Source organism: Physella acuta, unplaced genomic scaffold, assembly GCF_028476545.2.
Source record: "Physella acuta isolate Inbredline_101_S28 unplaced genomic scaffold, ASM2847654v3 ptg000555l, whole genome shotgun sequence".
Lineage (NCBI taxonomy): Eukaryota > Metazoa > Mollusca > Gastropoda > Physidae > Physella > Physella acuta.
The window spans coordinates 532-120715 of NW_026732074.1; the positions used below are offsets into that span (position 1 = coordinate 532).

Sequence of the window (120184 nt, forward strand, 5' to 3'; positions counted from 1 at the left end):
AAAGGTTACTTCACTCTCTCCTTCGGTGCCACCTTTGTCCGAGGTTATAGGATCAGCAGCTTCAGCCACGTGTAGATCTCAAAGACACGTTCATTTGCTGAGAAAAATATGCTGGTTATACTGAATTCATCAACTTAATTTTTTCAAAGACGGTAATAAAAATTAATAGTTTCAAGATTCGAACCCAAACCCAATATCCCACCCATAGACGAGAGTTATATAAAGAAAGAGGTTGTACATTAATATATGACTACATTCCTAATGGGAATGTTGCTTTTGTTTCCACTAATAACAAATGTTTTACATTATTAAAAAGAAAGAGGTTGTACATTGATATATGAATACATTCCTAAAGGGAATGTTGCTTTTGTTCCCAGTAATAACAAATTTTCTACATTATTAAAAAACCGGGTCGAGTTTCAATTTAAGTTTAATAGAACGTAGCCAGATATGGACGACTTGATTACCTAATGTACCTGCAGCTGTGAACAACATCGTTAGCAACACCCGACACTACCTTTTGAGTTGGAAACACGATGTGGGCAGTTCCACCCCCACCCTTCCCCACCATGATGGTACTCCCCACTTCATTATCGACGCTATGCATATAGCGTGCATCGATACCACATTTACCCGTCCTTATTAATATTATTAAAACCACGCCTCCACCCGAGCTGAGTATCGATACAATATATCTACCCGAGCTCAGTATCGATACCACTCCGCGTCATGTCCAAACGCGACCTCGCCCGTCTAGCGCGTGCAGGCGCGAGGCTAATCCAGCCCAGACACCCGCGTGAGGACGGCAACACGTCTGCTACCGCTAGTGTTGAATATCAGACGGACCGAGGCAGAACTCAACAGTTTCTCAGGTGACCATTGTTTTGATTTAGCGAGTGTGACACAATTTTTAAAAGCTGGACACTATTCTGTTACATCAAGCTCAACACTGTAAGTGTAAGTATTCTTGTTTGTCTGTAGGTATATTAAAGTGTTAAAGTATTCTGTCGTGAATTAATGTTTTTAGCGTTAAGTTATCTATTCCCTGTGTGTGTGTAAGTCTTGTAAGTATTGATGCCCGTGCTACATAGGATTGTAGGAAAAAAAGTCACAGGAAAAAAAAAACACAGGAAAAAAAAACACAGAAAAAAAGTCACAGGAAAAAAAGTCACAGGAAAAAAAGTCACAGGAAAAAAAGTCACAAATATATATTTGCATGATATTTGTTAATACTTTTATGTATTAAATATTTAGAGAGTGCAAATTAACTTAGGATTAATTAATGTAATGTAATGTGTGTAGGCTGTATACGTATAGGAGTTTTTATAATTCATCTTAAAATATTTATTATGAAGTATGTAGATTGTAATTATTTTAAACTTAAGATTAGTAGCATTTAATAGAATGCTCCAAAGTCCACGGTTTTCATCGTGTTTTTTTTTTAAATACCAATATTAAATTACCGTGAAATGGTAAGTTCATCTGACTTGCTGCCCTCAACTCATGGCAACAATAGTTATGTTTAGTTCAACCACCTTTACTGCCCACATTTATCACGCTCATTACATAACAAAACTTAGGATCAAAGCAGAAAGCCGACAAGGTTCAAAGGCTGTCATTGACGCGTAACGTCAACAACACAAAATATGTTCGGACTATGCCTACTGAGGAGAGGCCGACCAGAGAATAGCCTACGGCAAAATTTGCCTAAATTTCTTTTATAATTAACTTTTCTACCGCGTATTTAAATAAATACGTAACAAGTTGAGATTGTTGTGTAAATTATCTTAGAGTATTTTTACTTACAATTGTTATAAATCATAATGCTTTTAACGTCTATAAATAATTTATGCTATCAAAAAATACAACCCATAACAATAAACATACAAAATTTTACAATTCTTAACAAATTAATAAAAATATTTCTAAAAAGATTTTTTGTGACTTTTTTTCTGTGACTTTATTTCTGTGACTTTTTTTCCGATAACATTTTTCCACTGTGACTTTTTTTCTGTGACTTTTTTTCCTAGCAAAAACTGTGACTTTTTTTCTGTGTTTTTTTTTCCTGTGACTTTTTTTCCGTTTACCCTACATAGATGATAAAGTACACAGGTATATCTAGTTGGCTAATTGGTTAATTTGAAAGTCTTGTAACCGTGCAAAAAAAAAAAATCAAGATTTTTAGTAATCTCGACGTTTTACACCTCACTGATACGGAAAAACATAACTTTGCAATCTTGTCCGTATGTCCGTGTGTCTGTGTGTGAACACGATAACTTGAGTACCATTACAGCTAGGTGGATGAAATTTCATATATAAGTATTTTATCAAAATCGTAGATCCGTATCAACTTTTGGGCGATTTCTGATAACCGAAAGTGGTACTTTTTCTACTTTGAGTTTTTCAAAAACCTATAACTTGAGTATTATTTCAGATAGATACATGAAATTTCACATGTAAGTAAAAGATCTAATTGTCTACCTTCTTTCAAATTTTGAGTAATTTCCGTTGACCGGAAGTACTAATTTACGCTATTTCCGATTTCTCAAAAAACGCATGTAAATTTATAAAGTACTAATAATATTGCGCACTATTATGCACATTTCATTTGGCGTTCACTTGGTGTGCAATTCTTTTTTCTACCAGAGTTTATTCTATTTTAAAAACTTTAAGTAGGCCTATTTAAAATGGAGTTCCCATCCCCTGTTGTTTTATATAAGAATATTCGAGAAAGTTTAGGGGAGATCACTCCCGGTTTATTTTATAATGCAAAAATGTCACATCACACCATCTGAACCCTTCTCACACTCTGTAACAAAATTACGGACCCCCCCCCCCCATACGAGTTTGCGTCACTTATGGACGACCCCTTACAAGTAAAGTTTATCAAAACAGCTGCTTTAATTATGTTAATTACAACATGCGTACATGTTAAAAAATATTAAATTCAAGACTGCTAATTGCAGGTGTTTGATTCTAATGACGTGCTGAGGCAAAATTCTTAGAGCTTGCTTCATCTTTTTCCCGTTTGTGTCTCAAGATGAAGTAGAGTTCCCCTGTTTCAATGATTTCTTCATATAGGGAGATAGTGTGGTCCAGACGCCGTTGGTTTCTGGGTGGACTCAGGGATGTCCTACACACTTGAACCCGGGATCCGAACTTGAGACCTGCGGGCTAGCAGTCGTAAGCTGTAGTATCCAACCACGCCTGTTGGGGCGGACACTGTTAACAGTATATATTATCTATATAAATTCCATTTAGTTCGGTGGGCGGTAGGCTTTCTTAGGGGGGGGGGGGGGGGCGAAAAGATGCCTGAAAGAAACTCTGCACACTACTCACAGTTTATCGAATACAGTGCCCCAACATTGCCGCAACATTGCCGCTTCATCTGAGTGTTTGTACATAAGACATCTACTCTCCTAACTAAAACACCACTCCTTACTAAACTAAACCACCTCTGCTAACTAAACTGAACCACCTCTACTAACTAAACTAAACCACCTCTCCTAACTAATCCAACCTCTTCTAATTAAACCACTTCTCTTACCCGTACAGATAGGTCAATCGTGATGGCGGCCTTAGTTCAACAATGTTCTATTGAAGTGTTTGTTTACAAGAAAATCAACATTTTGATACCTTGTCAAAAATTGATTACCACTATTGATTTAAAGCTGTCGACTTAGTTACTATTCATCCACCATGTCTGTTATGTACGTGTTAGATTTGAAAGGAAACGTGATGGCGGGTAAAATGAGCTATTTCTAGTTGACCCATGAACCAATCAACGTATGTGAGAACTAACGTCTTTAGTGTTGTGGATTGAAACCACGTATGTTGGGCGGGGGTGGGGGTGGGGGTGGGGGTGTATTACACTAAGTTGGTTCTTTTACTGGGAAGTTTTAACTTTAAGGATATTCTATTTTTGTAGTAATACTCTGCGCTGGGAAATAAGCTGACTTTTTTAAAGATATACAAAATTGTCAGTTATTATTGTCAGTTTTTATAACGTTTTCGTAAGTTTTAGAATCTTTGTTCAAAAAAACAAAAAACAAAAAAAAAAAGAAGGAAAAGGAGCAGTAAAATTATATGACTTGGTCAAGGTAAAATGTTAGACTAATCAACCATTCATGGGTTCACGTGATGTCCCACTTCTGGGTTCATGTTATCCCCCACCCCTGGGTCCATGATATCCCCAACCCCTGGGGTAATTATCTCCCACCCCTGGGTCCATGCTATCCCCAACCCAGGGACACACGTTATCCCTCATCCAAGGGATCATGTTACCCCCCTCCCCCCCCCCCGGGGGGGGGGGGTCATGTGCTATAAACTACAATAAATACTTGCCTAAGATAAATCGAAATGGTCAAACACTTATATCACGACCCTAACAGCCGACGAACTAGGGTAACATATCTTTATAATGTTCAAGCTCAATTATTGTATCAAAGGTGGAAAAAACAAAGGCTGCTTTAAAAAAAATTAGCTAAGACAGTCAACAAAAAATATATATTGGCGTGAAGTTAGTATAAAAAAATCTAAGTTTTCAGTCTGTTTCTGATGTTATTTTTTTTAAAATTAATATTTTTTCTTTCAGGTCAGTCCATCCAGACACCATGTCCGTCATATTGACCGCATGTAAGAACTCCAGACAGAAGGCCATCGAGAAAGCTTTGAAGAAGAAGGCGGAGAAAAAGTAACGTTTTACCTTTTGGCTGACCTTAATGACACCTCCTTATCATTCACACAAGTGGTATAAAAACAACATACACCATTTACACAAATGATAAAAATGATCAAACATTTACACCAGTGATAAAAATTATAAAATGCTCAAGTTACACAAGTGATATAAATTACACCATCCACGAATTACACAAGTTACGCGTATATCAATGTACAGCACCATTATATCTTTCGTACATTTTTCTGCTTAAATGCGCACAGCACTCACCATCAGAGGCGTAGCGACCCTTCCCGGCGCCCGGGGACAAACTTTCGATTTGCACCCCCCCCCCCCCTTAAACTTTCGATTTGCACCCCCTTTCAAGCTTTCAATTTATTTTTCCAACCCATTTTGGCGCCCCCTAAGGTCGGCGCCCCACCCCCCCCCCCCCTCGTTACGCCTCTATTCACCATCACCCGTCCATTTAAACCTCGTCCATCCATTAAACCCTCTGTTCTCTCACATACAATTTACCATTGTAGGTAACTCGCACGTCGAGTTACCTAAATACACCTAAACACTTCCTTTTTTACTTACTCCAAATGAAAAGTTGACCTTTATATTGTTTTATAGTGAACTCGTCCGTTTAAAAAAAAATTCAGTCCTAGTTTTATTCCGATAAATTCCCGTGTCATTCAAGTTCTTGTAATTAATGTAATTGCCTTCAACAACGTGAGTCGAAACAACATATGACAACATTAATAATAAAATCATAGCGCCTGAAAAGGTTTTACGGGAAAGACTATCCATGCTGGATATATTGACTTCAAACGTGTTTTTGTAACAATTTTCTATTAGAATTTTACGTGGTTTTTTTTTTTTTTTTTTTTTTTTTTTTTTTTTTTTTTTACATAAAAATCAAAGATGAAAAAATAGGATTTGGTACTGTAAAGATCTTGATTCTACTTGTGTACTTTAAGGTTGCAACATATAATTCTGTTTATATTAGAACATCCGTCATGTTACTTTTGTTATATTACTGCCACAATAATTTTAAAATGCGAAGTTTGATTGGATATTTATTCGGGTCAGCCATTATTCTTCGCGTAAATATTTTGTCATGTGGAGTTTGTAATTTGTTTTAATGTATCCCGCTTTGAAGTGCTGGGGTACAAATTGTATTAAAAGATCGATAATTTAGTGTTCGATAATTCCTCTAAATTACCTTGCTTTTGTTTCCGGCTAAAATTATTAAAATATTCATACTCTCATCGGAGAAGAAAATACCTTGGATGTTATTGATGGCGGCGGGCGGTCTTTAAACAAACAAACTGCACCCATCGTCTGCTGGTGGAAGCTGCAGTCGCTGAAGCGGAAATGACGTGATTTTAATGAGATATATGATGCTGTTGTTGCCTAGGGTTACTGGTTAGTTCAGGTAGGCGGACACGGAGGGCTACACGGGGAAAAGATGTTTGAATAATTCGTCAGAGATTTGCCAGCGCACATTTAGGACCGTAGTGCGGGCTGACACCATAGTGTAGACCGACACCATAGTGCAGGCTGACACCATAGTGAATGATGACACTAATGTGTAGACTGACACCATAGTATAGACCGACACCATAGTGAATGATGACACTAATGTGTAGACTGACACCATAGTGTAGACAGACACAATAGTATAGACCGACACCATAGTGAATGATGACACTAATGTGTAGACTGACACCATAGTGTAGACTGACACAATAGTATAGACCGACACCATAGTGAATGATGACACTAATGTGTAGACTGACACCATAGTATAGACTGACACTATGGTGAAGTATGACACCACAGTTTAGACCGACACCATAGTGTAGACTGACACATTAGTGTAGACTGACACCACAGTGTATGATGACACTACAGTGTAGACTGACACTACAGTGTATGATGACACCACAGTGTAGACTGATACCACAGTGTAGACTGACACCACAGTGTAGACTGACACCACAGTGTAGACTGACACCACAGTGTAGACTGACACCACAGTGTAGACTGACACCACAGTGTAGACTGACACCACAGTGTAGACTGACACCACAGTGTATGATGACATCACAGTGTAGACTGACACCACAACATAGAATGACACTCTGACCCAGATACTTGCTCCTTCCAACTCCACCCCACCCCATCCCGTCCTTAACATCACTGACAGAAATAAATCGTTTTAATATTCCGGAAGCTGACACTGACTGGCCTTGTCCGTCTGCTGATTTCCTTATTTGTTCATCTGCTGTCTTTGTTCGTCTGCTGTCTTTGCCTGTCTGTATTTGTTGGTCTGCTGTCTTTGTTGGTCTGCTGTCTTTGCCCGTCTGTATTTGTTGGTCTGCTGTCTTTGTTGGTCTGCTGTCTTTGTTGAACTGCTGTCTTTGTTGGTCTGCTGTCTTTGTTGATCTGCTGTCTTTGTTGGTCTGATGTCTTTGCCCGCCTGTATTTGTTGGTCTGCTGCCTTTGCCCGTCTGTATTTGTTGGTCTGCTGTCTTTGTTAGTCTGCTGTCTTTGTTGGTCTGATGTCTTTGTTGGTCTGCTGTCTTTGCCCGTCTGTATTTCTTGGTCTTCTGTCTTTGTTGGTCTGCTGTCTTTGCCCGTCTGTATTTGTTGGTCTGCTGTCTTTGTTGGTCTGCTGTCTTTGTTGGTCTGATGTCTTTGTTGGTCTGCTGTCTTTGCCCGTCTGTATTTCTTGGTCTTCTGTCTTTGCCCGTCTGTATTTGAATTGGTGCGATATCTGTTTAATCACAAATAATCCACTCGCGTGACAGACTGAAAAACAAAATATTTTATACGTATAGTTTTTCTAATGCTACATAATGTGTAAGTGACCCAGAGAGCGGAAACTAGTAGGCAAAGCTTGAATTAATCTCGTCTTAGTTGAGAAGCCATGTTTCCCATCAAGTGTTCGACAAGTCGGCTAATCCTCAGACGATACAAAATGCATTGGCGTAAAATTGTAGTTAATACTCACACTTAGGCGCTGTTCATATCTAAGCTCATGTCATGTGGGCTGACTATTGCAAGAGCAGGGTGTACCAAATTCACTTCATGGTCTGTTGATTTAAATCGGCTTACACACTTACAGGTAGTCTGGGCATATACTTTTTGGGGTGGCGGTGAGAAAGTCTACATTGCCTTTCAGAGTTAAGATCGCAAACTACTGGTTTTAACATGTATTTACAGTCGACTTCTTAAATGTACGCAATATATATATATATATATATATATATATATATATATATATATATATATATATATATATATATATATATATATATATATATATATATATATATATATATATATATGTTTTATTTTATTTTTTAAACAAAATTACAATAAAACAAATAGGGCCTACCGATTTAAAAATCACAATGAAAATTTAAAAACAGAAATAAAACAACATACTTTCTGTCTTTATACACGAAAAACTTTGTTATTGATACGTATATTTTGCTTTTAACTTATCGGGTTGATATTATGGTTACAACTGTTTTTAAGCTTACATTTAAAGAATAGTTTGTAACAGTTACTTCCCATTTATAAATTTTACACAGACAAGGAAAGCAACTTAAAACAATGTTCCCAAAGCTCGTTAGAAATACTCAAAAGTCAATAATATCTAAAGTAAAAATGTAGATAATTATTTATCATCATACAAAATATGAATATTTTCTTTCAAGAATGTTTTTCTAATTTTTCTAATTTATTTGTTTTAGAATTATTAATAGACATTTTAAACGAAAAAACCTTTAGCGAAGTTAAATAATTTATAGGTATATAAACGTTTAGATTGACAATTTTTATAATTAGTAATTTTCTCAATATTATTTTTATCTGAACGAAAATATTAATTTTTCACTATCCGCGGAACCAACATACCTCCTTACATAGATCTCAACGCGCGGAAAAGACAGGATTGGCACTAAGCCTACCATCAACCATTTGGTGGGACCAAATAGATCTGAAAATATTCGTATCTACACAGTGAGATTAACAAAGTCACAAATACGTCTTGATAAGTGACGGAAACATGGACACAGTGACCGCAACACGGACAAAGTGACGGTAACATGGACAGTGTCGCAACATGAACACAGTGACCGTAATATGGACACAGTAATGGTAACATGGACAGTGACGGAAACATGGACACAGTGACCGCAACATGGACACAGTGACGGTAACATGGACACAGTGACGGTAACATGGACACAGTGACGGTAACATGGACATAGTGACGGTAACATGGACACAGTGACGGTAACATGGACACAGTGACCGCAACATGGACACAGTGACGGTAACATGGACACAGTGACGGTAACATGGACACAGTGACGGTAACATGGACACAGTGACCGCAACATGGACACAGTGACGGTAACATGGAGACAGTGATGCTAACATGGACACAGTGACGGTAACATAGACACAGTGACGGTAACATGGACACAGTGACCGCAACACGGACACAGTGACGGTAACATGAACACAGTGAAGGTAACACAAAGTCACATAACACATGGACACACATAGAGGTTAACAAACAAGAGACACAACCTTAGAGTATGGATGCGATGTCCTCTTGAGGACCCTAATTGTGGATGTGTCCTACTAGAGGACCTGTGTTATCTAGATGGCGACTCTCCATAGAAAGACCAGCACACAACGAAACATCTCCCTCCGTGCACATTCCCTGCACGGGACACAGGGTCAAATGTTTCATGAGGAGAGTCATGTCCGTGGGAGGGGGGGGGGGGTATTCTGTCTACCTGTTTTACAGGTGTAAACTCACAGGTCAGCTCTTACATACAGGTGAAAGACGCTCTGTTGCGCCGGTATATTATTTTAAGAGACGTGGTTAGAGGGGCGGGGTGACGTCAATAAATGACGTCATGAGGAAGCGAAGGCTGGCACGTTAACCGAGAAGTGGGCGGGAGTTTGACGTCACACCATTGAGTTCATTCATTGTTTACTTATTTATCGTTTCAACATTCATTCTTTGACAAAACGACTTGGCGATTGGAGTTGTAGAAAACATTATACACGTTGTGGGGGGGGGGGGGGGGGGAATTGGAAAGGAATAAACATTAATTGATCAACCTTGACCTCAGCACAGTTATATAACCACCCCTTGACTCGACCGTTAAAAGCCGTTGTTCGTTTGTGTGAGTGTGTGTGTGTGCGCCAATGTGTGCGTACGCGAGTGGGTCTAAAGAGCTAAACGCTATGGCGACATATGCTTGTTTGATTAATGGGTTTACTCTTGGCCGTTACGCGTTTTGGTGTTGTAGTTTTTTTTTTTTAGTTCGTCAATTAGCTAAACTGTTGTGGTGTGTTAGGTCAATTAGCCAAACCGTTTGATCTAAAAACCGTTATCTTTTAAAGCCCAAAAATGAATATTAGCATCAAACCACATCTAGACATGTATTTAATGAGTAAAATTTATTAGACAAAAACATCTTGATATCCAATTAATTTCCAACTACCCCAAACAACCAACTTTGGCTTTTCCAATACATTTGGAAATCCAGTTTTGTTTCCAACGTCATAAAAAAGTTTTGTCTTAATTATTGAATCCATTAAAAAAAAACAATATTTTGTGAAAGGTTCACTTTTATTCATAATTTTTTTTTACAGAAATTATTTAAGGGTCATATTTTCGGTGGGTTACAGGGAAATTAACCCTAACCCTAAATAACGCTTCGTTTTTGAAGAACCTGTTGCTATACAAATATGCCCGGGAACTCGCCAATATAGCATCGTGCCCAATGTTGCCATACAAATGTGCCCGGGAACTCGCCAATCTAGAACTGTGCCCAATGTTGCCATACAAATGTGCCCGGGAACTCGCCAATCTAGAACTGTGCCCAATGTTGCCATACAAATGTGCCCTAAAATTCACCAATCTAGAACTGTGCCCAATGTTGCCATACAAATGTGCCCGGGAACTCGCCAATATACCACCGTGCCCAATGAATGTACGGCACTTGCATATTGATGGCATTAGTTTTGTTCCGACACGGTGCAAAGAAAAGTCTCGACTACAAACAATGATGGCGGGTCGATACGTTCATAATTTAAACATGAAAGAAAATAATCAATTTTCTTTTAAGAAGTAATCGATTCCTTTGCACCAAGTAAAACAGAAGCAAAGAAATTTGCAGACAAACATAAATTTGAAGAAATATTCCGTCTTAAGTAAAGAAACAAAAGAAATGTTCATTCGAATGTAAAGTAAGAAAAGAAATATTCGTTCAAATAATACCGAATACAAATTCGCGTCCGATATTATTTATGATGAAATTCAAACCCGTTGAATTTATTAAAATAAGGAAATTTCATGATTACAAATGCATTTTAGCGAAAATTAAACGAAACTGTATTTTCTTCTGGCTTTGAATGTTGGCATATTAATTTCTACTCATATCATTACTGTAATTCCGACGTCTTTAGTATACACGAAAGGTTCTCAGCTAGTAATTAATGGACTCAAGCTAATTCTAAGATAGTAGGCCCAACAAGTATGCTTTAGAATTTTCTTCATTAAAAAGAAGTGTAAAACTATATATCCTATACACCTATTATTACAACGAGAAAAATGGCCCGTTGAGGAAGGGTACAACGGGCGCTAGGCTGATAGTGCTGTCTCTTTTCTCTAAACTAAAACCAACCCACCCCCCACACACCACCCCCCACCCCCACACACCACCCCCCACCCCCACACACCACCCCCACCCCCCCCCACCCCCCCCCCCCACCCCTCCCACCCCAAAAAAAAACATGTCTACCGTCCCATTCAACGAAATATAATTATATACTTTTTCCAGTGTCCGCCCCCTCCCAGAAAATTCTACCCCCGCCCCCGAAAATTTCAAGTACCCCCACCCCTCTCCGGGGAGGAAAAAGTCTGAAAGAAACACTGGTGTCGCGCTTAGCCACTACCCGAAGAATTGCATTAAAGAAATTGCAAGAAAACCACTTTTTAGATTAGACATATTAATTAGGCGGTAATTTTATTATAGAGTATCGATAAAGAAATTTCTTTTGAGTTAGGGAGGGGGGGGGGGGCTCAGACGTTCTTACGCGGGGGTGGGTCTTCGCCCCTACCCGAAGAATTGTATGAAAGAAACTCTTCACGCAAACCATTTAGATTAGACAACATTTCCTTTTTATTCAATGTTTACGCGATAATCAATGACGTCATTATATTACTGTGTGCACTTTCCGCCTTGAGATTATTTTCAACTCTATGCGAAATGTGTCGACGTCATACTTCGTCTTTCGTTTCACTGTGAGAGTTTTTAAATTGCTTGTGTTTTCTCTAGAGCGTTCTTGTCAGACAGATAGATAGATAGATAGATAGATAGATAGATAGATAGATAGATAGATAGATAGATAGATAGATAGATAGATAGATAGATAGATAGATAGATAGATAGATAGATAGATAGATAGATAGATAGATAGATAGATAGATAGATAGATAGATAGATAGATAGATAGATAGATAGATAGATAGATAGATAGATAGATAGATAGATAGATAGATAGATAGATAGATAGATAGATAGATAGATAGATAGATAGATAGATAGATAGATAGATAGATAGATAGATAGATAGATAGATAGATAGATAGATAGATAGATAGATAGATAGATAGATAGATAGATAGATAGATAGATAGATAGATAGATAGATAGATAGATAGATAGATAGATAGATAGATAGATAGATAGATAGATAGATAGATAGATAGATAGATAGATAGATAGATAGATAGATAGATAGATAGATAGATAGATAGATAGATAGATAGATAGATAGATAGATAGATAGATAGATAGATAGATAGATAGATAGATAGATAGATAGATAGATAGATAGATAGATAGATAGATAGATAGATAGATAGATAGATAGATAGATAGATAGATAGATAGATAGATAGATAGATAGATAGATAGATAGATAGATAGATAGATAGATAGATAGATAGATAGATAGATAGATAGATAGATAGATAGATAGATAGATAGATAGATAGATAGATAGATAGATAGATAGATAGATAGATAGATAGATAGATAGATAGATAGACAGACAGCGAAACTATTATTATAGATAGAGAATACACCAACGAATAGTTAAAAGCGACTGAAGAAAAAAAAAACATATCTATACATTATGTGTTGCATTGAATGGTTATGTTCAAAAGTAACGAAGCAGTGCCGGGTAGTGTTAAAAGTTGTTGATGAAGTTGTTAACATCTTTACTGTATTAAATCATATATGTCAATTGTACCTAAATAAATATTGTTATTAGTAATTAAAATAGTACGCTTAAATTGCTACACGTTGCTATTATCATCAGTTTGTAAGCCTATATAGGGTTGTATTATAAGTATTCATGCGCTACTGGAGAAAATAGTGCAAAAAACTTGCTCTACAAATTCGCGCGTTTGGTGCCTTAGTTCTTTAGTCTTGGATTAGTTCATTCAAATTATTCTATTTGAAACCTGGTAACCTGGGCAATTAGCAACTAACGTTCGCAATATCGATTGGCGCGTGTAATTAATTGATGTGCTAATACATTCGCTCTGATGTTGTGGAACTGTTTTTCTCGAAATCAACTTCCGAAAAAACTCGGCCCATGTACGGCTGTTGGGGGGGGGGGGGGGGCTGTTAATCAACTTCTGGGGATAAAGATCGCTTGTCGTTAGAGGCGTAGCGGGGGGGGGGGGAGATATGTCCCCGGGCGCCGACCTTAGGGGGCGCCAAAATGGGTTGGAAAAACAAATTGAAAGTTTGAGGGGGGGGGGGGTGCAAATCGAAAGTTTGTCCCCGGGCGCCGGGAAGGGTCTCTACGCCTCTGGTTGTCGTACATACTTTTATTGGCCAACAATAACACATAACATAGTTTTTTAATTTGAAAATGTATTTTTTAACTAATTTATTAACTAAGTTATTAAATAATATATTAACTAAGTTATTAAATAATATATTAACTAATCCATACCATTACTTTCGCATTAGGGTTAAGCTAAGGATATCGTGCAAATAAACGTTTAAGGATGTAATTTTGTCACCGACATGAAAGAGAGACAAATATTTTGGTATGGGAAATTGATAAATATCAATAAAAAATAATAAATAATCCAGTCAATAGTTCTGGAAAAAAAAACCATCAACCAATAATCAATACATTTTAATTAAAACGTCTGACACGTTGTATTGCTGATGTCATTCACTGAAACCAGTTTTTATAAATGGGCCTGGTCGAGTGGGACCTCACTAAGCCTTTGTGTTGGCATAAACAATAAAATCATAAAAAACATGGTACTCTGTTTCTGGTTATAACTTCTTGATAGTCCGCTATTCTTTGTTCTTTTATGGTTCTCTCCCCTCGCTATCAGAGCTGGGCTAATTTCATGTAGTGATTACCCATATTTTGTTTTCTACCTCATAGTCTGTCGGGCTTATGCCCAGTCGGCCTTTTGGAAATCGGCCTTTTTACAAACACCCAAAAAAAAAATGCAGAACCTGAAATAAAAGTCAAATCCCATAAAAATAAAGCTGTCTTATTAAGAGTAGTCACTTATACCATAAAAGTGGGTCTTTAAAAAAAAGTGCAGTCTCTTGACAAATCTTATCCCCATAAAGTAGTCCATTCAGAAATCGCACCTTGAAAAAAATATTGTTTCCTTACACGCGCCAATATGGCTAATGCCACGATTCGCATTCTGTTCACATTCAAGGTTCGAGAACGGTCATTACAAAATGGATTCACACTCTAAAAATAGACCCAGATTGCTCGTAGATTTTCACGCTTTCTTTGAAGTAGTTCTAGATTAGCTGTGGTGGCCGCTTTAATCGGGCGTGGAGTGGACGCTAGTTGTATTGATTGGCGTGCCTGAACCCTGTTGGTTTCATTAGTAGCAGGCTAGACAGTGAGGGATGGGGGAAAGATGGTATTTTCTGCTTGAACGATCTCGGACAAAGCACTGACCACTTGGCTGGAAGTGTGTCTAGAATCCGAAGTTCTCGAACGCTAATTTGATCAAATCGATTTTCTGTAATAGATCCCGGGTACTTTGATTTGATTCATTGCGAATGTGCTTCCATTATAATTGTCTCCTTTTGTTACTCATTAATTTTTTTTTAAAAATCAATATGCTGTAATACTAATATTGCAACGTGTTTTGCTTAGATTAATCACGATTGCGATAATAATTTGTTGTGTGTTTTTAACAAGAAAACACCAGTGTTAACGACTCTTTAATGCTGCTAAAGGCGTTTGAAGGTTCGGTTGGTTAATGCTTAGAAATGTTGGTATTTTTAGTTTTGTTTTGTAATGAAGTGTTAGCATAATTTTATGTCTCTCCTGCTTGTATGGTCCAGAGAAGACATCCATGAGCTGACCCCAACTTGATAAACGATTATTTAAATCAGCGCTATACATTGAGCCATGCTGATGTTTGCCTGTCTGTGGCTCGTAATCCACCATACAGTATCAGCAAAGCGACGACAGCTTCAGTTTCAATCCAAGTATCAGGCCTACAACTTTGAAAAAAACGTGTGTCGTTCAGTTGTGTGTTTGTGGGAATTTATATAGAAAATATATACTTTTACCAGTGCCCCCCCCCCCCCATGGAAGGAAAACTGGTGAGAGTGCTGGTTGAACCAAGATCTTGAAATAATCACCGGACTTGACTGTACCCACTCAGCTGTATTGGGTACCCAGCATACATTGGGACAGGAAGTTGTCTATGAACCCTAAACTCCGGTGAAAGACACTTCTCTTATGGCGAGATGAAAACGAATTTTGTAACGGACTTTTTAAAATATGTTAACTGTAACAATTATGTAGACTCAGGGAGGTGTAAAACGTCGAGATTTGCAAAAATGTTGATTTTTTAAACGATTACAATACTTCGTATATGATAATTATCATTTAAAAAGTTTTTAAAAACCCACGTTTTCTGATTGAACTAAAAAGTAGAAAATAAATGCTATACATCACAATAATGCAAGCGATCACTCTACTATAAGCGATGAAAAACGTGGGGCGCCGAAGTAAAAGTTTTTTATCGGTCATTGTTATTATAAAATGTAAAAGTTATATTACTATTGATTAGATAATACTATTGAGTTTTATTAGGGAGCTTGTAGAGAGTCAACAGTATTAGAAACTGTAAGAAAATCACGGCGCCCCACGTTTTTCATCGCTTATAGTAGAGTGATCGCTTGCATTATTGTGATGTATAGCATTTATTTTCTACAATTTAGTTCAATCAGAAAACGTGAGTTTTTAAAAACTTTTTTAATGATAACTATTTTCTACTTTTTAGTATTTGTCTGTTTGTTTGCATTCAAATCTTGCTATCGATTTTATCTTCTCGCATTCACTTTTTTTTGGGTAAACGAAGACAACTCGTAAAAAACACGTGCCTTTTCCAATCGACGTTTCTTCTGTGTTGCCGTTTCTTTCACCATTTTGCCCTCGCGTGCAAACCATTCGACCATCACCATTCTACTTCCTTTGTACACAAACACCGCGTGACCACTACTCAGCCAATCGCGTGCTCACTCCTTCAGTAAGGCAAAAGAGGGAAAGTACCGAACCTTGTTTTATCAAATTACAATTACTAGGCTATGTCCCTTTTTTGTACAAATATATAAGGGTCTAAAATGATCAATAAAAACTTTTCATGGATCAATTTAGTAATAATAATAATTGAACATTGTATTGTCATCGGAAACAAAGCTTCCCTGAAAATTTCAGCGCGCTAGCTATCTGGGAAGTGCCCGAAATTTCGATCGCAAGATTTGATTGGAAAAACAAACAGACGCGAAAGCAAGTTAAAGAAAACGTGGGAAGAAAGTAAAAATTAGTCCTCAACTCCTACATACCCATGCTTGGAACTTGTGATTCATCGTCATGTTTTTTTATTCATCATATCTTCGGAATAAATATTCAACTTGACTTCAGTAATTACTTGTGTAAAAAAAAAACTGGACTTCATTTAGTAAACCTGTAGTAAGTCAGCTTGACCTCAGTCAATAGGTGTGTAGAAAATCTTTTCACACCTATATTTTGTTTCATGCCTTATCACAAGCCATCTTGTTTTAAATATTTGAACATATGTACTAGATCGTATATGAGGTAAGACTGTAAAAATCGATGAATCTAAAGATCAATGAAAATAAAAATCAATAAACGTAAAGATCGATCCATTTAAAGATCAATGAATATGAAAATCAATAAATGTATAATTCAATATTTGGAAACAAAGCATCAAAAGGATCAATGGTATTCATCATTCGTTGTGCGATTAAATTCATCAGGTCATGTCTTTATTTTTTAACCAACTTTTGCTATTCGAAACAAGAGCATTAAAACTAAATTACATCCAAGATCATAAAACAGGTATTGGTTATGTCTTTAAGCTACATAATCGAAACCAAGAACAAAAAGACTTATTACTACACACTACAATAATACAAGGACACCCCGATCTATCCAACTCCCCATAATTATTAGTCCATAAATTTATCCGAAGCAAACTTTCAACGTTTTAAAATCGATACATCAATTTATGTCCAACTTTTTCGTTATGGCGATTGATTGTTTGCACAACACAGCTGTATGAGTTATCAGCTCTTGAGTTTACCTGTACTGACCAAGTTCCGGGTAACATACAATGTCTAGTGAAACGAAGGGCATAGCTGCAACGATTTTTGTGTACTCAAAAGTCCCGGTTACCTCAAATTTTAGAATTATGCATTACAACATTTTGTGTACTTAAAAGTACCAGTGAACTCAGATTTTAGAATTATGCATTACAACACTTTTGTGTACTAAAAAGTACCAGTGAACTCAAATTTTAGAATTATGCATTACAACATTTTGCGTAATTAAAAGTACCTGTTACCTTTAATTTTAAAATTACTTTTTGTTTTGTAGCTAAATTAAGCACATGCGTGTTGATGTGTTATGACAGTTTCTCATCGTACGGTCCTTGTTGAAATCCTTCATTGAAATCACGAAGTACTTTAAAAGGGGAGATCACAATTAATAATTATGTCCAGGACTTATCGTTGGCGGAAAGCCATTTTAAAAATAAAAATAAAATCCTAAAATTTAACCTAATATTTACATTATAGGTAGGCCTAGGTTATAAATAATGTATGCTTTCAGTTTTTAAAATTGCTTCATGTTTTGTATTTTTCTTCCGTACTAATTTGGGCCCTGTGACTGAAGAGAGGTGGAGTAGTCCCACTGTAGTCCCACAGTTCATAAGAACTCTTTACAATTCTTTTTAGCGACCAATGCTTTGACTACTACACTTATAATACTTTATGACTATTATATTAAATCTTGTAACAAAATTAAAAAGCGTGTTAATAAAAAGGTTTGTATACATGTTTTATTTCTGTAACTTCACAGGCAACAGAAGAGAGACGCTGCCAAATCAGCCCTAAACGAAAAGCTTGGAATCAATGAGTTAGAGGACGAGAACCGGGTAAAAATCTGGACATTCTTGATGAATGGCGAGCCAACCAGTGTAGTGCTACGTAAGTAAAGATCTATCTATGATGTCCCTTAATAGAGTCCTTTGTGATGGATCTCTGGGTAATCCATCGAATCGCGTCATCTACATCGCAAGGACACATAAACTGGTTTTCTGTGCTAGGGTCGAGTTATTATTAGGGTTAGGAGTTAGGGTTCCCCCCCTCTCCCCCCCCCCCCCCCCCCCCCCCGAAGAGATGCCTGGAAGAAACTCTGGATACAATTAAAAAAAGGAATTGTCACCACATTATTGTTTCACTGGTTAAAGTGGGGTCGTCCATAAATGACGGCACACTCGTAGGGGGGAGGGGGGGTCCGTAATTTTGTGACGATGTGTGATGAGGGGGGAGGGTTTAAATGGTGCGACGTCACACTTTTGCATTATAAAAAAGCTATGTTAGAAAACGAATCTTAGACGTTATTTCGTGTTTTAGAAAACTGTTTTAATAAATTGTATTAGGAATTGATTAAAATACTCTATTTTGACAGAGTTCAGACAAGATTTTGGAAAATATCGATGTTTTGAAAAAAAGTACTGCAATTTTGAGGGGGGTTGTAGGCTGAGGTGTGACGTCATTTTAGGGGGGAGGGTCTGGCATTTTGTGACGATCTGTGACGGAGGGGAGGGAGGAGGGAAAAATCGTCCAAAAAAGCGTGACGTCATTTATGGATGACCCCAGTATATAATTTTTAGATAAATTATATATATTTTTATAGGCCTATAATTTTCTAATTCGGTCTGGAAGGGGCAGAGGGTGAGGGGAGGGCGGAGAGATGAATGACCGTTGGTTTCCCTAATGCCGACCTTAACAAAAAATGTTACGGTGTTAACTGACTGAATCATCCATAAATGAACTGTTATGATATATTATTTTCGTTGGACGAGACATTCAATCTTACACGTAGGCATATCCCAAAATGCTAATTGACTAATTGTGTTGTACATAAGGTTTTTTTTCATGATAGATCGAGACACACTACAAGTAGCATGGAACGGTGATATCGTCGACTCCACGGTAGGTTGTCTAGCTATAGCTGGGTGACTTATGTAGCTGTAGCTGGGTGTGTTGTCTAGCTGGGTGTGTTGTCTAGCTATAGCTGGGTGTGTTGTCTAGCTGGGTGTGTTGTCTAGCTGGGTGTGTTGTCTAGCTGTATCTGGGTGAGTTGTCTAGCTGGGATTGTTGTCTAGCTGTAGCTGGGTGTGTTGTCTAGCTGGGTGTGTTGTCTAGCTGTAGCTGGGTGAGTTGTCTAGCTGGGAGTGTTGTCTAGCTGTAGCTGGGTGTGTTGTCTAGCTGGGTGTGCTGTCTAGCTGGGTGAGTTGTCCAGCTGTAGCTGGGAGTGTTGTCTAGCTGTAGCTGGGTGAGTTATCTAGCTGGGTGAGTTGTCTAGCTATAGCTGGGTGAGTTGTCTAGCTATAGCTGGGTGAGTTATCTAGCTGGGAGTGTTGTCTAGCTGTAGCTGGGTGTGTTGTCTAGCTGGGTGTGCTGTCTAGCTGGGTGTGTTGTCTAGCTGTAGCTGAGTGTGTTGTCTAGCTGTAGCTGGGTGTGTTGTTTAGCTGTAGCTGGGTGTGTTGTTTAGCTGGGTGTGTTGTCTAGCTGTAGCTGGGTGTGTTGTTTAGCTGTAGCTGGGTGTGTTGTTTAACTGTAGCTGGGTGTGTTGTCTAGCTGTAGCTGGGTGTGTTGTTTAGCTGTAGCTGGGTGTGTTGTTTAGCTGTAGCTGGGTTTGTTGTCTAGCTATAGCTGGGTGTGTTGTCTAGCTGTTGTTGGGCGAGTTGTCTAGCTATAGCTGGGTGTGTTGTCTAGCTGTAGCTTGGTGAGTTATTTAGCTGTAGCTTGGTGAGCTGTCTAGCTATAGCTGAGTAAGTTGTTTAACTGTAGCTGGTTGTTTGTGTTGAGAACTAGATTTATCTTGTAGCTGTCGTATGAACTGCTAATAACTTCTCTTAATAACATTTAACCATATTGTTTCATAGAGTGATTTTTGCCACTGTGGCTCCACCATTGACTTTAAGCTGGGACACAAGAGAGCTCAAATCACCAGCACCATGGGTTCAAGGCCACGTGACGGCATGACCTACAGTCTCAACGTTGAAGGCAGTATCGTTCCAGACTAAATAACGACATCACAAGTAAACGACTAAATACCAAAAGATGAAGTCGTTTCAATACCAACCCAAAAACTATTACAAAACATGGCTTTGTTTTTTTTTTCTTTTTCATTTCTAACATTAACACTATAGATGAGCGTTTAGATGTGAATTTAATTTAAAATTTTATCTCAAACATTCTTGTTTTTTTTTTAAATTTACTTGGCACAAAATAAAATCTTTCTGCTTTACTATTTCATAATCAGCTTCAAAGCCAACCGTACACTAAAACGTTACAATTAGATATTATTTTCTACCATGCGTCTGTTTATGTTGTTAAGTGGACTGTTTTTACAATGTAGTTAATTTTTTACCCTAGTAAAATTGTGTTGTTCAAATTAAATTAGCTCGTATCATACTCTCATGTGTACTGAACTTCGTTATGCTATTTTTAGTTAATACCTTTTTTTTTTTTAAATCTGTTATTCCCCCCCCCCCCCTCTTTCCCCCTCCATTTACCCCTATTTATTTCCTAATGTGCAATTTTTAAATTGTTGTTACCTTCAGTAAAAAAAAATTCTTTTTCTAGAATTTCTAAAATACTGAATTATGTGTATTTACAAGCTGAAGTAGCTATAGCTTATACAGAAAAAAACAAAGCCACAACTCAACAGTGCATTATGCTCATTAAATCTCTTTGTACACATTAAAGTTTCTGCTGGGCAAAAGGCAAAGTCCAATATATCATTTTTCAAATATTTATTTGTTTTAATTTTGTTAAAAAGTTTTTTTGTGTGTCATCACAGATTTAAAGCTTTTGTTAAATGTCAACTAATATAAAAAAAAACAACAAATATCTTAGATGATCTGTTAAAAGAAATTTTTATGCACCACTGTCTATTTAAATATTCACTAGCAAAATTTTGACAAAATCCTTGTCCCATATGTTACAGCCTAGTTACATTTTGCTGAACAAAATTATTTTCAATTTGCAACGGTTAACACGTTTTTACTTTGTGATATGTACATGATTTTTACCTGACTTTGTTTTTTAAAGAAGTTCAAATTTTCTTGTTAATTCAAAGTTTTCTGACAATGTGATGCGGTGATCAAGTGATTTACAATATGGTTGGGATTGCTTTTTATACTCTACACAGTTGGTGTATAAAATATGTAGTCTTTAAATATACAATTTTTTTATTATTCTTTTTTTTGTAGATTGCACTGTTTATATTGTTCTTGACAAAAAATAAACATATATGATTGAATTCACTTTTTTCTCATTATTTTAACAATAGCTAGAATTTTCTTAACTCTTTATTTAATAATAGAAAGTTTATGGCGATAGATGAGTATCAAAAGCGAGTAAAATAACTCTAGACTTGGGATAAATGACTGAGGGTGGAACACATAACATAGCTAACCAAACTTTGGGTTCCTGTTCTGTTATGCAAATTTAAAGTCACTTAATTAAAAAAATTGCTCGTGAGATGGACTTTTTACATCCAAAATAAAAACCTGAGTTTCTCCGCCTCAACCCAGTTGTGATGAATACCTGACGACCACAAAGCTGTCATAACTACAAGTGTTTGACCACCACATCAACTGTTCTTCCTTAATGATATGCACACACAAAAACTACAGAACAAATTTGCATTAATTATTTTATTTGCCTTATGATTAAAGCACAATAAAATGGAGAAGCAAGACTTCCATTTTTATTGCAGTAACACATCAATGAGCAATTTGAACATCATATTTCATGAAAAATAATTGAATACAACATGGCGAAGCCTAATCGATAGAGCTGTTTGGTGAGTGCAATCTTTTGATGGCCATATCAACTGGAAATTATATTTTATATTAAAACCTTATTTTTACAATCAAGCATAAGTAGTTAGAAAAAAACAATGAACGTTGTCCAGATACAATGTCATGAAAAAAGTGACTAGATCAAAGGGAAAATAATTCCTTTTGAATTAAGAAGCCATGCTGATCTTAGTTTAGATATGTCTCTATACATTACAATAAATCTAAGCAATTTAGAAGCTGGCAGCTGTGTTCCATGTTCCACATCAAGTTTTAATTTTAAAATCTTTTATGGTTCCTTGTTCCACATCAAGTTTTAATTTTAAAATATTTTATGGTTACTTGTTCCACATCAAGTTTTAATTTTAAAATATTTTATGGTTCCTTGTTCCACATCAAGTTTTAATTTTAAAATCTTTTATGGTTCCTTGTTCCACATCAAGTTTTAATTTTAAAATATTTTATGGTTACTTGTTCCACATCAAGTTTTAATTTTAAAATATTTTATGGTTCCTTGTTCCACATCAAGTTTTAATTTTAAATCTTTTATGGTTCCTTGTTCCACATCAAGTTTTAATTTTAAAATCTTTTATGGTTCCTTGTTCCACATCAAGGTTTTAATTTTTAAATCCTTCTGTGTGCAGGTATAACCCGCTTAAAATAAGTTCAACAGTTGCAGCAAATTTTTAAAAAACCTAATTGGACACAAATAAATAAACGCGACATAGTCTGGTTAATCTAGTGAGTGATTTATCTGAAGGAATGTGCCTCAGATCACATGTTCATACCCATAAGTCAAACATTCATTCAAACACAAACAAGATTCAAGATTCAAATTTTCACACATATATGGGGCCATTAAAAAATTATTTTTTTTACATACATAGCAGGTCCAATAAAATAAGCAGAAAAATGTTATTTAAAAAATCTTAAACATAATATATTAACCAAATTTGTTTAAAAGTATAATCATGAATAATCTTTTAAATTATTAAAACAAAATCTTTGACAATTATTTTTCTTAATCATATTTCTGATAATTCTTTTTTGGCGGTTTTCACACTGGGGGTCATAACGAAAGTACTGAGGCATTTCTCAATGCTTGTGTAAATAACTGTTACACTACTGGGACATTTTGGTACCATTTCTAGTCACAAGGACAAAAAAATGTGTTTTGTCACACAAAAATTGACAACTAGTGAATAAAATATTTAAGCTGGATGCTGTTTCAGTGTGACAAATGTTGTACACTAAAGCACAAGCATGATAGAGAAGTGTTAAAAATAATGCTACCTAAACACATAACTACAGGTTTAAACATTTAAAGGTGGTATTTATTTTTTTATACTATACTGAGAACTCGACTCCAAGACAAAAAATTATTTCACAATAGTATTCATTATATACATTTTGTAAAAAGTTAACGTAAAAAAAAATAGATTTTATTCCTCTACTTTAAAAGTACTGGCTAAAATGCATACAGATTAAATGTTGTAACATACCCATTAAATAAGCTTAAAAAATAATCAATGAGCTGAAATATTGCTGGTAACACTCACAATGCAATAGTAAGGGGAGGTAAGCACAGAATTGTCTTTTTTGTTTCGTTTCATAAGTTAAAAAAGGTCCCTAATAACAATTAAACCTCAGTTTAGTAATGCAATCTGGGGAAAAGTCTGGCGAAACAGTAAGAATCTTTTCTATTCTGTAAATCTGTGTCGGGATGGGTTCCAAAAATGTGAATTATGATAACCATGTGTGGAACCACTGAAAGTATGAGGGCTGGGGGATATCACATTGTAAAGTGGCGTGTGTAGTCATATTCTATGGTGGGGATGACAGCCTGCACAAACTTAAGGAAGATCATCAGGTACCTGAGAGGGCGGAGTCAAGGTTCATAGCAAGTGTCAATTCAAACATAAGATAGTTAATTGATACGAAACGTTAAGCCAACCAAAAAATTACCAGATACTTTATGTTATGTTATTATCAAGTATTGACACCTGCTTGCACAGTGTACTTTTCTACTTAGGAACATAAGAAAGTATTGAAAAAGTAAAGTACCCTATAAGATCTGAAAATCAATAGAGCAGAGGAAGAAGAGTTTATCTGCTTCTGCCACAAAATTATGGTGCACACAAAGCCTAGCCATCTTTACTAGACTAAAACAAGCAAGGATACATATGAACACCAAGTTCACCGCCACCTTCCGCCACAGTCTGGATGATCTTTTTCATCACGTCAGCATGTCTGGAATACAAGAATTGGTATGGAACTGTTATTAAGCGTGTCTTAAGGTCACTGGACAGGGCGATAAAGTTCCTGAATGAACTTCAATGACCATGTGTTACAAAATGTTTAAGGAAATTATGTGATACGTGTGTAGAGTAGAACCGCTGGAATGTGTTAAAATACAAAGATCACCTTACAACAACTTACAACTGTCCTACGATCACCTTAAAACAACTTACAACTGTCTTAAGATCACCTTACAACAACTTACAACTGTCCTAAGATCACATTACAACAACTTACTGTTCTAAGATCCTTACAAGAAGTTACAACTGTTCTAAGATCACATTACAACAACTTACAACTGTCCTAAGATCACCTTACAACAACTAACTGTTCTAAGATCACCTTACAACAACTTACAACTGTTCTAAGATCACCTAACAACAAATTACAACTGTCTTAAGATCACCTTACAACAACTTACAACTGTCTTAAGATCACCTTACAACAACTTACAACTGTCCTACGATCACCTTAAAACAACTTACAACTGTTCTAAGATCACTTTACAACTTACAACTGTCCTACGATCACCTTACAACAACTTACAACTGTCCTACGATCTCCTTAAAACAACTTACAACTGTTCTAAGATCACCTTACAACAACTTACAACTGTTCTAAGATCACATTACAACAACTCACTGTTCTAAGATCCTTACAACAACTTACAACTGTCCTACGATCACCTTACAACAACTTACAACTGTCCTACGATCACCTTACAACAACTTACAACTGTTCTAAGATCACATTACAACAACTTACTGTTCTAAGATCCTTACAAGAAGTAACAGCTGTCCTAAGATTACCTTACAACAACTTACAACTGTCCTACGATCACCTTACAACAACTTACAACTGTCCTACGATCACCTTACAACAACTGACAACTTACCGACAAGGATGAACTGATGCCATAGGTGGACCTGGAAGATTTGGATGTGCTTCCATGGTAACTGTTTTCTTGGCGTGGTCCTGGCTGAAATCATCATACATCTGGTCCACAGTCAGAGGTTTTCTGTTCTGTTCAAGTAGGATTGGTCAAGAGATGATTGTGGTATGGGGTGCTTTTGTTTATGGAGAGTATAATTAGTCTATACGGTTCAGGCTTATCTAAAGTTTATGCATGAGCAGTTATAGAAAAACTCTCAAAAATCAATATTTCACTTTTTTATCTTGGGCAGTAGCTTTCACACATACATAATATTTTTGTAGTTGATTTGCTTTGACTTCTATGCTAAGTTTCAATACGTAAGTATCTATTTTTTTTTCTTCATTTGACTGTTTTTTAAAACATAGGCCTGCTTTGATCATGTTTATTCCTTCAGTTTCCTAACATGAAATACATTCTGTACATGTATGATACTCAGGCAACAAAGGTACACAAGACAGGATCTAACCCCAAGACTGACTTACTTTATCATAACCAAACAGCCATAAACCAGGTGTTTGGTAATATTTGTCGTAAGTAATGTTCAGTCGTATGACTTACTTTATCATAACCAAACAGCCATAAACGAGGTGTCTGGTAATATTTGTCGTAAGTAATGTTCAGGTCGTATGACTTACTTCATCATAACCAAACAGCCATAAACGAGGTGTCTGGTAATATTTATCGTAAGTAATGTTCAGGTCGTACGTCCTGGTCTGAATAATGCCACAGTCACTAGCTGAAGCCCCTTCTGTTTGCTGATCTTTCTTCACTGGTGCAGCCATTGCTGCCTGGAGTTTCAAACAAGAGAAACAATTATTTGCAATAAGTAACTACAGAAGTTGTTATATGGTAGTTTAACTTCACGACCCAATGGAACAGATAATCTATATAGTACACATTTTTCATCATTAGATGTTGATTTTACTTTTCTTTTTAATTGATAGTAATTAATAATACATTGTAAATTCTGAATCCTATAAACTATGTTTTAATTTATTAGTTATTATTTAGATACTTCTCTAAATGATTTGCTCAAAAGTAATGTAAACATTTTTAGTATGTTTAAAACATTTTTTTAAATGTTTTTATAATATCTAATTACTTAAATGATTTCATGACAAAATTTTAGTGATTAAAAAAAAATAACCTCATCTTGTTCCTCTAACATGCCACTTTCTTCAAAAGCTTCCATATCTTCTGCCTCTTCATCATCATCTTCATCATCATCATCTTTCTTTGTTATTGTATTTGAAGAAGCTCCTTTCTCCTTAAGATTATTAGAAGATTATTATCAATACTTTGAACTTACTTCTAGTGTGCATGATATAGTTAATATAACATAGAAATAAACAGAAAACTTAAATGAAAACTAAAGAGCCAAAACCTGCTATAAAAAATTAGAGCAGTAGGGACTCAATCTTGTATTTTAAACACAAATTAATTTGTCAATAAATCAGCTTGAAACTTACAATCATAAATAATAAATTAACAAAAACATACTTTACTTTTCAAAAACATACATTCTGTCCTATCCTAGTTGACAAAAATAAGAAATAATTTTGTGAGCTTACTTTGCCATCGAGGTTCATATCACCCATATCATCTTGTATAGAGTTCACACCCGAATCAGCTAAAATAAACAAACACTAAATCATTGGCAAATATATCTTTATGTTCGTTATTCAAAATAATCAAAGATAATATTGAGCAGTGAATGAAAAGAAATCCTCGATATCCGTATGGAGCAGAAAAAAAAATCTTACTTGAATAATGATGTGTATCTACCCAACCCCCATCTTCATCCTCTTCTTCAATCACTTTTTCTTGTTCTTCCTGGTGCGTGTCCATCTGTTTCACCCTCTTATAACAGGGTACTGTGGACATAAAGAAATAGTTAAATCAATTAGGTGATTCAGAGAGACATTACGTTTTTACAGTCTGGAGTCTTATCATCATTCAACTGATAACTCAATTTACATTTGACGATAAAAAAATACTTGTAAAATGATAGCAGGTAACAATAAGGCTAGTTTCTGGTTGTGGTGCTACTCAAACAACAATATTGGCAGATAAAAATCATTGAAAACAAACTGTATTGCCTAACAAGCTATCTAAGAGGTATCATTTAAAAAAGGAAGGGAATGTTACAATTTTCAGATTTGTAAAAGATTTTAGATTTCATGTTTGTACAAAAAATACAGTGAATCACACCAAGAGCCACCAACCGTTTCTTGTGATGAGGAATTGTTTGTCTTTAGGGAGGTAAGGCTTGATTTTAGTCTCATCTCCTGTGGACCATTGCCAGGTTGGGCAGTGATGAACTAGGTGATCTCCGGCAGCAACAAACTGAGGAAAGATGTTTAAAATTACAGATTACGTCTCAGTTAAGATAAACTAGGGTGTATAACTAGCATAACCTTTCAGACTTTTTTCAATAAAATATTTTTATGGAAAGATATGTTTATAAATGAAAATCAAATTCTGAAATTGTGATATCAAACTTACTTCCTCTGGTGTAATAACCCCAGTCTCTTTAAATTTGGATTCCTAAAACAAACAACAATGTAAGACAAATATTTTTTAAATAATAATGAAATCTTAGTAATGTTTCAAATAGATTTTACTTGAAAGATTGCCAACCTCTAAGCAAAAAAAATTTTAAAATAATAATAAAGAAAATCATAGACAATCATTACTTTGAAAAAGTGATTGAATTGATTGTCTTCCTTAACTTTTATAAAAAAGCTTATTTTTCATATAATCTGTCAGTATTTCAATAACCATAGTTTTTTAACAATAAAAAGAGTTGATTTTATTTCAACAGTTGAGTAAAATATAGGCCCTTTGCTTTTTAATAAAAGCTATGTATTTTGTTGCTGGACCCATTGATTTTATTTAGAAGAATGTATTTCTGTCACCGACAAATAACTGATCTCTAGACAATGTACACCAATGTTAAATAATGTTAAGTTATAACTTATGGGTGAAAATGTTATGTTGTTTATTTTGATCTTATCAAAGACACTATCGGTTGGGTAGGCTAAGTTTTTGATAATTTTATATGGATAAAGTTACTAAAGTATAGTTCCCTTTTTGAATATAACGGCCCATGGTGCAAATGTTTCTGTGACCTCAGCATATAATAATATAATATGAAGGGTCATAGTGTGGTCAGCACTATAGACTGCCCAAATATGGGTTAGGTACCCATCAATGATCAGAGATGGGTGGACACAAAGACGTTCTACAGACTTGAATCATGATCTGAACTTGAGACTTTTGGTATAACTTAGGCTAGATGAAAATAAATAAAATATAGCCTTAACGAACTCAATGTTAAACTAAAAAAAAATATTTCAACGTTTTCTGGTTTTAACTTCTATGACATTGATTCTAAAAATATTAAATTTCAGACTCTTTAGGTGTAAGTGTAAGACATCTAAGTTACTAAGTTGTTTTTATTTTTAAATTATTTTTTTTAGGCCAACGTTCGCTTTGATTTCAAAATCTAAGTACTAAGTACTAAAATAAGACTAAGACACTGTCTAAGTACTGAAGTAGGCCCTAACATAAGTTTTATCCATGGCAACTTGGCCTTGTCCAGTAAGTGACTCAATTAATAAATTATCTGTGAGACTGAGAATGTTGTGTACTGTGTGTTTAGTTTAGTAGTACTAAGTAGATTCTAGATCTAGAATCTAGTACTAAGTAGTGACTACTGTACTGTAGTTTACTGTACAAAACAAACAAAAAAACGATTCAAGATTTTTGATTTTAGTGTTTTTTTATAGAATTATCTAGATCTAGATCTACCTTCAAAACAGGTGTTAAATATTCTGCAACACCTATAGCGGTTTGTTTAAAACTGTTTATAATGCCTGCCATTCTAAAAATTCGAACGAAATCAAGGGAATTGTATGTTAGTTAAACAATTTATTGTGATCATGAAGTAATAATCACAAGATTGGTAGCTTGTGACGATAGCTAACCCGGATATAAATATAGTCTATACAAATTTTATTAGGCTAACACCAGTAACTCCCCTTCTGATAATCTATATAAAACAGTAACTGGACAATAAACAAAACAAATCAAAACCACTACCGGAAGTTAAAACAAACTTCTGTTTCCGGTGTCAAGCTATGGCTGCTAAACAGTTATAATTTGGCATTTTTGATAGATCTACTCATTTTTGCATTATTATTCACAATAATAATAAATCCATAAAAGCAAACAAAAAATCGTATACTTTTCTGGGTTATGACTTGTATGTAGATCTGAGTGCATATTAAAAGTGCAAATTGTATTGCACCTTTGCAAAATGTCTTCTGGAAAACTAGCAGAAGCTCTGACAAGCGAAGAAAGACGTCAGCTAGCAGAATTCAACAGGTAGGTTACTCATATTCAGAGTTCTCTTGGCTTAGTTACTTAGATAAACAATAAGTATACATACGTTGTAACATTATGTTTCAACTTGGTCGAAAAAATATGCTCATTCATGCGGCCTAATCACAACAATGCCTGAGTGACCTATCCTACTTCTTCTTCTAAGCCTCACTCAGTATTTTTAGTAAGACCTAAGAAGTAGGCCTGTTTAACTACTTACTTAGCCTACTAACTTAGTTATAAGTTAAAGTAGTTAGTAGTACTAGAGTAAAGTTCCACGCGCGGTCACACATAGCGAACTCCCGACTTTCATCGACTTTCATCGGGCGCTATTTTGTAACCGTTTAACACAGAAACAAACCCAAAGTACTATATTATTCCTCTGCCTTTCTACTCTTAATATGTATCAATCATTTTATATTCCTACGCATTGAATTTGAGATATTCATGTTTTAGTGACGTGCTACTTGCGATATTTTTTTCCCTGCGGCCATCTGAACCGGCTTGCGTAACGATCGTGTTTTATACGCTTTAATCCTAGTTTAATAAATAAAATAAATATTTTACACTTTTAAACGTGTTGTTGATTGTATTATTAATTAATAGATTTCAAAACCAAATTAAAAACATGTTAATTAAATTAATTAACGACATTAAAAGTTGACCCAGTGATGACTCAAGGGACGCAACTATAATAATCATAACAAAGGGACGTAACAACCACTGAGAAGACATAACGTAACATTTGCTTAGATATGCTTGTATGTAGAGACACAAACTAGATTTAGAAGAAGTAGATGATCGAAATAATTTAAAACAGCAGAAAAAAATAGAAATTATACAGATTCTAGGCTTAGCTTGAAATGTAGAGCATCTAGAACTAGGCTAGTCTAGATCAAGTCGTTGGTTACGCAGCGCGGTGAAACCACCCAAATCGACACCCAAGCTGCGGCCACCCCTATTCACCTATCAGGTTGCTTTATTAGCCTAATCTATCGTATGTACAGTGTCCCGCACATATTGTAGAAGCTATTTATAGTTAACCTAGTTATAAAAAGCTTTGATTGGTTGGTTTATTCATCTCATCCGGGACCTAGTGTTTTTCATACGGGGAACTAGAATCGCCTTCGACGTCATACCTCGAAACTTTAAAATTTAAAAACTCGACTTCCAGAAGGAGAAAAACAAAAGAATTTGACCTGGATATATTTAGAAATGGACAGGTTTACAGCAGATATCGGTAGTTTCGTATAAAACATCAAAACAAATATTGTACGAAGCGATAAACAGGCGATGACCGCACCGGTGTTTTAACCGCGCGTGGAACTTTACTCTAGTAGTCAGTTGTTATTCCAGAAGGGTTTTGCAATAACAATGGCTTTTGGTGTTTTATACTATACCATATACAAATCATACAGTCTATCACACCCTTTTAGTATTTTAGTAAATTTTTAGTATTACTTGCTAACTGGGAGGCGGGGTCGGTTGCTAACAAAAATATGGCACCCTTTCCTGAGGCATGATTTCAGATGTTTTTTCGGTAAAAATCCAGAAACCTTCTATGAATTGCTTTTAAAAATATTTACCACGAGAAAAATGGCGGGGTTTTCATGTTGTAACAACAAACGATAGGTGGCAAGGCTATATATGCCAGAAAAGCATTTCAAAATTTGCTTTGGAGAACGAAGGCTAAATTTAAAAGTTGGTTTCATTGAAAAACTAGAACTTTTTAAATATAAATTTCCATAGTACAAAATTGATTTCTATACTGAAGCCTTATTCATTATTAGGTTTATCAGTCTATGAAAAAATAAATCAAATAGGCCTATAGTCAGCCGTTTTTTTATAAGATCGTCCAAAAAAATGACATCCAAATTAAAAAAAAAAACACGTGACCACTAATTGGTGATCACTAGGCCTAGTGAGGAATTCTTGTGCATAGTCAGTTAAAAAGTCAAACCAGATTCATGGTTTTTTTGTAGCTTCAAACACATGGGTGATAAACATGTGTTGTCATGGAGAGATGTGTCGTGCGATTGCAGTGAGTGACAATAAATATTAAATTAAGTAATTTAGTTTAAAATGAACTAAAAACTTCAAAATTAGTGCCTAACAGATTAAATATGGATGTCTATTATTCAGTTGCCATGTTTAAATTGAAAATTGAGTAAATTTTAGATTTAGAAACCCTTCTTTAGATTGGTGATAAATCATATTTCATTTTGCGTCATCTTTTTTTAATACAGAGTTTTTAAAAATGTAGGCCTGTATAGATTGATTTTAGTAGCATACTGATGCTACTGTGTTGCTTATTATATTGTATTGCTAATAGGCCTAAGTATTTTTTTATTTTTGATAATTATTGCAGCTGCTAAACCTATACACAGTTCTACTAAGTTTTACTATTTTAGCAAGTTTTTATTTCTATGTTCTTAAAAAACCCATCAATTATTAATTATTACACTTGTCTTCATTATTTTTATTTAGATTTACTTATTGTTGCATATTTCTGTTTCCTTAATTAATTTAGTACAGTTGACTTTATTTATATTTTAACAGTCAAATAAACTATGGTTTATAGTAACTAATGTTTCCAAAACCTAGCCAAACATTAACAAATAATTTCTGACATTATATTGCGAGATTACTGTGTACCAGATGAAGGTTCTAGTATCTAGTCTGTTGTCTGGCAGCAGTACTTTTCTGAGACCCCAAAGAATAGCTTAGATTTGTTGTGCAGTTTTGGGTTCATCCATAAGGATAAGGGGGGGGGGGGGGTCCTGACTGGTATGAATTCCCACAAATATTATGATTTTGGGTTTTTAAATAAACTTCTATTATAAAAGTTTTTGTGGAAGGTACCTTGTTAAGCACATTTGCTTAGTTTTGACAGCTGCAAAGCATAAGAATAGATAATTAAGGAATATATTAGTTAATTTTACAAATATATTATTTACATTTTTTAAATGTATATACACATATATATTTATAACATTTTTATACTGAACAAAATATAAAATATTTGGTCTTGCTAATAATATTTTGCATAAAGAACATTGTGATGTATGCTTTGATTTTTTTAAAAATTGATTCACTTTAGGTAAGTAATTAGGTAAAAAAGGGAGTCACTGAATTTCTTTAAACAAAATTATTTCAGTCCCTAAATGAGAATCAATGTTACAAAATTTGCCAATGCAGAGAACTTGAAAATATTTTTTTGCCTTGAAGTTTAAGGGTATATTCCTATTTAAACATACAAACCCAACATTTTTGACAAGATGTATAAACTTTGTAAAAAAACTTTGACTTGCTACTTTTTGTGTGCCATATATGGGATTTTAAGGAGTTCATTAATGCATTCAGCTTTCAGCATTTTTAATTAAAAACCAATTCTAAGTAAATATTTTCTTTAATTGTCTATGACTTCTGGTACTGAACATCAGCATGATGTACCATCTTGTGCAGTCTAATTTGTTGACATTACCATGTGGTGGTGAGAAGAATCTGTTTTTGATATGGGTTTAATTTATAAAACTGGTAGGAAGAAAATATTAAGACTTTAGTTTTTAAAGAAAAAAAATTCAACAATTTTATTTTTAGCTAGCTGAGATCACTTTTACCATCTGTTATATAATCTATATTCTTTTAACTTATTTCTTCGTATTGAGCTAAATATAATTTTTTTAAATTATCCTATTTTCTGATTGTGTATATTTCTCAATTTTATTATTTTAAAAATTAATTGATTTATTTTAAATAATATGAATATAAAAAGAACTGAGACCAGAGTTTCTTCCAGGCATCTCTTTAAGGAGAGGTTCTTTTCTCCCCCCCCCCCCCCCCCCCCCCCCCCCCCCCCGAAAGAAATATCTATAATAATAGTTTCGCTGTCTCTCTATGTATCTATCTATGTATCTATCTGTCTGACAAGAACGCTCTAGAGAAAACACAAGCAAAATAAAAACATGCACAGTAATTCGAAAAACGAAATATGACGTCGACACATTTAGCATATTAAAGTTGAAAATAATCTCAAGGCGGAAAGTGCACATAGTAATATAAAATTATAATGACGTCATTGATTATCGCGTAAACATTGAATAAACAGGAAATGTTGTCTAATCTAAATGGTTTGCGTGATGAGTTTCTTGCATACAATTCTTCGGGTAGGGCGAAGCCCCACCCCCCGCGTAAGAACGTCTGAGGGGGGTGGGGGTGGGGGGGGGGGGGTTGAGTGGGGGGGTGGTTTTAATTTAGACTTTTTCCTCCCCGGAGAGGGGTGGGGGTACTTGAAATTTTCGGGGGCGGGGGGTAGAATTTTCGGGGAGGGGGCGGACACTGGAAAAAGTATATAATTATATTTCGTTGAATGGGACGGTAGACATGTTTTTTTAGGGGGGGGGGGGGGGTTGTGGGTGGGGGGTGGGGGGAGGGGGTGGAGTGGGGGGGGGGGTGGTTTTAATTTAGACTTTTTCCTCCCCGGAGAGGGGTGGGGGTACTTGAAATTTTCGGGGGCGGGGGTAGAATTTTCGGGGAGGGGGCGGACACTGGAAAAAGTATATAATTATATTTTGTTGAATGGGACGGTAGACATGCTTTTTTTTTTGGGGGGGTGGGGGGGTGGGGGGGTGGTGTGTGGGGGGGGTGAGTGGGGGGTGGTTTTAATTTAGACTTTTTCCTCCCCGGAGAGGGGTGGGGGGTACTTGAAATTTTCGGGGGCGGGTGTAGAATTTTCGGGGAGGGGGCGGACACTGGAAAAAGTATATAATTATATTTCGATGAATGGGACGGTAGACATGTTTTTTTTTGGGGGGGGGGGGGTGGGGGGTGGTGTGGGGTGGTGTGTGTAGGGGTGGGGGTGGGGGGGTGGTGTGTGGGGGGGTGGGGGGGTTGGGGTGGTGTGGGTGGGGGTGGGGGTGGGGGTGGTGTGTGTGGGGTGGTGGTTTTTGTTTAGAGAAAAGAGACAGCACTATCAACCTAGCGCCCGGTGTATCCTTCCTCAACGGGCCATTTTTCTAGTATATATTATATACTTATAACAGTAATGTTGGGTGGGATTTCCTTCAACACAATTAAGAATTACATATTAACATGTTTGATTTTAATCTTAATTTCTCTGGTTAAAATTTAAAAATCACAAATACAAAGCAGTTTTTATTTGAGTATCTCAAGAAAGAATTTTTTTCAATTAACTGAACACTACATAGACATTTTGAATTAGTTTTTCAACTACTGTCCAAATTTTTTTTTTATCAAGGCTTTACCAAGAATGATGGGTGATATTTTACTAGTCTATTCTAAGGGATGCTGATCTAAAACATTAGTAAAGTTTAACAAAGTGCCTTTACATAGCATGTTTTTACTAGTTTAATTATAACCATCTTACCCCTTTCCATGATCTGGATTCTTGCAAGGATTATATATACAAAAATTGGTTGTTTATGTGTTAGAAACAATTTGAAGCAATAGACAAAAACATATAAAACATTATTTAACCATAAAAACAAGTATCAGCTAAATATTTTCTTTTGCATTTTCAGTTGTCTTTACAGCTATATCAAATTTGAAGACAATGACAAATGTAATAAAAGACAGCTAATTCAAAAGGTAAGCTTGTCTAATAAAACATTTGTTTTCATCCTAGTCACGTTTTTTAATATAAAAAACTTAATTTTTTTAAAATTTATTTAGTGTGTTAATTTCCCTAATTTCTTATGTTTCAGGGTATTGCTTATTATGATCGGGTAATCAAAGATAAAATGAAAGCTGCTGGGTTGGGCCCCTCCTTTTCTGGGATGGAAACCCAGAAAAAATCTGAACTTCAAAAAAAAGTTAATGTTGATCCTAACATTTATTGCCATTTAGGACACCTACACTTGCTGTTGGAGGACTTTACCAAAGGTAATTCTCAATGCTCATTTAAAAAAAAATTTGAATATTAATAGATGACATTCACTGTACAGTTTTTCTGGGTCTTGGAATCAACAAATGGACAGTAGAACTACAATAATAATGAAATAAATTGAACAGTTGGATGGGGATCAACAGATATCTTTTTGTCTTTAAATATTTATTCAAGATCTAGGATTATTTAAAAAAATAAACTTGTGTCAGTATGTATGATCATTAGTTACCATTTATATAATAGTTGAGGTTTGCTACTGGGTTTTAACTAATACTGTATGTAGTATGTTATTCTTTAAATTTCCAACCACTTTTATATTGACAGCTTTATCAGCTTACCAAAAGTTTCATAACGTTCAACCTGACTACTGGAAGGTGAGTACTAATTGTAGAATGTTTTTATCATTAATTTTTTTTTCTTGCAATATTATTAATCCAGCACTGAAATTTAATAGTGTAATATGACTTTAACAATAATTGTATATGTATATTGTGTTTCGTCTGAGATAATGCAAAATATGATATCAGTGTAGTTTTATAATGAGTTGTCTCCCCTGGTTTATTTTCTAATTTAAAGGTACAAACAAATCTGCTCGAAATGGATAAATATATTTTGAAATTATTTTTGAGATATTTATTTATTTTTGAGCTGAGTTCTTTTTATTGTTTGGGTTGGGTTGGATTGAATCTCCTATACATAGGGACCTACTATCTTTTTTTACTTAGTCCTTTGAAGCCCTTGAAGAGCAAAGGGCTGCAGATACACCTGGCAGCTCTTTTTAGTTAAAACTGTTATTTCCTACAAATTATCACATAGGTCACTGCCCCACTACTTTTTTTTATCTAAATACTCAATTATATAGTTTTAGAATGGTTGTTTTATAAATAGGATTTTCAAATGACAGATTGTAAAGTAATAATGTCCAGTATTAATGTCAGCTTTTTGGACATTGTATGGTTCTTGAGATTGACTTGCAGAAAAACAACATTAATAGTTGACTTTATCTGGACAGTTAATCAGGGTTTTGGGATTAACTAGCTGAAATCATAAATAGATTTCTATATAAAATGCAGTGATCTCTTTAACAATAAGCCAGTAGTGGCTTAGTGTTGTGCTACAAGAGGACCCAGGCAGCCGTACAACTCTACTGAAATGTCATGGCATAATGTCTTGTATTACACTTACATTAACCTTCTGAGTAATACTCACAACAAATTGATGTAGATAATTACTTCCCTTAAATAGATGCAGCTTTGATCTTGTATCTTTGGTTACATTTTTTTTTTAAAGACTAACCTTCTGTTCAGTGTGTACAGTATGTAGCATTGTATAATTTAAGAAGGTTGTATGTCAAAATTGTACTAGAAATTGTTAAAAAGATTAATTGGATTTACAGTTTCTAATTTGTTATCGCTGATGTATAGAGTTTCTGTTCTGTGTCTAAATTACTTTCTGTTATGAAAATGCTAACTGATGCTACTTTGAAGATTGAATATTTTAAAATCTGAATCAACAGGATGCAGCATTTCTGTATGGCCTAGGTTTGGTCTACTTCCATTTCAATGCCTACAAATGGTAAGTAATGTTTGTTATTATTGTTAGTGTTATAATAATCACTTGTTCCTGTCATTTAACCACTCAAAAACATGCACTTAATTATAGTTAATTAACCAGCGCCTAGAGCAGTGGTTTTTAAATTGGGTTTGATCTAACCCAAGAGGTTCGGTGGTGTACGTCAAGACACACACCCGACTCATATGATTTGTGATTGGATTTTGTCTGTGTGGATGATAGAACTATTAAGAGAGGTTCTGTGAATGTGCATATGAAAAAAAAAGGTTAAGAATCACCTGTCCAGAATAACTAACCAAAATACCCATCAAATAAAATGCTATTAAGTTCTAGTTACATAAACCTAGAGCTTGCCAGCAAATCTGTATTGGCTGTTTCATCTCATCTATAAGTGGCTAGGTAGGCCATTTATTTCATAAAAGCGTTTGTGTTTGCATTTGTTTTCTTTTGTGTTTTTGTTTGGTTTTGTTCTGTTCCCAAGTTGGTACATTTAAAAAAGATTCACCATGGCGAAGCACTGCTATGCATCTAGTTATTTAATAACATGCTACTGTTTCTTGAAATATAACCTTGCAGAAAATATACCCCATGATTTTTTAATAAAATTTAAGATTGCCTATTTTTTTTTAAATTATTTGTCCTTCTGAATATTTTTTATCATGCAAGCAATATTTAGACTGTATGAGTAATAGAAAATAATCGTTCTGGTATTGAAAGCTATCACTGTTTGCCTTCTCTTTGTGCCCAGTCAAGCCGTGCACTTTTTCAATAGAGTTCAGGCCAAACAAGTCCCGCAGTACTGCCATACTTGTTGGTTTACCTACCCAAATTAGCCGGTATAGATTGAAGGGTGTGTTACTGTGGGTATTTCCAATTTGACATCTGCGTGGGTGCGCTAACAAGGCAGACTTTTCTTTATGCTACCTACTTGAAATGTGGATACTTTTTTTTTTCTTTCTTCCGGTTTTGTCTTAGTACCGCAGGAGCAATCATCTGTTTTTTTACGTACAGGATAGTAGTTACCTAACAGTGACCAATCCTGTACAACTCTTGTATAGTGAGAAAAAAAAGGATGGGGGTGTGCCCATAATTGATGTTGCGCACCTGGAGGGTGGGGGTTCCGAGGTGTAAAGAAGTTGATTCGAGTGGGTGAGGAGATGTTTGTAAGATCTGTGGCGTAATTTGTTCTATTTTAATATAAAACAAAAGGGTTTTTTTAACGTTGTAGTTATCGGAAGTCGGGCTGTTGTGAATAAAAGGGGAAAGTGCCAAAAATAGACTACATTACGACTTTTATAAGTTGACGAACGAACATCCATTCGGAAGTTTTGTTGTTGCATAAACTTGTATGAGCATATTAACTGACAAGGACCAGCAAAAGACATGTCTTTTCTGTTGATTGTTTCCTATCATGTTTCTATCTTTAGTTTTGTTTTTGTCGTTTATAAGCCTGTCAATGTGCTAAATGGTTTGACTACCTGTGCTACTGCGTGTACTTACTGTTAGTCTGTGGTGAAGTAATGGTTAGCTCACAAAGTATTGCTCCTTTACTAGACCTTAGGGCAAATACCAAGAAATGTCTGAACCCTTCTTGATAAACCGGTTTATGTTTAGTGGGGAAACCCAAATTACTATTGCGCTACTTGTCTCATCCCCCTGGGTGGTAGTCAAGAATGGGTGGGGCGGAACTCCACATACATACATACATAATGTGCGTGTGCACGAGCCTTGGTTCTGTATGTGTATATGTAGTTGTATGTATTGAGATGACAAAAGAAAACAGGCGCCAGAGAGTAGGTTGGTACACCATCTACAACAGATTCTTTATAGTCATTTCATGTCGACGGAACAAACCACAAACTCATGCGCATTACCTGAACAGACTCCACCCACTAGTGTTGATTTGAATGGTGTGGGGGAGGGGGACATTTCTTTAGATACTTAATATTTTTATATATTGCAAACTTAAAAAATTCTAACGTAGTATTACTAGGGGGGGGGGAGAGGTAGCAGCCGTGTATCTGAATGAAATGACTAATGTCATTTAAAAATCACCGGTTGATTCCCCCCCCCCCCCCCATGACTAGTTTCTTTTCATTTCTGACCATAAAAAAAATGTCTTTGTATGTGGCGCTCTGCCATATGTGGTTGTTTGATCCCCGTGCTGCCCTGTCATGGTTGTCAGATGGACACATGTTTTCATCTGGGTGTCAACTAGCCTAGCAGTACTCTCCCAGTGTTTTACGCTGTTTCACTTACCACATTTTGCCGATGGTAAGATTTTTAAAAAAAAATTTGAATAAGATTCGCGTTATTGTTATTGAATCTCTATTCCACCGCTAGCATTAAATACAATTAGAATACTATTATATACATTGTGTTTAGTCAACAAGAACATGAAAGATAAATGAACTGGTGATATTTCTTGATACTGTAATGTGTTAAAACATGGAGAAAAGGGGTAGTGGATACACTGCTGCTTATGATGGTTATGACATATTTTAGTAACTTCGGAGAAATTATTTATCTGAAAACATAGTCGATGTTTTCTCTCATTTGAAACTAGAGCTGTATCCAGAATAATTTTTTTTTGTATGGCACAGTATGATATTAATTAATTTGGGTGAAAAGTTATTGATGGCCCAGTGGCTGGTCGGTGGTGGGCCATAGGTTGGTCTGTGATGACCCAGTCGGGTCACTGTTGACCCTTGCATGTTGGCAGTGGCATATTTCATATGTCATGTTTGTGGCATATTTCATATGTCATGTTTGTGGCATATTTCATATGTCATGTTTGTAATGGAATATAATGGCTTTTATTTATGGACTAAAATGTACTGGTATTGATTTCAACTTTCCATTTGTGTTTAGAATTGATACATCACTACTTTGACACAAACCAAACGCGCCCTACCATTTGTAACAGCAGAGGCGTAGCTAGGGGAGGGCGGCCGATCCTACTATCATACTGATTTAACTGTTTTCTACCTTGATTGTGTAACTGTAAAACGTATATCTTTAAGAAACAGTGACCGGAAAACCGCTTTCCAGCTTTCCTAGATGGGGAGGGGGGCGCTTTTTCGAAGACTTAAATCGGAAAAATTCACACCGGATAAAGGAATAAATAACCGATATCACTCAGAAAAGAAACCCATTGAACTAAAGCGTATTTTACGATTGTGTAATATAAAAAAGAGTTAGTGACGTTTAAAATCCGTTCTACCATTTTTGTCCAAGATGGTGGGGCGCTTTTTCACTAACAAAAATCGTAAGGAGTTGTACTGGATCGCTTACTAGACAACTTTCTTAACACTTAGAAATTGTTCTAATGTCACGTTTCGGCATCTTAAGGGGAATTTAATTGGCGTACAGTGAAGTTTTAGAGAACGACAATCAGCGTAATTGATAATTTTTTTTACAGATTGTCGCACACACAAGTACACACGCATTTATATATATTTATATATATATATATATATATATATATATATATATATATATATATATATATATATATATATATATATATATATATATATATATATATATATATATATATGGGGGCGCCAAACTGAAAGTTCGCCCCGGGAGCCGGGAGGGGTCGCTACTCCTCTGTGTAACAGTTTATTTTATACAAGCATCACTTTGCCCCACAACCCTGACACTTCCCATTCCATGCTTGTATTGGACCGGTTAAAAGAGTTAGTTGTTTACTATAGTGCAAACGTCCGTGTAGCGTGTCACTCCCCCCCCCCCCCCCACGGTGACATGTCACTGCCTTAAGTCAATACACGTGCAAACATGTACGGCTAGAGTGGCATCCCATGCCTACTCAAACCAGTTAAAGCTGCTGACATGAATTTGTACCTCAGTTCCCGTTCTGTTTGTTAAAGTCCCGCCCCTGTCCCCTGTCATCTTTTTTTCAACCTCCCCCCCCCCCCCTGTCTGGAGTTGTTCACCTGATCGCTATGCCGAGAATCTTAAGTAGTGTCAAGTGAGGTACAACATAGTCACCTGGACGCTCGAGTCCTTTCAGTCAATAGCATCAAACTCTGCTTTGATGCATGCCTCGCTTTTGTAGTCGTTTGCCGGCTGCTTTCAGATTGGTTTGGTATGCCGAGGTGATAACAATTTCTCTGTATTGTCATTGAGTTCTGCTTCTTTAAGCTGCTGGCCTGTAGCGGATATCACACGAGATTTATAAGACCAGGATTGAGGGATTTCTGCTGTCCGGACCCTGGGTGACCCATTCATATTGTCACCTGATAGTTTTGCTCTCATGCGCCCCATACAGCTGACTATTCCACCTGTATTATGTTGCCTTTCTAGCGCCCCATACATAAATACAACTGACCATTCCACCTGTAATATGTTACCTGTCTAACTACCAATAAAAAACTGACCGGTAAAACAACATTATTTTGTAAGACATTGACTTTAGAGTGATTACTTTTAAATACTTTACCATACATTGTATAGTTGAGCGAAAACAGCTGAGTAATACTAATGCTTAATAGAAATATACTTTTCAATATGATTTGTTTAGCAGTAATACACAAATCTGTCATAACTTCACTAAAGTTGAGTTATTTCTGAATGTAATGTCGTTTTATTGTAGTTTTTATTTAAAAATCATAACTATTTAAGTGACAGCTTAGATTGACAGTAAAAGCAAAACATGTTTCTTTAGATAGTAATTTTGTCTTCTGTAAGTTGAAATAATTCTTTAAAAAAATATCCACTACATGTAAATGGTTTTCTTTATCTGGATCTGGGCAGCAGGTGTAAGCATACACATGTTGACAATTTTTCCTTCCCCCCCCCCCCTCCCCCCCCCCCCCCCCCCCCCCCCCATCATTTGTAACGTGAGGGTTGCTACTGACTTATTTATACTAAATTATACAGTAAAATTTTTAAATTCATACAAAATTATCTAACAATGTTCTGTCCTCATTATCTGTATACAAATTTAAACAAGCCTTTATAATTTCTTCTTTGTGATTCTTTCACATTTCCACTTATTGAATTATTTTATTTTTACGATTTCACATAAAACCAGTAGATTAATATTTAACTAAGCTGTATTGTTTATCAAAATACAACTCTAATATTTTAATGGCTGTCTTGATTCATAAACCCATAGGTCCACTGTTATCAATGGTTTTGTTGGTTGACTCATTAATTCAAACGTCAACATAAAAGCTGCAGCTGTTTAAATACTGATCAACCGTATCTAATACTCAACTCATTTTTAAGTAATGGTGAAATAAAGTTATATGTTGGTCTATAGTGCGGGTCTTCAACATCTTGTGATCAAATTATCTCCCTTCTATTTGTTATTGTGCCTGCTTTACATATTTTATCCGTTCGGCATTTTCCGATTGGTTCAGACAGAGAAACCCCGACCTAGTTTCAAACCGAGGCCTAGAAGAAAACAAATATTAATGCTCCCAACTCGCTCGGTCTAAAATGAGGACGAAGACCTTCGTTCACTGGGCATGCCCGGTGACCTTTCCTTATTTGGCATCACGACCTTTTAGCCCAGAAGATTTGGCCTGGCCTCTTTTTGTTTGTGTGTGCGTACGTGCGTTTGTAGTAGTATTCGACCTCGGACTGTGCTTTAGGTACCTTGTTACCGTGCAGGTTTGAGGGAATTTTCTTTATGTGCTTGACACCATTCAGCGATGACACGGTTTTTTCTGCAGACACGGAGGATACGGTGGATATTCGACCCTAGCTAACACTAGAAGGGAAAGTTAAAAAAAAAAAAAAAAGCCAAATCGCTTGTTTAGCGGCTAGCTGATTGGAATTCATTAATTTAACAAGTATTTACCTCAGTGACTTAACAGAATTCTGTGTGTGTTGTGACTGTGTGTGCACTTTTTTTTCATCCTAAAATCGAACTCATTCTGACGTCGCTGTCGACTCGGTGAAAATATTGAGGAGAATCTAAAAAGGTATCTCTACACGTGCAGATTGTTTGTATTTTTAATGTGCGCACTCTTATAACATTGAGACATTGCCGTAGCCTTTGTGCCTGTGTTAAATCGACTTGGTGTTTTCTGTGAAAACCGAACGTCGTGTTGTAACTTTGGATATACCGGTCTCCCACTGCAGGCAAGTATTGGTGCTTGTTACAACTTGTTTTTTGTGTACTGTTTGCTACAGTGTTGCCTAGCTTTTTCCTCTATTTGCATGAATGTGAACAGCAAAGACGCCGTATTTATTTAATGTATTATGTGTTTGTTTTATATAGCAACGTAAGCTTGCATATGCATAAATAATGACAATAATGTACAGGTTTTTTAAAAAAAAAAGCACAATTAAAACAATATGAATAGACGTATATAGATTAAATAGAAGAAAAAAATAGCTAGGCATGGGCCAGTGTTTTGAACATTACATTTTTTCCACCCTGTACTTAATATTTAAACTGTCGGTGTATGTGTGTACTATCTGATTTTTTTAGACAGTTCTAGAATGTTAGGATCTCTAAAGTTTGTGGATGGCTGTGTAGAGTAAAGGGTTATATAAAAGAAAACCCCTCTACGTGTAACACACGGCCAGACAGCACAAACACGCGACTGGAGTCGCAACATAAAACTCAATGAAAACAGCTGGCTAGAGTAATAATATCGGCTGGCTGTAAACTAACAGATGGATGGAGCATAAATAACGCATTGACCGACCGGCCTCACTGTGGGTCTGTGCTGTTACTGGAGGCAGCCATAACTTCTACAGAGGCCGGTTTTCTTCATCTGATGATGTGTTCCCACCCCCTGCCGTCCCGGCCCTCACTTGTGGTTCACCCCTGGCTCTTTAGTCCGTCTGTCTTGCTTTGAACATAGCAGGGGCCAGCAGAGTTCGCCGTGTACCAGACTGGGCAGCTTTGTCACACTACTACTCGACCACCACATTTTATACCTTAAAGCAAAGGTTTTGTTTTTATGTTAAAATAGCACTAAACTATAAGCAGCTAAGGACATATTGTTTAAACATTGTCGTAATACTTGTAAGCATATGTTTATGGTCAGTTTGTATTTCATTGTTTGTATTTTTTTTATTTATTTTATTGTTTATAACTTTTTAAAGGATCGTTCTTAATGTATAAAGTATCAGCTGTTAAATTATAAGCAACTATGCCTAGCCTGGTATAAATAAATAAATAAAACAAATGAACAAAGTTGTGGTACTGGCCTACGTGTCAGTACATCATTGAACACGGTATCGATCCCACCAGCGAGTATCGCAATGACCGACATTGCTGTCCTGCGATTCTGACACAAAGAGAGGGCTATTTTTAACCTGGATAGATCGACTAAAATATACTGTTGGAGGCGGTGGTGGTGTTGGTGGATGTTTTTATGAGGGTGGGATAAGGGGAGATTAGTTAAGCCTGGTTGCTATGGAAAGTTAAAACAAAATAAGGCATATCTACTATGTTATGAAGATAACAAAATGTCCGAGAAGCATGATTTCTGTTATGTTTGCGAAATGGAGAGTGATATATGCTAATGAGAATTAGAAAGTATGTCATCATTTTCACTGAAAGGTCGGTTCCCTAGGAGATGTGCTATAAACCCAAATGGGTGCCCTACTACACCATTGTAATGCAGGTTCTAATATTCTGGTGTTAAATCTCATGTTTGCGACACGTTTACAGCAAAATACATGTAGTGTATGCCTACATCAGTACTTAATGTTAATCATATTAACAGGCACATCAGATGCTTGTGATAATTATTTATTGGAGTCACACCTGACTCATGACGCCGCTATGGGAAGCTGATACTGTTATCATAACTAGACATGTGTCCTCAGCTGGGGTGATGACGCCAGGACTTTCAGTGTCAGCATAGTGTGTAGCAGTTGTCCACTGCTAGCTATTACATAACACCATTGCATTCTGTGTGTCGTGTCATGCTGGTATATGACAACATATGTCAAAACAAAGAAAACGAAAACTAAGGGTTGCACAAAAAAAGGGGTAAATTATTTATCAAACAGAAACATGGACCGTTATTCACACACTACAGCAGCAGTTGCTGCAGACTTGGTCGTCTGCGAGCTGGGATCAATATATAGGTCAGCCCATGTCTCGTGGGTTCTCAAGTATTGTCTTAGGAGACAGCATCCACCCGTGCCCCATCCCCCCCATGTTTTTTTAGTTTGATCCCAGCTTTTATGGTTGTGTTGTGTGAGATTTGGAAGTAGCTGATAAAATCGATGGTCGTGTGATGCTGGGGTGGAGGGGGGGGGGGGGGTTGTCCTCCTATGCAAATCTGATAACAGAATCGATCCACTCTCCATGGAAGGTATGCGGTGGGAGGGGGAGTGTTAGGGGAAAAACTCGGCGTTGTTTATTAGGAGAGAAGGCGTGAGTGATGCCCCTTGGCACAGAGGGAGACAATAGTTTCTGATCACCCAGCACAAGTGCACGTAATAACTCTGTATATCATAGGGAAAGAAAATACTTTTAAAAAAAAAATAGGTGTCCAAGAAAATTGTTCTGTGTACTTCCTGAATTAAATCAAGTCATGCGTTCATCAGAAATTTAAAAAAAAAAACGGTGTTATAAGGTTTTAGACGCCTTCACACAGTGCCCTAGAAGTAGTAGTAAATTGGTGTGTTGTGACCCAGTTTTTATGTAAACCTACTTAGCAGTGTGAAGTCTGTCTGGGTTTTAGAACGGTTGGCTGGTGCTGGGTCGTGTACAGCTATATTTAGCACCAGTTCTAAGAGCAGTGAAGGTTAGCAGTGGCACGGCAGCTTTAGGCCTGTTGAATGGCACACGATTACGTAAGCAAAGCTTTTAGCCACTGACGTATATTGACAGGTGAAAAAAAACGTGTTCAGCAGAAATATTCCACGGTCTAGTCCCGGGCTAAATCACAGGTATTAGGAGATCGATATTAATTACCAATATCCGTGACAGCATTAGTTTTTCGCAGTTGATAAATCAATTCGGTATAACATGTTTTTGGAAGAAGTTGATATTGAAGGAACGGTGGCCGTAGTTGTAATATAGGGCCGTGTTTAGAAATAAATGTTCAGAAACAAAATAAAACTAGTTGAAAATGTGAACACTTTTTTTGGAAATTGTATGTTTCGAAGCTGCTCCTTCGTTTATTATGTTTTTGTTTTTATTCATTTCTACTTTAATCCATTTAATTCATTGCACTATATCGGCAGAACACCCTTTCCCCAAACACGCACACTTCTGTAGGATACTATAATATCCATGTTGAAAACCATTTAAAATGTATGCCTCCAGATACTGTCAGATAGCAACTTTCTGGATAAAATGGACATAGATCTAATTGACTTCTCACTGGACACATCTTGCTGTTAATTGACATTGACTCATACCAATATGTCATATTTAGTCCGTCGCACAGACATTCCATTTGTTTAGTTTCTAGGACCGTTGAGCCGGTCTAACCCGGGAAATGCACTTGCAATTGCTTACGTCTCCCTCTCCACCCACCCAGCCCCATCACTTTAATGCCGGGCTAAAAATAGCACGGCCCGTGTTATTCTTGTAGCTGTTCCCCAATGTAGGATAAATAACTAGGCCAACAGGTGTAAACAAGGAATTTTCTGTTTGGTGTTGGGGCCGCTCTCTGCTGACGCTGCAGGCTTTGTCATTTATTTAGTTTTGTTTTTCCAATTCCTGAATAGTGTACAAAACCTGGTAAATAAATGAATAGCAGTCTGTTTCCAAATGAAGGTTAGTTTGTTTACAGGTCATTGTCGTGTGTGGTCATTTTCGCTGCTCTCATCTGCCGACTATAACGGGAGTTGTGTAGGCGGGGTATCAAGATCAGTGTACACCCATTTCAAGGTCGACAAGGGGCTAAAAATGGAGCATTAATTATCTGTGCCTAAAGTGCAAGATGTGATGACATCGTCAGCTATATAGACAGAGTTATTAAAATCTGCAATTAATTTAAAAATTAATACTTTTAATCGATATATTATTAGAATAATTAGAATCATATTTGGAATTATTTAACCCAACTGAGATTTGATTTAAAATGTGTTTTTAGCAAAGTTTTTATAAAGTTTTCTTTATATTGTCTGCCTATTCAGTTTCTTTTGGTCAACTGACTGATGTTCATTACAGATGTTAAAATAGCTACAGTCTATACCTCTGGATTGTTTCCCCTATTTCTTCAATATGTATGTAATTATTAGCTTTGCAGTCTAAGGCACAGGGAGTGCGAGTCGGAACTCTGTGAAGGGCATTCTAAGTTTAGTTGGCCCTGTGGTTGGGTCATAAACACTCTTTGATCTGCTCATTCACCCAACATTTGCGCACACAGGCGTGTGTGTTTGTAGTGGCCAGGTAAAGGCCGCGTTGTAAGGCTAGTACTCACTCATCCAGTGGGTCTTAACCTGGGTTCGAACAAACCCCAGGGGTTCGGTGAATCAGTTTCAGGGGTTCGACGAAGGCCAAGACACACCCGACTCGTGTGATTTACGATCGGATTTTGACAACAGAACTATTAAGAAGGGTTCGTTGAATGCGCATATGGACCAGGTGTGGTTCTGTACCTCTAAAAAGGTTAAGAACCGCTGCACTAGTCATTACCTCTTTCTCTCCCCACCCCACCCACGCAACCACGCCCCCACCCCTATAAAATAAATAGGGCCAAGTTTTAAACTTCCGCCTAGCCTGCTTCTCCAATATTGGTTTCCAGAATGAGGTCAGTATTAAGAGTGCTTGGTGAAGGGGAGAGATGGGTTGAGGATAAAATAACCTTTTTTTTTAATTAAGAAGTTTCCAGACGTTAATACCAAGCTTGGATGAAAGTTGTGGTTGAAGAAGTCTTATCTATAGGTACAGTGTTTGTCAATAACGGGTAGTCCCGATCTGACTATTTATAGCTGTGTTGGTGTCTACGTGACGCTTCGCACGCCGGCTAAATGAGGTCATTCTAGTGTCTTAGTCTCGGCCGTCACTGACAGCTTTCACTTAAGGGAGAGGGGGGGGGGCGCAAGTTTGTTTCTTTGATTAATCACTTTTATAAAAAAAAATGAGTCATGGAATTCTGCTGTATAGTAGAATCTAGCATTTCTTGTTCTAAACACTTCATGTTTGTAAACACATTAGTGGGAAATTGTAGGCAGACAATTGTCACTGCTTTTAAGATGGAAAGGGAGGGAAGGGGAGGGGGCATTTAGCGTGGGGGTCGGGATAAAAAAGGAGGAACCTTCTACATCCGCCTGGAACAAGGGGCACAGATGTCACTGCTTTGTGGCTTCAAAGTGTCAGCCTCCCCCTCCCCTCCCGCATGCTACTTCTCAAGTTTGATGTTTCAACGCCTTCCTCAACCCCGCTCTACCCCACCCCATCCCCTACACACCATTCGTGTCACTGGGCTGTGTTCGATGCCGTTTTTTTTTAACGCCCATCACAACCTTAACCCGCTTGAAATAATATATGTTTGCGGAGTTTTAATGGCTAGCTTAAATGGATGGATAATTTGTGTCTTTATTTGTCTTTCATTTTTTCGGTTACGGGCCCCGTTAGCTAACAGCTGAGCTTGAGATATTTTAACCTTCAAACGTCGAGTAGATGATACAGTTACTCATCCGTTTAGTTTCTTGTCTCGCTCCCTCTGCTTACGTTTTCAGCACCACATCACAAATCTTCAACTCATCCAGCATCAAAACACAGCACCACCACATCATACATTACCAAAACACCACACCACCACCTCACACACACCTAAACACCGCACCATAAACACACTATAAACACACGACCATCACCTAGCCAAGCACAAAAACACCACACTACCACCTCACACAACACCTAAACACCGCACCATAAACACACCATCATCACCTAGCCAAGCAAAAGAAAAAACACCACACCACTACCTCACACAACACCTAAACACCGCACCATAAACACACCACCATCACCTAGCCAAGCAAAAACACCACACCACCACCTCACACAACACCTAAATACCGCACCATAAACACCACACTACCACCTCGCTCAGCACCAGAAACACCACACCACCACCTCGCTCAGCACCAAAAACACCACACCACCACCTCGCTCAGCACCAAAAACACCACACCACCACCTCACCCAGCACCAAAAACACCACACCACCACCTCGCCCAGCACCAGAAACACCACACCACCACCTCGCCCAGCACCAGAAACACCACACTACCACCTCACCCAGCACCATAAACACACCACCACCTCGCCCAGCACCAGAAACACCACACTACCACCTCACCCAGCACCATAAACACACCACCACCACCTCTTCAGCCCGTTAAAATCCCGCTAAGTTGACGCAACTTAAAAAAAAAAACCTCTGATTAAGTAGACTGCCTTTGTCTAAACCCGCCGTTGAGGCAGATGGGAATTGACTTAGTGTCTCGTGTTTTTCTTTATTTTTCCCGACCCAGGGGGGAAATGATCATATAACGTACGGTGGGAAACAGGCGAGCAGTTGTATACCACGAGAAAATGGCGCTCTCCTTTTATTTCAGGCTTCGTATTTTTAGTTACATAGATTGAAGTCAAGCCTCACTTCTTTTTTTTTTAAATAATAATTTTCCTTCCCAATTTATGGGAGAGAGAAGTCTTAGTAACCACCACTCTACAACTCGTTGCTGCAATATTATTATGTGTTTACTTACGTATAGACAAATGGCAGTAATTGCACTCGTTTGTTTGAAGTTTGTTGACCGTGACGTCACATGTTATGATGTGAAGATCGCCCCTCGCAGAAATAAATTACGTTCACATTATTTTACACTATTAATTTTTATTTTGAGAAGTAAACAAGACATTTTGTATGTGGGCACTAGAGCCAGAAAGTTGGGGTATAAAAGTAATGAAAGATACCCGGACTGTTAAGTGACACACCCAAAAATGTGCTCCTAGTTCGCCGGCTTTCTGCTAATGTCATGGAATGCCATTACCTGGAGTTATAGATAACCTGCTTTTCTTACCTGCCTTACCACGTGCTAGAAACCTGCGGAAGTCAGGGAAGCTTGGAACTGCATGGTGTTCTGCCTGGTTGTTGGGGTGACTGGCTTGGATCTGTCCTAAACTTTCTTTAGTAACGTTCACATGACTCGTTAAATACATTATATCGTTACCCTGGAACAGCCCACCATTACCATGCAACGCCCCATCATTACCCTGTAACTTGTAAAGTCACAATGTAACACCCCTCCATTACAATGCAACGCCCCACCATTGCAATATAACGCCCCCCCCCCTCCAGTACCCTGTAACTTGTAAAGTCACAATGGACCACCCTACCATTACCCTGTAACGCCCCACCATTGCCATGTAATGTCACAATGTAACAGCCCAACATTATACCATAACTTTCTACCGTTACCATGGAACAGCCCCACCATAACAACGTGAGGTCCATTAGTGCCACATCGTCACAGTGACCTAATTCATGGAAGGCAATTGATCCGCCCGATTTATTGTTGAGTTGAATTACACAAAGCCCTCCCCTATCTCCCCTAGCCCTCCCCTATCTCCCCTAGCCCTCCCCTATCTCCCCTAACAGCGATGGGCCCTGTGCAAGATGATGTGGGAGGGGGGGGGGGGGGGCTTCATCTTAAAGAGGAAAAGATCTGCTAATTCTATTGTAAACTGTACAATAGCTAGTATTGATTTAAATGCATTACGGAGTGTGTATTCGGTTTCATTTCTTTCTCCCTCCTTTCTTCAACTTTCTTGCCTTTCTCTTCAACTTTCTTGCCTTTTTCTTCAACTTTCTTGCCTTTTTCTTCAACTTTCTTGCCTTTTTCTTCTACTTACTGACTTTTTCTTCATTTTTTCTTGCCTTTTTCTTTAAGGAGGCAGTATCACCCAGACATTTGAAAATTGACGAAAAAATTTGCCAAAAAAAAACTATTACACATACACACATAATTTTTTTACCATAATAGTAATTAATAAGGAGCTATAAAACAGCACATAAAAGAAAGTTAACGTATGATGCAAACATTTTTTATAAATATTTTAACCAAAATTTTTTTACAAAATCATTTGTGGCTGCGGTTTTCCAACATTAAGACCCTTCCTGCTGTGAATACACTGGGAGATACATAACATGACAGCCTATCGCTGGAACTAGAAGATATCCATTGTGGCAAATTTTGAATTTTTTAGAATTTTTCAAAGTTAGACCAAAAAAATCGAACTTAGAAATTTTCTAAAAAGTTTATCCCTCATTAGAATCTTATGATTTTAGTTCCTACGATAGCCTTTAACGCAAGGAAGGTTTATATCAAATTTTAAGTACTTTACTTATGGTTTCGGAAAATTGGTTACAAACAAATTTAAAATGTAATAAAATATTAACAAAATATTTTTTTGCAAATATGTTGCTATACATATACCCTACAATTTATATACTGTATTATAGCAGAAGAAGCGTTACTACTGCTGTACAATTTTGACATGTATGTCGAATAGTTTATTTTGTGTGAATATTTTTGTTTTTCTCCCTTAGTCTGGGTGATACTGCCCCCTTAACTTTCGTGTCTGAGTTGTTATTGCAATCCTCTTTGTCCCTTAACTGCGTGTCGTAGCCTAATTATCTTTATCTCTGTATTGTAAGCTCTCAGCGGTCTTTATGTTGAGGCCACATCAAGAGGTTTAAAAGCACAACCTCGCCACACATCCCTTATCAGAACACCTCGCTCTAATTTCCTCGGCGTTGGTTATTTCTCAATGACCAAATTTGTTTTGTGCACACTGCCCTGTACCCATCTCTTGTTGGTATGTAAAGACTTGTATGTTTTTTCCCCCCGCTCTTGACCCCCCCCCCCCCCCTCTAACGTAGAACCCCATACATTCGTCTTTTTCTTTCACCTAAACCCCACGGATTTAGTGTGTTGTTTCTTTTGTTGCGTTTGCCTCGACACCTTCCTTGTTGGTGTGTTGGTGTTAGTTGGGTTGGACTTGCTTCACACTCTCCCCGTCTATTTGTCTGTGCTTTCTCCCACTCCCACCCATGGTTGAGTTGTTCTATTAGTCAAACCTCTCGCCACCCACACCCATGGTTGAGTTGTTCTATTAGTCAAACCTCTCGAGAATTCAGCGAGTTGTCCGTGTCTTCTGTTGTCCGTGTCTTCTGTTGTCCGTGTCTTCTGTTGTCCGTGTCTTCTGTTGTCCGTGTCTTCTGTTGTCCGTGTCTTCTGTTGTCCGTGTCTTCTGTTGTCCGTGTCTTCTGTTGTCCGTGTCTTCTGTTGTCCGTGTCTTCTGTTGTCCGTGTCTTCTGTTGTCCGTGTCTTCTGTTGTCCGTGTCTTCTGTTGTCAGTGTCTTCTGTTGTCCGTGTCTTCTGTTGTCCGTGTCTTCTGTTGTCCGTGTCTTCTGTTGTCCGTGTCTTCTGTTGTCAGTGTCTTCTGTTGTCCGTGTCTTCTGTTGTCCGTGTTTTCTGTTGCCAGTGCTCACCAGCACCCGTACACAGCACGTGTGATTACAGATTGTAACGATCACCTGCAGTATAACCCAGCAGCCTCCAGATCTTTCTTGACCTTTTCTTCTACCATTGTCTCTCCACAGTATTGAATCCCTCTCTGGTTTGTTCTGGAATTTTCGTGTCAGCCTCCCTCTCTGTTCCACGTGGCACTCCAACAGTGAATGCTGTTATTGACAGTTGAAAAGCTGTGATGTATTTCTATAGGTTATCTTCAGCTAATCTAAAATCGATCATGGTACTCTTGTGGGGGTTGATGGTCGGTAGCGGCTCAAGTCTTGTAAGAAATCGTGTGTTGATCAAGTCCTAACTAGTCAGTTGGTGTTTGTCTAAACATCTCTCCTTTACAGCATAGAGACGATACAAGACCCCGCAACGAGTTTAAAATGGAGTGCTTCAAAAATCAATGATAGGCTAGGCATACGGGGTCTAGCACTGCTCTGTGCTACAGCAGCTAGGCGAGTTGTCTACGTCGAGATTTACCTTCATCGATTATGTTCATTTCCATATTTTGTGACGTCACAGTGTGCTAGTTAGTGCTGATTCTGAGTGACCCTCTTATCTCCTTTTGTGTGTTTGTGTACGCAGACACACACGCATACAGACACGCAGAGTTGTATATCAGGATGAGAACGAATACGTCATCGCGGCACTGGGATCGCTTTATGAGAGGCCCTTGTCTATCACCACTGTTAGGACTAAACTAGGACAAAGTACAGTCTGTCGCCCTTGAAAAACTTTGATGTGCTGCTTTGTTTACCTCATCGGGTACATTACCTCATGCAGTTTACCTTAGCCCGGCTTGTGTTATCCTTGTCCCCATAGGCAACCAGCTTTCTCTTTACAGCCGTGTCCCTCTCCTCTCTCTCTCCCCTCCCCGTCTCTCCCATTTCTCCTATCACTCGCTCCACAAATTGAGGTCACGGGCTTGCAACTCGGACCCGGAGATCAATACGTGGGACGTGACGGGACGCACGCACGCATCTTTCTATCTTTGGAATGGATGAGCAAGATTCGGGGATCAGTGGGATCAGGGGTTTGGGCTGCTGGGGTCGAACATATGTAGAGGTGCCAGATTTGTCTTTGGGGCATGTTTTGATTATATTGTGTTGACATAGAGAGTATCTGGACCAAGTTGAAAAAAAAAACTCTTTGGTTAAGTGTCTGATTGATGGATGGAAATAGTGCAGTAGATCTAGAGCACGGAGGAAAACGAGTTTTTTTTTGGGGGGGGGGGGGGGGATTATGGATTTCTGTTACCGAGATCCTGGCCTGCTCGATAGTCTTGCTAGGGGCTGAGCTGGATGTGTTAATTATTTTAAAAGAAAACCAGTCGTTTTTTTTTCTCCTGACTCCCAGTTATTAGCTCACAAATCTGGGTTAAACCGCTGCATAAAAAAATGTAGGTAAATTATTGTAGGTAGACATGGTATTGATCAACGTCTGTGGAGAAGGTACTTGAACACGCCGTGTGTATTTTTGAGTGCTCTAATGTTAAAGGTCACAGGTTGTATTGACTATCTGCCCCCATACTCCACCCCCCCCCCCCCCTCCCCTCCACCGGCACACAGCCCGGTGGTGATTGACTCGAACCAAATGTTGTGTGTGCACGAGTAGATCTACACGATTTGACCTGCTCTGTATCGGGCTGTGATGACATCATCAAAGTCGTGTGAGCACTCACGTGAGCGCTACCAGCGAACTCGCGTGCTCGGAATGCAATCTGCGGCCGTCTTGTGGTCTCCGGATATATTTCCCCGCCAACGATTGGCGGAGTCTACCCGGAACTCGCTCTATTGATACCGTTACAAAACAGTTCCACCGGTTCTGTCCCCTTGCTCGTGTTTTCCATTCATAAACCGTCTGCTGTTTATTAAATTTAAAAATTGTCTGGGTGATTTAGTGCAGCTTTTAATATTGAAATAAATATTTTATAATTTACATTTGTTTATATTTTATCATCTTACAGACAACACAAATATCTTCTTCGCATTAGCTTTAGCCATAGGCTGACTTCTTTTTACTAGCCATTTGTTTTGAACTGATTTGAATCGACATTTTTATGTCTTGCACTAAAATTTAAATGGGTTAGGTTAGCCTGACGCCCCAAGAATGATATCGGAGTTGCGTTTATAGTCTAGGTGTTGTTTCGCAAGGTGTGGTTAAGTTGGAAGTGGTTCTAGCCGTCTCACCTGACGTACCTGTCGACCCGCATTTCTAATTCCTTCCAAAAGTCTTAATTGGCATTTGAAAAAAAAAATCATTAGGCCTATGTACTAAATAATTAACCTCAATTTTTTTATCTACACTCATAACCTCTGACCTAGCCCGTCTCTCGCAGGCGTGTGTAGCATACACGGCCCAGGTAGTCCCACTGAGCTGTAGTTGTAGCCAACGGTGAGCACTTCACCAGGCTGCACCCGTTTCACCTGTGTCTAGGGCACAGCCCTGGCTCTGTGGCTACCACTGCTTGAGCTGTAGTTGTAGCCAACAGTGAGCACTTCACCAGGCTGCACCCGTTTCACCTGTGTCTAGGGCACAGCCCTGGCTCTGTGGCTACCACTGCTTGAGCTGTAGTTGTAGCCAACGGTGAGCACTTCACCAGGCTGCACCCGTTTCACCTGTGTCTAGGGCACACCCCTGGCTCTGTGGCTGGGGGGGGGGGGTATGTAAGGTATTTGGTAACCGGGTGTATGGCCCGTTCTCGCACCTGTCTAGTTAGACCTGGACAAGCCCACGTGACTTATGTGTATCTGGACTAAGGTGTGTTCACTGACTATTTAATGTGTGACTTATGGGTATCCTGACATAAAAGCACTTTGTGACTTAAGAGTACTTAAATAAAATACTTTGGCACTCTTTATTTAAAAAAAATTCCCACTCAATGTTTTAATACAGATGTATTCGTACTCATCAATTAGTGTAATCAATTTTTATACAACTTTACACATCAAATACACATTTACATTTTTAGTTAAAAATACTAAATATTTTTTATGAGTTGGCCATGAACACGTGTGCTTGAAGCAGCTACACATCACTTTCCCCCTACCTGCAGTGTAAACCACACAGGTAAACTTCCGTACAGACCCACCTGTGTTTGCACCTGGCAAAGATTTTTTTTTAAACGAAAAAAAAAATGTCTTCAGCGGCTGGGCTTGAATACCCCCACCCGGTGTAGGACAAGTGGCTTCCCCAGCTTTGTTGTTGTTGTGGATTCATACCATCATTGAATCGACCCAATAAAGAGACCCAATGCAAACCACGGATCATTCCCATAGATAAACTAAAGCCTTTATTATTGTATAGCTAAACATATCAATGGACAGCATTTATTACCTTTGAAATTTCTAAAAAAAAAAATTTGGACTCCAGAATTATAAGTTTGCAGGGTAAAATGTGTTTTTTTTTTGTGTGTGGGTAAAATGTTTTATATGGAAAGGGTGTAGGGTAAAATGTGTTGTTTTGTAGATGGGTTGTGGTAAAATGTGGGTTTTTTTTGTAGATGGGTTGTGGTAAAATGAGTTTTATGTGGATGGGTTGTGGTAAAATGAGTTTTATGTGGATGGGTTGTAGGATAAAATGTGTGTTTTGTGGATGGGTAGAAGGATAAAATGTGTGTTTTGTGGATGGGTAGAAGGGTAAAAAGTGTGTTTTGTGGATGGGTAGAAGGGTAAAAAGTGTGTTTTGTGGATGGGTAGAAGGGTAAAATGTGTGTTTTGTGGATGGGTTATAAGGTAAAATGTTTGTTTAGTATTCGAGTTGTAGGGTAAAATATCATTTGCAGATTTCATGTTTGTATTGTATAAACGCAGAAAGTAAGATTACATAACGGTCTACCTTACCTCTCATTGATTCAATGTTGCTCGTCTTTTGTTTATTGATTTATCCTACTGCCATTTGCCTTAAACTTTTATTTTACGAAAAAAATTGGCTAGACGGGTCTGTCAATCGTTAATGTGTGTGGGGATAAGTGGGTATGTTAAATCGGTCAGTCGTTAATGTGTGGGGAAAAAAGTGTAGTTGGTAAGTCGGTCAATCTTTTATGTATTAACATGTGTGTATGGTAACTATGTCAATCTTTTATGTATGACATAATGTCTATGGTGTGTTTATCTATAATATATGAAAATGTGTCTATGATAACTATGTCAATCTTGTGTGTATGGCATAATGTATATAGTGTGGCAATCTTTAATGTATAATATAGTGTCCAGAGTTTCTTCCAGGCATCTCTTCGGAGAAAAAAGTCTGGAAGAAACACTGATAGTGTCTATTGTAAATGTGTTAATCTGTAATGTCTGAAAAATCAGTGCGATAGAACTTGACTCTCCCCTGCGTGGGTATCATGTTTAAAACCGTCATCATTAACCTGAAAGCTAGTTAAGCTCACGGAGATGCAGGAGCTTATCTTTTAAGCTGATTAACACATAAAAAAAAGGTTGAAATGTGTGAGGAGATATTAGAAGCGAAACTAATATTGAATGTATGTAATTCACGCGAGCTCTGGGGTTAGTAATGTTTTCGTGGACCGAACTTAGCATTGACTGCGTTTAGAGGTGTGAGTAGGGCATGTCCCACCAACACCCGACTGTGTCACTAGATCTGCCCTAGGGTAGTCGCACTTGTTAGGGACACTAGCTGAGTTGATGAGGACGCTAGGCCTATATGGGAGTCTATCCACCTGCCTGTCTTGACGTTTGACTAACAGTACTCAAGGCTTGATCGTGAGCCAGCACGTCTGATCGTTACTAGCCGCGACTAACCTATGTAGGCCGTGTCTTGATGTACAAGTTCTACTCACTTGGACGTATATATATATATCAATACATGGGTTGAGGTAAAAACATTGCGGGGTCTATAAATCGAAAGTCTAAACTCTCTAGACGAGTAAGCTCGATGTGCAACCCGTGTCGGACACTAGCCTCCCCCACCCCAGATGGTAAATATTTGCCACCCCCCCTCCTCACGTCGGTTCCAAACTTTGAGCCCAGACGTCCCTAGATTCCATGGACCAACAAAAAAACGACCACTGGAATCGCTAGTCTGTGTGACACGAGCGGCCCAGGTTTGTTTAACGTGTCACTACCTACACTGGTCTGTCTGTTGGTAGACAGCTTGTCAGCTACTGTGGCATGGCTGGCATCTCTTACACAGGTTAAACAACCACGGTCACGTGACGTTTATTTACTTACGGTTGTCACACGACTAAACTAATCTGGATGACTTCGGTTGACTGAGAAACGGAAATGAAATTGTTTTACGTGGGGAGTTGGTGCGCTAAAACGTGTTTATCTTTCACATGAATGATGAAAGTAATTTATTAACATAATGCTTTTAAAAAAAATATCTCTTTGTGTCAATTGAATCCAGCTTTAGAACTACCCGTCTACTTGACATTCCATTTATGTAAACACAAAGTGAAGTTGTATACGATGGATGTCAGTTGCAAAATGCAAGTTACCTAAAGGTTTTCATATGACAAAACTTTATACTTCTAATAAGAAACTATACATCTGATTATTTTAAACCACGAATTATTGTAGACAACATACACGTAGAACTGGGCCCTGCTGCCTTCAGCATGACACGAAGGAAAGTCATCATTCATTTCAAAAGCTGCCATAAAATACGACCTCCTTATGTGACAGCTTTATGTTAAAAAGGCCATAAACTGTAGTTGGTAGTTCTGGTGGTAGAGTGACCTGTGATGGTAGATAAAAAAAAAACTTCGCCACCCCTCCCTCCCCTACCTCCTCGGGGCGTACAGGCTGTTGACCTCGCATCACCCCCCCCCCCCCCCCCCAACAGCCAGACCGGCGGACTGCTTGTATCGTAGCAACCTTACCATTTAGCGCCTGCTCGACTGGTCTCTTATGATAACCAGCGACTGTTGGTGTTTGACCCCAACGGTGGTTGATGTCTGACCCCAGCGGTGGTTGATGTCTGACCCCAGTAGTGGTTGATGTCTGACCCCAATGGTGGTTGATGTCTGACCCCAATGGTGGTTGATGTCTGACCCCAATGGTGGTTAATGTCTGACCCCAGCGGTGGTTGATAGCTGACCCCAATGGTGGTTTATGTCTGACCCCAGCGGTGGTTGATGTCTGACCCCAGCGGTGGTTTATGTCTGACCCCAGCGGTGGTTTATGCCTGACGCTAGCTATGGTTGATGTCTGACCCGAACGATTAGCTACACCAGCAAGAGGTCGGGCAATGACTCGACTGCCTGCTCAAGGTGGATGGGATCTGAAACTAATGCTGTATATCTAGAAATACACACACATTTAACGCTTTAACAGAAGGGGACACAAATACAAATTGTACAAGATCCTTGTGTGTTGTATATTTATCCCTGTGGAGTAGGTAGAATGTATGATTCACCAAGACTAAAAATACACCCGGAAAAAAACGGGTTACGACACATCTCGTGAGTTTTTCCCTGACCTTGTGACTGTTAGCATCCTTGTTCCAGTCAATGTTTAGCCTTTGGTTTTCAAGTGGGATTTGCCGTACACTTAAAACACGTGTTGCCACCCCATCACTTTCTCCTGGCTCGACCGTTGTGGTGTCCTGTTTTTTAATGACCGAGGGAGGAGGGTGCAGGGTGATAAACCAAGGTTGAGACCTCCTCAGATGGGATTCTAGTCTAGAGCCGGTTCTCACAGGCCGGGGGATGATGAAAGTACACAAGTCAGCCGTAACGAGACGTCAGGCAGTCGTTACATCTAGCCTGAGACCCGCGGGTAGCATATAGCACATTTATCTTAACGGCTGCTGTGGGTCGCTACACCAATCGTCTGCAACCAGATTACCAACACCCCCCCCCCCTTACATATTAGCATGCCTGGAACTGTTGTATGTATGTAAACAGTAAAATGCCGGGTTTATTGTTTTATAGGCATATGCAAAGTATAACATCACAGCTATTCGACGTTTGTATTACAAAAATTCAACTATTCTTTTTATGTTCTAAGTTAGTATGTTCATTAAACTTGTTTTTATTCGTATGTACATACATCTTATGTTGTTGTTTTGGTCATCATGCATCACTTCCGATACGCGAAGAGCCTGACCTATTTAACGGCGTGACGCAAGAAGCCAAAAAGTTTTTTTATTTTCCATCAGCATTGATCGGGCTTGGCCTTGTCCCACTTTCTCCGCCATCGATCTGTGGACGGTGCTGTACGCGTTCTCCCCGCTCAGTCGGCTACGTTTGTTTTTTTAACTGGTCTTGACGTAAGCCGTCTCGCCCTGCAAATCAACATAAACATGTTGTGTATAATTTGTTTTTTTTTTCAGTTATGAAATACACTTTGAGGAAAATATTTTTTTGTTTGTTAATTAATGATAAGAAATCCTACTAAGTAAAACGCTTAAATTTCCATCAGCTTTTGGTAAATGTTTGAAGTTGCTCAGCTGTTTGTGGTTTACTTTACCGTTTTATAAAACTAACTAATAACATGTGTAGAAGTACACGTACAGGTAATACGAATGGTAATATATTACAAAAAAGATCTATTCTCCGTCAGCGCTATTTTTAGAAGTTAAAATTCTTCACAAAGTTGCTGTATAGGCTGTTTCATTTAGATCGTATGGGCGACAATTTAATTCTAAACATTTTTTACGTGTTGAGAAATGTGGTGGCGAAAAACATGTTTTGTATATAAAATTGGTTTGGTTTGAATACTAAAATCTAAAATCTATAATAGCCCATTAAAATAGCAGGGAAAACATGGGTTTGTAGAGAGAGAGAATCACCGGCTGATAATTCATGTTTATGTTCGTCACACTTTGACGTCAAGGTTTCTGACATAACAAAATCATTTTCTTGTTTGTTTTTGTAACCTGTTGTTGTGTGGTTTGATTTAAATGAGACTGCGGATTATCGGCTAGGTCTGCCTTGGTTCCAGCCTCTTGTGTTGCCGGCCAGTCAGCCTAACCTCAGAGGTTAAAAAACAAACGGCTGTAGAAGCGGCTGGTTCAACCAGGAAGTTACCTCGTCTCGGTACAAAAAGTTGATTCGTTTATTGATGTACACATGCTCTGCTGTGTTTGTGTGTGTGGGGGGGGGGGGGGGGGAGTGTTACGGGTTTTAAAAAAAAGATATTGTATCACTTGCTTTAACAACTGGGTGTGTGTATGGGGGGGGGGGGGGGAGAATGTTACAGGTTAAATAAAATACTTAAAAAAAACTTTTTAAAAAACCACGTTTTTCTTGTGGACTAAAAAGTAGAAAATAAATTTTCATACATTTGATGACAAAAAACGTGGGTACGTTCACCATCAAATTTCCCGACCCATCTGCCCGACCCACGTTTTTTGTCATCAAATGTATGAAAATTTATTTTCTACTTTTTAGTCCACAAGAAAAACGTGGTTTTTTAAAAAGTTTTTTTTAAGTATTTTATTTTCTCCTTTTTAGTCCGTTGCTACACATGAAAAACGTGGTTTTTAAAAAGTTTTTTATATAGTTTATTTTCTACTTTATCTAATGACTTGATTAAGTATGACTTAACTAAGTGTTTTTAAATACACGGACTAAAAAAATCTTGAGCGACCGATACGCTTTAAACAGAGAAAGGGTGTAATTTACGTTGCTGGCGTGGAGATCTACTCACGAATCACGTGATCAAATCTCCCATAAACAAACAAATAAACGCGAAGCTGAGTTAAGGAAAAACGTGTTTATGTGTATTTTAGCATGCCCAGCATACCAACCGTGTCACCGTTAACAATGTGTTACCGTGTCCGTTCTCCTTTTTAGTCCGTTGCTACACATAAAAAACGTGTTTTTTTTTAAAAGTTTTTTTTAAGTATTTTATTTTCTCCTTTTTAGTCCGTTGCTACACATGAAAAACGTGGTTTTTAAAAAAGTGTTTATAATTACACGGACTAAAAATCTTGAGCGACCAGGATTCGAACCTGGGTTGTCGCGGCCACAACGCGAAGTACTAACCACTATACGTTCACGGCCAGCGCGCTCACATCGATTGGGGCCGAAGTAACTGTGTCTATAGGCCTCCAGTCTTGTCGGTATCTTTAGAAATCATGTCCTCAATTTTATGGTCCTTGGGGCGTAATTAAATTAAGCTAATTACGGTCACTAATTGCTAGTTTTTATGATTGCATCTGAAATTGTTAGGCGAAAGTAGCATGCATGCCAAATTTCAGGTCTCTAGAGCAATCAGAAGTGGGCTAATTTTTTATGTCAATTTTAACAACAAACATCCAAACAAACAAACAAACGCGAAGCTGAGTTAAGAATAAAATACTTAAAAAAAACTTTTTAAAAAACCACGTTTTTCTTGTGGACTAAAAAGTAGAAAATAACTATTTACATACATTTGATGACAAAAAACGTGGGTACGTTCACCATCAAATTTCCCGACCCATCTGCCCGACCCACGTTTTTTGTCATCAAATGTATGTAAATAGTTATTTTCTACTTTTTAGTCCACAAGAAAAACGTGGTTTTTTAAAAAGTTTTTTTTAAGTATTTTATTTTCTCCTTTTTAGTCCGTTGCTACACATGAAAAACGTGTTTTTTTAAAAAAGTTTTTTATATAGTTTATTTTCTACTTTATCTAATGACTTGATTAAGTATGAATTGACTAAGTGTTTATAAATACACGGACTAAAAAAATCTTGAGCGACCAGGATTCGAACCTGGGTTGTCGCGGCCACAACGCGAAGTACTAACCACTATACGATCACGGCCAGCGCGCTCACATCGATTGGGGCCGAAGTAACTGTGTCAACAAGCCTCCAGTCTTGTCGGTATCTTTAGAAATCATGTCCTCAATTTTATGGTCCTTTGGGCGTAATTAAATTAAGCTAATTACGGTCTCTAATTGCTAGTTTTTATGATTGCATCTGAAATTGTTAGGCGAAAGTAACCTGCATGCCAAATTTCAGATCTATAGAGCAATCAGAAGTGGGCTAATTTTCGATGTCAATTTTAACAACAAACACATCCACGCGAAGCTGAGTTAATAAAAACGTGTTAAAAACGTGTTAAAAAAAGATATTGTATCATTTGCTTCAACAACTGGGGGGGGGGGGGGGGGGGGGTGGAATATGCTGTTATGTTGGGCATTTTTTTTTTGCTTGTCTTTAGTCAAACCTACCCACTCTTAATTTTTTTTTAAACTATTCACATTTAAAAAAAATTAATGTCTATTTCCGCTGTGCGAATATATCATTTTATGGGTACGGCTAATCGAAAATATCAATTACTTTTAATATTACCTCCCCGGAAAAGCAATTTAAAAAAAAACAGGTGCTGTTTGTATTTTATATAATCCGTCATGATTCTAATTCTAAAAATATCTTTTAAATAGACACTAAATACAGATCTTTTTCTATAATTAGGGTTGACAAATTTGCTCTGGAATCAATAGAATGAGCGGACACGAGGAGACCTGTGTTGACAAATGTAATTTTAACACTCGCGTCACGCCGGGTGTGTGTGGAAATAGTCGCATGTTTGGTGGGGTGACGTCAGCGAGAAAGGAAACTAGGTCTCTGTCTACGTCATACGGCGCGTACGTTTATTTGTAGGTATGTGTCCAGACAGATATAGACGATATGTTGCTATTCTCGTGCCTGGGATCGACGTTAGAAAATAACCAGCGTCAGCTGATTGGGTCTGCTGCTGGATGGGAGTCTTGGGGAAGTAGCCTGTCTATCTGATGGAGGCTGGGGGTTGGGTTTTGTTTACACTGCTGCGCTCTGTCCATCCACATTTAGCCTTGATGTTTGGTCTTCTGTCTATCTGATAGAGATTTTCGGGTGTGTATGTCATCTTCGGAGATTACCAACATCCATCCCTGTTGGAAATACTTAGCAGGAAGTGTTTACATTGTGAAGTATTGAAGAATGCATCCCCCCCTCCCCCCCCACCTCTCCCCGAATTAAACAGGTGAAAGTTTGGTTTAAACGTTTGATTGATCTACCATAAGTCTATATTTGAATTGGTATTGTTTTATTAGACCCAACGTTGACAGGTTGACGAGAAGACAGACGAGCTAGACGAGGAAAGTTGTATCATTGGTCTTTGTGTGAACAAGCTGGCTAGAGAATACGATATGAGGCGCGGCCAAAGGTTAAAGTTATTTTCAAACACGATGTCCTGTACTACGCTAGCGCAGGTTCTAAATATAGCACGTGTTTCCACCCACGTTTGACCAAAGTCTGCCTCTTACAACATGTCTTGCTTAATGAAATAATGACGTGCTTACGCGCCAACTTGAATCTGTCGTGCTATCATTTCTTTAGGAATTGCGCAAAATGACCTGGACTCGTCTTTCTGCTGTTGTGTAATAGGAAACTGTGGTTCTGGTTTCTGAATGGGCGGTCCCGTTACAAGTGTAAACAACTTTCATTCACTTTTCTTGCGTGCAGATGGCATGGAACGGTTCGATAGCTAACAGATAAGGTAGCGGTCTACTATGACGTAAGAGACGGGTTATTTAGAGCAGCAGAATAATAATAATATGATCATTGATTTCCCTGATGGTTAATTGTTTGTTTCTTCATGTCATCGGGGGGGGGGGGGGTATATTGCGGGGGTCGGTCCACGGGTTTATTGCGTGGGTTGGTCTTTTCCGGGGTTCGTGTAAGGGTATATTATTGGGTTGGTGCAAGGGTTTATTGGGGGGGGGGGGGGGTACAAGGGTCAACAAAAGAGATGTATGGCCGTATGTTTAAAATTGGTTGACAAATACTACTACTACACTAGAAATTGAATTGTGAGTTAAAAAAAATCCCGTGTGTTAAGAATTGTGACTGCTGGTCCATTCTTTATACTGTCTAGTCATCATTTTAGTAACACATTGTAGCAGCAGCTTGGTGGTTTCATATACAACTTAACCCTTCTAACCCCACCTGTTGTAATGTCATATCAAAAGCTAACCTGCTGAGCCCAGCCTCTTATTGGCTGTAAAGTTCACAACGGTGCAGTTAAGACACGTTATCGAAATAATACCCGATTTATTGATTTATATCGGCTTGTAATCGATTGAGGCACACGCTTCCAAAAAATCGATACAAAGGATTGACCTGTTCTGTCGGTTTTATTGACCCATTTTTTTTCTTTCTACCCCACCCGGCATCATTGAATGCTTTCTCTCCGTCTCCTTCATTCAGCACTACCATTAAGGTAAATACAAAAGAATTCTCCTCCTACCATTAGGTAAATGCCGTGCGACGATTAAAATCTAATTCCCTAATTAGAGGTGTGTGGACAGCAATACACGAGTAATCACCGTAAGAAGATGGTTGTTATCTGTTTGGGCCACTACATTTCTGATGGTTGAAACTCTCTATCATTTCTGTAGTGGTTCTAATCTGCTCTCATGCTCTAATCAATTGCTCATCTTTATCTTAGAACATGTGCCTATAGCAAAACTAGCAGGTACACACATACAATTCAGCATCAAGTCTAAACAGATAAAATAAACACATCTAAAGTCCACATTGAGTCCTTGTTCTGATCTGTACAAGGTTTAATCTAATCTTAACGTCACGTATACCATGATATGGCGTGGAGGAAAGAAAAAAAAAATGGCGCTGGAAATTCCCAAAGTTTGGGATCGTTTATCACAGGAGTCCATGACACGAGCAATAACAGGACTTCATTGATTGATTGTGTGGAGCAGTTTTGTGGGGGTGGATCAGCCCATGTTTTCATTGTCAGCCGGCCTCTTGGTCATTAGTTACAAGTACATTTTTATTGTTTATAACAATCAAGTACATTTTGCTGCTGGTAACAAATAAGTACATTTTATTTTAAATAAATTAACTGCGTTTAAAATAGTTGAATGTCATTCAGACCAGTCTAAATTTATCAACCTGTTGTTGTTATTTTAATCAAAGAATTATTTAAAGGAACATTACGAAGTAACTGCATTAAGATTAAAGCTTGATTAAAAAATGTTTATGCACGATAATTGCCATGTCATAAATAATGTACCCTCCAAGTTTATTCTACTTCCGTCTCCCACGCATCGTCCTTAACCTTCGTTAAAGGGAATCCCCATGGAGCTAAGTGTACCACAATACAAAATTTTAAAGCTATTTTCTGTTCTGTGAAATTATTTAGTTATAAATAACATGGTTCCTTAGTTGCAGTCAAAAGCGGTTGTCAGGCATGTGTAATATGAAGCATGCAACAAGTGCAGCATTAAAGAGTTCAGTATAAAAAAAACCTCGCCAGTTGTATATAGCTGATAACACGCTGCTAATGTGCATGTACACACATACACACACTCACACACACAGACAAGTAGAGGAGAAACACGTGTGCTTGTGAGATTAATCCATATCACATTAAACATTGGTTTGGACGGGTTTATACGGTCTCAGTGACCCCTGGGGAGGGGGTTGGGGAGAGTGGCCTACTTGCTGAAAGTGGGGAATCACCTAGATGTGGCAGTTCTGGGAACGTACCCAGGAAGGCCCTGTGTTGTATATAGTGGCTGTAGAGTCTGGCAGTGAGACGTGTTCAGTTATAGCCTTGGTCGTTGTGTGTGGCATTTGGCGATTCACATTGCCAGGCACTGACAGGGAACATTGATGTTAATGTCATGACATATGTCAGGCACTGACAGAAAATAGATGTAAATATGACGTGAGGCCTACTTCTCATATGTCAGGCCTTGTCAGAAATCAGAGATGTAAATATGACGTGAGACCTACTTCTCATCTGTCTCCGTACCTGTCTTTCAACATGACCTGGTGGTTGAAATGCACTTTTTTTGTTCTCCTTTGATTGTTATACACTTAAAGTAACAACAATCACAAGTCTGTGGCAAACTAAATGTCAAATTTAGCAATCCCCAAACCTCCACCCTTGCTGTACATTGGGCGTTAGGTGAGTTGTTTAGCCACGCACCCTCCCCCTCGCTGTACTTTTGGCCCTAGTTAAGTTGTTTAGCCCTTACCACCCCCCCTCTCCATGTACATTGGGCGCTAGGCTAGGTAAGTTGTTTAGTCACCCCCCTCCTTCCCCCCCCCCCCCCCCTCCCAGCGTTTACCTGCCCGGAGAAGAATGTCGCTACGTGTGGCTTGTCGCGTGCTCACCATGGGGAACAGGTGCACGCCACGGTGCTGTGCTGTTACCCACTAGCGCATATGGTGCATGTTAAAACAACACTTCCCAGCGGCTGTTTGATCCTCATGCATATGTGGTCTCTTGTTGATTTTGAAAAAAAACAGGGCCGTAGCTTTACTGCTAGTCTAATAGGTTTTTTTGTGTGGCTTCCGTCTTTCAATTTACTCATCAGGTCTACACCTGTGTTAACTTTCCGAACACATGTGTTAACTATCCGAACACATGTGTTACCTGTACCTAACTTGACACGTGACTTATCCCCTTTACCTATGCTGACACGTGCTACCTTTATTGACACATGTGTTACCAATACCTATCATGACACCTGTGTTACCTATCATGTCACCTGTGTTACATACACGTGTATTACACATACCAACACGTATTGTGTTGTCTATGATTATTAGGTCTACATTTTGTTGAAATTGAATCTCGATGTAAAGCACGCATGTCCAAAATCACACCTTCCAGCCCCCCCCCCCCCCCTTCTCACTTTGACACTTAACATTATGTACTTAGCACAAAACCTACCTGTCGTACTTCACATTGAGGACCTTACTAAATGACGGTTTCTCAGTTTACTGTTATGTCATCCAGCTGATATCTAAATAGTCGTGTGACACTACCTTGGTCTACTGTCATGTCATTTAGGTAATGTATCACTTTGTCTCCCACACCTGGTTGAACTAATGTTAGTCTGGGGCTGCTGTATAATGTTGGCTAGCACCTGTTCTGTGACACCTGGTCAGGTGTACTGTTTATCATTGCCAGGGAAATGCTTAGGCCTACTGACTTATTTGTATTGCTATCATTTGCTGTGTCGTATGGTAGGATTAGTGACAGTACAGAATCAGTTTCTTTCAGGCCTCTCTTCGGGGGGGGGGGGGGGGCGGGGCGGGGCCTCTCTCCCCCCCCCCCCCCCCCGAACAAAATGAAATTTATATAGAAATATATACTTTTAACAGTGTCCGCTATTATTTCACAGTCCTGTACGTCCCGGTAATTAGACGTAGCCCCCTCGTTCTGGACACCAACCAGAGACTCGAGGGCAGTCTTATTCGCACGGGCGAGTATGGGCAGCCCATTCTCAGGAATCTCAGTCATGGCTCTACACTTTAGTCTATTTTAACGTATACACCCTTTTTATTTTGTATTTCCAAAACCGTTTATTGTATATGTCAGTATGTGGACAAGCAATAGAGTGTGTCCATAGAGAGATGTAAATAAAGATGTTTGTGTTGTTTGTTCCCCAGGGCTATCCAAGTGTTCCAGCAACTTTTGTACGCTGAGCCAGGCTTTAGGAGAGCCTCAGAAGTCCATCTCAGGTTGGCTTTGATGTTCAAAGTCCTCAAGCAATATGACAACAGTTTGAAGGTAAGCACATCTGGGATGGGTGTGTCTTTACTAAATTTACTTGTTGGTGTCATTGGGAGGCATACTATCTAGATATATGGGTGGGCAGTTGCAGATATCAGAAATGGGGTGGGGTGGGGCAGTTGTGAGGATTAGAAGTGGGGTGGGGTGGGGCAGTTGCAGGGATCAGAAATGGGGTGGGATGGGGCTGTTGTGGGGATCAGAAGTGGAATGGGGCAGTTGCGGGGATCAGAAATGGGGGTGGGGCAGTTGCGGGGATCAGAAATGGGGTGGGGCGTTTGCAGAGATCAGAAATGGGGTGGCGTGAAGTAGTTGCAGAGATCAGAAATGAAATGTCTGGTAAGTTCCTGATGTCTGGTAAGTTCCTGATGTCTGGTAAGTTCCTGATGTCTGGTAAGTTCCTGATGTCTAGTAAGTTCCTGATGTCTGGTAAGTTCCTGATGTCTGGTAAGTTCCTGATGTCTGGTAAGTTCCTGATGTCTGGTAAGTTCCTGATGTCTGGTAAGTTCCTGATGTCTGGTAAGTTCCTGATGTCTGGTAAGTTCCTGATGTCTGGTAAGTTCCTGATGTCTGGTAAGTTCCTGATGTCTGGTAAGTTCCTGATGTCTGGTAAGTTCCTGATGTTTGGTAAGTTCCTGATGTCTGGTAAGTTCCTGATGTCTGGTAAGTTCCTGATGTTTGGTAAGTTCCTGCCAACTCTACCACAGTGAGACTACAGACAGGCTCACCTAACCTAATAAAGAACGAACCTTCCATTTAAAAAGTTGCCTGTGTTTTCTTATGGTCATCTGGGCCAGCGCTAGATCCATTAGAAACCTTACAGTTTCCTGTTGAAAGAAACCTTACTAGATGATTATTTTTTTCTTCCTGTTCATGTGGAAATTTCTTTACATTTTAAGGTGTCTAAGGCTGTGCTTGAAACAAATAATAATGTCAGTATCAGTTCCTTGTTAACTGTTAGAACTGTAGCTAGACTGATAAGTCTTTTGGGGTGTGCACTATAGGGGTTTAAGTCTGTGTGTGGGGGTATCTGCTTGGGGGTCATGTCCATAGGGGGTCATTGGCAGGAGAAGGGAGATATCTGCCTTGGATAAGTGGGTTTATGGCATAAGGAAGGTGGTTATGTCCAGGGGGAATGGGGTTTATGGCATAAGTAAGGTGGTTATGTCCAGGGGGAATGGGGTTTATGGCATAAGTAAGGTGGTTATGTCCAGGGGGAATGGGGTTTATGGCATAAGGAAGGTGGTTATGTTCAGGGGGAATGGGGTTTATGGCTAAGTTAGGTGGTTATGTCCAGGGGGAATGGGGTTTATGACGTAAGGAAGGTGATGTCCAGGGGGAATGGGGTTTATGGCGTAAGGAAGGTGGTTATGTCTAGGGGGAATGTGGTTTATGACGTAAGGAAGGTGGTTATGTCCAGGGGGAATGGGGTTTATGACGTAAGGAAGGTGGTTATGTCCAGGGGGAATGGGGTTTATGACGTAAGGAAGGTGGTTATGACACTGAGAGGGTTATGCCCTGGGCCAGACGGTTATGTACAGCATCTCCGTCAACAACGCGAACCTCCACTCTATCTACTGGAGTATCTGGCAGTGTTAGATGCCAGGACTGAGCGAAATGTTGCCTTGGCAGTATTTCCCATGTTCGCACATTCCCCTCATTATCTCAACACATACCTATTTCATCCGTCTAGACTGTTGTCTAATTGACCTACATGTCAAGTAGATAGTTCACAGCTTTGTCTATTCCAACTACCACATATGTTGTCATGTCAGTCTACTCTTCTATTGCATGTACATGCATGTTTTATTCTTAGACATATGCTAGCTATCTACCAGTCTGTATTGCCTTTATACATATATCCATATTACCTCATTCATGGGTCTGTCTCACCTTCAAAGTATGTGTATCACTGACTATATATGTATGAAACCTCTTTTTAAATATGACTGTGTCACCTATTTAGAAGTGGCTTATATATTTCGTGTACAAATCACTTCTGTATAGATGTCCACACCAATCTACTTGCGTGGTTAGTTTAAATAATTTAGCAAAGTATTGGCTATTGGAAACCCATTGTTTCATGTTGAATGTATTTCTCTTGCAGCATTTCAAGCTTACATTGGCCGACTCCAATCCTTGTATATGTTCATCCGATGAGAGTAAGTCAGTCTTTTTTTTTTATACACATGTGAAGTTAGCTGTTAACTCTCTTGTGGTTGTTGTCTTAATGTAGCTCTGACCAATAGAAGATGGTTTCTCTAACACAGGGTGTCCTGTGGGAAATTTGTAGTAGCAACAGGGTGTCTTAAAATATGGAAGATGGTGCCACAAATAGACATGGTGTCATGCGAGATTATGACACTGGCACAAAGGGTGTTCTGACATGGAGATTTCACCAGCACTTGGTGTCCTGAAATATGGGAGGTGGTGTTACCTACACGAGGTGTCCCGACATAGAATATGAGGAGGGATGACGCCTTTGTCCAATATGTGGGGGTGGTGGGGTGGGTGTGTCTCTGACTGTTGCGTCCGCCCCTGGTTTACAGCGCGTTCAATTACTTCCATTGAAAGAAAGATCAGCTTTGTGATTCATTAAATCCCACCTAATCCATCATCCGTTTTTTAATTATTGATTAACATTAATTATTAATTAAGCCATGTCTGAGCGCCCATATGACCATATTACACCCAGGTTGTCCCACAGACATAACAAACAACCCAATTACATTTTTATAGCGTTTTCAGGCTTGATTATTGGTTGTTGCTACTAATTAGTTCCAGTGATTTCAAATACTGCATTCTACCCTACTCCTTCCACTCCTGATTTGGTTCGTAGTGTAGGACCAAAAAAAAATATATTTTTTTAATGACCACCGTAGAATTACAAGAATTTGATAGATAATAATTGTTGAATGACTCATAACTTTGTAGACATGGGGTTTAGAAGTGGCTGAAGGAAAACCTAGGGGTAGACAAACAACTTCGGTACACCATCATGGTGGCCGGTTAAATCAGAACTTTGTAGACATGGGGTGCAGAAGTGGCCGAAGGAGTACATAGGGGCAGATAAACAACTTAGGTACATCATCATGGTGGCCATAAATGGTAGGGTCCTAAAAATAAAATAATTTCCTATAAACATTGGATAACAAAATATTAAATCCTAGCGCGGTTATCACATTGTCCCGGAACAGTTTTCAGCCAGAGACACCCCCCCCCCCTCTTCCTCTATCTTTATCTGCTCCTAGCGTCACACATCACGATAATGCTGCGGTCAATTCACGCGCATGCTCAGCCCGACTTCCGCCGAGGTTATATTTTTCTTTCTCCGTGTATTAAAGACGGAAGCCTGTTATTGTCTTAAGTCATCGAGGGCCGGTGATTGATCACGCGCCGGGGCCCAGGAGTTGACGCACGTGACAGAGTGGGCCGTCGTCTCTCCTGGCCTTTGTTGTCATCTGGTGAGCGAGGCGGTGCTCACCTGCGGTTGTGCGCATCTTTCTGTTTTTCTTTTGTTTAATGGGGGGGGGGGGGGTGTAAGGTGTTTTTTTTATTTACTCGTATTTGGGCAAGGGTTTTGCACGTACACACAAAAATAAATACAGTAGATTACAGCTTGTTACCATAAGGTTACGCAACGTCTTATGTGTGTTAGGGGAGGGGGTTAGAATAGGGGCGGGTGGGTGTGTGGAAGAAGAAACAATATACCTTGGATTAGTGCAGGGGAGACAAGACAATACGCCTTATGTAAGGGCCCTACTCCACCTCCCCATCTGTACACGTAATTATCTCATTATCGCCCACCGGTGACTTTTTCTTCTTTTGTTTAGACGGTTTCTTTTTTTTAATTGTTTTTTTTTTTCTTTTGCACAAAAATATTGATATTTTTCTTGCTAACTGTCCTGTCGAAATGAAATTCTAACTTTGTGCTTTCACCAAATAGCTGGTGAATCCTGGTTAGGCAACAATGAGTGCAGCCTGTAAGGTCTTTGTGAACAAATTATGTCTTAGTTCTAGCAGGAAAGATGTTCCTTATTTAAAGAAAAAAAATTAACACTAAAATTCCACGAATGAATATGAACTTATATAATTTTGTACGGGTGAAGTCTACTTAGTAGTTGTACATATACCGTCCGAGGTTGATGTAGTGTGACAACATGGGGGATAACTTTATAAGGCTGGAGTTGGGAAACTAATTCTTGATGAAATGTAATCGACCGAAGTTTCTTATAGAGGAAGGAAGAAGCTACTTTGGGCTGGGTCGCCTGAATATTATAGAATCTGGACAGTTAGCACTTTTTAAAACATTACGTTTAACTTGCTTTAGGGACCAGATGAAGACTCAGTGTAAAGATTCCTCGCCCCCCCCCCCCCCAACCCCCTCGTGCTTTATTGAAAAAAAAGCTATTGTTCTTAAGATAAGTAGCTGGTGATTTAATGTTAGGTTTGACGTTTTTGTTTTTTTTTGTAGTTTTTTATATATTTTTATTTTTTTATTTTGTTAGTTCTGATTTTTGTTTCTGTTTTCTAACCTCTATTTCTTCCTTTCTTCACCTCAGTTCGGCTTCACATAGCACATCTGTACGAAGTTCAGGTAAGGATAAATTTACTTTGTAAATCTCTGAAGTGCTCGTGCACATAGTCAGACCAGAGTAGGTTAGATAGATTAATTCTTGTTATTTTATCTTTATAGATAGTAAGAAACTAAATGTGCTGCTGCACATAGTCAGTCTAGAGTAGGCTAGATAGAGTAGTTCTTGTCATCTCGACAGGGTAAATACAAGCAAGCCAAGGACGCCTATGAGCAGTTTATACAGACAGACAACCTTGCACCAACTCTGAAAGCTGCGGCACTCCGACAGTTAGGTGAGTACATGTTTGTTTACTTAACCCTTGTCTTTAAGCCAACCTTTATAATGGCCGTCCCCTTGTTTGTTTAAAATTTTAGAATGATTTTTCAAATAATATTTTTAGAAGTTGAAAATGTTCATGTATAACTTTTCCAAAAAATAAGTCCCTAGTGTTTCGGATACTTGTTTTTATATGCTAGGTATATGAAGCGATTAGGGCCCCTATAGCCAGGTTAAATCACTGTAGTCTTCATCCTACATCTACCCCTATTGTCAGTTAATTGGTTTTAGCGATATGGCTGTGTATGTCCTAAATGATCAGTACAGTTGTTTAATGCTCACAGTTGTTTGTACGCTTTGACACTGGTGTCCAGTGTAGCATACACACGTCACGTCCGTCTGTTGCTGCTCTTTTAAGTAAAGCCATCTTAGAACCAACTTCCCTAACAGGTTCAGTTAACTAATGCTTGATAAGGCAGATAACTGTAGCTGATAATTGATTAACATGCACTTGTAGCTAGCAAGTGCATGGATTGTGACACCATCAACAGTGGCGTGGCTACAGTAATGGGAGAGGGGTGACACTTGCCCCTTTTCTTTATGTGTATGATATATATATATATATATATATATATATATATATATATATATATATATATATATATATATATATATCTGGTCGCCGATTCTGTAGCTACGACTCTGCCTTAGAGCAGCCAACACTTAAGCACCAAGAACACTCGTCTCTTGTCGAGGTGACCGGCAAAGCTCAGACATATAATGTTGTACAGTCAAGGTCAATTAACCCATTTAATTAAAATGGTGTTACTCAATTAGTGACAAGTGGCGAATCGCGTGGTAATCCCCATGTCGGCGGAGGACGTGATGAGATGAGTGGCGTCGCACCACTTGTACATTTGTCGTGCTGGAGAGTTTCTTACACGGGCTGGTCTAATGAACGACGTGATGATCATGTTATGCACCTTAAATCAGGTTCTAGCGTGAGTTAATCAACTTGAAGCACGTCAACAGCTTGGGCAATGCTTAGTCTGGGTTGGTTTTGTTTTTTAATTTAAAAAAAATATCGGTTCATCGGCGTGAACTGGGTCAGTCACGTTTACAGCAGATTTGTTATTTAAAAAACCGTATTATCTTTCTTTTTTTCCCTTACTTTTGTCCAGGTTTTTATTTAAACCCCAGAACACAATGGCCAGATAAATGCGTATTAAAAAGATGATTGTGATTGTGTTCACATCAAGCTGTTTACATCTTGTTGCTTTATTCGCTGTTTTTGGATTTATTTGTTTTATCTAGGTTTTTTTCCTAATTAACTTTCCATCTGATTGTCGGAGTTGGCTTGTAAACTCTGTCACAGATTTCCAGTTATTTGTTGACTTGAGACACGGAAGTAAGCAATCTGAAACCCGTGCTACAATAGGATAATTACCCAATCTGGGTTAGGTTGAATTAAAGCTTAATTAAAGGACAACGGTCTACCCAGGGGTATGGTCAGAATTAGGAGAAGGTCATCAGTGTGCTATTCTGGTTGTTTTTATCAGCGGCCGATGCTTGGCTAAGTGAGTTCACCTTGTCCATGTTGTCTTGTTTTCCCGATGGTATTAATAGAAAAGTACTTTTGTTTTATTTCCTCTCATTTTCAATTCATTTTTAGCGGTGATTTATTTTCTCGTTCAACACTAAGTTTTTTTAAATTTCTTGCTATCTCATCTGAGAACTTTTGGAAAATTGTTTACTCAAAACTTATTTTTAACAGCGTAATTCTATATACATGCAGATTATTTTGGGGTATTTTCATATTTTTGCCTGCGTAGGTGCTGGTTTAATGAGTGAGTAAGTGGAAGAAATCAAATGATATCACGTGATTGCTGTTTGATGCATTAAGTAGGAGGTTGTGGTGTCTCTAGTGTAGGCACGACAACATCATAGTGACTCACACATCATAGTGACACACACATCATAGTGACACACACATCATAGTGACACACACATCATAGTGACACACACATCATAGTGACACACATCATAGTGACACACACATCATAGTGACACACACATCATAGTGACACACACATCATAGTGACACACACATCATAGTGACACACACATCATAGTGACACACACATCATAGTGACACACACATCATAGTGACACACACATCATAGTGACACACACATCATAGTGACACACACATCATAGTGACACACATCATAGTGACACACACATCATAGTGACACACACATCATAGTGACACACACATCATGGCTTACGTAGCAACAACAATAGAGAGAGCAATATTTTTGTTTTTTAAATCTTGTATGAAAATCTACGTGTTGTCTCAAAACCTTTGACACCAACTTGGAATATTTAAAGCAATATGTGCTTCTTTGTGTTCTATCATATTCAGTGATATTAAAAAATGTTCGTTTAGTCTAAGTAGATCTGGATTGCTCTATTGTTTTGCATTGAAGTTGGTGAATTTTGGGTAGCCTAGTTGAAACATTGAACCCACTGTTAGGTTTAGGCCTAATCTAGAATCTGATGGGTAAAAGGTGGATGATAGGCTTAGACCTTACCGTCTTTGTGGTTTAGTGTAAAACTCGGTCACCTTGCTGTCTTCATGTATAACTCACGCCATATGTCAATGTCCTCATCATGTCGTCACAGCTCGTGTTGTATCCCCTCAGGTGTGAGAGGTGACGTCCTCAAACCTAATTAGATATGTCAACATGTCTAAATTGGATTTGTCAATTATCTTTTTTTTTAAAGTCTCATTATTACGTCATCGATTAATGGATAGCACGAGAACACGTGTCTGTCTCGGGTGTGAACATTATATCTGCACTGGTCATTTGTCATTTGATGTCAGGCCAGCAGATGTCAACATCTTATCTAAACCTGGACTGGTCATGTCATTTGATGTCAGGCCAGTAATGATGTCAACATCCTATATAAACCTGCACTTGTCATATGTCATTTGATGTCAGACCAGTAATGATGTCAACATCCTATATAAACCTGCACTTGTCATATGTCATCTGATGTCAGGCCAGTAATGATGTCAACATACTATATTAAAAAACCTGTACTTGTCATATGTCATTTGATGTCAGACCAGTTGACATTTCTAATGTAATGTTATAACATCAGTGATGTGAACATCTGATGTCAATTATTGTTGCTGCGCCCTTGGTTAGAATGAGTCTTGTATCTACACATTCCTAACTACTCTGGCATTGTTGATAGCAAGAACGTGTTTGTCTGCCACAGTTAGGAAGATTCTAGACCTTATGCTGGGTACAGTGTATAAGGAGACAGTGTGTTTTTACATGGACTTGGAAACATTTGCTAACGTAAAACCTATGTCACAGTCAGTTGCCTAGCAAAATAAGTGAAGTACGACCACATGCAAGCAACTACAAACAAACTACAATAAGGTAACCACATACAAGTAACTACAGACAAACTACACTGAGGTAACCACATACAACTAACTACAACCTACACTGAAGTAACTACAGACAAACTACACTGAGTTCACGAGTCAGGTTGAGTACGCTCTTGTTGACCTGTTATCTACGTTGGTATAATGAAAGCACGTGTTTTGTCATATGCGTTTTATTGCGTCATTGGCTTGTCAACAAATTAGTCGGTCATTGAGAGAATGAAAACAAATGGAGTGACATATGTAATCATACATAACAGAACCGTAGCTACCAGCGAGAGGGTAATGACAGGTTGCCTCCCGCTGATAAATTCTTGGACAAGCCTTGTCTTCACGTCATAAACACGATTGTTAGTCTAGATATCTTCTGGCATCCATCTTTGTGTTTAGAGCTGAGCCATTGGTTATCTTAGACTTGTGGAGAGTTTAATGAGTAGTGTTGTGTGACGGCGTTATAAAACAACGGTCTGGAGATGGATGCCTCTGTCTCACTGTCTCGTGTTGACACTCGTGGTGTTTATATAAACTGGAGACGTCTTCGATGAAGCGCATAATCCGAGTGTTGGTTCTAGAAATCAGGATAGTGCTAATTCTTTGAGATAACAAAGGTGTTTTGTGACGGAAAGTTTTAATTGGCGACAGCGGATACTTTATAGAAGGATGAAATTTTGTTTTCAATGACGCGTTTCGTCGAGTTTTTATATGACATTTTTCTGGTATTTGATCCAGACTGTTGAAGTATTTTAATGTTTTGTTGTGTTTTATTGCGTAGTTTTATAGTGAGGCTTCTCTCTACGGGAAATAGCCTCAAAATCTACTTGTGTATCGTAACTACAAAAGTACAACGTTTTTAAAGGCTACTGCTTTAATCATTTATATAGACGTTGTCCTTGTAACAGGTTTCGCTAGTTGGTGGTCTTTGGTAATCGTCGGTGTGTTTCAGTAGTCGCTTGACTTGACACACCCGTTGTCCCTTGACTTGACACACCAGTAGTCCCTTGACTTGACACACCCATTGTCCATTGACTTGACACATTGACACACTCGTAGTCCCTTGACTTGACATACCCGCAGTCCCTTGACTTGACACATTGACACACCAGTAGTCCCTTGACTTGACATACCCGTAGTCCCTTGACTTGACACATTGACACACCAGTAGTCCCTTGACTTGACATACCCGTAGTCCCTTGACTTGACACATTGACACACCAGTAGTCCCTTGACTTGGCACACCCATAGTCGCTTGACTTGACACATTGACACACTCGTAGTCCTTTGACTTGACACACCCGTATTCCTTTGACTTGGCACATTGACACACCAGTAGTCCCTTGACTTGGCACACCTGTAGTCCCTTGACTTGACACACCCGGTTTGTTTATTATGGTGTCACCGCGACTTTTCTGTAATAGACAAAGGTTCTGTTATCTGCTTAACCCCATTTCTCCGTCTCTTTGTTGTAGAGAGAGACATCATTACACTAACCGTACAACTGTACACGGGTTTTACACGTGCAATATGCTGTGGCATAACAATGATATAATCAGATGACCCAATGTGGCCTCATTAAGTGCTGTAATTCGGTCAATGCACGTAGCGTCGTTTTATTTTGAAACGCTTCGCTTATTCGCACGAATATTTTATATCTTCAGTTCAAATTGAGTTTTGCATACGTTAACATAATTTAAATGATGTCAGTGTCTTCTCTAAACCCTTTTAAGGGCCAAAGTTTGCGATCATCTCATGAATTGCTATTTGTCGTTTTTTTTTTTCCTTTGTGACTTTGTATAATTGACCTAGTTTGTCCTAGGTCATTTCCATCATGTAGATATCTACATTGATAGACATTATCAGGTCATTTTATTAGGCGAATACAAAAGTAGCTTCCGTGAGATGAAAATTGTAGGTTTTACATGTGCTGGTAAAACTAGACGACGGAAGGTGCATGCATGGTGTACACTCTAGTGAATGTTCCTTTGAACTTTATGATCTAGGTCAGGTGCGTGAGTAATCGGGTGACTAATGCCGTTGCTGGCACCCCATATACAGGGCCGTGAAAGGGGAGTAGGTCATTGTCTGTAAGCAGGAGGAAGGGGTGCTACATGGTGCGTCTCACATTACGAACAGTGTTCCCTATTGGTCATTGGTACAGTTTTCCCTCTTTGTCATTTGTACAGTGTTCCCTCTTGATCATTGGTAGTGTTCCCTATTGGTCATTAGTACAGTGTTCCCTATTGGTCATTGGTACAGTGTTCCTATACGGCCTAAGTTGTTAGGTTTCAGTCAAATATATATATATATATATATATATATATATATATATATATATATATATATATATATATATATATATATATATATATATATATTTATAAATAAGTTAATTCTGTAAACTTACAAGAAACTTCCTGAATTCTGAGATGTAATAAAATATCTGGTTACGACGGATTGAGAAAGACCTGTTATTTATAGAAACTCCATTGAAAAACTTCCTATTACTTCATGTAATTTAAGCTAAAAATTTGCAGCGATTTTTCTAGCCATCAACATTTTATTTCTGCCAATTATGCCCGTCTCCAGTTTCCCATTGTTGAGGCTTGTATATAAAAACTGACACGTCTATCATAAAATGTGTATTATAACCCACAATTCATTCTTATAACTTATGTTTTGTAACAGACGGGTTTAATGATTTCTTCCGTCGATGTGATCGTTGCGTAACTAGATAAAAAATATTAAATTTTTAAAGTTTATTTCATCATGTCTGGGTGGCTATTCTATAATTAGCATCGACCAGGGGATGGCTGTAAATAATGAATAAGCCGGCAGTTTCTTCTGTCTTGGAATATCTGAGGAGAATCGAGTAGTTAATAAAGCTTGCCGTGATGTCCACGCGTGCAGAGGTCGTTCATCGTAGTTGGCCCTGCCTTGTTGTATGTAGAGATTAATGCTCATATAGGCATGTGTTGTTGTTTTTTTTTTTTTTTTTTTTTTTTTTAAGAGTAACATTTCATTTGTATTCAAGTGTATGTGTAAAGTCGGCCACATTTGTAGATAACGTTATGTGTTTAAAATTGCATTAAGTTTTTCCAATGTTAAAACACAACATAATGTATAAAGTATTTTCTCGACGTTTTTCTAACTGGCTCGAAACGTATCAATTTATCTGGCCAGGTGTCCACGTGAACCTGTTAACACTGGTCCGATCACACGATACGGTTTCTAGTGGAAATTGTTTTCATTGGTAAAGTACAGACTTGAAACAGCGCTACTTTTGGAGGCCGATCGACTTGTTTTTAAAGTGCACAAGTCACATGAACGGCGTGTTGTGGGTCTCATGGCTAGGTTAGCGTGACGTGTTGTGTGGGCTGACCACCAACCAACTCACATTTGCTTTCAGGGGACCTTGTCAGTTTTCGGATATTCCCTATCGATTTTCCCGGTGGCTGGGCTTTGAGTGTTTCCCTTACTGAGAAATAGCACAAAGACTACTAGGTATTAGCGTAGTGGTTGGCTTATTGGGTTAGCTTCTTAAAACAAGATACGATGTATCTACACATTTATTCAGCTAGCCTCAAGTCCCTATACAGCTCTTCTCAAGTTTTATCTAAGATATAATCAGTTCTATGTAAGACATAATACTACACCATATACATCTAGCCTCAAGTTGTACCTAAGACATAACATTACACCATATACAGCCAGTCTCAAGTTGTACCTAAGACATAATACTACACCACAAACATCTAGCCCCAAGTTGTACCTAAGACATAATACTACACCCACCATATACATCTAGCCTCAGGTTGTACCTAAGACATAATGACATAATACTACACCATATACAGCCAGTCTCAAGTTGTACCTAAGACATAACACTACACCATATACATCTAGCCTCAAGTTGTACCTAAGACATAATACTACACCACATACATCTAGCCCCAAGTTGTACCTAAGACATAATACTACACCATACACATCTAGCCTCAAGTTATACCTAAGACATAATACTACACCATACACATCTAGCCTCAAGTTATACCTAAGACATAATACTACACCACATACATCTAGCCCCAAGTTGTACCTAAGACATAATACTACACCCACCATATACATCTAGCCTCAGGTTGTACCTAAGACATAATGACATAATACTACACTATGTACAGTTGACCCCGCAAGGTCACGTCTGACGCCGGCAGTGAGTGATGACGTCTCGCGCGCCTCCTACACTGTACGCCAGTTGTTGACTGCCAGACGACACCGCCCCACCCCCCGACGTGTATGCCATAGACAGCTCCGACTGTCGTCACGTGGAGCCTCTACCGTACGAGTGTGCTGGTTGTATTTTTTTTTCTCTCGGCTCTTGTATAAGACAGGAAGATGTATATAGCACCAAGTAAGGAACTTGTTTGATGCCATTGAATGTTGTGGTTCTCACGACCCGCCCCTATCTCTGTGTGATCTGTGCTTGCTAGGCCTAGATAAACGACTTAAAGACTTAATTATTCCTAAGTTGGAAGTTAGTTTGTTTCATTTGTTTAATGGTTGTAGATCTAACTTGTCTGTGTTTCTCTAGTGCTGGGGTTTCCTGGTTACGGTAAAATTGCTTTTTTTTTAACTTCAGTAATTAATTTAACTGAGTTGTGTAAAGCCATTATTGCTATTGATGTTGTTTGTCTTCGTTTTATTGTTGCTGTTAGATTGCTAAAATATTTTCCAGGCTTATTGGCACTGCTGGTTCCGTATTGTAAGATCAGTGGTTTGTTAGTTTTTAGATTTTTCTAATATTTACACAACCCCCTCACATCCGACAGTTCCAATACTATAATGTCATTTAAAGCAATTTTTAACCAGACTAAGGCGTCACACGATCATATAATCTCTGTATTTGTTTGTAAGTTTTGGCATATTTGTTGTACTTGTGTTTTAATGTTGGCATTAGACGATAGATATATACAGACATGAGTATCAGGTAGTTGTAGAGTCGTGTCTTGAAGCTCTACCAGACAATAGATGCTTCAAGTGTAACTGCTGTGTTGTGAGTTGTTTAATCTTCGCCCGGCTGGTCGTATATAGAGAGACTTACTTGTATTCTATCATTTCCTACACATGCAATACAATATTAGCAAGTTTAATATTATCATGATTGGTTTCAATACAGTTGAGGCTTCAAAGCCTTGATGTGCTACCTGGATCTTATCGGTAGTTGTTGTGTGTTTATCACACCACGTTGATAGCATGTCTCTTAGTTTATAGTCTGTGACATGTTCTGCCGATATTCCCAGTTAAAAGGTGCCAGGCGAGTAAGTTAACCCATTACGGTGGGCAATCTTCAATTACTAGGTCAACCCCTAATGATTTGCCTCGGTTTGGATGTCACCCTGATCCCGGATGTCCTTGAACCTGTGTAGAAATGTTTTTAGTTCTAATAATAGCTTACACGACTGTCTTCTCTAATGCGATACAACTTGCCAATCTTCGTGTGGCTAATCTAATTTTATGATGTGCCCCCCCCCCCCCCCTTTGTGCCGATTGTTTTTGACCTTCTTGGCGACTTGGCCTGATGACGTATTTGTTAAGCTCACAATCCTTCAGATCGGTGGCGGAGGGGGGGGGGGGGGCTATGTTTACCTGTGTCCACTATAGGACCGGACGTCACCTTTGGACACGTCTGCTGAGGTTAAACTGTTACATAACATGTTCCTGCCAGATTTTCTGGTCGGCCCAGAGGTCACTGGGTCATTGACCAGCTCTACACTGATTTGACCCTTGTCACCTGACCTTGAAGGATTCTCCTGCTCACCTTTTCAACCAACTCATCTCCGATAGCGGTTGGTGAGCGGCTGGTCATAATCTCTGTGTGTGGGTCAGAAACTTGTTCATGTGGGAATATATGTAGCTGGCTTAATAGACACACAATAAAGAAGTAAACATCGACATATTATTGATACTAAAGCAATAAATTGTAACATCGAGTATGATAGTATGATGTAGACAAGAAAATGAATACAGAAACCAAAAGTTTAAAAAAAATATTTTTTTACCTACTGTATTAATGAAAGTACGTAATCGGTTTTAAAAAAAGCCATAGGCATATAGAAGAAAGAAATGTCTATTTATAACTTTACCTGTATATTTAATTAATAAGGACGACGTCAGTAGCATTTGGCATTGTGTGCGAGGTTATTCTCGCACATATTCATAGCATTGTGGTGAATAATGGAATTCGGCAATATACTTTGACCCACATTTATATGTCGCTTCCTACGTCACGTGTTTATTTTTAACAGCGCTTTAAAAATACAATCGGGAATTCCAGTTGAATGCTCCTTGTTTTGTTGTGTGTGTTAACACAGTGTTTAGATCCACCTGGTGGCGCACCTCACACAAGCTGGCCACAGTTACACTGACGTGTGTCATCCTGTTACACTTGGCTGGTGTCTAGTAGCGCTCGTGTGTTATTGTCCGTCATAACGGTACAACTCACGCAATTATTTCGTCTTTGTTGGTGTAAGAATGTGTCATTCTATCATTCGTGGAAGTGATACGGTTTTTCTTTTGAAGCGTTCATCGACGTATTTTGAATGTAATGTTTAGATCGCGTATTAATTAAGATTAAAAACATGGACTATTAAATTATTGTTTTGTTATAACTACGGGCATGTTTTGTATTAAACGAACAGTGCTTTTTCTTATGTTGACAAACCGAATGTTAAAACAACAAGCTTAGTTATGTTTACGTGGTTTAACATTTTGTATTGCCGCTATTGACAGTGGCTTGGATCAGTAGGCTATAACAAGAGTGTGGTAAAGGACAGTTTCCCAGTTTGTTTGTGTCAGACAGGTAGGCCGTGTGGTGACATAGCACCTTACAGGTGAGGCATGCTCCAGCAGTTGCTTGCACTTTAGCTGCTTGTCTCGTGCCGTGTTACATCACCTCCCTACCTGGGGCTAAACCAGGTCAGCTCTTGTTAGGTCAACTTTTCTAAGGTCATCTGTAACCAGTCTGTTGTAAGGTCATCTGTCTGTTAGGTCACGTGCCTTATCTAAACCTCGGACAACTGTCTCTAGCCGTGTCATGATGACCTGTACTTTTACCCCCTTGGCCAACAATACATCTGTAAAAACCAAAACAAGATGAATAAAATCAATATCTTGTGCCGGGTTTAGCTGGAGGTGGTAGGGAGTCATACGCTTGATATCCATCCATCTGTTTAAGATTAATTTTTTTTTTCTGTTCCAGTTTTCAGCCTATTAGAAAAGATGTGTCATTTCTCATAACATACAATATGTATACAAGTGTGAGTTGTATTCCAATCTAGGCCTACGTGATAACGTTGACGTTGGTGTATGTTATCACTGTGTCTTTGTGCGGCTCGTAGATTGTATTAGTACCTCTCGTGCCACCAGACTCCGAGCTCTAGTTACTCGATAGTTTTGAGAGTTGTTCTCTCCTGCCTCCATCTCTTTTATTTAAAGGCCGTGGGTCTGACGTCATGGGGAATTTCACTGGACAGGCGTGAGTCTGGCCTGTCTGGGAGAGTCCGCACTTTAGTTGCAGGCTGGGATGAGGTGGGGTTAGATGTTTCAAATCCTCGGGGATGGGGGTGGGTGGGGTTAGATGTTTTAAATCTTCGAACGACGTGCTGTTAGCTCTGGTATCCTGAGTCTTATATTAGTTATGTCCTGTCACATTTTTTTCTCTTAATTTTTTAGTGATTTTAAAAATAGAATAATGTAATTAGAATGGCCTTCCCCTCACCCTATTTGATTGGATATCCGGGTCTGTCCGTTTTAATCAATCTTGAACGTAAAGCTCATGTTGTATTTACTGTCGTTCATTGTTTGATGCAGATGTGTAATCAACACGAAGAATTTTATTTATGACTTGTGTGTTTATAAGAAATTTAGCCGCCATGGTGTTTTTATTCTTCTGGTTTGTTCACGTGTTGCCTAGTCTAAAGTTCAAGGTCAAAATGCTTTTGGTTTCAGTATTTTCGTGACACCATAGACGTCGTCATTTCTTCTTAAAGGAAATTCCCGAAAAAAAGAGTTTTTCGTTTCCGCAGCATCTTAGAATTGTTGGTCTGATTTTGTGTGGGTTGTGTATAAGCTAGGGCCTAGTCACTTGATGTTGTAGTTGTACTGGTAATCTAGATTAAATTGTGTTTGTTGTTTTTTGTATGTGTGTGTTGAATTCTTGTGTTGAGTGATTTAAGAAGATGAGTTGATGAGGTGAGTGGACAAGATTGTGTTTATGAGGCCGCCTCTCATGTACACGGTGACTCGTCTGTTTACTACCAGTAGGATTGGCCGCATGAGTTACGTCACTTTTGTTTGTGCCTGCTGATATATTTCATTCATTGGATTCCGGTTTCTTTCAGTAGCTAGTGATACGTGATAGACTCCGTGGTTTTATGTTGGAGATATGTAGTGTTCGGTTGTGGTCTGTGGTTTATTAAAGTTATCATTCTTGTTTTCTCAAAGACTGGAAGAGACAAAAAACAAGAGTCTACGTACAAGCGTTGTTTTTGTGTGTAGGAACCTGACCTAACGGTAACTGGATACTTTAAGTATGGATGGGAGACTGTAAGCCGTAGAACAGTGCCATTAGCGGCGACAGTGTCCTACAGTTATTGATTTTTGTGCCATTTTCTCCTTATAATTATTTAGGTCAACGAGTTAAAACACTTGATTTTTTTTTCTGTGAAAATAGTTTGGTTATCGAGTTTTTAAACTTCCGCGAATCAGGTCGCTAGCTAGTCTTTCCGTGAATTGAATATGTTCCTTCTCTGAATTTTTTCCTACGTTTGATTTTTCCCGTGTGGATCTACTGTCAGGGTGAAGCGTACAACGCCCACCTAACGTCAATAGTACGAGTGTATGATGTAGGGACCCGCCTCACTGAGGTAATGACAACTTGAGGTCTTTTATCTCCGTCATACCTACAATCATGTGCACTTTATCGAGCTGCTCATCTATCTCCTTGACCTGGTCTTGTACAGGTGATGTGGGGGGGGGGGGGGGTTATATCCTTGTAACAGTGAAGAAATCCTCATTACCTGTACTTAGGCACGTACAAACTAACCCTAACAGGTAAATGGACACACCTTTAAGTTGGACCCAGCCAATACCTGATTAGTGCTCACACTGTGTTGCGGGGGTCAAGCCACCGGAAATACTAGGATAGATTGATCTAAAAATAAACAGCCTGGCCCATATCACGGAAGTTTGTGTGCGTTGACCTAATTGATTTGTTAGCGAGTGGTTTCCAAAAGTGTCAATAATTGATTGGTCATCATATGGTGTTTACTCTTTCTTAGACTCAAGTTGTTGTCATTCGGTGTTGATTAGTTCACTGACTGTAACTTTGATAAGAACACACGCATTTTAGTACGTGAAAAATACACGAACAGCTAGTATAGATTTTTGCCCTACCCTAACCGTAGTTCTAATCCAGAGCCCTCGGCTACATAGCCCTCCAACAAATGGACAGATAACAAAAGCACCATATTCAACTTTTTTAGTTCTACCGGATTGTATCATTCAAAAATAGTTTGTTTTATTTTTTAAACTTAACATCCGTGTCAAAAGTTGTTGTGGAAAGGAATTCAATCAATACAGGACTGGGGACGGTGTAGGATATCCTGGTTGGTGAATGAGTGTACGTCACGGGACCTTCTGTGAATAGTTCTGAGCATTGGATACTGTTTGAATACGTTCTTTAAGATTTGAGACAACTGGATCCCTGGAAGTGTTGTATAGGTTAGCTAGAACGGTAAAACCTACCACTTAGCATTCCGTACCCACAAGAAAAGTAGGTTCTTCCACACTAGACGTACTTTAAGGTTTCTGTGGCTAGTGAAGCGATACATCTAAACCTAACCAGTTGACGATACTAGATATTAGGTAATCGATACAAATCAGCCATTAGCTAACCGATACAATTCAGCTATTAGCTAACCGATACAAATCAGCTATTAGCTAACCGATACAAATCAGCTATTCTTTGACCCAGTTAGACAATAGCGGATGATCAGCGGATCACATGTTTCATCTGATCACCATGTTACGCTTGTTAACTCAAGCTGACGCTACAGCGGGCTGTTTGCTTCACGCTTGCCTAGTTTTCTACATCGCCTTTTGCCGTTCCTCGTCATTCGTCATCTTTCATATCTCTCTCCCTCTCTCCTACATCTTAAGGGCGTGTCTTTAGAAGTGTCCTCTTGAAAACAAAGTCGCTATTCTTCTGCAGTGATTCATGAGCAATCTACGGCGGCCCCTTAGCTTATACTCCATGCAGTGCTAGAATCCCTAATGTTGTTTAGAAAGATCCCTCACCAACTTCGGACATAAACAGTTGACTGAATATGGCGAATTGGTGTGTGGTTTTTACATGACAAGCAGTGGCTACATGTAGAATACCTTTTAGAAGTCGGTAGTTGGTATAGATTTAGTTGTTGGTGTGTGAATTGTACATGACGAGCAGTGGCTACAATTAGAGTACCTTGTAGAAGTTTGTAGTTGGTATAGATTTAGTTGTTGGTGTGTGGTTTTTACATGACAAGTATTACCTACATGTAGATTACCTTGTAGAAGTTGGTAGTTGGTATAGATTTAGTTGTTGGTGTGTGGTTTTTACATGACGAGCTTTGCCTACATGTAGATTACCTTGTAGAAGTCGGTAGTTAGTATAGATTTAGTTGTTGGTGTGTGGTTTTTACATGACGAGCTTTGCCTACATGTAGATTACCTTGTAGAAGTCGGTAGTTGGTGTAGATTTAGTTGTTGGTGTGTGGTTTTTACATGACGAACTTTGCCTACATGTAGATTACCTTGTAGAAGTTTGTAGTTGGTATAGATTTAGTTGTTGGTGTGTGGTTTTTACATGACAAGCATTGCCTACATGTAGATTACCTTGTAGAAGTTGGTAGTTGGTATAGATTTAGTTGTTGGTGTGTGGTTTTTACATGACAAGCATTGCCTACATGTAGATTACCTTGTAGAAGTCGGTAGTTGGTATAGATTTAGTTGTTGGTGTGTGGTTTTTACATGACAAGCAGTGGCTAAAGTACCTTGTAGAAGTCGTTAGTTGGTATAGATTTAGTTGTTGGTGTGTGGGCGAGTCTGGAAGCTTCCACCAGAAGTGATGCCAGTAGAATAAAAATTTTGATTGGCCGTTTCATCTTTCCGCTATTTATACGACAGTGGTAGTTGATAGCCCATTACACCAGTTAATTGAGTTGACGATATACGATAGTGTGTGGGTGGGGGATGTTTCACAACAGATATTGATTTTTCTATCTTTTTAAATGAGATAAGTATAAGCTTCGTATGAGCCGGGACAGCGTGAGAAATTTGCGTGACGTCACTTCCGCTTTGTTTTGTCAATGGGAGGAGGCGTAACCACTACGCTGTGACCTAGTGCGTTAGTTGTAGCCTAGCCTACAACTTAGCGACAGCTGTCTGCCGGGGCGTCTGGGCCGTCGCGCCGCTTCCCAAATTTTCACTTCTGCTCCTGTGTTTAGTCATGTTTCGCTTTTACAAGGAGCTAATGTACGAACTTATGAGGCCGTGTTCTTTATTGGGGATGTATTTTAGGATTTCGAGTCCGATAAGGATAACATTGATGTTATTATTGCCGCAGTTTTAAAATGTCGTGACTTGAATTAATGAAGAAAAAAAAATGTACGGTGTATTCTTGTTGTGGATGCACGTCAGTGTTCTATTAATAACTGGGTTTACCGAGGTCAATATTGTTAGCCTGTGTATTACGTCATGACAGCCGGCCCGGATACGCTGTGGTCTAGTTGTGTAATGTTGGTCTAGGGTTCCTTATGACCGGCGTTTTTACCTCGTTTGTTCTACAGGCAGTTGACACTTTTCAAACCTGATTATTATTATTTAAACACACGGCTGTTTTATTTCAAGGATTACTTTGTGCTTAAAAATAATCAGTAATAACTTATTTGAGCGGATTATTTGTATAAAAAAAACACTTTAGGATTGTTGAATGGAAATGTGCAAAGGATAATTTGTTGATCTTTGTTGGATTTGTGGACACAGGATGTCGCGTACTAGAGGTAGGTTGAACTTCTTGTTTTCATAATGGGGGAGGGGGAGGGCGTTATAATGTACTGGGGATATTTTGGTGGTTAACATAGTGTAGGGCTTTGGCTTTAGACTAAAGTTACATGGTTGGTGTGTTTGATTCGTTTAACTAGGACGAATGGTACCAATTACAAATGGTATCTACTAGATCTAACTGGTTTCTATTCTAAATGGTGCCTACTAACTGAATTATTGGTGATGCCTACTAACTCAACTCTATTTGTGTCTACCAACACTGGTAGGCTTGTAATGTTTTCTTGCCGTCTATCCTTCATGGGAAGTAGACTCTTTGTTGTTTCAGAACTCGGTAGCTCAGATTTGGTGGGGGGGGGGGGGGGGGAAGGTAGCATAAAGAACGGCTGTCACTGTAGTTCACTGTACGTTTGTAAACTGTACCCACACCTCCCCTCACCCCACATGATATTATGCCTGAGGCGAGGGGGGAGAACCTCAAGTCACTACCTCTGAACGTTCCAGAAAAAAATATGGGGGGGGGGGGGGTGTCAACACACGGGCAGCAGGTGTTTGTCTGCTCACAAAGACCGGCGCTAATGTAGGTCATTGGGAGCATGCACACGTTTTTTTTTGTTGTTGTTTGGTTTCACTCGCGTGCTGTGTGCTAGCCTCCTCTGTAGACTGGGGTAGAGGGTGGGGTCAACTCTAATATTATTTCCTCTGGTGTTGAATGTCAAATACAATTATTTAGATACATAAAAACGTAATATTTTAAAGGCATTGATGTACTTTAAGTATAGCTCTAATAATTGTCGCCTTGTCATTGCATATGTGAACATTTTCAACTTTTTAAAAATATTTCCATTAACTATTGTTAAGACATGAATGTATGCTCTATTACATATAGTACATACTAACACACATTATTTGTACACTATGATACATTAAATGTACACAGTAGTGTACATTATATGTACACCATAGTATAAATTATGTGTACATCCTAATGTGCATTGTTTACACCCTGGTGTAAATTATGTGTACATCCTAGTATAAATTATGTGTACATCCTACTTACATTATGTGTACATCCTAGTGTACATTACACCCTAGTATAAATTATTTGTACATCCTAGTGTACATTATGTGTACACTGTGCTGGTGCTGGAGTGTGGAAGCTATATTTGCTGACTTCACTACCCATACCCTAATTCTGACCTCATACCTATACTAAACCTGTATTGTTGCAAGATCATATAGAGGTCAGAATCAAATATTAGTATAACAGTACCAGTATGGGGTCAAAGTGAAGTAGCAAGCTGTGTGTACAGCCCAGCACACAGACACCACATACACACCCCACCACATACACACCCCACCACATAGACACCACCACCACATAGACACCCCCACCACATACACCCCCACCACATAGACACCCCCACCAGTCTCCTCATAAAGCTGTTCTCTGTCCCCCCACAGGTTGGCTATACTACACAGTGAGTCAATTGGCTGACAAGTCTACCAGGGAATCACTAGCCATTCAGCACCTCAAGGCTTCTGTAGACATTGATGCTTCCAATGGACAGGCATGGTACCTGTTAGGCAGGTAAGACTGGCTGCTCTTGTCTGGTGTCTATGTTTCTGTCTACTTGTGTCTGTGTTTCTGTCTATTCATGTCTGTGTTTCTGTTACTGGTGTCTGTGTTTGTGTCTACTTGTGTCTCTGTTTCTGTCTACGCTAGTCTGTGTCATTGTTACCAATCCAGCTAAATAAATTCCTATCCTAAAGAGTTATAGATATCTCTTGTGTTGAGATGCCTGTCAACATGTGAGTTAACAGAGCCCATCTCTAGCCTAAGGTCCCTAGTTAAACAGCTGACATAGTTTATATGTAACTTGCTGAAGGTTAAAGGGGATGGATGTCAGTATTAAACACATTCTTGTGTAACTTTTCTTACTTGACATGACTTATCTGGTAAGACAGTCCATGTAAAGCGAAGTGGAACTTGAACTAAACATATTGTTGCCACAAATGTTACCAATATAATAAAAGTTTGTTTACATGTTTGTTTGACAAATTATTCAACAACTAATGTGAAGGCATCAATCTCTTTTAGCAAACATAAAAACATAACCTATCACATGCCTATATATCTTGTTGTGTAGCTATTGTTTTTGTCATTTTAATCTATTTTAATGTCCATGTATTATTTTAACGAGTTAAAATTGTTATGTCTGGTTGTTAAGTAAGACTTATACCAGGTTGTCACACCTGGTTGCCATGTCTTGTAATACCTAATTCCTCTGCCTGTTATTTCCAGGTGTTTTTCTGGTGTGGGAAGAGTTCATGATGCCTTTGATGCTTACCGTCAGTCTATTGACAAGTCAGAGGCGAATGCTGACACTTGGTGCTCCATAGGGTCAGTAGTTTGTCATCATATTATGGTGTGGTAGTTTATCATATGCTGCAGTAGTTTGTCATCATATTATGCTGCAGTAGTTTGTCATCATATTATGCTGCAGTAGTTAATCATATGCTGCAGTAGTTTGTCATCATATTATGCTGCAGTAGTTTGTCATCATATTATGCTGCAGTAGTTAATCATATGCTGCAGTAGTTTGTCATCATATTATGCTGCAGTAGTTTGTCATCATATTATGCTGCAGTAGTTTGTCATCATATTATGCTGCAGTAGTTTGTCATCATATTATGCTGCAGTAGTTTGTCATCATATTATGCTGTAGTAGTTTATCATATGCTGCAATAGTTTGTCATCATATGCAGCAGTAGTTTGCCATCATATGCTTCAATAGTTTGCCAAGTAGATTTCTCATGTTTATGGCATGTTCAAACAAATACCAAACTTACAGAAACCATTTAAATTATTGCCTGAAGAAGTACACAACTAGAGTAGTTGATCTGATGTCTTTATCTTATATTCCAGGGTGCTATACCAGCAGTAGTTGATATGATGCCTTTATCTTGTATTCCAGGGTGCTATACCAGCAGTAGTTGATCTGATGCCTTTATCTTGTATTCCAGGGTGCTATACCAGCAGTAGTTGATCTGATGCCTTTATCTTGTATTCCAGGGTGCTATACCAGCAGTAGTTGATCTGATGCCTTTATCTTTATTCCAGTGTACTATACCAGCAGTAGTTGATCTGATGCCTCTATCTTGTATTCCAGGGTGCTATACCAGCAGTAGTTGATCTGATGCCTTTATCTTGTATTCCAGGGTGCTATACCAGCAGTAGTTGATCTGATGCCTTTATCTTGTATTCCAGGGTGCTATACCAGCAGCAGAACCAGCCCATGGATGCTCTCCAGGCCTACATATGTGCAGTACAGTTGGACAAGTCACACTCGGCAGCTTGGGCTGACCTGGGCGTCTTATACGAGACATGCAATCAGCCCAATGATGCTCTTACCTGTTACCTCAATGCTACAAGGAACTCTGGTCAGTTCATCCTTCTAGCCTAACTTTGTTGTACCAGCTCTGGTCAGTCTATCCTTTTAGTCTAACATACCAGCTCTGGTCAGTCTATCCTTTTAGTCTAACATACCAGCTCTGGTCAGTCCATCCTTTTAGTCTAACACACCAGCTCTGGTCAGTCTATCCTTTTAGTCTAACATACCAGCTCTGGTCAGTCCATCATTCTAGCCTAACTTTGTTATACCAGCTCTGGTCAGTTCATCCTTCTAGCCTAACATACCAGCTCTGGTCAGTCTATCCTTTTAGTCTAACATTGCTGTATCTGATAGTGCATAAGAATCTATTTCTCTTGATTCAATGACACCCATGTAACTGCAGCCTACAAAAAACATGTAATTATCTCCAGCAAGTTAGACATGTTTGCTATGTTGCATTGTGTGGATTCAGCTAAAATTAGCTTTTTCTAATCAAGATTGTTGGGGAAGCTTGTATTGTTTGGTGACACATGTTTAATCATTTTAGATAAAACTTCTAATTTTCATTATTGTTTTGTTTTTGGTTGCTTTTGGTGCATGTATAAATAATTAGGTTATTAGAAATATATTACTGTAAGAGTCCTAACAATATAATAAACTATAAATAAACACTATTTTACTCAAATGTTTATTTAATAGCTATATTCACTTCATAACAGAATTTATTTATACTCTACTAGCCAAAATAATTTTTATGAATTTCTTAATTATTTCTTTTTATAATTAGAATTTCCTTTATATTATTTCCAAATAATTTTTTACTTTTAAAATAATATTTTTGTCTGTCTGCTTTACAGAATCAAACTCAAATTTGGCAGCCAAGATAAAATTTTTGCAGCAAAATCTGGCCAACATGCCTCTCCAGCATTTTCAAAACAAGTAAGTTGACTGGTTAGGTTGGGTGTGGTAACCGGTTAGGTTGGGTGTGGTAACTGGTCAGTTTTATGTTTACTGCTGCTGTTGTTGTGATGAGTATGTTGGGGTGTGTTGGTTTGTTGATGTTCACTCAGCTCTTGTTTCCTTGTGTGCTGTGTTGGTGTTTGTACACACACTCAGCCCTTTTGGTGTGTTGTGAAGGTGTGTAGGTTGATGTTCACTCAGTTCATGTCTCCTTGTGTGCTGTGCTGGTGTTTGTACACACTCAGCCCTTTTGTTGTGTTGTGAGGGTGTGTAGGTTGATGTTCACTCAGTTCATGTCCCCTGTGCTGAGCTGTTGGTGTGCTGTGTACCCACTCAAGTCTTTCATGGTGTTGGGGCTGATTGAGTGGGATTCATGTTTTTGAAGAATGAGATCTGTCATAGCATCTTTCTGTTTTAATATCACTGCAATCTAAAGCAATTAATACCAGACACATAAAGGGTAAATAACATCAGTTTAATCTTGTTTTAGGACAGGTCTTAATCTGCTTCTGTTCTCTTGTTTTTTTTAAACTGAATTTCTCTCCCAGTTTTTGTTCTTTTTGTAACATTTATTGAGCAAAGTATCCTTTCAGACTAAATAGTCCATAGGACAGATAAATCTCGTTAGTATGTTTGACCTGTGTAGATGAAGTGCCAGTGTGGTTATTACTAAACTCATCTACCTTTACTTTCCCTGACTAGAGCGAGCTACCCATCCAGTGCTGTGGACCCTAGGGTCATCCTGTGTAGTATTCCCCTAGCATGTCAAACATGGACTTGCCTTATGAATCATATTGCTAGTATAGGTTGTTGTGTTTGATGCTGATCTGGTTTTGTTTTTACAGAACTCAAACTTTACCTAGCATCGAAGAAGCCTGGCGATTACCTATCCCTGCAGAACTGACGTCTAGGCAGGGGAATACAGGACCTGGCGCAGGTCCTGCATCAGGACGTGGCACAGGACAACCTGGCCAGGACTCAGATTCTCACTTTACAGATGATGAGAGAAGACGAAAGAAGGATAGAAAAAGGGTGAGCTAGATTCACATTTTAAAAAGTGAAAGCACTAGCTAATGAATATTTGTGCTAAGATGTTGACAGTGCTTAAATTTACATTTTTAAAACAATTAAAAGCAGTAGTTAATTAATATATGTGCTGCGATGTTGACTGTGCTTGAATTTACATTTGCAGCCATCAAGCGAACCTCTAGAAATGCCCCCACCACCCCCTCAACCGCCTGCTACGCTCTCACAGAACCAGTACCACATGATGCAGCGTCTAATGAGCAACCAGGCCAATCTCAACCAGGCTCAGCAAAACCTTCTACGGCAGCTTCAGCAGCAGCATTCATTGTCACAACAATACAAGGTAACAGCAGCATTCATTGTCACAACAATACAAGGTAACAGCAGCATTCATTGTCACAACAATACAAGGTAACAGCAGCATTCATTGTCACAACAATACAAGGTAACAGCAGCATTCATTGTCACAACAATACAAGGTAACAGCAGCATTCATTGTCACAACAATACAAGGTAACGACAGCATTCATTGTCACAACAATACAAGGTAACAGCAGCATTCATTGTCACAACAATACAAGGTTACAGCAGCATTCATTGTCACAACAATACAAGGTAACAGCAGCATTCATTGTCACAATAATACAAGGTAACAGCAGCATTCATTGTCACAACAAGGTAACAGCAGCATTCATTGTTACAACAAGGTAACAGCAGCATTCATTGTCACAACAATACAAGGTAACAGCAGCATTCATTGTCACAAGGTAACAGCAGCATTCATTGTCACAACAATACAAGGTAACAGCAGCATTCATTGTCACAAGGTAACAGCAGCATTCATTGTCACAACAATACAAGGTAACAGCAGCATTCATTGTCACAACAATACAAGGTAACAGCAGCATTCATTGTCACAACAATACAAGGTAACAGCAGCATTCATTGTGTCACAACAATACAAGGTAACAGCAGCATTCATTGTCACAACAATACAAGGTAACAGCAGCATTCATTGTCACAACAATACAAGGTAACAGCAGCATTCATTGTCACAAGGTAACAGCAGCATTCATTGTCACAACAATACAAGGTAACAGCAGCATTCATTGTCACAACAATACAAGGTAACAGCAGCATTCATTGTCACAACAATACAAGGTAACAGCAGCATTCATTGCCACAACAATACAAGGTAACAGCAGCATTCATTGTCACAACAATACAAGGTAACAGCAGCATTCATTGTCACAAGGTAACAGCAGCATTCATTGTCACAACAATACAAGGTAACAGCAGCATTCATTGTCACAACAATACAAGGTAACAGCAGCATTCATTGTCACAACAATACAAGGTTACAGCAGCATTCATTGTCACAACAATACAAGGTAACAGCATTCATTGTCTCATTAACTGCCTTATTTAATAATAAATTCTCCTCTTGTTGCAGCAGCAACAGTCCCAGGGAAGATTAACTCATCCAGGTGAGTACAAGACCAGCTTTCATCATCACACTGTTAGCATTAGAGTAGCTTACCTTTATATCTATGTACTGTCGTAACACTAATGAACTTAATTTATTGCTCGGCAGTTGGTCCAGCCCTCCCCTCATCCAGTTTGTCGCCACTAGGGATTGGCGCTCTACCAGGCATGCATTCATCCAGCTCCCAGTCTCTGATGGGTGGAGGCTTGATGAGCCCACTAGAGCCAAGCCCCTCCAAGATGCTGGACGAGAAGTTCCCCTTCTCCTCCCAGGACATCGCCATGGCCGAGGATGTTTTAGCCCAGATGGCCGGGGACCGTAAAGGGAGCTCATCTTTATCATCATCACCCTCCCTAGGTTTACCCTCGTCTGAGGGGGCGTTGGCTGCACTCACTCACCTCACATCCTCATCTCTAGACAACCAAGGCAGCAAAGACTCGGGCACCGTGCCCAACAGTTCCAACAACACCAGCAATGGGAACACCCAGGGAAGGACAACCCCAAGTGGCCAAGGGCGGTTAACTCCGAGCTCTACCTCCGTACATTCCTCCTCTCCCCAAGGCTCGACACGAGGCGACGGTGAGAGCAACTACGACGAGGATGAGGACGACCTGAATAAAGACAGCAAGTACTCCAAAGACATTTTCACCGTCTGCGCCACCAAGGAACTGGGACTGGTCCTCAAGCGCAGCTCAGTCGACGCCTCCCTGCTCCAGAAGGAAGTCCGTCCAGCTGTGGTCACTCTGGATACCAGCATGAGTGGGTCAAAGATCATGGAGTTGACTAAAGGTCAAGGGTTAATCCATTCAAATCTAAGCAGCATCCTGGGTGAAGATCACCCTCCACCTCACCCCCCACCAGCGCCAAGCCCACCGTTACCTAAAGATTCATTGAACCCACCTACTCCCAGTGTCTATGTAAGTCCCACCTTAGTGCTAGCTTATGTTTTTAGTAATCATACATATATATAGATATAGATGTATATATAAAGTATTTTTGGTTCAATTCTAGTGCTTGTAAGTTAGATCTTAAACCTTCTTTAGAGACAGATATAACTAAATTTTACAATAGCTTGATTTCAAGTCCCTGGTGCATAGAAATTTTTAAGAAATTTAATATTAAACAATTTTTAGCATCATAAAATATTTTTAATCTTACATTTTCAACTGATAAGACTAGTGTTGTACATTTGTTTTATTTACTTTAATGAATGTTGCCTGTTACTGAACATGATTGTAAAAAATGTATTGGACCTTAATGAATGTTGCCTGTTATTGAACATTGTTTTTTTGTTCATAGCTGGACAATAAGAAAGATGCTTTCTCCATCCAACTTCAGCAATTCTGTCATCAACAGCCTGTGGTTGTTATACGTGGCATTGCTGGGGCATTGAAATTAGGTTGGTCATCTTGTTTTGTGTGGAACATTTAGTGTATTTACGTGTAACATTTAGATAGTGTATTTAAATGTAACATAAAATGTAACATTTAGATAATGTATTAAAATGGAACATTTAGTTTATGTAAATGTTCCATTTTAATACATTGTCTATTAAATTAAAATGTAACATTTGGATGTAACATTTGAAAAACAAGTTGAAAATATTGACCCAAATGATATTTTTCAGATTTAGGTTTGTTTTCCACCAAGTCTTTAGTAGAAGCCAACCCTGACCATCCAGTTGAAGTACGAACACAAGTAAGTCCCACACTTGTTTTTCTAGTCCTGAACACCTTAGATCAGTTTTTAATGCTATTAGAAATTGAAATTAAATGTAGTTATCAATTAGTAGTAGATGCTGTATTCTGTTAGACCAGATCAACCTAGCTCTTCACTTTATTATTGGGCCTCCTGATTGTATTATGGATTTTTTTTAGCTTCTCTTAGATTAGATTTACAGACTCCAGATACTAAAGCCCACATGTTTTTTCTGTACTTTAGAAGCAGCAAGCACCGGATGAAAACTTTGACTCCTCAGGCAAGAGACTCTGGTACTGTGACAGCACAAGAGGCGTCACGACGGTGGCAAAGTATGCGCAGTATCAAGCCTCGTCTTTCCAGGAATCTTTAAGGGTAATTTACCAATTCTAAGTAGTGTAGGCATTATCAAGTTTTCTACAAATCATTTTGTAACAAGTTTACACATTTTTCCTTAAATTTGAATGGGATTGAACATGTTTGAACTAGACTTTCAAGAAAGAATACTTAACTGTTTGGGTTGAGGAATGAGAATTAAATTGGAATTTTTTTTTTCAGGAAGAGCAAGAGAAAACAAAAGGGACTGTCAAAGATTCAGACAGTGATTCCAATTCATCAGTCACATCCAAGCGGTAAATATTGATCTCTATTGGGTGGATTAAACTGTTTGTGAACTTGGTGATCAATTTAATTATTGATTCCCAGTTTTTTTAAGGGATTTTTTTTTAACTTTCCAAAACAATCATGTCAATTATTATTTAGAGGTAATTTGTTGTAAGATGTAACTAGTGTAAGTATTAGATTGTAAGTAAGATGTAACTAGTGTAAGTATTAGATTGTAAGTAAGATGTAAGTAGTGTAAGTATTAGATTGTAAGTATGATGTAACTAGTGTAAGAATTAGATTGTAAGTAAGATGTAACTAGTGTAAGAATTAGATTGTAAGTAAGATGTAACTAGTGTAAGAATTAGATTGTAAGTAAGATGTAACTAAGACTTAGATTGTAAGTAAAATGTCTCCTGTCAACAGGAAAAGGTGTAAGACCATCAAGTTTGGGACCAACGTGGACCTGTCTGATGAGAAGAAATGGCGGACACAGCTGCATGAACTCACCAAACTGCCATCCTTCTGTCGTGTGGTGTCTGGCAACAACATGCTCAGCCACGTCGGGCACACCATCCTGGGCATGAACACAGTGCAGCTGTACATGAAGGTGCCCGGCTCCAGGACCCCTGGTCAGTTGATGTCCAGTCTGTTTTACCACTAGTTACCACATCCTACTTGATCACTGATTACCATATAACACTGTCCATGGCATATTATTTTTAAAGTAATGTTAGGTCAAAAAAGTTTCTGAGTTCAGTCTCTGTATAAATAAAAATCTTGAAATTAAATTAATCTGAAATTATATAACATTCTAACAAAATTCAACTTTTAAAATCCTGGTTATAATTTCTAGATATTGTTCTCTATTAAATACAATTAAGACTATACACAAAATGTATGTCTTACACGAATAATTAACCAGTACCTGTACACATTTGTAAATCAATTTAACTTTTGACCTGCTGTTACATGTTACCCTATGTTTCAACTTGTTTGTCTCTTGTGTGTCAGGTCACCAAGAAAATAACAACTTTTGTTCTGTGAACATCAACATTGGGCCTGGTGACTGCGAGTGGTTCTCTGTGCCTGAACAATACTGGGGGGTTATACAGGAAATGTGTGAGAGGTGAGTTCAGGTGGTGGTGTACGGGGGGGGGGGAGGGGGGGTTATACAGGAAATGTGTGAAAGGTGAGTTCAGGTGGTGATGGTGTAGGGGGGGGTATACAGGAAATGTGTGAAAGGTAAGTTCAGGTGGTGGTGGTGTAGGGGGGGAAGGGGGGGGGTCATACAGGAAATGTGTGAAAGGTGAGTTCAGGTGGTGGTGGTGTAGGGGGGGAAGGGGGGGGGGTATACAGGAAATGTGTGAAAGGTAAGTTCATGTGATGGTGGTGTAAGGAGGCGGGGCGCAGGTGGTGGTGTATTGTGGTGTACGGGGGGAGGGGGGGTTATACAGGAAATATGTGAAAGGTGAGTCCTGTTTACTGCAAGTACTACAGACATCTCCCGCATTGGTGTTGGTTGTAGTCTGATTAGTAATGTAGGTTATACTGGGTGCTTGAAAGGTGGGCCAAGCTAAAATTTGTAGTTTAAAAAATGTTAGCTGATGAGTGTAGTATGTCTTCTATATGTATCCTACCTTGTTTTGTCTGTAGGAATAATGTCAACTACCTCCATGGCTCCTGGTGGCCAATCCTGGAAGACCTGTATGAAGAAGACGTACCTGTCTACAGGTTCATCCAAAAACCTGGAGATCTGGTGTGGATAGGACCAGGGACTGTACACTGGGTGCAAGCCATTGTAAGTGCTGTCATATTTCCTTAATGTGTCCATTAGCTTTCTGATAGGCTTAGAAATGTTTTTAGTTTCCTTTTTACATTTGGCAACAAACAAAACCCAATAGTTTACATCAGTGTATAAGAATAGCCAAATCTATTCTACAGCATCTTTGATTTATATTTTTCTAATAACTGAATAGTTCTGTGTGTATATTGTCTCCCAATATATAAACTTTGTTATTCCATTGGGGTTAAAAAGTTTTTTTAATTAATACTGTCACCCCCCCCCTCCCTGTGAGTTGAGTCCCCTACACTCCAATGTTTGAGCATGATTCCAGTGGGTTAATAAGTTTGTTGTCTACAGGGCTGGTGCAATAACATAGCCTGGAACGTGGGGCCCCTGACCTACCGCCAGTACACCCTGGGGGTGGAGCGCTATGAGTACAACAAGCTGCAGAGCTACAAGTCCATTGTCCCTATGATCACACTCTCATGGAACCTTGCTCAGAATGTTGGCTTCTCAGATCCTAAGCTATACAACGCCATTAAGTGAGTTCACTACTGATTAATTACTTATTGAAATCTTAGAGTTGTGAAATTTAGAATTATTTCTATTCATACCTTGTAACTCTGTACCACCCACTTTTCAGGACAACGCTCATGCGCTCATTACGGCAAGTCCGCATGACTTTAGATATTGTGGATCAGTTAAAGAAGGAAGTGAAGTGGCACGGACGGACATCAGATGAACCTGCCCATTATTGTGAAGAATGCGAGGTAAATGTCTTTGTCTTCAATCTTAAGAGTTGTAAGTTCAAACAAAGAGCTGACACTACAGAGGCTTAAGTAGTTCTCTACCATGTATATAGATTGTTCCATTAGCACTAAGTCTTACACCTGTTTTCCTGACTTGAATAACTCATATGAGCAAGTTGGACTATGTCCTACAGTACAGGGAACTGAATTCTAGATTTTTCATTCACTAATGCTCTGCTCTTCTCTTGCTTATTCCCCTTTGTATTTTGATATGTTTGTCATTCCAATATTATTTTATAGTGGATTTAAAACCAGCCATTTTATTCTTCTCTATTTAGGTCTTTGGTATATTTGTCATTCCAATATTTTTTATAGTGGATTTAACACCAGCCATTTTATTCTTCTCTATTTAGGTCTTTGGTATATTTGTCATTCCAATATTTTTTAGAGTGGATTTAACACCAGCCATTTTATTCTTCTCTATTTAGGTCTTTGGTATATTTGTCATTCCAATATTTTTTAGAGTGGATTTAACACCAGCCATTTTATTCTTCTCTATTTAGGTCTTTGGTATATTTGTCATTCCAATAATTTTTTAGAGTGGATTTAAAACCAGTCATTTTATTCTTCTCTATTTAGGTCTTTGGTATATTTGTCATTCCAATAATTTTTTAGAGTGGATTTAAAACCAGCCATTTTATTCTTCTCTATTTAGGTCTTTGGTATATTTGTCATTCCAATAATTTTTTAGAGTGGATTTAAAACCAGCCATTTTATTCTTCTCTATTTAGGTCTTTGGTATATTTGTCATTCCAATAATTTTTTAGAGTGGATTTAAAACCAGCCATTTTATTCTTCTCTATTTAGGTCTTTGGTATATTTGTCATTCCAATAATTTTTTAGAGTGGATTTAAAACCAGCCATTTTATTCTTCTCTATTTAGGTCTTTGGTATATTTGTCATTCCAATATTTTTTAGAGTGGATTTAACACCAGCCATTTTATTCTTCTCTATTTAGGTCTTTGGTATATTTGTCATTCCAATAATTTTTTAGAGTGGATTTAAAACCAGCCATTTTATTCTTCTCTATTTAGGTCTTTGGTATATTTGTCATTCCAATAATTTTTTAGAGTGGATTTAAAACCAGCCATTTTATTCTTCTCTATTTAGGTCTTTGGTATATTTGTCATTCCAATAATTTTTTAGAGTGGATTTAAAACCAGCCATTTTATTCTTCTCTATTTAGGTCTTTGGTATATTTGTCATTCCAATAATTTTTTAGAGTGGATTTAAAACCAGCCATTTTATTCTTCTCTATTTAGGTCTTTGGTATATTTGTCATTCCAATAATTTTTTAGAGTGGATTTAAAACCAGCCATTTTATTCTTCTCTATTTAGGTCTTTGGTATATTTGTCATTCCAATATTTTTTAGAGTGGATTTAACACCAGCCATTTTATTCTTCTCTATTTAGGTCTTTGGTATATTTGTCATTCCAATAATTTTTTAGAGTGGATTTAAAACCAGCCATTTTATTCTTCTCTATTTAGGTCTTTGGTATATTTGTCATTCCAATAATTTTTTAGAGTGGATTTAAAACCAGCCATTTTATTCTTCTCTATTTAGGTCTTTGGTATATTTGTCATTCCAATAATTTTTTAGAGTGGATTTAAAACCAGCCATTTTATTCTTCTCTATTTAGGTCTTTGGTATATTTGTCATTCCAATAATTTTTTAGAGTGGATTTAAAACCAGCCATTTTATTCTTCTCTATTTAGGTCTTTGGTATATTTGTCATTCCAATAATTTTTTAGAGTGGATTTAAAACCAGCCATTTTATTCTTCTCTATTTAGGTCTTTGGTATATTTGTCATTCCAATATTTTTTAGAGTGGATTTAACACCAGCCATTTTATTCTTCTCTATTTAGGTCTTTGGTATATTTGTCATTCCAATAATTTTTTAGAGTGGATTTAAAACCAGCCATTTTATTCTTCTCTATTTAGGTCTTTGGTATATTTGTCATTCCAATTATTTTTTATAGTGGATTTAAAACCAGCCATTTTATTCTTCTCTATTTAGGTTGAGGTGTTTAACATCCTGTTTGTCACAAAATGTGAGGGTCAGTTCCTGGTCCACTGTCAGGACTGTGCCCGTAAGGCTAGCCCTACCCTCAACAACTTTGTCGTCCTCAACCAGTATTCTAACGATGACCTCATACAAATCTATGACAGATTTAAAATACACACGGTGAGTGGCGTCCATTTTTTCTCTAGGGTACTTTAAGTAGTGATAAATTAAATGAATTTATATTTTAAATTATGTGTGTTGGAAATAGTTAAAAAAAAATTAAAGTAAGATTTTCTAAGTGTTGTAACATGGTTAAATGTTTAACTCTTAACAGGAGCCTGCAGACTCATCTAGTACTGAATCAAATGTATCACTTACTTGCCCCTTAGTTGTTACCCCCCTTACTCCCACCAAAGGAACACAATTAGAAACTGCTCAATCCCACCCTTTTCCTATGATTCCTTTAACTAAAGGCAGGATGGGTAAATCCAATACCAAGCATAGGTCTAAATAAACATTTCAAAAGGTATCTTTTTACAATGCCAATACTTCTGGCAGTACTAACAATCTAAAGAAAACATTTTCTCCTGCCAAGCAATTCTTCTGTAAAACATAACAAATTTTGTTCATCTCATTTCCTTTATTGTTCAGAGTTAACTAATTCAGTAACTTCTTAAAATAAACTTTAATGAAGCGAATAAGATGTATATGCCAGTTGTCCAAAAACTTAAAAATTGTTATACTTAAATAAAATAATCAGTTTGTCAAGTTTTTAACTTCGTCAGTTCCAAGTTTTTACTAACTTTTTTCACAAATGTATTCAAATGTTTCACGATACTTACACAGATAATAAATGAATATGAAACTTATATTGAGTGTTTCACAATACTTAGATAATAAATGAATATGAAACTAAAATTGAGTGTTGCACAATACTTAGACAGATAATAAATGAATATGAAACTTATATTGTTTCACAATACTTAGACAGATAATAAATGAATATGAAACTTACATTGAGTGTTTCACAATACTTAGACAGATAATAAATGAATATGAAACTTAATTTAGTGTTTCACAATACTTACACAGATAATAAATGAATATGAAACTTAAATTTAGTGTTTCACAATACTTACACAGATAATAAATGAATATGAAACTTAATTTAGTGTTTCACAATACTTACACAGATAATAAATGAATATGAAACTTAAATTTAGTGTTTCACAATACTTACACAGATAATAAATGAATATGAAACTTAATTTAGTGTTTCACAATACTTACACAGATAATAAATGAATTTAAAACTTAAATTTAGTGTTTCACAATACTTACACAGATAATAAATGAATATGAAACTTAATTTAGTGTTTCACAATACTTACACAGATAATAAATGAATATGAAACTTAATTTAGTGTTTCACAATACTTACACAGATAATAAATGAATTTAAAACTTAAATTTAGACTTTCTCTTTCAAGTCCAACTTTCTGTCCCTGCTTACCTTCCTAAAAGTATTATTTACAACTATTTTAATTCTGCATCCCTGTTTGTATCTCCATGTACCAAGCTTTTTTTCTAATTTTCATAGATGTTTACCTTTAATTTTTTTATCTGATTTATTATATCAGTTTGGTTAAGTTGTATGATTCAAAAACACTGTTCAATGATACTTTTAAAAAGAATTATATATTTGTTAAATTTGATGTTTTAAAACAAATTATGATTTGAAATTTTTCATTTCATCAGCCTCAACAAGGACACCAGCACTCTATTTTTGGGATGGGGATGTACAGTTGATCAGTGATGTCATCTAGGGGAGATCACTCAGGATATCATGCCAGTCACCAGCCCCCCCACCCTCTCATTTGATGCTGTATCATTTAGTTCACATTTGTCAAGTCAGCAGGTTACCTCCCTGCAGATCTTTTACTTGCTGACTCTTGCTTTGGTAAACCTCATCAGACATTTCTTAGCACAGGAATATACAGGGATGAGCTGTGGATTAGGAAAATCTGCATAACAGGCTATTTCTCAAATACACATTCAGATTATCAGTCAAATGTAATAAAGTCAAAATTCAAATGACCAGCCCTATGTAATGAAGTCAAAATTCAAATGACCAGCCCTATGTAATGAAGTCAAAAATCAAATGACCAGTCCAGTGCTTGCAAGCGCCACCCCCTGACATAATCCATCAAACTGAAGCTTTGAGCTGCAACAGTCTTTCAACTTTGTGTGACCAAATGTGAGCTTATCAACTCACCTGCTGTCCCATCGCAAGCCAAATTGTTTACACTTTGGTCTCATCTAATTTATAACTCACATCCATACGCATCATCAGCGTTTCATAGGTTTTTCTAATAAACCGCCATCTATATTTATACTTGCCCGATAATGCAACTACATAGACTAGCCAGGGATGTTGTCAAATGCTGAATATCTGGCAGCCATTGCTCATCTGTACACATCCATATGTTGTAACTGAGGTAACGTGTGTATGTTCATGGACAAATCTTCCAGTCGTGGATGACGTGAGACATGCCCTCATCATGGATAAGGACCAATACCACTGTGAGTGCCATTAGGATGTGCTGTGTGTCCGTGCTGTCTTAATGCTGGCGGGGAGGATATTCAACCGCTGCTGGAAATTTTAGCGACACCACCGTTGTCTTAACATTTTCAGGCCAGCAGAACTGGATATTTTCTGGTCAGTTTGACTAAAAAAAACAAGGATGTTAATAAACAAAATTCTACTGTCATTTCCATACACAATTTTAAGGACTTTTTCACTTCATTATTGTAATATTTTAACTTAATACAATTTGATTGCTGATTGTAATATTTATAAAACTTTTAAAAGTATAATTTTACTACATGAAAATTCCTATTTTACCTTAATTTTGTCTGTCCATTCTCTTTGCTCAAATAGAATAAATCTTGTGTTTGTTCCGTAGAATAAACTTTTTTATATTTTATTTTTAACATTTTTCACTTTTTGTATAACCTCACTCTTGTCACATTTTTAGTGTAAGCAAAGCAGCCATGCAGTAAATGAAATACCTGGCATTTTATTGGCTGATTAATATATAGTTTGTTGATGGCCATTTTGTACCTAATGATAAGGTTGCCCTAGCTCTTAGCTTTTATAATGGATAGAATTTGAGATGTGGGTTTGTGTGTACATTTGGATTTTAACAAACTTTTTAAAACTTTTTTTTTTAAATGAATGAGAATTCTACTTGATCAATATATTTGTTGCATTGTAGAATGATTGTGACCAATATTTCTTGCACTATAAATGGGTGATTTTCTTCTGCTACATGTCAATTTACAAGATGAATATACATAGTGTTGAATAATAAGGTCTGTCGACGCTAGTGAAAGAAATGGCTGTTTTTAGCTAGATGAGTTTTTACTGCAGTGGTCTTAACTTATAGACTTGACAAATGGCAAAGCATTTTTAATCTTCAGTGGCAGCAAATACCAACAAATCATCTGTATAGCTCAACCATCTTTTTTTTAAAGAACAAGTTTTGTTTTTATTTATTTCATGCTCATTCTTGTTTAGAGCAGAAGATTTGAATTGAGTTTAGAAGCTATAAATAGACTGAAGACCAAGCCAGTAGTATAAAGCAGAAGATTTGAATTGAGTTTAGAAGCTATAGACTAGAGACCTAGCCAAAAATGTGGAACAATATTCTATAGTTATTCTGTATGTAGGTTTCCTTACAAAAGATGATTGCATACAGTTATTACTTGACAAGCTAAGGTCCTTGATTTGATCTACTCATTACTCAACCTGCTAGGTACTGAAGTTGTCAGCCACCGCTCAGCATAGATAAATATTTTGTTGCTGTCTGTAGTTTTATCTTGAACAAAACATGAACTGTGTCTAAAGGCCAGCTTAACTTATTTAATAATTCAGATGTATTGCAGTTTATGTATAGTTTACACTGCAGCCTAGTATGAAATGGCATTCATATCCAGTTTATATATATTTACATAACATAGTACAATATACTCTAGCCATCATATTTTTATCTAACTTATTCTCTTTCCTGTAAATAGTAAACATATATTAAATAGATAATGAAATTATGTCAAAATTAACAGTATATCTGGGTTTTTAAATTTTGTTGCCTTTTTCTGATGTGTATTGAATGAATTTGTGTATATATGTAAAGTATACATTTCTCACCAAATCTAATCATAATTTATAGTAATTGACAGTAGGTGGTTTAATGACAATATGGCCATTTTATTTTTGTCTTTGATATAAAAGTTTTGTTAAAAATATTTGGGAACTTTAATTTTCATTTTTTTTCTGTATGTAATATAATTTTAAACTTTGTTGAAATTTTTTATTGAAAAGTCAATTTAGAGTGTAATTTGATAAGTTGGCCTATTGTGTATAATCCAGTACTTGTATACTGGGAAGCTGAACATGCTTTGATCTCATTATTTTATTGACGGTATAGTCTGTTTCAGCTTTAACTTAATTAGTTTGACTAGCTTGTCCAATCTTGAAAAATTAGTTGAACCTTTATTACTGGAGACATGTTCTCCAAACTCGCATATTTGTCCACATGTTTGACCCATGTCCTGTTCCACTGAGTGACATACAAAATAGAAGTGTTGATAGAGTTGTGTGTTGATACTATTGGAGTTGTCACAGGTGTGTTGATACTATTGGAGTTGTCACAGGTGTGTTGATACTATTGGAGTTGTCACAGGTGTGTTGATACTATTGCAGTTGTCACAGGTGTGTTGATACTATTGCAGTTGTCACAGGTGTGTTGATACTATTGGAGTTGTCACAGGGGCAAGTTGTTTGATGTAAAACTGTTGACTTTTCCCCCCGTTGATTTTGTTTTTGAATGTTGACAAGACGTGGGTAATTCATGAGATAGCTGTCATTGGTTCTCTCACTGTGGTAGCCAGTAGCAACCGTGCCACCAAGAAAACAAAATGGTGGCGGTTTTTATACTGCTATTACCTGCCAGCTGTACAGACTTGTTTCCCTTGATTTGTTCCCTAGTTTAATTTCCCAACCAAATTTTTAATTTCCTCCCGTTTTACTGTTACTGGCCACCACTGAAGCGGAGATCGTCATTGGTCCATGACCTTTGAACCGGTGAACTCTGCTCTGTTGACATCCTCTAGCTCTAAGGGAGGTAAGTTTTGTTCATCAGCCCCCGCCGTGTTTTCTGTTAGGTATTTGTTCAACTGGTTCCTACCACTGTGTCCTTGAATAGAGCAGTCGTACATGCTTGTGAATGGAGAGGTGGCCACTTTTAAATATTTGATGTACAGCCATACACGGGAGAGATTGTAGAAAACTGACCAGGACATTTGAAAGATTAAGTTAATTAAGCCTAATGAACTTACTGTTTGATTCCATTTAGCACCAGACAGAAATAAATTTTACAATGACGTATTTTTTTTAATCAAAAATACTTGAATGTCATTTTTCATTATCTGAAATACTTGTATGTCATTTTTCATTATCTGAATAGATTGAGAATGCCAGTTTTGATTATCTGAATGAATTTTTATTTTTTAAAAAATTATTTGTATGTTTTTTATGAGAAATACTGAACGACTATTTTAAAATGGATTTTAAAAGTTACTGAAAATCTTTAAGCAGAAAATTTTATATTTTTAGCTGAAAAAATGGTTTGGCTCGGGTTTTTTTTTTTTTACTTCTAGTTTGTTGCGTTACAGTAAATAAAAATATATTTCACTAACTTGTGAGTCATTCGTTTTTATTTGCTTACTTTGGGGAGTCAGATTTTTGTCTGAGTCAGTCTAAAGTAGTGTTGACTCCTTGTTTGAAAGATGGGCTATAACTGCCGAGGGTATTGGCCGTAGGACTTGCTGCACAGATCCGGATATTATTGGTGGATGTTTTATCCTGATCCACATCTGCTCAGGTCAACTTTGTAACATGGATGTGATTGATTTTGGACGGACAGAAAGCTGAAAAGTCTGTTCATTAAGGCAGTCGATTTTGGTGAGTTGGGTTCAATCATTTATCATAAACATAACCTATTTTTTAAGGGTTGGCATATGGTTAAACATGGATTGAAATCTACCCAGATCGTTAACAGTGTTGCTTCCAGACTTTTTTCTCCGGGGGGGGGGGGGGGCGGACACTGTTAAATGTATATATTTTCTATATAAATTCATAAATTCCATTTTGTTCGGGGGGGGGGGGAAAGCGGGTCTATGAACCTGTGCGCACCTACAGACATCAACGTGTATCGGTAGAAATGTGTACGAGATTCGATTGGCTGTACCCTAACCCCTACTTGTTGAATAACCGTCTTTGATCAGTTATCATCAACCGCCGCTGATTGACATTAAAGTCAATACAACCCCAGATAGTGGAAAATTAGTGGGAAAAAATCTTTGTCACAAACTTGACATTAGTAGCCATGTAGACATACACACAACGTTGTGGTGTGAGCATTAGTGTTATCTGTGTACACTGGTCAGGGTGTACAACGTTGTGTGTACAATGACCCGTATGTATTAAATGTGTACAAAATGTGTTGCTTAAAATCTGAGTAAAACATTCTTAAAAGTAGTATTTCTCCCCATTCTCCCCCCATCCCCCCCCCTTTGTTTCACACACTGACAGCACGCGGTTTTTGATGCATGCTTTGTTTTTAAATTTAAAAAAAAATTAAAGTAGACTTACATTATTTTTAAAACTTAAATATCAATTTACTAACAAAAAATTTAAATCCCAGACTAGATACTTTCTTACCCGATCCCGTACCCTGTCCATCTTAAAGTCCTAACCCCTCTCCCAGTGAGTGTGACGTTAATGTTGAGGCAGTATAAAGTAACAACTGCTGTCGACTTTTTGCATCTCCCATACACCACAGAAATTTAAAACGTCGTTCAATACCATAAACCATGGTCAGGGTGAGGGCGATATCGATTCAACTTCTCAAAACTTCAATCTCGTAACTCGTGTACTAAAAACCCCACTATAAAACGTCCGAGTGAGTTAATGGGTGTGAACTTCTCTTGATTTACGTCCCTTGTTGTAGCAATCTGCTGTATCTGTGTGTAATATTCTGATTGCGTGGATTATGTTCTTACAAGATGGATGTATACGTTCACTACTTTAGCGACCAAGTTCTGATCGCTCATTGATTCGTTTTTGAGTATCGGTGATAGTTTTTAATTTTTCACTTATGGGCTATATATAGAATGTGGGGCACGCTAAGTTGACATGAATCGGATTCTTCGTGTCGTCACCATGTCGAACTTGCCGCGTCTGATGGCCTTTCAGATTCTCGTCATTCTGTGCATCGCGGCGTACCTTTACAAGAGGGTGACGCCCAGCGTCGCCCTGACGTCATATTATGTGAACGGAAGTCGAGGCGCGGTGGACCACGGGTTCTGGAAACGGTTTGGGATCGAGTCTGAGTGTAGAAGGTTTATAAGAGCCGATGAGGGCGGGGTGGTGCTGGATGACGTGCAAGCCTATCGGTCAAACCTGCTCATCACGCACAAGTTCACGGAGCAGGAACTCGATGTAAGTAGCACGCATGCGCAGAGTGACGCAGGTGGGTTCCGCTAGACCACTGACTGATATTGGCTTTTGTTAGAAAGTACCGTTTAGCCTCATGAGACAATAGATTGTGTTCAGAAATTAAGTTGTTATTTTCTTTTGGTGCAGGCCAGTTTTAGAATGGCAATCTCTGCCACTGTTATTACAGATCATTGTTGTTGGCACACTTTGGGCAGAGATGTTCCTTCTTCTCTCTCGGCTTCCACGTGTTCATTTATGTCTGCTTGCTTCAGGTCTTGTTTGCAGACCTCTTTAAACTTTAGCAGTGATCTCCCTTGGGACTTGTACCATTGGTGAGATCCTCACAGAGGATGACTTTTGGGATTCAGCCATCTGGTATGCGGCAGACATAACCCAGCCAACAAAGTCTTCCCTGATGGACATTCTCTCAGCACTAAAGGAGATGTCGGTTGGAGACACGGACTTCCCATGGGACACCTAGGATGCGTCTTTGGTGTTCATTTAGCGTTCCTGGTGTGTGTACGTTGTCTAACACATAGAGCCACCATCCAACACTCCATCTTGTACTGTCTTCTGTCTCTACTTTCAGCTCCCCCCCCCTCCTACCCTTTCAGCCACCATCCAACACGCCCATTGCATTTCTTGGGTTAGTTCTCTGCGAGGGAGGGGGTGTGGCGGTGGCTTCTACTCTAAGACCAGTCTGGCTCTGTTGAATATCCATTCTTCGCGTGTGACAAATGCATTGGTATTTTCTTTCTAAGATTTGCCTTTTTATTGCTTTCTGTCCAGCGAGCCCCCACAGTTTTGTGTGTTCTATCTTGTCCTGTCAGAGTGTTTAAAATATATTCCTTAGACATTTGTTTAGAAATCTGGATTCTTTTTGTTGTTGCTGAAAAAAAAGTTTTGTAATAAAATCAATTCATTGCTCCCCAGACTCGGCCATTTCAATTAAACATAAACAAATCTGACGTCATCGTGGTTGTGCACATTCAGAAAACGGGGGGAACAGCTTTCGAGAACCATCTGGTGTTGGACACGATCGTCGACCCGCCGTGTAACTGTACCACCATGCCGGGTCAGATGAAAAGGTCAAGGTTGTCAAACTACTTTTTCTTAAGGGACAGTTAGTCCCCCCTTCTCTATTCCAACTGTCGTCATCAAAGGCCTGACACCCCTTCCCCTTAAATGACCCCATAATGTAGTTTTAGGGATTCTGTCTGCACCATGTAAAAAATGTGTAATTAATATTGTCATTACGACAAGTAACAAATTTAATGACAAAACAGTGTCTCCTCTATGGTTATGTAAATGCAGTGGGAGGAGCGGGAGTAACATCAAAGCAAAAAATATAAATATTATGGAGTGGGAATTGCCACTCTACTTGTGCTACTGGCCCCACCTTCCCTCCCCATAATTCTAAAGATAATAAACCTACACGAATGGTCTTCCTGTTAAGAATTCACTAGGTTGGGAACGGATCCTACACTACGAGACATATCCTGATTTTGGGAACTTGATAGTTCTGTTTAATCGAAATCTAGAAGGGAGGGGGGTGTTCTTTAAACGTGCAGTTTTAATTCACTCGTCATCAACGGCCAACGAAAGAAAAGGTATAACATGCTTACTTTGATTACCTTAAGTGGCTCATAGTTTCATCACAGAAGAAAGTCTACACCCCCCCCCCCCGCCAACGACATGGAATTTATATAGAAAACATACTTTTACGCCCTCAACCTCTCCTTAATTTAAAGTCCACCAGAATGGCCAGGGAGAATAAAACCATGAAAGTCACTACAATTGTTTTCCGGGATAAAATACACAATAGCGGGCAATGGGATGTAGCCTGGTAGTTTATTTATATTAAATAATATAACATCCCCTATCACCACAACACAATGACTCTACTGATCCAAATTAAAAATAAAGGTGTTTGGTAAATTACTATTATATTACTAGTAACCATTTGTTTGACTATTTCTATCCTTAATAAATCCGGAAGCCTTTTTGTACTTATTTCACAAACGTTATAAAATATTCAATTTTGGTTAAAAAAAATTCTATCTGGCAACCAAAATTTGGAACCATTTGGAACCAGCTTTTCAAGCCTATTAATATTATGTCTCAATAAGTTGAAGTATTTTGAGACATTCATTTTACTTAGTGTGTTATAAATCATGGTTCTAATTCTGCAAAAATAATTATTTTAAAATAGAACCTTTAGTCTCTGATTTTGATCGATTTTTACATGATCTAAATTCAAATTTTAGATTTTACATTATCTAAATTCAAATTTTAGATTTTTACATTATCTAAATTCAAATTTTAGATTTTTTACATTATCTAAATTCAAATTTTAGATTTTTACATGATCTAAATTCAAATGTTCGATTTTTACATGATCTAAATTCAAATGTTAGATTTTTACATTATCTAAATTCAAATTTTAGATTTTTACCTTCAGATGATAAATGTACAAGGTGTCTCCTATTTTGAATGAACTCTGAACTTGCGGGTCGTTTTAAGTCATGCTTTATATTTTTCAATACATGTCTGATAACTTGTTTACAACTGTAGGCCATCAAAGGGGGGGGGGGGGCACTTTGATATTTTCGGGGGGGGGGGGCGTCAACATTTTCCGGGGGGGGGGGGGCGGACAATAGTAAAAATATATGTTTACTATATAAATTCCATCTCGTTCGGGGGTGGGGGCGGCGTTAGACTTTCTTCGGGGGGGGGGGGGGGGGGGAGGGGGGCCTCTGCACCCCCCCCCCCCCCGCCCACAAAGAGATGCCTGGAAGAAACTCTGCAAGTGATGTGTTATTTGTTAGATAACTAAATGTGTGTTGGCAGGCTACTGTATGTGTGTTGGCAGGCTGCTGTAAGTATAATGTGTGTTGGCAGGCTGCTGTAAGTATAATGTGTGTTGGCAGGCTACTGTAAGTATAATGTGTGTTGGCAGGCTACTGTAAGTATAATGTGTGTTGGCAGGCTACTGTAAGTATAATGTGTGTTGGCAGGCTGCTGTAATTATAATGTGTGTTGGCAGGCTGTTGTAAGTATAATGTGTGTTGGAAGGCTACTGTAAGTATAATGTGTGTTGGCAGGCTGCTGTAAGTATAATGTGTGTTGGCAGGCTACTGTAAGTATAATGTGTGTTGGCAGGCTACTGTAAGTATAATGTGTGTTGGCAGGCTACTGTAAGTATAATGTGTGTTGGCAGGCTGCTGTAAGTATAATGTGTGTTGGCAGGCTGTTGTAAGTATAATGTGTGTTGGCAGGCTGCTGTAAGTATAATGTGTGTTGGCAGGCTACTGTGTACCTGTGTCAACGACAAAGGTCAGGACTGGATGTTCAACCGGCACACAACCGGCTGGACGTGTGGGGTTCACTCCGATCTGACGGAGACCGGCGCGTGTGTGGACCTCTGGTTCGGTAGCCAGGTCAGAGAGAACAGGACACGGAGGTGAGAGGTCACAGGTGGGCTAAGGTGTGGGTCACAGGTGGGGTAAGGTGTGGGTCACAGGTGGGGGTCACAGGTGGGCTGAGGTGTGGGTCACAGGTGGGCTAAGATGGGGGTCACAGGTGGGGGTCACAGGTGGGCTAAGATGTGGTTCACAGGTGGGCTAAGGTGTGAGTCACAGGTGGGCTGAGGTGTGGGTCACAGGTGGGCTAAGGTGTGGTTCACAGGTGGGTCTAAGGTGTGGTTCACAGGTGGGCTAAGGTGTGGTTCACAGGTGGGTCTAAGGTGTGGTTCACAGGTGGGCTAAGGTGTGGGTCACAGGTGGGCTAATGTGTGGGTCACAGGTGGGCTAAGGTGTGGGTCACAGGTGGGCTAAGGTGTGGTCACAGGTGGGCTAAGGTGGGGCAAGATGTGGGTCACAGGTGGGCTAAGGTGTGGTTCACAGGTGGGTCTAAGGTGTGGTTCACAGGTGGGCTAAGGTGTGGGTCACAGGTGGGCTAAGGTGTGGGTCACAGGTGGGTCTAAGGTGTGGGTCACAGGTGGGCTAGGTGTGGGTCACAGGTGGGCTAAGGTGTGGGTCACAGGTAGGCTAAGGTGTGGGTCTAATAAATATCTTTAATATCACGTTAAACTTGACAAGGTTGTGTGTGTGTGTGTACTCTCCAGATACCATTACGTCACCATGTTACGTGACCCTGTGACCCGATTCATCAGTGAGTGGCTGCACGTGCGTAGGGGCGCCACCTGGAAGGAGGCTCGACTCAGCTGTAATGGGAGAGATGCCACCCTCAAGGAAGTTCCGTTTTGTTTCAAGTATGGCACCTGGGTCAACGTGTCTTTGTCGGAATTCATGAACTGTTCGTAAGTAGAGTTTTGTAAACAAACATTTGGGCCCATTGATCTGTAGTTTAAGTAGATTTGTATATAAAAAAAAACATAGATCCCAATGCAGGACCGGATTTAGACTAGTGCCAACCATTGTTTCTTCCAGACTTTTCTTTTTCTCCGGGGGGGGGGGGGGGGGCACTTGAAATTTTCGGGGGGGGGGGACGACGACACTGGTAAAAGTATATGTTTTCTATATAAATTCCATTTCGTTCGGGGGGGGGGGGGGTGCCTGGAAGAAACTCTGCATAGAACAACTAAAAAATCAAATCATTGCTTGTCATGACTCTCTAGTTTCTCACTTCAGGAGTAACATGGCGTTTAACCGAATGACCCGGATGTTGTCCAACTTGAGTTTGGTCGACTGCTACAGACTGGATTCTAAATTGTCGCAAGAAGAGAGAAATGAGATTATGTTGCAGGTAGGTAACTCTTCGAGAATTTGTTAAGGTAGACAACTCCAAAATATTGAGTCATGGGCCAGGCTAGTAGTCAACTTTTGGAATGGAAGTGCAAAAATAAAAGATAAAAAGTAAATTTTAAAAAGTAGACCTGTTAAAATTTCGGCGTGAGATTTATTTTAATATTCCCAATTTTTAGTAAAATATTTCACGTAACATTCATATTCATCGACCAAACAAAGACCTACACCTAGTTAAATCATATAGGAACATCAGAATTTATTGTTTATACTTACAACTTAGGGCTAAACGACTACACGGTTGGCCTACGGATCTGAACTAAAATTTCGACACTTCTGCTTCAACCATATTATAAGGGTTAGGTAAAATAACTCTTATGTGTGAGGTATCAGCGAGACAGTGGTGTCATGCTTTATTGTTGATCTAATGTCTAATACAATTCAATGTCGACAAAATGGTGGATTTTTAATATCCGATTAGGGTTAAGCTAAGCAAAGAAACTGGATGTCAAAAGCTATGAAAACTTAAGTGAAATATTCAACTTTTTTTTTCTTTTGAAATATAGAGCGCCAAGGATAATTTGACAAAATTCTTCAAATTTTTTGGATTGGTCGAATACCAAGAGGAGGGACAACTCTTGCTAGAGAAAACCATTTTGGGGTTGAAGTTCAAAAACCAGATCACAAGCAAGAAATCGTCAATAGCTACTAACTACGCTATGCTTTCTGAGCACCATTGGAGCACCATTGTACAAAAAAATCTGTTAGATGTGCGGTTGTATCAGTTCGCTAAAGATCTTTTTTTACAGAGATTAAAAAAGTATGATATTAAAATAAACCCTCGTCAAAACGAGGCTTTGCGAGTAGAGCGAGGTTTTACTTATACAACAATAGGTGCATGAATGATAATTGTTACTAAAATTAAATTTGAGGTTCATTTATAAGAATATGATTGATAGATGAATGCAAAAGTAAGTGAATATGATTTAATTAAAATGGATAACAACACAGTTACCAGTTGGATTTATTTAGGCTACTCGTTTTTTTTTATGTATGTCTTTATCCCAAATCACAATTTGTTTAAATTGTAGTGATATTTGTTGAAACGTTATTGAAAAACGTACCTAGCCAACCTTAAGGTTAAACATCTGTCAAACCTGTAGGCGGTGTCAAGGGGGATGTCTGGGAGCCAAAAGCAGAGGCGTCACAAGGTAGGGTGTCAGCTGATGTGGTAGCTGATATTACCCCCCCCCCCCCCCATTAATGGTTCTACAAGTCTCTACATTCGAATTTCTCAACGTGAGGTAGGTTGTACTTTTCTGACGTCTCAGGGTGACCTTTGTAACGACCAGTTGGATGGTGAGTCAGCGTGATGTCATTTAAGGTCAGACACAGACTCACGTTACAGGTAACCTATTCGTGTCTATCTAGTCAGTCTGCTTACCTGTCCCAAAACTACTTACTGTGTAATGGGTCTAACGAAATAATTGTAAAATCTTTGCTAGAGTCAAAAGTGAAACATATAAATCTATTATTTAAATAAGCACCTTTCACAGCTCTCTAACAACTCAAAAAGTTAAAATTAAAAAACGAGAAATGTTTTAATGAATCAAACATTTATTATCAAACAAATTTATATTGAAAGGCATTTTTTTTTCCAAAAAACTTGAAACAACTTTTAAACATCCATAATTAGATAATCATCAATTATAGATAATCGTCCTGAATAAATGAACAATCCAAGTGAACAAATTGGATGAACACTCAATAATGGGATACAAATCTCTAGCAAACAAATCAACATAAACCTCGGCAGAAATTGTACTACAAGTAAACTATCAAAACAAAATAGGCATCTACATTAAGATTATAATGAACAAAGATGGCATTGAATATCAATTTAATATTTCGAGAATAAACTATAACCATGTAGTGATGGCTATGTCTGTTAAGATATTTTGTTAAGAAATAGAACATTTATTCATCATAGAGGATCAATTTGCTAACGTTTTTCTGTGCACCCTTAAAATGTTTACCATTTCTTCACACACCTGACACCTAATCTAATACTAGCAACTTTGTGACACAACACAAAAGCAAAGAGAAAAAAAAGGAAAAAAAAAACACTAAAAAATTTCACTACAAAAACTTTTTCTGCTTAAAAACTATAAATCCCAGGAAAACAATAATTAAAAATAAAAACAATTTATGATGAAAATGATGGGTGATGAAAACAATGATGGGTGATGAAAACAATGATGGGTGATGAAAGCAATGATGGGAGATGAAAACAATGATGGGAGATGAAAGCAATGATTCCAATTGTACTGTAAATTGATGTAAGATGAAAATACAAAGAAAATGATTTAATAAGACATTAAAGTTGGAACATTTTAAAATACCCCTAATAAATTAGCTTATTGGCAACCTCTCACACAACATTTTTTGAAAACATAGGACACATGTAGGCTTTAGATAACTTAGAACATTTTGACAGGCACGGAAAGTTGGTCCACAGGCAAATACAGGAAGACTAAAAAATTTAGAAAAATATTTTTACTAAACTAAAATCAATTGAATTTTGTTCTAAAATTTGGTTTTGAAATTTTTAAGTAAAATCTTACTGAAACTGATAGTTTTAAAATTGAGCAACAGTAAACATAGCCTACACCACACAACAAGATTACATCGGATATCCAAATATTTCATGTAGTACAGTGCCTGTGAACCCTCCATTCGTGAATATTTGTCTTAAATATTGCTTCAACTAACAACGTAGCCAAAACAAGCACATCCCAGCTTTGTTATTCTAAATCAAACAATGAGCTAGTTCAGCTTGCAACAATCTTCAGAGATGAACAAAGAAATCAAGAATTAAGCACCTCAATGCCAACATAAATAACATAATCACCATACAAAAAGTGGAACATACCATAATAACAAAAAGTGGGTGCTCAGAAATCACAGAAAATGCCTGTATAAATAAACATCCAAATTACTAGCCACGTAAGCGGTGTTGTCCAGCCAAAAATATAAAACATTCTTGTATTGCAGGATTTTAAAAGTACTAAATTTAGCACTACTACATAATATTTCATATCAATTACATACAAGGATGATAAATGATAAGCAACAGACTATACAACACTATAACAATGTTACACATGACATAAATTAAAGCATAAATATTGCCTGTAACATTTGAATATAACTTATATATGCTATACGAAATGATACCCATAACATACCATTTAGAAAAGACATAACCTTCAACATACTATTTTCTGTAACATACTGTACTTAAACGTTATGTTAAACATACAAATATTTTCTGTAACATACAGTGTTTAGATGTTACCAGTAACAAATGTATATGAACAATAACTTAACAAACTGAATGAACAAAATTCTAAAACACAACTTTTGACAACCATTATTAACTTACACAGGATTTCAATGGTAGATACAGCTCAATTTTAAAATTGCACATTAAGCCAATCATTGGCTGATTAAATTACTAGAAATGCAGCTAAAAACAGAACCTTTTATCTTCGGCCAATGCAGGTCATCAAAATGCAAAATAAAAGGTTTAATCAGAATAAACCAATAAAAAAATTAAAAACATAAAAGACGTTTTATTCTCGTGTAATATTTTTTTCAAAAATAGACTTAGAGTTAAGTTAGAGGCTAGTAAATGCAGAAATTAAAAAAGTAAATAATTCAAACATTTTTTTAAAGTAAATAAATGCCAATCTAAGTTTATGTGATTTGTGTGTAATGAACATTTGATAAAAATATAAGTACTAGGTTTTAACCAGAGGAAGTCGCACATTAGTTTAGATAACATTTTTTATACTGCTATGTATAATTGTGTCATTGAGCCTAGGATACATTTCATTGAGGGACTCATAAAAATATTTTATTGGATACACAGTCCTAGCCTATACATTATTTACAATTTTTATGCCATACATAGTTCTAACCTAATACATGTTTCAGTATTTCATGCAACAGAAATGATTAACCATGTCTGGATGTGGTGCAGTACTCATTTTTTTTCTCACACTAGAGAATATACAATGGGACAGTGTGGATAAATGGTAGAGGCTGCTAGCCCAGGCTCAAATATGGGTCTTGGCTCAGACTTGTGAATGGACATCCCTGAGTCCACCCAGCTCTAATGGGTACCTGACTTACACAAGGGAAACAAAAGGCTGTTGGGCATAGTGCTGACCATGTGAATGTAACATCTCTGAGTCCACCCAGCTCTAATGGGTACCTGACTTACACAAGTGAAACAAAGGCGGCTGGGCATAGTGCTGACCATGTTATCCCCTTGCATGTCGAGGTCATTGAAACAGATTAACTCTACATCCTCTGCCCCATGTCTTGGAGCATGAACAAGAAAAGATAACAGAATACATTATCTCAGAGACACAGACATTTCTGTATAAATAAAGCTTTAATGGGAAAAAACAAGGCTGAAGCAAATGGGATAACATAAAAACAAGAAATTATTTCAATTACTTATTGCACTAATGAAATAAATATTTTTTTCTAAATAAATTTGGGAAATGCATAAGTTTAGTCTAGACAAACAGTTTCTAAACTAATTGTCACTATGTCTCATTTAAAATAACCCAAAAAACTTAGCATCTTTCAACTCATGTATTTTTAAAAATGTTTAAGTTACTAAAACCTTTACACTAGAACAAATTAGACTAAATATTTTGTATTTATTTAAACTGTTGTTAGGAAACTGCTGATCTAGACTTTTAAAAAATGTAATTAGGATTGCACTAGATATTTTGTTGAAATATTGATCTAGTCAAGAGTAAAATGTATTTGTTGACAAGAGACATTTCATGTGATGTAAAGGGGAGAATACTGTAAACTTCATCTCAAGGGAGGTAAGTGATGGAGCAATTTAAATGGCAAAGGGAGGCTATCTTGATATTGAACAAATCAACTATACATGAGTATACCCAGGATAGCTAAAAACAACAACAAATGTTTTATAATATTAGACATTATATAATGATATAATGGATGTTAACAGCAAATATCTGTATATTAAAAATACAAACTACGACACTTCTGCTAATCTTATAGTAGGAAATTTATTTTCTGGAACTTGAAATTATTACTTAGGCTAAATACTAATACAATTCAGCCTTTTTATAATTTAAACATGATCCAAAACGTTATAGCTTGTTAACACATCAGAAATGAACCTAAATTTTCAACACATTACCAAATTACCCCAGTTGCAAGATCATAATAACCTATAAAAAATATAAAATTTAGAATGTGGTAATTTACAGATATTTTTTATATAAACTGAAAAAATGTATACAACAATTGATTGAATGGCTCACTGATTTAGTAAAAACAAATTAGCCAGTGATCAATACAC

At 38.1% G+C, this 120184-nt stretch overlaps 4 protein-coding genes across 8 annotated transcripts; 3 read left to right on the forward strand and 1 right to left on the reverse strand.

Moving 5' to 3' along the window:
• Positions 1-786: 786 nt before the first annotated feature.
• Positions 787-21658, forward strand: LOC131946366 (uncharacterized). Its single transcript, XM_059307075.1, has 5 exons — positions 787-951; positions 4595-4693; positions 18167-18294; positions 19256-19305; positions 20262-21658. The coding sequence occupies exons 2-5, from the start codon at positions 4614-4616 to the stop codon at positions 20400-20402; spliced, it is 399 nt and encodes a 132-aa protein (XP_059163058.1). The 5' UTR covers positions 787-951; positions 4595-4613; the 3' UTR covers positions 20403-21658.
• A 353-nt stretch (positions 21659-22011) lies between these two features.
• Positions 22012-29430, reverse strand: LOC131946365 (ubiquitin-like-conjugating enzyme ATG3). The gene is made up of 10 exons (XM_059307074.1): positions 29230-29430; positions 27922-27963; positions 27642-27762; positions 27180-27290; positions 26988-27046; positions 26564-26683; positions 26052-26204; positions 25378-25505; positions 24366-24434; positions 22012-24058 (listed from the first exon to the last, which is right to left on the reverse strand). Exons 1-10 carry the CDS (start codon positions 29299-29301, stop codon positions 23977-23979), a joined length of 957 nt encoding a protein of 318 aa, XP_059163057.1. The 5' UTR covers positions 29302-29430; the 3' UTR covers positions 22012-23976.
• A 197-nt stretch (positions 29431-29627) lies between these two features.
• Positions 29628-108191, forward strand: LOC131946367 (histone demethylase UTY). 5 transcript variants are annotated; one of them, XM_059307076.1, is made up of 29 exons: positions 29628-29805; positions 35343-35409; positions 35526-35703; positions 36032-36081; positions 37224-37282; positions 68138-68258; positions 70366-70420; positions 72821-72855; positions 73034-73127; positions 90135-90261; positions 90976-91074; positions 91942-92114; positions 92923-93004; positions 93871-94057; positions 94218-94394; positions 95505-95538; positions 95646-96454; positions 96837-96936; positions 97165-97235; positions 97479-97610; positions 97794-97867; positions 98265-98470; positions 98853-98967; positions 99495-99639; positions 99982-100166; positions 100268-100394; positions 102454-102621; positions 102776-102808; positions 104200-108191. In XM_059307076.1, exons 1-29 carry the CDS (start codon positions 29738-29740, stop codon positions 104248-104250), a joined length of 3822 nt encoding a protein of 1273 aa, XP_059163059.1. In that variant the 5' UTR covers positions 29628-29737; the 3' UTR covers positions 104251-108191. The 5 variants fall into 5 exon arrangements, with proteins under 5 accessions (XP_059163059.1, XP_059163060.1, XP_059163061.1 ...); XM_059307077.1 differs by having other exon boundaries at positions 95508-95538; XM_059307078.1 differs by lacking the exon at positions 102776-102808.
• A 1282-nt stretch (positions 108192-109473) lies between these two features.
• LOC131946347 (heparan-sulfate 6-O-sulfotransferase 3-B) lies at positions 109474-115770 on the forward strand. The gene is made up of 6 exons (XM_059307052.1): positions 109474-110005; positions 110936-111090; positions 113310-113465; positions 114129-114323; positions 114655-114769; positions 115335-115770. Exons 1-6 carry the CDS (start codon positions 109700-109702, stop codon positions 115668-115670), a joined length of 1263 nt encoding a protein of 420 aa, XP_059163035.1. The 5' UTR covers positions 109474-109699; the 3' UTR covers positions 115671-115770.
• The last annotated feature ends 4414 nt before the right edge of the window (positions 115771-120184 follow it).

What these genes read in the sequence shown, in the direction of transcription:
- LOC131946366 (XM_059307075.1), top strand. Translation starts at nt 4,614, where the DNA reads ATGTCCGTCATATTGACCGCATGTAAGAACTCCAGACAGAAGGCCATC. An exon ending in AAGAAGAAGGCGGAGAAAAA is followed by an intron (nt 4,694 to 18,166) that starts GTAACGTTTTAC and finishes GTAACTTCACAG; the next exon opens with GCAACAGAAGAGAGACGCTG. An exon ending in GCCAACCAGTGTAGTGCTAC is followed by an intron (nt 18,295 to 19,255) that starts GTAAGTAAAGAT and finishes TTTTCATGATAG; the next exon opens with ATCGAGACACACTACAAGTA.
- LOC131946365 (XM_059307074.1), bottom strand. Translation starts at nt 29,301, where the DNA reads ATGGCAGGCATTATAAACAGTTTTAAACAAACCGCTATAGGTGTTGCA. An exon ending in GGGTTATTACACCAGAGGAA is followed by an intron (nt 27,763 to 27,921) that starts GTAAGTTTGATA and finishes ATCTTTCCTCAG; the next exon opens with TTTGTTGCTGCCGGAGATCA. An exon ending in ATTCCTCATCACAAGAAACG is followed by an intron (nt 27,291 to 27,641) that starts GTTGGTGGCTCT and finishes TTATGTCCACAG; the next exon opens with TACCCTGTTATAAGAGGGTG.
- LOC131946367 (XM_059307076.1), top strand. Translation starts at nt 29,738, where the DNA reads ATGTCTTCTGGAAAACTAGCAGAAGCTCTGACAAGCGAAGAAAGACGT. An exon ending in AATATGACAACAGTTTGAAG is followed by an intron (nt 68,259 to 70,365) that starts GTAAGCACATCT and finishes TTTCTCTTGCAG; the next exon opens with CATTTCAAGCTTACATTGGC. An exon ending in CTTTCCAGGAATCTTTAAGG is followed by an intron (nt 97,611 to 97,793) that starts GTAATTTACCAA and finishes TTTTTTTTTCAG; the next exon opens with GAAGAGCAAGAGAAAACAAA.
- LOC131946347 (XM_059307052.1), top strand. Translation starts at nt 109,700, where the DNA reads ATGAATCGGATTCTTCGTGTCGTCACCATGTCGAACTTGCCGCGTCTG. An exon ending in ATGCCGGGTCAGATGAAAAG is followed by an intron (nt 111,091 to 113,309) that starts GTCAAGGTTGTC and finishes GTGTGTTGGCAG; the next exon opens with GCTACTGTGTACCTGTGTCA. An exon ending in TCGGAATTCATGAACTGTTC is followed by an intron (nt 114,324 to 114,654) that starts GTAAGTAGAGTT and finishes TTCTCACTTCAG; the next exon opens with GAGTAACATGGCGTTTAACC.